The sequence below is a fragment of the Perognathus longimembris genome, chromosome 3 (genome assembly GCF_023159225.1).
Source record: "Perognathus longimembris pacificus isolate PPM17 chromosome 3, ASM2315922v1, whole genome shotgun sequence".
Lineage (NCBI taxonomy): Eukaryota > Metazoa > Chordata > Mammalia > Rodentia > Heteromyidae > Perognathus > Perognathus longimembris.
In genome coordinates, this window is record NC_063163.1 from 112,838,365 (window position 1) to 112,978,243 (window position 139,879).

At 45.8% G+C, this 139,879-nt stretch overlaps 7 protein-coding genes across 23 annotated transcripts in view; 4 read left to right on the forward strand and 3 right to left on the reverse strand.

Annotated features, from left to right (window-relative positions):
* Positions 1-803: 803 nt before the first annotated feature.
* Alg9 (ALG9 alpha-1,2-mannosyltransferase) lies at positions 804-55,920 on the reverse strand. 4 transcript variants are annotated; one of them, XM_048343823.1, is made up of 16 exons: positions 55,737-55,916; positions 55,036-55,174; positions 53,480-53,614; positions 51,669-51,739; positions 49,789-49,877; positions 48,450-48,585; positions 46,861-46,948; positions 46,587-46,692; positions 38,595-38,717; positions 34,232-34,386; positions 32,278-32,407; positions 31,638-31,785; positions 30,118-30,247; positions 13,115-13,245; positions 3,382-3,500; positions 804-3,093 (listed from the first exon to the last, which is right to left on the reverse strand). In XM_048343823.1, the coding sequence occupies exons 1-16, from the start codon at positions 55,868-55,870 to the stop codon at positions 3,056-3,058; spliced, it is 1,872 nt and encodes a 623-aa protein (XP_048199780.1). In that variant the 5' UTR covers positions 55,871-55,916; the 3' UTR covers positions 804-3,055. The 4 variants fall into 4 exon arrangements, with proteins under 4 accessions (XP_048199780.1, XP_048199781.1, XP_048199783.1 ...); XM_048343824.1 differs by having other exon boundaries at positions 32,278-32,383; positions 55,737-55,915; XM_048343826.1 differs by lacking the exons at positions 32,278-32,407; positions 34,232-34,386 and having other exon boundaries at positions 55,737-55,917.
* Positions 55,921-57,587: 1,667 nt separating this feature from the next.
* On the reverse strand, positions 57,588-61,280 carry Fdxacb1 (ferredoxin-fold anticodon binding domain containing 1). Of its 2 annotated transcripts, none has more exons than XM_048343828.1 (5): positions 60,887-61,199; positions 60,444-60,600; positions 59,581-59,784; positions 59,259-59,417; positions 57,588-58,823 (listed from the first exon to the last, which is right to left on the reverse strand). In XM_048343828.1, exons 1-5 carry the CDS (start codon positions 61,137-61,139, stop codon positions 57,659-57,661), a joined length of 1,938 nt encoding a protein of 645 aa, XP_048199785.1. In that variant the 5' UTR covers positions 61,140-61,199; the 3' UTR covers positions 57,588-57,658. The 2 variants fall into 2 exon arrangements, with proteins under 2 accessions (XP_048199785.1, XP_048199787.1); XM_048343830.1 differs by having other exon boundaries at positions 58,564-58,702; positions 60,887-61,280.
* C3H11orf1 (chromosome 3 C11orf1 homolog) lies at positions 61,219-67,767 on the forward strand. Of its 2 annotated transcripts, XM_048343831.1 has the most exons (5): positions 61,227-61,521; positions 65,211-65,441; positions 66,296-66,362; positions 67,095-67,454; positions 67,672-67,767. In XM_048343831.1, exons 1-4 carry the CDS (start codon positions 61,480-61,482, stop codon positions 67,268-67,270), a joined length of 516 nt encoding a protein of 171 aa, XP_048199788.1. In that variant the 5' UTR covers positions 61,227-61,479; the 3' UTR covers positions 67,271-67,454; positions 67,672-67,767. The 2 variants fall into 2 exon arrangements, with proteins under 2 accessions (XP_048199789.1, XP_048199788.1); XM_048343832.1 differs by lacking the exon at positions 66,296-66,362 and having other exon boundaries at positions 61,219-61,521.
* A 1,312-nt stretch (positions 67,768-69,079) lies between these two features.
* Cryab (crystallin alpha B) lies at positions 69,080-72,757 on the reverse strand. Its single transcript, XM_048343834.1, has 3 exons — positions 72,357-72,757; positions 71,267-71,389; positions 69,080-69,703 (listed from the first exon to the last, which is right to left on the reverse strand). Exons 1-3 carry the CDS (start codon positions 72,555-72,557, stop codon positions 69,500-69,502), a joined length of 528 nt encoding a protein of 175 aa, XP_048199791.1. The 5' UTR covers positions 72,558-72,757; the 3' UTR covers positions 69,080-69,499.
* Positions 72,758-73,571: 814 nt separating this feature from the next.
* Positions 73,572-74,908, forward strand: Hspb2 (heat shock protein family B (small) member 2). The gene is made up of 2 exons (XM_048343833.1): positions 73,572-73,765; positions 74,204-74,908. Exons 1-2 carry the CDS (start codon positions 73,672-73,674, stop codon positions 74,656-74,658), a joined length of 549 nt encoding a protein of 182 aa, XP_048199790.1. The 5' UTR covers positions 73,572-73,671; the 3' UTR covers positions 74,659-74,908.
* A 4,567-nt stretch (positions 74,909-79,475) lies between these two features.
* On the forward strand, positions 79,476-88,587 carry C3H11orf52 (chromosome 3 C11orf52 homolog). Of its 4 annotated transcripts, none has more exons than XM_048343852.1 (5): positions 79,476-79,765; positions 84,376-84,468; positions 85,268-85,305; positions 87,132-87,196; positions 87,696-88,587. In XM_048343852.1, the coding sequence occupies exons 1-5, from the start codon at positions 79,731-79,733 to the stop codon at positions 87,939-87,941; spliced, it is 477 nt and encodes a 158-aa protein (XP_048199809.1). In that variant the 5' UTR covers positions 79,476-79,730; the 3' UTR covers positions 87,942-88,587. The 4 variants fall into 4 exon arrangements, with proteins under 4 accessions (XP_048199809.1, XP_048199811.1, XP_048199812.1 ...); XM_048343855.1 differs by having other exon boundaries at positions 79,507-79,765; positions 84,321-84,468; XM_048343854.1 differs by lacking the exon at positions 84,376-84,468 and having other exon boundaries at positions 79,495-79,765.
* A 91-nt stretch (positions 88,588-88,678) lies between these two features.
* Positions 88,679-139,879, forward strand: part of Dixdc1 (DIX domain containing 1) — a 62,860-nt gene continuing 11,659 nt past the window's right edge. For 2 of the 9 annotated variants that reach the window (XM_048343835.1, XM_048343836.1), the window contains exons 1-17: positions 88,961-88,998; positions 90,457-90,539; positions 111,481-111,688; positions 114,530-114,652; positions 118,548-118,779; positions 119,344-119,451; positions 125,723-125,835; positions 128,019-128,167; positions 130,676-130,765; positions 131,136-131,189; positions 132,184-132,234; positions 134,759-134,863; positions 135,238-135,291; positions 136,020-136,112; positions 136,209-136,280; positions 136,933-137,022; positions 137,609-137,770. In XM_048343835.1, the coding sequence (XP_048199792.1) occupies positions 88,968-88,998; positions 90,457-90,539; positions 111,481-111,688; positions 114,530-114,652; positions 118,548-118,779; positions 119,344-119,451; positions 125,723-125,835; positions 128,019-128,167; positions 130,676-130,765; positions 131,136-131,189; positions 132,184-132,234; positions 134,759-134,863; positions 135,238-135,291; positions 136,020-136,112; positions 136,209-136,280; positions 136,933-137,022; positions 137,609-137,770 (1,818 nt within the window). In that variant the 5' untranslated portion in view covers positions 88,961-88,967. Of the gene's footprint in view, positions 88,812-88,945; positions 89,089-90,456; positions 90,540-98,005; positions 98,193-109,092; positions 109,508-111,480; positions 111,689-114,526; positions 114,653-118,547; positions 118,780-119,343; positions 119,452-122,536; positions 122,746-125,722; positions 125,836-128,018; positions 128,168-130,675; positions 130,766-131,135; positions 131,190-132,183; positions 132,235-134,758; positions 134,864-135,237; positions 135,292-136,019; positions 136,113-136,208; positions 136,281-136,932; positions 137,023-137,608; positions 137,771-139,879 lie in introns of those variants that run through there. The other 7 variants (XM_048343839.1, XM_048343840.1, XM_048343841.1 and 4 more) reach the window with 7 other exon arrangements.

A 139,879-nucleotide genomic window follows, 5' to 3' on the forward strand; every position in this document is an offset into this window, starting at 1 on the left:
ATGCCACAGAGGACTGCTTCTGGTATCTCACGCTGCAGAACCACACTGGTGTTCCACCGTTCTTTCCCAGAACTCCAGACAAGGAAAAACGACTTAAGTAAATGGCTGTAATCAAGAACCACCTTGACTCAAACCCAAGAGTCCGCCTCTCAATTTCAAATTCGGTAATAAGGAGTTTGGCCTGCAATTTCCCTTGATTATCCCGAGAGATTAACAGGACCTGTGTTTGATTTTTTTTTATCTGATGACACCGAGGAGGCGAGAGGACATTTTGAAAACAGGCGCCTACCAGAGTCTGGCTCAGTGGCGGTGTTCCACATCAGAAGGTTTCAGTTCCGATAAGGCCACTTCCGAGCTACAGATCAGAGAACCCGAGATTGACCAAGTGTACTCACTCCCTCAGCCCATCCTCAAAGGCTATTAGAATCATCCACAGTCCCTCCTCTGGTACTCAATAAGCAATGGAGGAATAGGTACCTTACATCCTTTCTCCTCACACTGAGCACAAGCAGGAGCCTTGTGGAACAGTTCTTCGGAGGAGACATGCTACTCTGACCAACTGTCTCAACAAATCTAGCCTCAAGCCAATCTAGCCTCCCTATCCTACTAAAAGGGGGAGATTTTAATGTTTATATCACTTGAAAATGATCTTTCTAACCTACAGCACAGTATTCTTCAACTCATTGTGCTCTAAGAGGATACATATGAGAAGGGGAAAATGAGGTGAAGTGATATTCTCAATGGAACCCTGCATTGATAATTTTCTTTTTTTGTGCTACGTTTAAGTTCTCTCTCAGGTCTTCTTTTTAATATACAAGATAAAATAGATCAGTGCTGTATCACTTGTTTTTATGTGTATATACACACACATACACACACAGGGCCTTAAACCTAGGGTCTCTCACACATGCTAGCACAGAGCTATACCTTTCCCTCCTGGAACTCTCTACCACTTTGATTAGGGCAAAAAGCTACTCTCCACTTACCCACATTACTGGACTTGTTTATCTTGGTGATTCTGGGGCTTGAACTCAGGGGCTTGTGCTTCCTAGGCAAGCTGCTCTACCACTTGAGCCATGCTCCCAATGTTCTCTGCCTTACTTTCCCAACAGGATCTCACAGTTATGTTCAGGCCGGCCTGGGCCACGACCATATTCAGCCTCTCTTGCAGCTGGAATGGCAGTCGCATGCCAGGCCAGTTTTGCTTTGTTTTTAACCAGGCGAGATGGGACTCTCAAACTTTTTTTTTGTCTAGAATGGCCTTCAAGTGTGGTGCTCTTAATCTCTACCTCCCAAGTAGCTAGTATTCCAGGTATATGAGCCACTGTGCCCAGCGTGGACTCTTATGCATCCCTGCAAAGAAGAAAGGACCTTGGCCACTGTGAAGGACAGCACTGTGACTGGAAATAAGGCAAGACGCTCCACTTACAGTACCATATCCTGTTGTGGAATCACACCCCTGTTATCTGCTCTGGAAGGCAGTAGCTGAGTATCGAGACTTGAACGTCACGGATCTTTCAAGCAAGCGGGACTCCAGTCTTCCTTCACTGTTCAGTTACACATTGCATGCTGCCTAAACCTATTATCTCTCCTTCTGCCTCGGCACCAACTCAGCTACTCCTTCACAAGGAATTCTCAACAAGAGACGTGGTGTATGCTATCCATTTCTTAGTTCCCATTGGGAAGTCCCTCTCTAAAAAATCAAAGATGGAAATTCCAAAAAGTAGCTCCATCCTATGTTCAGATTTTAGAATCAGTTACCCTTAGGGGAGTAAAGGCACCAGTGCTGTGACCCTCGATGGGCGATGGGAATGGTAGCTGTGGTCGCATGCCTTGACTCGGGCGTGGCCCCATCATCTGGGTTTTAAACACAGGCAGGCTGGAGGCGACAGAGAACTAAGAAATATAGGTACAATTCCTCCTTAAAATAGGAAGCTGCAATATCAACCAGGCTTTGGTCAGCCTCGTCCTCCTACCACGTCAGCACGTTTTCACAGATGACCGGCATGGAAGTCGGGCACACTGGCTTCCCTCAGGCCAGTCACTTCACCTCCACCTCCCTCCTCGTCTCTAGCAGGGGGACAACATCAGCTGCCAGGTCTCCCCCTCGTGGTGACCGTGAGGATGGAATGAGACGCCATGGAAACAAACGCCTTGGGACCCGGGAAGTACTGTGTGGTAAGGTAAGTTATACCTAATAGAATACGCTTACTGCATGTGAACTGGGTCTTTATCGTTGCCTACGTGACTAGAGTGCCCAGGAGGGCTGTGCCTTGTGCCCTGCAAGGGAGCTGAAAATGAGGCGCTATAAGCACACACCGGTCCTTTCCACTCGTTTCCTCAGAGATGGACTCACAATGCATCACCTAGAAAGGCGATGGCACCCACCTCTACCAATGGCCAGACTTCTTTCTTCTTTTGCCAGTCCTGGGGCTTGAACTCAGGAGGGCCTGAACACTGTCCCTGGCTTCTTTTTGCTCAAGGCTAGCACTCTGCCACTTAAGCCACAGCGCCACTTCTGGCTTTTTCTATATGTGTGGTGCTGGGGAATGAAACCCAGGGCTTCATGTACAGGAGACGAGCACTCTATCACTAGGCCACGTTCCCAGCCCCCAGAATTCATTCTTTCCAAGGTTGCCCTATACACACTCAGGCCGTCGATACCTTTGTACAGCAGGATCTGGAATTCAAGATATAGCATGCTCAAATGAAAATGAACAGGGTTCAACATGGTTGTAAAGGAAATAAAATGAAAGTCAGAGGCAGCATCTCTAACAAAATGAGGTCACAGTTCCTCAAGTGGTCGCCTTTTTCCTGAGATAGTCCTCCCTGCGAAGAGCTTCTCAGAAGTGAGTCTGGCTGAAGGTGGAAGGACATGTCAGTTGGCAACTGGGCTGAGCTCCCTTTCAGCACTAGGACTGCAGCATGAAGTCTCCTAGATGCAGCCAGACAGCTTTGGTGGAGAAGCCCCTTCAGCCTGAGAGGCTTGCTACTTCTCGGGTGTGAGGCCACAATGTGGAGAACAGCTTAAAATAGCCACCCAGCCCAGGGATCTTCAGTTCTTCCTGTGAGTTGGTTCTGCTCTTCTCCGGTCTAGTAAGCAATTGAACAGAAGAAAAACAATGAGTTGTGGAGCCATTTATCTACCCATGCTTTAGGGTCTTTCTCTGACTATCTACAAAAAGTTTACAGGCAGAACAGTGATACAGGCCAGAAGTGAATGTAACTTTAATTAGAATTTGAAATAGACTGACTAGCCAAGAGCACCCAGATTCCGGTGTTCCTGTCAGATGACTTTATTTAAAAAAAGTTACAGGTAATGATATAGAGGGAGTCAGGTAACAAGATGGCTGTCGACCGGGACCACGGTGTATTGCTAACCTCCACTCTTCTTCCTATTTTGCTTTGCTTTCCGAGGCTTAAGGATGGTGTAGTTTGCATACACTGTATACTGTTCTGACAGGAAGGGGATGTAGAAAGCCCGAAACAGCTTTGAAGACCTGAAAAATAGGGGGAAAGGGACAGAATTTCATTAATGAGGAAGGTATTTCCTAGAGAAGCAGCAACTGAAAAGCTTACATAGGAACCAGATCAGCATAAAAGACTTGAATCAAGACCAAGTAACCTGGTATAGCAACCAAACAACAATAAACAAATACCTCCCTCCCTACTAAGTCACAAAACATCCTTCAAAATAGCTCTAGGTCTTCATTTTACCTTAGAATGCACCAGAGGAAAGTTCCAGGTCAATGAGCCGCCACTACTGAAATGGATTTTTTGGGGGTGGGGGTTGATATAGCTATGTGGCCCAGGCTGGACTAGAACTCACTTTGTGATGCAGGTGGCCCTCAAACTTGAGCTCTTTCGTCTCTACCTTCTGAATGCTGTGGTTACAGGTGTGTCCATCACAGAAATGCATTCTTAACACCCAGGTTCCTACATCTAAAAAGCTGCAGAAATTCCAAATATGCAAATGAGCCTGACTTCAGCCCTAAATCTTCCTGGAAAGGAGGAGAAAATTACTTATGCCTTGGATGCCGTGCACAATGTTCCAGTCACGCCTGTCAGGGAGGGAATGCAGATAAACAAATTCATGTTGTGACAGCACAGCCCTGCAAAATTCTATCTACTTATTACTGAACACCCAGAACAAGGAAAACCTGAGTTTCTTATGTATGGCTTTCTGAAGAGTGTCACACATGCTTCTGTACTTTTAAAATACATTCTAAATATTTAAGTGCTGGTATGTTTAAAGTTCTTGTTTTTAAATGTATTTACTCCATTTGAAAAATCCTAGGAGGAAGGAGACATTACTCGCTCAGGTTTCCACAGCGAGCCTGTGATAGAGTCTCATTCAAATCCGTTCTAGCATAGGCAAACTCCACCAGCTTAGAGGATTTTATCATTTCCTAGAAAAAAAAAGTCGTGGTGGCAGCTACAAATTCTGTATGCAATATGACTTCCTGACTATGATTTCTGATTCTGGAAATGAGAATCTGGCGTAGTTCCTGCCACCTAGACGAGACAGCTGAGAGGTGTTCCACCACCAATCCTTTCCCAGATCCTAAACTTGTAAATGTCATGTCAACGTGGCATTTGGACTGGCAGCCTACCTCTGGGCTTGGCAGACTCCCACAATGCCTGCACACAATGATATCGTGCTTGGCAAACACACCTCCTGGAGACACTTCCCAACTGGGAAGCTGGCAGTGCCCTGTGCTCCCCAGAGAGTCTCTTCACTTCACCAGCTAACAGCTCCAGAGCTCTGACCGAGAAGAGGCTTAGGGACACGAGTGGGGCTCTTTGCAAACAGATGAACCTGCCTCGGACCATAAGAACTTCAGTCTTTTGTTCGGGCTGTGCAGATAAGGTACTGGGATAGAAAGATGGAAGCTAGAGCAAACTCCTGCAAGCACAAGTGCCATTTCCACTTCAAGTGACTCCCCAATAAAAGCTTCATTCGTAAGATCCTAGAACATTGCTCAGCCCAGCCTTTAGTCTAATACCAGAGCCCATGGACTCAACTGGAATTCTTCACTTTCCCTCTTTATTTAGGAGGACAAAAGAAAGTATTTGCAATATATGTAGTGGAGGATTCACATCAAGACAACAGAAACTTCCTATAACACAATGCAGTAGGAAAAAAAATTGACCAAGGATATGACCAGAGAAGAGAAACATAAGGGATAATACACATATGAAATGATGTTCAATCTTACCAGCAACCATAGAAATGCAAACCTAAGATACAACATTTTCAACTAGCAGTTGAAAGTTTTTAAAAAGAAAGTCTTTCCAGATGCAGGTGGATCACACTTAGAATCCTAGCTACTCAGGAGATGAGATCTGAGGGTCACAGTTCGAAGTTAGCCAGGGCAGGAAAGTCCATGAGACTCATCTCCAACTAGCCACCAGAAAACCACAAGTGGCACTCAAAGTGGCAGAGTATTAGCCTTGAGCAAAAGAGTTCAGGGACAGTGCCCAGGTCCTGAGTTCAAGCCCCGTGTCCACACACACAAAAAAAGTCTTGTATTTGTTAGATAACTAGTTTGTTTGTCCTTCTACCTTCTACATCTAGATTTCAAGGACTAAGACTGCTTTATTTACCGATATGTGACTGGCCCTAGTGAGTTGGAAAAAACAAGTTGGAAAGATAAGACAGGTAGATAAAGAGAAAGGACAGATATTACATAAATGAGAATGAGTTTAATTTGGTTCAATAAGTCACCAAGTGACCAGGCAACAGTAAGTAAACGCCAGGAACACAAGGATGAACACAATCAGCTCCTACTCAAAGTCCAAGACTTAGTGGTCTGGGATAACTGTCTTGCAGAGCACAAACCTGTGTCTGACTTCAAAAATTAGGCCAAAAAAAAAAAATACCCTGATCCTGCCATGCTCCCTCAGTGGAAAACCAGCCTGGAATTCTAAATAATGTGTTCCGGAAGCTAGGGGGCTTCTCTAGGTAAGGCTCAACACAAACCTGTATCAAAGATTGGGATTACATAAAAGCAGAAGCTAAGAAGACAGGCTCTCGTCCAAGCGCAGCCTGGAGAAGCCCTGACTCTTCAGGCGGCCTCCTGGGCTCCTGCAGGCCCGGTGTGGACCATCCACACCGCAGACCTCTGCTAAACGCAGAGTTGTCAAAAGCACACTGCACACGCTCTCTCCTCCCAGCCGAAGGGGGAAGAACAGGACAGCTTGAATGTCTAGCACTAGAGGTGCTGTTTTCCATTTCTTTTTCTTTGAAGTTGGAATACTGGACCTTTTATTTATTTATTTGCCACCAATAAGTTTGATGTAAAGCATGACTGGGCATTGTTAATTTGTTATATTGTATTGTTGCTCAAGGGAAAAAAATAGAGAAATCAAACTGGTTATTTGTCCTTATGAAGGAAAAAAAGCAGTTGAGTTTTAGAATACTATGAGTATGCACACATCACATTCGTAAACAAGGATGACAATGAATCATAGCAAGAACAAAACAAATGCCTATCAAAACTCATCCCGCAATGTCTGCAACAGAGCGGAACGCCAAAGAATGACCCAAGTGAGCTTAGGGGAATTCATGGAGACATAAACATGTGCCTCTCTCATAGAAAAAGACCTCCCCTCCCAGTGACAAGGCCGCTCAAGCGGTTCAAGGATGAAACAGACCTGGACAAAGCAACTGCCTGAGCAGCATAATTAGCTGGCAGCTCAGAAGGTTTTCTAATTCAATTACCAGTCCTATTTATCAGGGCTCGGGAGCATTCTGCTGCAGAGATTTAAATCTGCACTTGCTGACGTCAATGGAAGACTGGCTGCCAGTCCCTGATGCCACCAGTTCAACGGGCGTAAATAGAAACACTGGGTCGATCTGTTTAGTACTCCAGTGTCTCTTGTCCACACAGTCATCTATCCACCCAGCCACTCATCCACCCAGCCACTATTCCAAGCATCTACCCATTCACATATCGATACCCCTGTAAACCTACACTCGAAGCCTCCTGCCAGTTGTCTTTTGGCTGGGCGTTGGCCTGGCTTTTTCTCTCTTTCTCCTGCAGATTGGCCTTTCACAACCCCTGCAGTTCTGAAGAGACTTTGCTGCAGAAGTTCCTCAGAAGAGGAAGACTACAGGAGTGGCATGCTGTGTGTTCTGTTCCTTTAGAACACCAGCTCCCCAACAACAGAACTCCCCAAATACGTTAGTTCTTAAGCCACTAGGGGGGGAAGAGCCAAGGAAGCATCCTCTCTGTGTGTGTGGGGGGAAGGGGAGCCACAGGGGGGTCCACACAACATTAGGGTGCAAAAGGGAACAGAAAGACATCCACATCAGCCAAGATCTCATTGTACAAGGCCAGGTTTCTGTTTATCCAGACTTTGCTAAGTCATCGTTATGCAGCACTGTCCACTTGACCAGTATGATACTTTATTTTCAGTAGTCACATACAACAGAGCCTTGCCATTCAAGGAAGAGATCCACAACTTTGTTCAGAGTAACCTCAGCGATACATTATGGGTAACAATTGGAAGTTTACAGAGGCACAGACTGGGACTGTGGCACTGTAGTACTAGGATTCACAGTGAGTCATCTGATCTATGGTCCTAGCCAACATCTGGCATACCCGCATAACCCCTGACCAGCGCCCTTTAGCCAATATTCAGAATGAGGGAATTGAGGAAGAACCACTATTAGGCAACTGGCCGTTTTCTGACCTCCAGTCCCAGCACCTCACCAGTCCCTTCCCCATCTGACAGGCACAGGGAGGACGTGCTCCCTTTACCGCCCCCCCCGCCCCGGGGTGGACAAGAGGTCTCTGCCCTGCCCTTTGGACTCTCACTTAGGCTAGTTCTACCAGCAAACAGAAGCAGTATTGGAGGCCATGTCACGGTGACAGGCAAAGCTTCAGAAAGCGACAACATAATAATGAGCATACTTTAACTCAATGATCATTGTTATACCAAATAAAGACACTACAGACTAACGAGGAAATCCTTCTCACCATTTCTTTCTTTTTTTAATTTTTTACTGCAACATAAATCTGGGCTTAGGAATGTAAAATACACCAAATGGCTCTCTAGTGTGCTACGAGTTGTAAAGAACTACTATTAAATGTGGTTCCAACCCCCAAAGAACTGAGAACAAAGGCCTGCGATGACGCCAGCCACGCAGTCTACTAGCTGGAAGCAGGGAACGGTCCTAAAGCATGCACGCGCACGCATACGCACACATGCACGCGCGTGCACACACACACACACACTCACTCACATGTGAGCCTCTCAGGTAAGACTGCCATGGTCTCCTTCTACGCAATGCTTCACAACAATACAAAGCAGACTTGGAGCTCCAAAAATCAAAAGAGGTTTTGTGTATCCTTCAGTTATAAAGCAGCTGGAAAATACACTCGGAGAAACATCAATGCGTTTTAAAGCCAAAGTACCTCTACCAGGAAAAGGGTCTCAGGAAAATACCTCAAGAAAAAAAACAAAAAACCACTAAAAACTGACGGAGATGGAAACAAAAACGGTAAGAGATTAACAAGGTGATTAAAAAAAAATACAAAAATAGAGGCTGGATGTGGTGGTACATGCCTATAATCCCAACTACTTAGGAAGCAGAGGTAGGAGGAACTTGAGTTCACGGCTAGCCTAAGCTACACAGCAAAATTCTGTCTAAAAAAAGAGAGACAAACAAGAATACGTATACCTGGTGATAAACGCCTACAATCGCAGCTGCTCAGGAGGTGGAGACCAGGAAGATCACAATTCAAGGTCAGTCCAGGTAAAAACTTAGCAAGACACCATTTCAAAAAGTAACCTCGGTATGGTGGTGCATGCCCACGGTCTCCATTACGTGGGAGGCCCAGGCAGGACAACAGTCGGAGGCAAGCCCCACGCAAAAATGTAAGGCGCTATGCAAAAAGAAAGAAAAGGACTAGGGACTAGTAGACAGAGCACCTGCCTAGCAAGTTTGATAACCTAAGTTTAAACTCCATCACCACCCAAAGAAGCAGTACAAAAGTAAGGAAATTCTGATCGCCTCTTGGTGTTCTTTCTTGGCCCTGTTTGGGGCAGTAAGCAGATCGTCAGGATCGTTATGCTGGAAGACAAGAGCACGCCAATTACTGTTTGGGAGAGAGAACCAATTCCACAGAAAGCGCCGAGCATCATCTAAAGCATGTCACACCACCGGCCCGCAGCCGAGCCGTGCCACAGGTACAGCAACCCTCCCACCTGCGGACTAAGAAGCCGGGGGAAGCAGCCTGCTGGACCCTTTTAGGTACCATTTGTCTCTACTGTTAAAAAAACAAACAAAAAAGCTCCTTGAAAAGGAGAAATTACTTAACTTAGGAAACTAGCCTTAAGAGAGCCGAAGTGGTTTTAAAACATGTCCATAATTTCTTGGTTGTTTTTGTCATAAATAGGGAAACTAACTCTTCTCCCCTTTCACACGGGCTAGTCACAAGCTTGCTTCCGCCCAACAGGACATGAGACAGAAGTGATACTCTATCAATCCCAAGGCTCACTCATAAGAAGACTGAGTTGCTTTGGGGATGCTTCCATGGGACTCAGCTACCACGCTGGACAAAGGCCCAAGTCACATGGCTAAGGTCACAGGACACTTATTCTGGCCAACAGCCAGCCTCCATTGAACGAACATGAGCAAGTCTTTGAGATGTCTCCAGCCTTGGCCACCATTTCACAGCGGTGCATAAGCACGCAAGCCCGAGTCAGAAATGGCTAGTTGAGCCTCGTCAGCATCTAGAACCACAAGGGAAAACATAATACTGCATTATCTCTACATTTGAGTGACTGGTACACCACAAGAACTAAAATATAAAATTTCCAACTCTCTCATTCTTTACAGTTATTACTCGAAACAAACAGAAAGCAAACCAATAGACTGAGCTAGAGGCTGGGGGGAAACGACGGGTCTCCTCAACCAGCCCACCCTACCACACAGGACAAAGCTGGACACGGACAGATGGGGTGCCATGGGCTCTTTGGGCCTCATAGCTACTGGCTTCACTTCTCGGAGGCTGAAAGGAGAGGCGTGGGCTTAGTAAAAACATTCTCCAGAGCCGCCACGGTTCACTGGCCACTGTGAATCTTGTGCTGGATGCTGACAGAACAAGCAGCATAGGTCAGCAGGCCCCACGTGCCTGGGCTGCGAGACCCACCCCCCTAACTAGCTTTTCTTGCATCTGCTCTTCACCTATGATTATAGACACACAGGAGGGCTTTGGAATCATTCCCTGTCTAAGTTCTCAAACTTCTAATCAAACCAGCCTGAAATTCATTTGGAGGCTAATATGCTCTAAAACTTGGAAGAATAAAACCTCACAAACCAGGAGCTACAGATGAAAGCAAAGCACGTAAGCCGAAAGGAGCCTATGAGGAAGGAGGAAGCAGTGGGTGGGAAGTGGCTGCACCCACAGACGCCGTGGCCCCGGAGGACAAGTCTGGCATGGTGGAGAGGCGCTTCCCACCAGGCGCCCACCCGGCGCACGCCACATTCGGAAAGCAAGCTGCCACTGGGCTGGCAATCGACAGCCCCACGCTCCCCCAGTGCTTCACCCCAGCAATCTCCGAGGAGGCATCACATCCACCCACTTTGGGGGCTATTTTATACAAGTAGCAATTATGTCATGGTTCTAAAAAAAAAACCAAAAACATCCTCTCTCATTTTATGAAGTATGTGATACGAGATGGCCAGGGTGACGTGTCTAATTGGGTGACGCTGTCAACTAGTTTAGACCCCAGAACTGGGGAGCCCATAATCCTTTGTAAAGTTAACTGCCAGCGACAGGGATGGTAAACTCGAGGGGAGGAAGCTGGGGCTCTGGAACCCGTGCAAGTGCCCAGAGCCAGAAACTGGTTGAGAGCTTATTCTTGGATTCTCCCTCAGAGTTGGCTAAGCGTCTCTAAGCCTCTGATGAAGCAGAGAAGCAGTGGGTTCTAGATCCTGTTCTTCAATCACACCACATTCCTCTAGCTCTTTTTGACTTTTAGATCCTCAATTATTTCACACTTTCTCTCTCCTCAGATCTCCAACACCTCATCTGGTACACTTCCTCTTCAACCTATAACCCCGCATCCCACTTCACTGAGAAAACTGAAACCATCACATCACCTGTCATCAGAGAAATGAAAATTAAAACAAGACACCACTGGACACTGGTTTTTCATCGCTAACAAACATGCATACATAATAGGTACAAAAACCCAGAACTATGACAACCCCAAATGCTTGCAAGAATGTGAAACTACAGACTCTTAATTCACAGCTGGAAAGAATGAAAAACGGTGGTCATTTTGAGAGAGATAATGTGGTACCTTCTTATAAAATTAAACACTTGCCAGGTGCTGGTGGCTCTCACCTGTAATCCTAGTTATTCAGGAGGCTGAGACCTGAGGATCACAATTCGAAGCCAGCCCAGGTAGAAAAGTCCGTGAGACTCTTATCTCCAATAAACTACTCAAAAAAGCCAGAAATGGCCCTGTGGCCCAAGTGACAGAGCGCTAGCCTTGAGCAAAAGAAGTTCAGGGACAGTGCTCAAGCCCTGAGTTCAAGACCTAGGACTGGCAAAAACAAAACAAAACAAACTAACAAAAAACCCTAAATACTCATTCCATACAATCCACAATCATATGGCTTGGTATTTACTCAAAGGAGATGGAACCATATTCACACAGAAATTTGGACATTTATTTTTATACTGGTTGAGCATCCCTAACCTGAAAATATAAAATCCAAAAAGGTCCAAAACATCTTGAGTGTTATGGTATTATTTATTGGAAACTTACATGCTATAAAATTTTGTCTCATTATTCAAAATACCAACAAATAAAATTACCTTCAACTTTGTACAAGTACTCAAAAAATAAAAACATTTTAAAATTACCTTCAAGCTATATGCATTAGGAATATATGAGAAATAAATGAATTTTGTATTTAGTGCTCAAGCTCTCCTCATTATGTATATGGTAATATTCCAGAATCTAAAATCTGAAACACTTCTGGCCCAAAGTATTTTGGGTAAGAAATACTCAACCTGTAACACCTCTGCTCATAAAGTTCGGAGGCTGAAATCTATTCTCTGCTGGATGGCACTTTGAACTGGACCTCGGGAAGGTAAAAGGCATGAGGGGAGAGCCCTCAAGAAAGGGACAAGCGACCTTTCAGGAAGCCGGTGTGCCAATGCAAGAAGGACTTGCAAATGGAGGGACAGAGGGTGAACAGAGGCCGCAATGGCACTCACTGGACACTATCTGATAATGAACTTTACAACTTGTGGGTGGGGATGGGAGGGAAAAACTGGGAGGGAGCAAGGGCAGCAACAACAAAACCCAGGGCCTGCTGCCCGGAGGAGGAACCTCATCACAACCTGACTGTGCTGGCATCTGATCTCCGACTTCCGGCCTCCAGGACCGTGAGAAATAAACGCTGTTTATACTAACTACCCAGGCTACAGCCATTTGTTATAGTATGAACTAAGACAATTGACAAAACTTGGGAGCAACTAGATTCCTTTGATAGGTGAATGGATAAACAAACCGCGTTATATTTAAACTGCAACACATGTTAGTCAGACATGTACATCACTGCGATAGAAGAGCTAAGCAAAGTAACTCAAAGCAGGAAAGGTTTGCTTTGTGTCATGGATACAGAGTTTTAGTCCACCATGGTGGGGAGGCTGAGGCAGAACGTCCACATCGTGGCAAACAGGAAGGAGAGAGAGAATATGTCTGTGCTAGTGGGCTCTCTCCTCTTTTCCATTCTATTCCATCTGGGTATCTAGCCGATTGAATGGCATACTCCACGTTCAGATTAGGTCTTACCCCTGTCACTAATCCTCTGTAGAAACACTTTTACAAGACATATTCCAAAATGTCACTCACATATTTGGGTTCTCTACAGTAAACCTACCCGTACTACTTAGGAGGCTTTCACTTAGATGTCAACAGAATATACTCTTAGAATTCTCAGGGAACTGGACAAAAACGAACTATGCACTGGATCCAAATGAAAAAAAAAGGAAGTATACTGCCTGGGTCCTAAGTTACTCAATTCTAGAGTCCATGTTTAATGACTGGTCTTAAGACACCTCTTAGGAATAAAGCCAAATACCTGGAAGCATCAAGGAATGGTCTGTGGGCCAAGCTGATCCACTCTTCTTTATTGGATGAGTATTTTGGTTCCCGGGGTGCTTCTGTCACAGTATCCAAATCCACTAAATAATGACATTTACTGATGTCAATCTGAAACGAGAAAGACAAACTCTCCATCAGTAACTGGGAAGGTCCCTGCACAGCAGTAAACACGCACTGTGAGTCCATGAAGTCTACAAGGTTTTACAGGAACACACATACAAGTCCTCTGACAAGGATACCAGTGCTTTCTCCATTCTGGTAAGACCATCAAGATATAAGGCTCGTGGAGGGCAGGGCAAACACTTGCTCAAAGAGGTAGGCAAGCTCCAAGTGGTCTTGTTCTAGTTCGGGTTAAGTCCCTCTAGCCTCACACTCTCATGCAGCCAAAAGCTGTGTCCACAACCAACCTCTGGAAAATCTGTCTTCTGCTCATCATTTCCTGCTTCCAGTGTATCATCCTTTACTCCAGAGACTGAAAGGGCATGACTAAATACAACCTCACTGCACACACTAAAGTCTCTTTCAGTTGGACTACACACAAGTGCAAAAGAAAATGATAAGCCTCTTGGCAAATAACATATAGCATCTTCCAGAGCTTAGGATAGAAGGCATTTTAAACAAGACACAACATTAACTATAAAAAAGAAATGAGAGGGGCTGGGGATATAGCCTAGTGGCAAGAGTGCCTGCCTCGGATACACGAGGCCCTAGGTTCGATTCCCCAGCACCACATATACAGAAAACGGCCAGAAGCGGCACTGTGGCTCAAGTGGCAGAGTGCTAGCCTTGAGCGGGAAGAAGCCAGGGACAGTGCTCAGGCCCTGAGTCCAAGGCCCAGGACTGGCCAAAAAAAAGAAAAAAAAAAAAAAGAAATGAGAGCCAGGCACTGGTGGCTCACACCTGTAATCCTAGCTACTAGTGTAATCCTGGGAAGCTGAGATCTGAGGATCATGGCTCAAAGCCAGCCCAGGATGGAAACTCTGTGAGATCCTTATCTCTAATAAACTCCCTCAAAACTGAAAGTGGAGCTATGGCAAGTGCTAGAGCACTAGCTTTGAGCACAAGAAGCTCAGGGACAACTCCCACACTGTTTCTGAGTTCAAGCATCAGAACCGGAAAAAAAAAGATAAATTTGACTATATTAAAAATGAGAATATCTGATCTGGAAGCATGGCTGAAGTAGAAGAGTGCTTGTCTAGGCATTATATAGAGTCCAAATCCCAGTACCACCACACACACACACAAAAAGTATCTTCACCCAAAGATACCACTAGGGCATGAAAAGATGAGTACAGAAGAGGAGAGCAGACCTATGCCACACATTCAGCCACCAGGGATTAATGTCTAGAATACACAACGAACTCTTGCCAATCAATGAGATAAAGATAAACCACTCAATAAAAAAGGGCAGATTATTTAAGTACTTCACAAGACCTCTAAATGACCAAAACAAATTGTATTCAATCTCATTAGCAATTATGAAGTCACAGTGAAAAACTTACAATACCAAATATTGGCAGTAATGTGAAACAACAATTATACATGTATAGTAAGAGATTAAGTTGGTACAAAAATCTTTTCTTTTTTTTTTTTGGCCAGTCCTGGGCCTTGAACTCAGGGCCTGAGCACTGTCCCTGGCTTCCTTTTGCTCAAGGCTAGCACTCTGCCACTTGAGCCACAGTGCCACTTCTGGCCGTTTTCTGTATATGTGGTGCTGGGGAATCGAACCCAGGGCCTCATGTATACGAGGCAAGCTCTCTTGCCACTAGGCCATATCCCCAGCCTGGTACAAAAATCTTTAAAAAGCTATTTGGTAGAATCTACTAAAATTTAACATATATATTCCTATGATGCAATAATCATAGGAAGTGATTTAATATCTAAACCTACAGAGTAGGCCATTTCCTATGGTTCACCCTAAAGTATAACAGAAATGCCTGCAGCAAAATACAAGTTCAAGAACATCCTAAGTGATATTATTTATAGTTGTCCCAGATTGGAAAAAGCTGAACATTCATTAACAGTAAAATAATAAATAGTGACACAGCCATACAAAGAAAAACTACATACTTACGAGAGAACTATCGCTATAAATATGTAATTATCAAAATATTGAGTGAAAGATTAGGATTAAACACACAAAAAATAAATACAACATAATTCAAGCAAAACTAACCTTCATCACTTAGGGATGCATGTAAAAAATGGTATGTCAAAAGCCAAAATATGATTACCATTTAAGTCAGCAGAATGCCTCCGAAAGGGGGACATGAGCACGATCCAACACAATTCCTGGGAAAGTTTGGGTGCTGGGAATGTTCTATTATTTGACCCGGGGTGGTGGTTTACGCAGGCACTGTCTCTTATTATAATTGTTGTTGATTTATTTTATATTTACATTTTACAAATATTTAGGTTTATAGGTTGTGCATGACTGGAGAGCTTTTGCTTCAGTGCGGTGAGAGCAGCATGGTCATTGGCAGCTCAGAGTAAGCTCTGTTCTTTCCCAGCTCCCGCCGCTCAGCAGTGTTCCCAGTCTCTCTGCCAGCATCGTTTGTAAAAAAGACCTCAGTCTCACATCTGTCTCTACATATGGGCTATTCCTCCAGGGGGGAGAAAGCACACTGAGCATTGACGTCAGACCCAATTCCATTCCACAGAACTCTCTAAAAATGACGCTCTGCATAAACACTTCAGGAAGTAGCCTTTTTTGCCTAAACACCCACTGTGAAGCTCCCAAGCACTGGAAGAACATGAAGCAAGTTTTTAAAAGCTCTATTAAACAGAATGAGCAAAAAAGGAAATTCTTATAGTCTCAGGTGGGCCCTTGGTTTCAATTCCTGACCTCAGCCTGGCCTTTTCTAGACAGGAGCAATACCAGTCTCACAGTGAGATTAGGTATTGAGCACAGTCTTCCGCAGATGTGGGTGGTTAACGAGTTATACCTAATTCTACTGGTCATCTTAGGGTTTACTCATCACATTATCCCTAAGTTCCATTGAAAATTTCAATACAGGTCTTAGATACTAGAGCAAAATCATATTAATTGAGATACTAATTCATTAAAATGTAACTTCTATTTCATCCTTTGGGAAGCAACTGCTGAAAATTAAAGTGCATATGGACAAAGTCTTTCAGAAAACACTGGTATGGGATGACTTAGGACAAGTTCTTCTTTAGAGGAAAAATAAGGTGATTAGAAAAGGAGTTTTAAGTCAGCAGACCTTGACAAAGTCTGGATTCTGTCATAAACCAGCTCTTCTTATTTATCCCTTGGCTACTTACTTCTTCTGTAGCTTAAACACTTACTTCAAAAAGTTACAACAAGAATTAAATGAGATGAAATAGAACTGCCAAACAGTAAAGGATTATACAAATAGCTAAAAATCAGGAGGAATATTTGACCAGCTTTGTGAAATGTGAGAGTTTAATTGGTAGTAAAGAGCCCCGAGCTGCCGCCAGTGGCTCATGCCTGTAAATCCTAATTACTCAGGAGGCTGAGATATGAAAACTGCCATTCAAAGCCAGCCACATAAGTCAGTGACACTGTTATCTCCCAACAACAATCAAAAAGCCAGAAATAGAGAACTAAGCCAGACCCAAAAGACTCCACGGTTTCCCTCATTGGTAATAATTAGTATATGTCTAGGATAGTCCTAGAAGAGGATCATAATAGCTCAATAGCTATGTACATATGATCATGTAAGATGATGCTAAATAAGCGAAATGAAAAGACGGTAACTATCTTACAGACGGAGGCGAGAGGCAGCATGATGCATGTAACCAATTGAAAGAAGGTCAGTGTGGCCAGAACCAACACTGAGAGCAAGGAGTTAGCTTCTAGAACAGTCTGCGGCTACCACACAAACTGTTACTTATCCTTCAGATTTTACCTAAAAATGACTTCCTTAGCAAAGACTTCCCTGACTGCTTAAATTAGGACAGGTCCCCAGAAAACACATTCTCAGAGCAGCTAGGACTTCTCAAAACATTTAATAGTTACAATCTACAGTAACTGAGAAATTCATTTCAAACTTCATAGAAGGTATCCATTTTATATTCCAGAAGCCTACCAAAGTACAAAGCACACAGCAGGTGCTAAGTAAGTCTAACAAAGTGGACACAGAATGCATGAAAAACACTGTACAGAAATGAAGGAGGGAAGGCCAAGTGCGAGAGTATGAAAAGAGAGAGAAGGGAACAGAAAGTAACCAAAATACCACCGCCAAAGCTTTGGGAGGACCAGACATGGTGCCATGCCTGTAATCCTAGCTAGCACTCAGGAAACAGAGACAGAAAGATCCTGAATTTGGGTGCTATGCAGCAAGACACTACACAAAAATAAATGAATTAAAAATCTAGCTTCAAAAAGAGATAGAAGATGCAAGAACAGGAGGGATTGCTAGAGGAAAGGAGGTAGACACAGGGCAGTTCACCATACTGAAAAGCAGGGAGGAGAGCAGACTTTAAACAGAAGGGCTATGAGGAGGCTGAAGACTGAACAGGAATGGGCTCAACAATTGCATCAAGTTAGTTTATCATGACGAGAATGTTGTGTGAGGACAAGGAATGAATTAACAGTCCGCCCTCTCTTTCTTGGTGACATCCCCTGCTGTCTACCCAGCTGCCAGAGCCAAGCCCAGCAAGTCCCTAAACAGGAAGGATGTGCACTTGCATTCAGGTACCCATCAGCTGGAAATGACAGTGACGCACATAGCTGTAAAAATAGAGATCCCCGAGAGGGCCGACGTGAAGTTCAGGGAACATCAATCACAGAGAAACGATCTCCATGGAGAAGGCAGATCTGACTGCTCAGATGTCACTCAAGATTCTTGGGTAAACAACCATAGTAAAAAGAAACTCTCATGTGAGTTGAAGAGGAAAATGTGGAAGATCAGTCAAAGTTGTTTGTCCTGGCCTCTAAGGCCAGGCAAAGATTAAAGCGGAAAAAAACTCCTTGGACACTTTACCCATAGCTAAGGAAAACGTGACACTGAGGCTGGCCAAGAGCAATAATGGTTGACACATGCTCTCCTTTTCTTTTGGACATATGCTTTTATGGTTTCATGTTCAATTTTAGGAAGGCTATCTGTTTTCCAAGCACAAAATAAAATCTGATTGATCATATATTTTCTCCTTTTTTGAATAACTACCATGAGAAGGCCCAGGCTTTCTACCCCTAAGCACTTATAAACTTCATGAGAGCAGGGGTTAGGTCTCCCTGGTGCCTGACTCCGTACCTGGCATGCCTCTGACAATCGGAGCCTTTGGGAGAGCTTGCTTGGTGGCACTAACAGAGAAGCACAGCAGCTACTCACGTAACATTTTTCTATCAGGGAAGGTCATCCTCTTCCACCTGAGTATGCAGCTTCAGAAAGGAGCCCAAGAGGGGGAGGAGGAAAGAGGGGGAGAGAGAGGAAGGAAGGAGGGGGAGAGAGAGGAAGGAAGGGAGGGAGAGGACCGCCCCTGGCCCCCGGCCCTAGCTAGCCTGATGGCTACTTAGCCAAGATGAGTTTCTTTGGGGGGGGGGGGGGGGGATATATTCAAACCATATATTAATCCAAAGCCCCAATAGATATTTCTTGCTTTTCTCAGTTCACAGAGAAAATATCAGAGAGAATTAAATCCAGTTCTGCATCTTACAGAACCTCTTGCATATAAAGAATGCTTCTGAGATGGTACCTGTTGACTCTTTTAGCCATAATATGTTAATACAAAAATTCAGCTCAGTGGTACAGATAGCATTTGCTCTGTATGCTTACTGCTTCAATGCCCAGAACTAAAAAATTAAAATAAAATAAAGAAAAAATATTCTACTGCATATGGACTTACACGGTATGGCTGACACCTCTAATCCCAGGAAATCTAGATACAAAGATAGGAAAAGATCGAGTTCTTAGGAGGCCTTAGGTAAGAGGATTGTAGTCTGAGGCTGGCCCCAGGCAGAAAAAAATGAGGGCTTACATGAAACCCTACATTAAAACAAAATAAAAAAGGACCAGGGGCATGGTTCAAGTGGTAGAACACCCCTGAGTTCAAATTTCAGTACTGCTAAAAAAAAAATCCTGTCTTTTTTTTTTTAACATTGAACAAACCTGAAGATACATATTTGTCATAAATGACACTCATTCTAAATGACACTCATTCTATTCTCTTAATCTTTTCTTGTTTAGAAGCACAGACATGGAAATCCAGCACTTGGGAGGCTAGGGCAGGAGAAGCCTGGGATACACTTTGAGTTCCAGGCCAATGTGGGATACACAGCAAGACATTATCTCTAGAGAGACAGACAGACTACAACGACACTGGGCTGGGGATATAGCTTCAGCGGTAGAACATTTGCCTAGTTCAAGACTAACCTCACACATCTATCCTCCTGATCTCTACCTCCCTACTAGCAAGAATTACAGGCATGAACCATTAGTGCCTGGTGTTATCATATATGGGATAAGAGTAGAGAATTTTTGTAGGTCTGCATGCCTGAAAAATTCTCTAAGTTTTCAGAGCTTCAATGCTACAAGTTCTTAATTCATATAAAAGGTATGACTTAAGGGAGGAAAGATGGTAGAGGTATCCACACTTCTTGCATCTCTCTGAGGCGGAAATAGAAGGCGAACTGCATGACTGACTGCAGAGAGAGGTGGATGGTGTGGAAAGGCATAGGAGTGACACAGTAAACAGCAGACAGAATCAAATGAGTTCCAGCAATATTCCACTTCAGATCTGTAAAACAAAGCACCCTAACACCAGCACTTGCCAACATGGCACTACAGCAGGGGCTTTAAGCAAGGGAAAGAAGGAAAGCCTCTGTGAGCTCACAGCTGCAGCAGCTGGCCTCTATCAAATGAGTCTAAGATCCCAAATCTGCAGTTCGCGCAGCACGCAGGTGCTGGTCAGGGTGCTGCATCTCCTAGCTTGCTCTCTGGGGCTGTGATGGGGAATTAGCCTCCGAGGGATCTGAATATGGAAATGTAGGGCTGGTAGAAATTGGAGGCCCCTGAATACACTTTGTTTCCAAATCCCCAAAGCCTCCATACTTCAAAGCAACCATACCAAGAGGCTGTGTGGCCCAGGAAACTGGCGGTGACTCTGCACACAGATTCACAGACACAAGTCTGTACAACTGGAAGAAATGAAACCGGGGACACAGTCATCTGGGAACAGTGACCTGACGTCTGGAAAAGCAATCAGACCAGCCTGTAATCACAAGAGGGGACTGGGACAGAGGCTGGCATGGCCAGGGCAGGCAGGACCACTGCCAACAGCAGCCTGCTTTTGTCTGCTTGTCTTCTCCACCCGGAGTCCCAGAGACATTTGGCGGAAATAAAAGCTACTGCTCGGGCTTATCCCACACAACTGCATGCACTGACAAAGCAGTGGGGGCCATTAACAGACACCCATGTATGTACTCGACCTGCAGAAGCAGTGGGAGGCAGCTCCTGCACCCCGCAGTGCCAGGCCCATACAGGGGCATCGCTGGCACGTATGGACAGCAGCCCCGCTTCGCCCTGGGCAAGGCGGAACAGGGCTCAGCCTCCTCACACCTCTTTCAGGTTTGACTTGTTAGGACTCGAGACAGAAAATGAGTCACTGCTCCCCTCTCCCACACACAGTGAACTTCAAAACAAGACGTCTGGGGGAAAAAAGGCAGAGCACCTCTCTCCTCCATCTCTCAGCAGACAGGAACTACCCTACTGGCCTTTTCTTTTGTTGCTTTATATCTATTTTGTTTTCCCCTATTATTTCTCATAGACTTTCCCTCAAGTTCCTATCTTGCTGCTTCTCTCTCTCTCTCTCTCTTTTTTTCTGGCCTTACTTCTCTTATCACTTTATTATTAATATTCCTATCTTCATTACTTTATCATTTGCCTTCTTTCTTTTCAGTCCTTGTTATGGATGTAGGTGTTGTTTCCAAAGGTTTTTATGATATCTATAACTATCTGGTTTGCTTTTGTGTTCTTGTTACTGCAGTCTGCTTTCTTTTTCTCTCCCAGAGTGCTAATGAGGATTGAGACCTCAAGAAAACTGGTCAACTAACAAACAAAAGAACCCCCATAAAACTGGAAGGGATATCTACTCTAACATGCATAATCATAAAAAAGAACAAGAACTATGAAAAAGCAAGGTAACATGACTCCAAAAATTCACAACTCTTCAATAACCATATCAAAAGATAGTAAAATGATTAAAGAACTCAAATGTTTGATTCCAAAAGTAAACAACAGATCTCAGAAAGAATATAAAGAAACAGACGTACCAAGAAGTCAACTCACACCAGGTGCTGGTGGTTCACACCTGTCATCTAGCTACTGAGGAGGCTGAGATCTGAGGACCATTGTTTGAAGCCAGCCCGGGCAAGGAAGTCTGTGAGATTCATCTCCAAAAACTACTCAGAAAAAGCAGGAAGTGGCATTCTGGCTCAAGTGGTAGAGTGCTAGCCTTGAGCACAAAGAGGCTCAGAGATAGCACCTTAGCCCTGAGTTCAAGGCCCAGGACTGGCCAAAAAAAAAAAAAGTCAATTCAAAGGGCACTCATGGCTGGTCTAGCATGCATGAAGCCCTGGGTTTGATTCCTCAGCAACACAAACAGAAAATGCTGCAAGGGGCGCTGTGGCTCAAGTGGTAGAGTGCTAGCCTTGAGCAAAAGACACTCAGGGACAGTGCCCAGGCTGAGTTCAAGCCCCAGTATTAGCAAAAAACAAAAGCAAAGGAACAAACAAAAAACATCAAAGGGCACTAGGGCTGACATATGTAATGCTAGCTACTCAGGAGGCTGAGATTTGGGGATATCAGTTCAAAACCAGCTCAAACAAAAAAGTCCCTGAAACTCCTTTCAGAATTAACCAAAGAAGAAAAAGGTAGAGGCAGAGGTAGAGGAAGAGGAAAAGGAAGAGGAAGAGGAGGAAGTGGGAAAAGGGAGAGAAGGAGGAGTGGAAGGAGGGCGGGGGAAGGGGGCAAGAGGAAGGAAGAGAATAAGAAAGAGAAAGGAGAGGGAGGTTAACTTAAGATTTGAATAACAAATTCAGCAGAAATAGCGATCTTGAAAAAAATTAAAACTAAAAGGGAAATAAATCTTGGAATCGAAAAGCATGATAGGTAAGATCTTACTACTGAGCCATCTTCCCAGACTTTGGTTGCCATAAATGACACTCACTGGGGAATTTAGAAGCATCTGTGTGAAATAGACCTAACATAGCGGAGACGCTTTCCATCTTCATGCAATGTATCACACTGGATAGGGAGCCATCTAAGAGGCAAGTGTGCCAAACTCGACCCTCTGCCAATTCCCATCAGAAACAAATGATAGAAGAAAGCCAGGCATCAATGATCTCTGTTCTCCGGGAACTTGTAACCTCAAGTTTAATCAGAGCTTGAAAAATTACAGTAGTGTTTGGGTCCTAATTACCCTATTTCCATCATTAACAGGTTTCAGAGAGACCTTTCTGTAAGGAAAGCAAATGAAAGACCACTTGAATATTTTCATAAAACCTCTTTAAAAGTCATCTACTGGTCCAGGAGTGGTACAACCTGTAATCCCAACACCCAGGCAGCTGAAGCAGGAGGAATTCCGGTGAGAACATTTTAAAATGATGAAGAAGGAAAGGAAGCAGCCCAGTGACGCAGACTGCTGGACTGAGCTAGTATCCTCTAGCATGCTTACTGGACACATGGGGTTTTGTTCAAACTCCAACAACAGGCAAATGAATGCTATCTTATTTACTGTGGTTTGCTTCTTGCAGTACCATCTCCTGTGTAACTCACACTGGTCTCAAATTCACAACCCTTTTGCCTTGGCCTCCTAAGTGCTGGAATTACAGATGGGTGCCACACACCTGGCTTTACTTAAACTTTTAGGTAGTCCTTTAAATCCTCTCCTGCCTGGATGAGTTTAACATAGTCGACTTGCCTTTTCTACTGCTCAAGGCTAGAGCTCTACCACTTGAGCCACAGCGTCATTTCTGGCTTTTTCTGAGTAGTTTATTGGAGACGAGAGTCTCATGGACTTTCCTGCCTAGGTTGGCTTTGAACTGCAGTTCTCAGATCTCAGTCTCCTGAGTGGAAAGGACACAGGTGTAAACTTCCAGTGCCTGACAAAGAAGTACTTTTAAAAGAAAGAAATTGCCAGCAACCTGTCAGATCTTTTCCTCTGCAAATTGATCTTTCCTTACAAAATCTTGACATACTATATATACCGCTCTATTTGATATGTCGTATATATTGTATGTCACATAAACCATATGTGCCGTTCTACTGAATGTAACATGTGCATGTGTATATTATATATACTTTAGTTTGAAATTTCTCAGTTTAAAACCCCGGTGACACCAGTAATCTCCTAAAGGATAAAGGGATACTAGCTGAATGTGAAGCAGAAAAAAAAAAAAAGTTCCCTGTCTCAATTTTAAGAGAATTTCATGCTGCCAGAATTTGAGACACTCGCCATGTCCACATCATCTACAATTCAAAAATCAAGGCACTAGATTTAAATCTGCCTTAAGTATAACCAAAGAGCTAATTTTTTAAATTTTTTTTCAGATTTAAATCATTCTTACATCAAAAATGACAAAATTATAGTGCGACATTAACACATAAGCATGAAACAAAAATGTATTTCATGTCATTAGTCACAGGCTACATATCAGCCAGCTGTCGAAGTTAAAAATATGCCTCCGTTTGAAATTTTGTAAAACATAAGCATTCAAGACTCATTTGGAAAGAAATGTAATTTCCTTCAATTTCTCCTAGGCCACTAGAAGCTCTGTAGAAGCACACATAAGCACCTCTAACCCACAGAAAAAAATAGTGATTGGGAAATCCAAATGACTTTACTAACCAGTCAAGTCATTGCCAGTCCTAGGGCTTGAACTCAGGGCCTAATTAAGCACTGTCCCTGGCTTCTTTTTGCTCAAGGCTAGTGCTCTATCACTTGAGTCACTCCCAGACTTTTCTGTTTATGTGGTGCTGAGGAATCGAACCCAGGGCTTCATGCATGCTAGGCAAGCACTCTACCACTAAGCCACATTCCCAGCCCCCTAACCATCAGCCTTACCCAGCAATAAACGTATGCTAAGAATGACAATGACACCACAAGTGTAAACAAAACCACCAGTTCTCAATCCACAAAGAGCCTGGAACAGAGATCAAGTTACGAATAATAATATGTGTGCATTTTCTTGGGGGAGGAGGGAGCTAAGGAGAGCTGAATGTAATGAAACAAGTATTGTCATGGCTTTTTCTCTTCAGCGGGAACAGAAACTGTCAGAGTTGGAGTCTGCATTAAAAATTTCCCAACACTCAACACCAGCAGGGCAGACACTCCTCCTTTGGAAAGCGGCGGCAGGTAGAGCTTGTCTCCCGTCATGAGATCTCAGGGCCCAGGAATCATGTCTCAAGGTACACTCTGCCACCCTAAAATATTTATGAGCAGGAAAGTAATGGAATAATCTGCAACATAAATACTCCAACTGGATTTCAAATGTACTTACTACAAATGAGAAAAGGATGCAAAAAAAAAAAAAGTACAGTCTTTGGAATTCCCAGACATTTAAAACGAAAATACAAATTTCTCAACTCCAGACAAGAGTCACACTCTTCCTCCTAGTCAGTGCTCCTGGCATCGCACCACGCGCCAGACACCCATCAGTGCCTTCCTATGATGCAGTCCTTTACTGAAATCAGAACACGGGGCTGGGAGGGAGCTTTTATAAGAGAAAGGGCTCAAGTATTTCTCTGGCTTTTCATTTCTTCCTTTAGAGGGGCTCCATCCAACTAAATTCTAAAAAGTAGTTGTCACCAGGAGGCACAGACGGTCTTACAGTTTTTCTGTCCCACATACAGCCTTGCTAAATACATATTTGTTAAATGAATGTTTAAATCCAGACCAAAAAAAGATTATGGTACTGTTAAAATGTGAACTCACAAGTAACATTTTTTGGCTATTCAATCACTAGAGAGCATTTAAAAAAATCAATTGATTTCTAAATGCCAATATGATGATTTTAGGAAATTAATTTTGGGGGGGACAGTCATGGGGGCCTGAATCAGGGACTGTGCACTGTCCCAGAGGTTTTATGCTCAAGGCTAGTGGTCTCATCAACTGACATGTTGAATTGAAACCCTTTACAGCTACGTTAAGGATTTTGTATACATAATAAAAACTCAAAGCCCAAGGCTTTAATCCTAGCTACTCAGAAAGAAAGGCAGGAGGATTCCCAGTTTCAGACTAGCCCAGGCAAACAGAGCAGCCCATGTCTTCAAAAAGAAAACAAAAACAAAAGGGCTGGGAGCGTGGTTCCAGTGGGGGCACACCTGCCTAGCATGGCAAGACCTGGGGTTCAATCCCCAGCACTGCAAAATTAATGTTAAGTTACACATGTCTAGTCAGCCTTTTACATCAGAGAATGATTCACTATCACACCAAAACTTAGAGATGAGGTGGCATAGAAAGAATACTGGTAAGTCCTGAAATCAAGTTTCTGCTAGCGCTAACCTTTGTTAATCTACCATCACTCTGAGCCACTCTTCCCTGGCCTATAAAATGGAAACATCTTAGACTTGATACCTTAAATGCCCATCCTAATTTATAATTTGCTCTATTAAATGGGAAAAACTGGGCCAGTAAAGAACAAAAGCAAGCTAGGTGCAGGTGGCTCATGCCTGTAATCCTAGCTACTCAGGAGGCTGAGATCTGAAGATCACGGTTCGAAGCCAGCCAGGCAGGAAAGGCCGTGAGACTCTTATCTTCCATTAACCACAAGAAAACTGTACTGTAGCTGTGGCTCAAAGTGGTAGAGCCTTGTACAAAAGCTCAGAGACAGCGCTCTGGCCCTGAGATCAAGCCCCAGACAAAAAAGAGAGAGAACGCGCACAAAAGCAGGCTTTGATTTATTGAATAAACATTAAAAAGAATTTAGTATTCATTTTGGAACAGATTTGTTCCAATACAATAGTTACATTAGGGAATATTTTGAGACTAATTTAATTTCTGCATTTGTGTATGTGTCAGTGCAATTCACAAGAGATGCTGGGTGGGGTAAATGGCACCCAGTGCACCAATCAATGCAGGAATACACAAAATGCATAAAGCACCCACTGGTGAAGGCATGGCTTCTCCAGTTCACCGTGATATGAGTCACCCTCACTGACCCACTACACAGTGCTACAGTGCTGTGAGATTTCAGGTAGCCTTTTACTGCTCCACAGAGGCAACCCTTCTAAAACCAGATCACAAGCAAACTTCGGAACTTTTACAAGGGAAATTGACATGTATGTACATTTGACCATTAAACATACATAAAATTGCCCTGTTTGTATTTGATTCTAATGTCTTCTTTTTAAAATATGTCCACTAACAAAAACAGTATTATCTCTGCAATACACGTAATACAGAAACCAGAGGGCCTTCGCAAGCATTCCTATTGTTGGCAAATTCAGAGTAAAGGAGGTCATGCGTCTTTCCTGGTTCCCATGCAGGGCGCAAACAAGGAACAGACTGAACCACTTAGCTAGAAAAAGGATGGGCAAAAACCTGTCAGTGAGAGCCAAAGGGCAGATAAAAATAATCCTACCAGCTGGACATAGTGGTACACGTTGGCACTTGAGCAGTAGTAGGATCCCAATTCCTATGTAGGCTATGTAACAATTTTTAAAAAAAAAAACAAAAAAAAATAAATAATTAAAAAAACACACCTTTTTTTGTTGTTGTTGCTGCTAGTCAGGATGCTTTCAGAAAAGACAGAGAGCAGAATGATTTTGTCTTCTCAAACAAACCCGGACTTACAACCAGAGCTGACACCAAATTTACAAATGTAAGTATAGAAAATCACAACCATCTATGGGTCACTGTATCTGTCCACTGTAACCAGAGTTCTGGCGCCATTTCTTGAAGAACTAGCACATTACAACTCTTCAAATATCTGAGATTTTGGTGTTCATGTAAACGTACATGTATGTATGTATGTATGTATGTATGTGAGAAGACAAAAAGAGCTGGGTGAGCTCACACTACTTACTTAGGGGGTGGAGTTTGGGAGGCTCTCTCATCAGTGTCAGCTGGGATGTAAACAAACACTAGTCCCTACCTCCACACCAGCTGAACAAGGTAGCTCGTGCTTGTCATCCTAGCTGTTATGGCCCATGTAAATAGTCTGACAGAAGAAGTGCTAAGGAATGTGGTCAAGGGATTCAGGGACTGCCGCAGGCACAGGACCCTGAGTTTAAGCTGGCTGTGTTACAAAAAATAAAAGTAGGAAAAAAAACCCACTGAAGGCTGGGAATATGGCCTAGTGGCAAGAGTGCTTGCCTCGTATACATGAAGCCCTGGGTTCGACTCCTCAGCACCACATGTATAAAAAACAGCCAGAAGTGGCGCTGTAGCTCAAGTGGCAGAGTGCTAGCCTTGAGCAAAAAAGAAGCCAGGGACAGTGCTCAGGCCCTGAGTCCAAGGCCCAAGACTGGCCAAAAAAGAAAAAAAAAAAAAAACAACCTGAAATGAAAACAATGATGATGTTTGGGAAAAGAGACGATAGATTTTCTTTTCTAGCCTCTAGCTTTCATTATTTCAAACAATGAATGTATTTATTCTCAGAGTAAAACTGGTATCTTTTAAAAACAGCTACTGAAAGATGAATCCCTGATCTCAGTTCATGTAGAATTAACATAAAGCATCGGTGTCTACTCACCAGGCAACAAGAGTGAACTGGATTTGGTGGGCATTTTTCTCACCAAAGCACAGAGAGACCTCTGTAGGACAGCTCTCAATGCAGAAACATGCATGACCCCACATTGCAGATAAGGGGATGTGATCATGCCTGCTTGTATCAGCCAACATGTTGGTGACTCCTATGGGCATTATGAAGAAATCTCCCCTTTAACCAATGTTAGTGATGGCTGGTAGCCAAGAATATGGACATGTGAACCAGACAGAAGACCAGTGACCGAAGCTGAAGATGTGGAAAAGGCCAGCTTTCCACTAGCTTTCTTTCAACATTACTATCCCGATGATAAAGATCCATTGTTGACTGAGAAAGCGTGTACACTTATCCAACATTTCATTTCCCACAATTTCAATCACTCTTTTTTTTTTTTTTTTTTTTTTGGGCCAGTCCTGGGCCTTGGACTCAGGGCCTGAGCACTGTCCCTGGCTTCTTCCCGCTCAAGGCTAGCACTCTGCCACTTGAGCCACAGCGCCGCTTCTGGCTGTTTTCTGTATATGTGGTGCTGGGGAATCGAACCTAGGGCCTCGTGTATCCGAGGCAGGCACTCTTGCCACTAGGCTATATCCCCAGCCCTCAATCACTCTTAACTATGACTGAAAATGTTAAGTGGACAAAGCATAAGTAATTCAGAGGTTTTAAACTGCATGATAACATTTAGCATGACTGAACCTCAGGCTGTCTTGCTTAGGATTTGAATCATCTTTTTGCATAGCATATGATATCTGCCCCATTTGTCAATTATATTAAGGGAAAAGAAAACTCATGCTGAGGTTGCTAAAACCCATAGTACAATTTTTATTTTAATAGATTATTATAATTATTTTCTTATGGTTAATCTCTTACCATCCCTAATTTTATGTTTTGTCATACATAACAAAAAAGAGAAAGTATATGTGGGGTTTAGTACTATCCAGGATTTGAGGGATCCACTGGGGCCTTGCAGATGGAGGTGACAGGCTAACTAGGAGGTGTGTGGTACTATTCTAGATGTTATGCTAGTAGTCCATCGGACGGCTCCCCGAAAAAAACAAAACAAAACAAAAAAAAGATGTTATGCTAACTACAGAAGAAAGTGGGTACAGCCATTCCCCTCATACCCCTCACACAGCTGACAGGAAAAGAGATGACAGACATACTGAAATATTTGGAAATATCGACAACAAAATCAATAGCTAAGGGAACTGGGCAGAAAAATATTTCAGGCACTAAAAGGAAGGACTGCTAACTATGAGGTTAAAGACTTGAGCATTATCTTCATTACCCTCACTTGTTTTACCACCAAAGGTTTTGTAGGTATCAAATGTTGAAAGTATCATCTTTCAAAGGAGTCAAAATAGCATTGCCTGACCTCAGCACATGTAAAGACAAGTAGGTAGGAGATCGCGGCACCGCCAAAGATTGTTCTGTGGCACTCGCTGGGAATGGAAGTAGTATGTCTGACTATTTCATGTGCTAAAACCAGAACATAGTAAGAGCTAGGTCAAAGGTAACAACTAGAAAGTCCCCTAACAAGCATTTTAGTAGGCCAAGTAATATGTGTTTCAATATGTTTCAGAATAGTTCAGATTTTACCATAACGTTTTTTCCACCCCATCCAAAAGTTAAGAGGTTATACTGAAACTTTACATAGAAAACACAAAGAATTTGAAATTTTTTTTAATGATACTGTTCAGTCTATCACAACAAAAGTTGTTATATGCCTCACTCTGAAGAAATCATTTTATGCTTGGTACAGTGGCTCAACATTGGTAATCCTAGCTACTTGGGAGGCTGAGAACAGGAGGATCACTATTCAAGGACAGCCTAGGCAGAAAAGTCCACAAGACCTCTACTCAACCCATCGCTGGGTATGGTGGTACACACCTCTCATCCTAAGCTATGTGGCAGGCTAAGAATGGGAGGATCACAATTCTTGCCAACTCAGGCAGCCAAGCCCAAGGGACTCCATCTCAGTGGAAGGGGCAGGGTGTAGTCATGAGAGCCTGTCAACCCAACTATAATGGGAAGACTAATATTGGTAAGTCAAAGACCAGGCCTATGCCTGGGCGGAAAGTAAGACCCTCTCTCAATGCGAAACATGCTAGAAGCATGACACAGCAGCATAGTGCTTTCCAGCAAGTGAGTTCAAAGCCTGAGACTGCCAAAAAAAAAAAAAAAAAAGAAATCACTTTTCTGAGAAATTTTCATTTTCCTCTAATAATACACCAAAAGATTTTAGGAGCAGCATTCTTTTCAAAGAAGCAATAAAACAATGTACTCCTTACATATCTGGATGGCTCTTCTAGGTTCTGGTCATTCATGTCAGTAGGAATAATCTGTGTGGCCAGTGGTCCCTCTGCAAAAGGTTTTGGTAGTTGACCTCTGAACTCTGATGGAATGAACTGTAGCTGCCAGCTGTCAAAAACAAGGGAATAAGAAAAGCACAGGGGATTATGTTGCTAAATGTACTTGACACAAATTAAAAAAAATCATGTGAAAAACATTTTGCTTGTAAAAAAATAAATATATATTTCTGCTGGAACCTTAACCAGGGAGCAGAGGCTGAGCTCACAACTCAAGTCAAAGATCATCGAGAAATGGACAGCTAAGTCTCAATCTATTTCACCAAACTCTCAGAACCAAACTTTACAACCAGGTTTGGTCATTATACTGAAAGAAAAGTGCCAGCATTTAGTGACAATTAGCATACGCTCAAATAGAATTAGTGAAATTAAAGCAATTCATTAGGCATCTCGAAAGGATGAATGTAAGGTGAGCCGCTTAAAACACTGAGAAGCACTGAAGGAGAGGTTCCTGAGTAATCCCCAAAGCACTTTCACCTAGGAAACTATTTCGAGTGTAAAAGACAAAGGGCAAAGTCCTTAAAAAACAAGTTCTAATCATTAATGACCAATGCAGGATTTTTTCTTTTTTTCCTTCCTTTTTGCAGTGCTGGAAACCAAATGCAGGACCTTATACATCCTAGGCACTGAGCTACAACTCCAGCCTGATACAGGATCTTTATTAAGCACACGCTATCATCACCAGGTAAAGTTAAGCTGCTATAGCCAGTACTCAACTGGAGCAATGTAACTTCCCTTCACCGAAACAGAACCAAATTAAGGAGAGTATGAGAAACCTCAAGGCCTATGCTGTCACCTCTAATGAGATAGTATAAATGAAGCTGTTTCAGACACCCCAATCTTCCCAAGTGCCTTTTCATTTCATTATTGTACGAAAAAGAATTCTTTTCTGAAAACACTCTAAGAGAGCTTTTGATGATTAATGTATTAGTGGATTAATACCAAATAATTATAGAACTGCAAATATGAATCCTTAGAAGGGTTACTAGCAGAAGCCTAGGGCCCTGAGTATTTTCAGAAGTGCTCAGACACCTGAAGTTACAGGGCAGTGCAGTGTGCATATCCAGAAATGGCACCTGTCTAATGCAGGTCCCCAGCAATTAGAGGTGGAAGATGGCTCAGTGACTTTCTGCAACAACTCCTACACAAAACAAAAACTAAGACGACATGCCACAGAATTGATTTTTTTTTTTTTGGTCAGTCCTGGGGCTTGAACTCAGAGCCTGGGCACTGTCCCTGGCTTCCTTCTGCTCAAGGCCAGCACTCTACCTCTTGAGCCACAGCGCCACCTCTGGCTTTTTCTGTTCATGTGGTGCTGAGGAATCGAACCCAGGGCCTCATGCATGCTAGGCAAGCACTCTACCACTAAGTCACATTCCCAGCCCCAGAATCCCTACTTTTATTTCTTCATTTTAACTTCTGGGAATTAAAGGACAACGTACTTGTCAGGAAGAAGGAAGCTGCTGGGAAATCGATACCATTCTTTTCCCACACAAACATTCACAGGTCTGCCTTCCGGGACAGTGTGGATGGTTGGGTCTGTAGCAATTCGGTAAAATTCTGGATACAGATCAAGGGGCCCATGATAACCTGGAAGAACGAACGAACAGTGGGTGAAAGCCAAAGGTAAGGAAGATGAGGAGTGGACATTTAATCACCCTAATGTACCTTCACCTCCCACCATGGTCCTCTTGCTGGAAGGTGGGAAGATGGCTGCAGCAGTGACCCTACTTTGCCAAAGAGAACTTGCTTTCTGCCTGTCTGTGTACCCTTCCACCTTTCTATCTTTGTGTTTTACTGTGATCCAAATAATTATTATAAGAAAAAAATATAATCAGGAGACGTTAGCCCCAAAGCACAACCTGCGTTTAAGCTTCAGTAGCAGCCCTTAAAAGGAAAAGGGGAAAAACAATAGTGGAAAAAAGAACTGTCAATCTCCTTCTTAAGTCTGAGGTTCAGACGTCACACCCCAGCCGCTGTGAAGGCCACATCCTCTCCCTCTAGGAAAGGCCTCTTCCCAGCATGAAGTTAAAACAGCTTCTGCAACAAGCGAACCCTGAAGTGCCTGGTCAATGCATCTACCTCTGAACAGTGCCACGGAGCGAGAGAAAGACAGGAGACCGAACAGGAAGACAGTGCCTAGCGCCAACCAACTTGATGTCACGGTGTAGTGCTCCAGGCGGTATTGCTGAAACACAAAGTGGTAGCATTTCTAGAAGGAGAGGCAACTGTATTGATAAAAGAGAAGATACACTGTGCAGAACACATATAATCATGAGCCCTCACAGAAACCCCACAAACGCAGCAGAAAATGAAGTGGGGAAGAGTCGGAGCAGAGGCGGGCACCCGGCAGGGCAACTGCCCAAACCCTAAGGTCAAAGCAAAGTCCTTTGCACTATCTCGAGGGTCAGCCGGGCCCGCCAACTTGCCAAGACTCAATTTTGACTAGTTTCATAGGATTACTTTAAAGTCCTAGTAATGTATTCTTCTAATACTTCAAGAAAAATGCTTTTTAGTAGTGTTGTTTGATATATGAGGTATCTTGACTTTCTAGGATGGGTATTAACCTTTACTTTCCCTATTGACAAGTTTCAACAAAACTTTTAGTATCAACAAAATGGCTTATGGCTTATGACCAAACAGTAAGAAAAGAAAAAACAAATTTCTTTCACAGACCTCTAGAAAAATAGTGGTAATTATCAATAAACTACTTAACGAACTAGGTGATTATTATAAAATATATACATATGCATGAATTCCACTATTTTCCCTACCTCACCATCCCTTTTTTTTTTTTTTTTTTTTGCCAGTCCTGGGCCTTGGACTCAGGGCCTGAGCACTGTCCCTGGCTTCCTTTTGCTCAAGGCTAGCACTCTGCCACTTGAGCCACAGCACCACTTCTGGCCGTTTTCTATATATGTGGTGCTAGCGAATCGAACCCAGGGCTTCATGTATACGAGGCAAGCACTCTTGCCACTAGGCCGTATCCCCAGCCCCCTCACCATCACTTTTACAATAAATTTTTTTAAAAAAATAAATGAGTATAATTAGTCCCACTATAATAATTATTGAGAATTATTAACACATGGTACATAATAAATGTTACATCCTATTACTGTGTTCTATTTTTATATCTGAGTAAATAACTTTCAAAAAGTCAATGTCTTATATTTAATATTCAGTTAATACATGTCCTGCCTAAGATCTGTTATTATAATATGTGATACTATGAGAGGATTTTGTATAGGTGAAGTGATTTCTCTGCCTTGAGTTTAGATATCTGCTTGCTGGTCTTTCCTTGAGCTCCTTAGGAACAAAACTTTAGGTTTTGTTCATGTTTGTATTCCTCTTTCTTTAATGCCAGTCCTGGAACCTGAATTCAGAGCCTGAGGCCTGTTCCTGAGCTTCTTTTTCACTGAAAGCTGGCACTCTTATCACCTGAGGTATAGCTCCACTTCTAGCTTTTTTGATAGGTTAGTGGAGATAAGGGTCTCACAAACTTTCCTGGCCCAGGCTGGCTTTGAACTGTGATCCTCAGATCTCAGACTCTTGAGTAGGTACCATTACAGGAATGAGCCCCTGGTACCTGGCTGTATTGCTCTTGATACTTAGAAGAGCACTTCACTCTCATTAGATACTGAGTAAAACCTATAGAGCTAATAAATTAGTGAATTTTTAAAAATGCATCTTTTTTTTGGTCTTTTCTTTTTTGGTACTGGGGAATCGAACCCAGGACGTTGCACTTGCTAGGCAAGTGCTTTGCCACTGAGCTACATCCCAGTCCCAAAAATGCATCTTTACTAGCAATGAGATTACTATTGATAAGAGACAAATTACCACACCAAAAATCAGTAAATAAAGTATGATATGTGGCTTTGAAATACATAAAACTTTAACAATATGATCTGAATCAGGTATAATATAATGGGCAGAATATCAGGGGTGAACACACACTGTAATATGCCTTGAAGCTTTGTGAGCAAGTGATGCACTAAGTACAACAGAATGAACACAGATACGTTTCCCTGAAACTCACCTGAAGTGCAGAAAGAGCCACAGCACCACAGAGACATATAAGTGGATAGACAGGGAAAAGAAATCGCTCCTCTTTGTGAGGCTGGATGAAGAAAATTATAAACCAAATATACATTGGAGCCAAGGTAAGCCAATATGGATGGCCTAAATTCTGCACTGCAAGACACAGAAAAATAGCCGCCTTTCATCACATTAGAATAAAACAACACACCACACTTCATTTCAATGTTCTCTTGATCTTTTTTTTTTTTTTTTTTTTTTTTTTTTTTTTTTTTTTGCCAGTCCTGGGCCTGGGACTCAGGGCCTGAGCACTGTCCCTGGCTTCTCTTTGCTCAAAGATAGCACTCTGCCACTTGAGCCACAGTGCCACTTCTGGCCATTTTCTATATATGTGGTGCTGGGGAATCGAACCCAGGGCTACATGTATACGAGTCAAACACTCTTGCCACTAGGCTATATTCCCAACCCTGTTCTCTTGATCTTAAACTTGGGAGACCACTATAGGGTACCCCATAACATGTTTCAAGCTGTGTTCACACTTTCTCCAATATAACAGACTAGAAGTAGTGCACTCTCTACGTCATCCAAGAGATCCAAATTTAAAGGGAGGCACAGTACTGGATTTGCCCAGAACATAAATGAAAGCCAGATTTAATGGCAATAGAACTTAGTAAATACACATTTGGTGAAGAAAAGGAAAGGCTTTCCCTTCCTGCATTCCATGGAACTAATGATTCCTGAGGGTAACCAAAAGCATAACATAAACCCAGTCCTTGGGTCTTGATTCCAGTGTTCTGCTTAAGCAATAATCCTTTTATCTGTATAGCAATTAGACACAGGTCAAAAGGAGGGAAAGGTGGATTCTCAAACCCTTTTCATCAAGCTGAAAATCAGTCTGTTTTAGTCTAGGAATATTTTGGTTGGGATGGGTATTCTGAGATAGGGTTTCGTTATGTCACCAGGTCTAGCCTGAGGCCCGTGATGCTCCCATCTCACTCTCTCGAGTGCTGAGGTTGCAGGCATGGTTCCCTGCGCCTGGTAGCCATGTTTCAAGTTAAATATAAAAACGCTTAAAAAGAAGTTGGCTCATAAAGTTTCCTAATTAAGTTTTCTCTTCTTAATACCTGTCCATTCTGAATCGCAAAACAAAATGTGCTTAAAGCACAGAAAAGAATGAAAAGAATACAATAACAATGAAACCCAAACACTGTTGGAAAGTTCCTGTGGTTAGGTACAGGAGCACTGAGTGATAAAACTACAACCCACTGGGAAGGCATCTCCTACCGTGCTTACATTAGTGAAAACAAAAGTGCGAGCAAACGGTGGGCAAAGGGTGGGTGCACAGTGCCCCCTGGCGTCCTTCCTGTCTACTGGATGCCGGGTTAAACTGCAGCCCAGCACTATCAAGAGAAAGTAAGCATTGAGAAACACCAAGGAGGAGCGCCAGTCTCTCGGATTTGTGTCTTGCTTCAACGTTTGGACAAAACCGACCCAGGAACTCCTCTTTTCCATCACCAACTGCTTTCGAATCTCTTCTCTACTCACAACCTTTGGCCCTTATTCTTCTCACCAGTCTCTTGCTTCCAGAACCATCCAAGGTCGCCTTTTGTGGTTAGATCTGTATGGACAACCAGCCATGACCTGGCGGATTTGTCAGAATTATTCCACCGAGGTGGAGGCTGCCATCCACCGCCTGGTCAGTGTGTATTTTCCTCTCTCTGGGCTACTATTTCCATGGCGATGCTGTGGCTCTGGACAGCGTGGGCCTCTTCTTCCACAAGTTGGGGCCCACTGTCCCTCGAAGATGCAGAACCAACGTGGTGGTCCCGCGCTGTTCCAGGATGTACAGAGCTTTCTGGAGATGAGTGGGATAAAACCGAGGACACTATGGCAGCAGCCCTGGCCTTGGAGTTCTTGAGTTCACGCCTTGAGTTCTGCTGGCACAGACCCCCACCTCTGTGACTTCCTGGATGAAGGGGTGAAGCTCATCAAGTACATGGGCAACCACCTAACGAGAACCTCCACAGGCTGGCCGCCTCTCAGGCTGGGCTGGGTGAGTAGCTCTTTGAACATCTCACTTTCAAACACGACTAGAAGACTTCAGAGTCCAGCAGCCTTTGAGGGTCATCTCTGCATCTCCTGACATCAGAACTTCCTCTTGAGCCTCTCCCTCCAGCCACTGGGCAACTAACTTCTTAACTAACCACCCTGGAGCCCTTCCCAAGCCTTGCACCAAATGAAATAAAAGCTTTTTCCAGCAGGAAAAAAAAAAAAAAAGAAAGAAGGCAGGCAGGCGAAGGACAGTCAGGTACGGCTCACATTTGTAAGCTTAGCTAATCAAGAAGATGACATCAGAAGGATTGCAATTTGAGGCCAGCTTGGACAAAAGTTCCTAAGACCCCACCTGAACCAAATAAGAGCTGGATATGATGGCTCACACCTGTCATCCTAACTATATGCAAAGGAGGACGCCAGCCTAGTCATAAACATGAGACCCAATTTGTAAAATAAATAAAGCAAAAAGGGCCAGAGGTAGAGTAACTGCCTAGAAAGGGCAAGGCCCTCAGTTCAAACTCCAACAGCATTTTTTTTTTTTTTTTGCCAGTCCTGGGGTTTGGGACTTGGGCCTGAGCACTGTCCCTTGCTTCTTTTTGCTCAAGGTTAGCACTTTACACCTCTTGAGTCACAGCGCCACTTCTGACTTTTTCTATATATGTGGTGCTGAGGAATTGAACCCAGGGCTTCATGCATGCTAGGCAAGCACTTTACCACTAGGCCACATTCCCTCCAACAGCACACACACACACACACACACACACACACACACACACACACACACACACCCTCCCTCCCCCCCCCCACACACCCTCCCTCCCTCCCTCCCCCACACACACCCTCCCTCCCCCCCCCCCAGGAATGTGGCTTACTGGCAGAGGGCTGCCTAGCATGTATGAGGACCTGGGTTCAATTCCTCAGTACCACATAATTTAAAAAAAAAGAAAGAAAGAAAGAAAAGAAAAGGAAAAAAAAAAGGAAGAATGAGGGAAAGGAAAATACAGGAGATAGCAGAATGTTGCCTCAAGAGACAAAATAGCTGAATCTAAAATGAGGGGCACTAGGTTAAGATGAATATCTGGCTTAAAAATCTTTAGAAGAGGGGCTCAGTGCTCAGGCCCTGAGTCCAAGGCCCAGGACTGGCCAAAAATAAAAAATATTTTTAAAAAAATCTTTAGAAGGAAAGTAAGACAAGAGGAGGCATCATATAAAGCTTAAAAAAATGTAACATCAAATTCAGTATATGACCTGTAATTATATCCAGCTTTCCACACAACACAAAAAACCTGATTTTCAACTGGGTACTACATGATTTTAAAGAGTTAATTTTGTTAGCATGGCAATATGCTTATGTTAAAACAAGACTCCTAAGACAAAACAAAATGAACCTAATGTTTTAACACTGAACACAGAAAACCCCCTTATGAACCACCAACAGTAAAAGCAGAATTGGGGGTAGGCTAGAGAGGAATCAATCATATGGTATCCAAATCAGATTGACAAGTTTGAAGTTGAATCTTTCCAAAGCCCATATGAATTTCTGCTCAAATCTGTCTTCCACACAAGAAAACAGTAGGCACCAGAGCCACGACAACTTGAGAAAACACCAGCTGTGCCACACAGAACGAGAGCAAGTAAAACCACCAAGCCTCCTGCAGGAAACCAAACAAATGGCACCCAGAGAAGCCTTGTGTTTCCTAGGAAATTCGGAGTGTCTCCTGATTCCACTATCCATTTCAATGAATTCCTATGCGGCTGTTTTCAGATTCTTGGTTGGAATAATTTCTCAAAGCACGTTTGCCTCTAGTATGGCTTATCACACTTCTTTACAAGACTGGAGACATGTACAGGCTTGTCACCTTGAGATTTTATAAATGTGTTTATTTTCTTGGATGACTGCGTAAATTATGACTTCCTCTCTTAAAGAAATAGAAAACTGGGGCTGGGAATATGGCCTAGTGGCAAGAGTACTTGCCTCATATACATGAAGCCCTAGGTTCGATTCCCAAGTACCACGTATATAGCAAAAGGCCAGAAGTGGCGCTGTGGCTCAAGTGGCAGAGTGCTAGCCTTGAGCAAAAAGAAGCCAGGGACAGTGCTCAGGCCCTGAGTCCAAGGCCCAGGACTGGGAAAAAATAAATAAATAAATATATATAAATACACACACACACACACAAAGGTTCAAATAACCTACAAACACAGTCTGAAAAAGGCAGCAGAGCCAACCAGTTCCATAGAAAGACAGTGGAGAATAATTCTTGCTCATGTGCTGTCATAGCTTGCTAGTTGGCATCTTTTGAGTTACTTACCATTAAACCTCTGCAGTAGGTATTCCATAAGAGAAGTCAGTGGTAAGACCAAAAGAGCCAAAGCAAAGGCTACATTGAAATTCAGAAATCCATTAATTAAATAGAAGTACCAGGGTTCTGTACCTGAAGGAGAAAAAGAGGTAAGGAACCATTAGTGGATGTCTTCAGCACCTACAGTATTGACTCTTCATGATCAGTTTGGTTCACATGAAGGATCCAACACCCCAAGTGAAGGGTGAGAGCCTCAGGTCTTCTCCCTTCCCCTGCTCCACCACACACAGGGAGCACAAGAGCAGAAGGGGGTAAGAAGGAGGTACTGCTTAAGATGCTTTAGAGAGAAACCAAGTTTTAAATGTTTAGCTCTATTTCCTATCTGTAGAAAAGCTACTCTATCTTCTGCTCTGCCACACTCTGAAGACATAGAGCTCCTTTTCCCCAAAGGATAAAGCAACAGGGGACCATTTGGAGGCAGAGACGTAGCCCTAAATAGACATCAAATTAGCAGAACCATGAAAAACCCATTTGTTCTTTATAAATCACCTAGATGCAGGCATTTTGTTATGAGAGACAAATAGACTAATTCAGAAATTTTACCCTACCTAGCCTGAAGTACCATATCTAAACAGGAATAATGCTTCCTCAAAACCCACCAAATAATTTTAAAAGCTTAAGAACAAAGAACCATATATAACTAAAAAACAAAAACAAAAAAAACCAAGCACCAACCACTACAACCAATTGCCATTTGAATGTAACTCCTCTCAGCATTCTGTAGACCAAAAGAGACTAGCAAATGAAACTTGGTTGGAGCTACTCAGTCTCTCCCACTTTGTTCTCATCTGCTTGTAGGGATTACTTATTTTCTAGCATCACAAAAGGCAACACGTCAAGGGTTTTTTTTGTTGTTGTTGTACATGTTCAGAGACCCAGACTCTGATCAGAGGCCTGAAAGATTGAGAATGAAGCAGACAGAGAAAACACAGGCTTCACACACAGTCATTTTTACCCTTTAATTCACCATCCTTAAATCTGAATACTGAGCCAGCCCTCTGGGTACTGGTAGGTTCCTCCATCAGGTGGTGAGTGACATGTGAGGGTTTAGTCACTGTGTGACACCCTCACACCACAGCAGTTTCCTGCAAACCACATTGCTTCAAGGGCAAACAGGAGGCAGAAGAAGAGTCAGAAACAACAACAAACTGGTATTTTTGCAGTTTGCACAGCAAAAGAAGATTAGGAACCAAAGTCCTAATTCTAGAAATACTCAAGGGAGGAGTAAAAGGGAAGGGAGTACCTTAAGTAGGAAGGGCACACGGATCAATTGTGTGCCACCTTAGGAAAAGTTCACTGCTTCCTGTTTAAATACAATGACTGAGGTTGTTAGGAGCAGAGGCGCTATCCAAGGATATGTTATTAGAGATGTTTTTAATCTTTCTTTCTATTTCACTGTTTAGTCTACATAACAACAGAAGGTTTTAGTTACAAAACAGAAGTATATGTCTGCTGTGGATATTAATATTAACAATATATTGCCTCAACTGAGTCTTTTAGTTAGAACCAAGCTTTCAGAAAGGCAAGCAAACCCCAACTGTCTCAGATGTAATGCTATCAACCCCTGACAGGCCTTTTTTGCTTAACAGAACACTGGAAATCTGAGCCTGTGAAGAAAAAGCAAGAATGAGCAGAGAGAAAGGGATCATCCTCTGTATTGTGCAACACAGATACACAGCCTTCACAGAAAAGTCTTTTTCTTTGATACTTGCAAATAGATTGCTTTCTCAGAGAAGCTCTTCAGTTCCTAGCAAGTACCTGTTGCCACCACAACTTGCTGTTTGATGGATGTTTTTACCTAGACATGTTGTACTCTGAGATACAACACCAAAAGTATTAAGTTGGTAAACACGATCATTTTTATGTATGGAGGGGGGTCTGAAACCAAGTTGCCAACAAGGCTGTAACCATTTCATAACAGACTACTCTTTCCCTGGGGAATGGAGCAAAAACCCGAGAATAAGCCAAGAGTGAAGAAAGTTCAAGTGGCCACAGAGAGGACGCCAAGAGTGGATTCTGTTGACTAACGTTCTTCCCTACTTGGTAAGACACCGCCTTGGGGGAAGGGAGGGAGGGACATAAACTTTTATCTCTGTCCAGGGAGTTACTCAATGCTGATGCTCACAAAGCATCAAAGCTGAACACTGCAGAAAAAGCACATCTGAATGACAAGCTAAGTCCTGAAGTGGAGCAAGGCAAGGAGAAAGGTGAGAGCAAGCAGCAAGCTGGCAGCCAAACCTACAGGGCAGTGACTCACCCATCTCCCTCTTTATGGAAAGCACCTCAGCTGGGGGGTGGAGGGAGCTTCTAAAATAAGCTAAAAAGAGAAGGAATAATGTTGATTGTCCCACAGATTGAACGAAGGGGAACCTTTTCACAGACCTGTAATTTTATAAAGCTGCAGGAACTAAATTATAATAAGTCATCCTTATAAATGTCAAATTTGAACCACCAAGAGGGAAAAGCCAGCAAGGTTCCACAGAAATGATTAACAAAAGAGAAAAGGCTCTAGAACAGTTCTGCCTCACATTGAGTCAACTCTAAGCAAGCCTCAGGACACCTCCTGGGCCTTCCCCCTCGCTCTACTGGGGCAAGGGGAAACAGCAAGCCTTCTAACAAAGGCCCTTCACGGCCACCTTCTGAAGCTTCCGGCCCTGTGATCTGAAAGACGCTGATAAAACACAGGCACAAACTAAGCCGCAGAGTGGTAACCCTGAGTAGACCCCTTTTCCTATCTAAGGTGTTTGCCTTTAAAGGATTCTACAAAACCTCAGAGAGGACCACCAGACAAAAATACTCAAGCACATCAACATCTGAGTCCTTGAAATGTTACCAGGGGCAAAGTCAATCACTTCCTTCTCTGCAGTGCTAACTTTCACCTGGAAATCTTTGGCCTTAAAAAGATATTTGTCCATGACTTGGCAATTTTAGTCTAGGCTACTCTCACTCTCTAAATATCCTAAATGCCAAGTATTAATTTACTTTGTCCACTCTTGCTTTCCACACTCCCAGGAAAAGTAACCTGCCAGTATACACATTCACTGGGCTATTCCAGCCCTCTGCCAGCTCCCTCCTACCCCATCACCCTCCTCCTGATCACTCTAAGTCAATGCACAGAACTGTGGAGGTTAACTTCACATATTCCTTGGGTCAGATCTTACCCTCGGCTACTCTCAACGCATGCTCCCTGTTTTTGCAGGCTTATTTTCCTGTCCTGTCACAATGGTCAAATTCTAGGGCGTTGGTTTACTAAGGATGCTTTCAGTAAAAATGATGCAGGCTTGGGAGTCAGATATATCTGGGCTTTCTTCCTGTCCCTGTTATTATTTTTTATTTTTTTTTACTTTGGGTGGTAGGCTCCTCACCAGCAGCTCAGCTTCCTCACAGGGCAAGAAGGCTAAATAATACCTATCTCACGGAACTTCAGAGAGGGAAAGAAGAAGACAGTATGTAAAATTTCTAGCACATGAAATACATTTAAACAGAAAGCGTTGTGATTAATATCTATGAAGAGGCACTCCTTTTCCTTCACTTCAAAAGAAGTCAGCTCAGGTGGGAAATATCACTAAGATATGCTATCTATAAGTGAAGTACCAGTGGCTCAAACCTTAGGTTCAAAGTTTGAAGCCTGCCAGTCAAGGAGGTCTGTGAGACTTTTATCTCCAATTGCCTATCAAAAAAGCCTAAAGTGGGGCTGGGGATATGGCCTAGTGGCAAGAGTGCCTGCCTTGGATACACGAGGCCCTGGGTTCGATTCCCCAGCACCACATATACAGAAAACGGCCAGAAGGGGCGCTGTGGCTCAAGTGGCAGAGTGCTAGCCTTGAGCGGGAAGAAGCCAGGGACAGTGCTCAGGCCCTGAGTCCAAGGCCCAGGACTGGCCAAAAAAAAAAAAGCCTAAAGTGATGAAGCCCTGGGTTCGATTCCTCAGCACCACATAAACAGAAAAAAAAAAAAAAAAAAAAAAAGCCTAACGTGAAACTGTGGCTCAACCGGTAGAGTGCTAGCCTTGACCAGAAGCAGCTCAGGGATGGTACCCAGACCCTGAGTTCAGCCCCAGGATTGGCCCACACACATAAAATAGTATGTTATGTAGCCCAAAAAAACGTAGACAAATACCTTTGATTCAACCAGGAATAATGGAGAGAATATTTATATGATTACAATCATAATGTAGAGACTGAAGTAATCTTCATCATGTCAGAATAGTTTCTACCAAAAATTCAAAGCTGTAAAAGTACTGTTTCAAAGAATAATCCATTATTTGATCTTTTTTCTTCAGCAGTCATTACACTGGACCCCACCCCAGCAATTACTAGGCAATACCTAGTCTTTCTCCTGGACACAGACCGCACACTCTTCCTGATTCCAGCAGAAGGATTTGTTCTTGAGATTCCCTACCTTCCTGCTGAAGCACCTAACATACTGTGCCATCATTCTGTTTCTGTAATCTTCTGAGGGCCTGAAGAAGGGCTCAAAGGCAATTTATTCAATGATTCTTTAACTGAAGTCTATCCACATATGCAGGAAGAATATATAGGCTTGTATTCATACATGAGAAGTGGCACCAAAAGAGGTATATAAAAACTGTCAGCACAAGGCATTTCTAATGTTCAGATAAAGTGTGTATCTAACATATTTAATGGGGCATCTAGATCAGGAAACTCATAAAATAGCCAATATACTGCAAGTTAGTGTCAAACATCTAAGTAACAGGAAAGAGCTGGAGATTCTAAGACAGAAGACACACTGTCTCATTGTCTGACAACTCTATAGGAAAAAAATCTGTGACATTTACCAAATGGAATAATGATCACAAATATTTACATCTGTTAATCTTATTTGGTATCAAGAAATTCCCAACCCAGTACCACAACATGTCTAACCAAGGTAGTTCTGAGACACAAGTGAAATTAAGGCACTCAAGAAATCATTCATTTATTCATTTATTGTCAACAATTTTTTTTACTATAAACCTAGAATATACAAGGGATTCCTACTTCTAAGATGAAAACAATATTCTCCCTCTAGGAAAGCTACAACAGAAAGTTTAATTACCAGCCAGGCACCGGTGGCTCATGCCTGTAACCCTAGCTACTCAGGAGGCTGAGATCTAAGACTAATGTTTCAAAGCCAGCTTGGGCAGGAAAGTCCTGAGACTCTGATCTGTAATTAACCACCAGAAAACTGAAGTGGTGCTGTGGCTCAAGTGGTAGAGCATTAACCTTGCGCTGAGGAGCTCAGGGACACTGTCCAGGTCCAAGAGTTCAAGCCCCACAACCAACAAAAAGAAAATAAAAAGTTCCCTACTCTTTAAACAAATGAAAATCAGAAGAAAAATGAAACTGTCAAATTCAAAGATGAGATGATAGCACAAAATGTCTACTACTAAGGAACAGATCTCTAAAGGCAGCTGACTACAGTATTCCAGCAGTCCTGATCATGGTCCATGTAACAATCCTTATTGCCCCAACAATTAAAAAAAAAAAAAAAGTCCAAAATAGCAGGTCAAACTTGGCAGGAAAAAGTCCCAAAGACTTTTTCTCAGTAAATAATGGCTAGAAGGAATTCAAATGTCACTGTCTATGGAAAAGCCAGAGACTGACTTTGCTAAAGCCTAACCAATCACCATTACACTAAAAACATACACTTACACCAATACTTATTTTCCTCCCCTACTTCCTACATCAGTCTGATCAGTAGATTAAAAAGCCTCACCAATCTAGAGAGGCCAGAGAAAATAAAGCTCTGTTATAAACTCTCACAAAAGGTTTTATAAACAAGCAATCAAAATATTAACATCAGCTGGGCTCATGTAACCTGTTACTCAGGAGGCTGAGATCTGAGGATCATGGTTCAAAGCCAGCCTAGGCAGGAAAAGTCTGTGAGTCTCTTATCTCGTTAACCAACAAAAATCTAGAAGTGGCACTGTGGCTCAAGGTGGAAGAGTGCTAGCCTTTAGGGAAAAAGCTAAGGGACAGCACCCAGGCTCTGAGTTCAAGCCCTACAACTGACCAAAAAAAAAAAAAAAATCAACATCTAATAAATCATTTATGAAAATGGAGAAGCCAATATTTCAGAATTAACACAAATTCAATCTATCCTGTATACAGAATGGGATACATGTAAATCAGTATTTACCACACAATCCACATTTTATTTGTTTTATTGTCTCCAGAAGTCAAATAAAATTTTACAAGTAAACCAAAAACAATGGGCAATTTAAAATGTGCCAACTTTTCCTGGCTGAAGAGAGACATCTAGAGGCAAAAACTTAGAACTGGAGGCTTTTCACATATCCTTGGGAATCTAGGAAATATAAAGGAGCCTTTCCAAGTTCTTTCACTTAGCAACTGTTCTTCAACCATGTGGTTTGTGAATTCAGTTCACTGAATAAAACACTGCTTATTTTAGCATGTTACTTTCTACCTAAGATGACAATACTCTCTAAATCCCAGAAGACTCCAGTATCTCATTCACATTCTCGCTTCCAAGCTCCCGAGGCAATCTATTGGATCTACTGGCAATGCAGCCTAGGCACATAATGGAGAGGGCTACCAACATCACAAATTTATAGGAAGACAAAGAGAGGATATTGACTGCTTTGTATCAGAGTCAGGACGTTCATATATACAAAAAAAGTTTAAGGAACCCCAAAATATTAAAGCAAAAGCTACATTTAATCAATTATTGTTGTTATTATTATTATTATTGCAGATCTTGGGGCTTGAACTCAGGGCTTGGGTGCTGTCCTGAGCTTTTTTGTGCTCAAGGCTAGCACTCTACCACTTTGAGCCACAGCACTTCTTCTGGTTTTCTGGTGGTTAACTGGAGATAAAACTCTCACAGACCTTCCTGCCTGGGCTGGCTCTGAACTGTGACCCTCAGATCTCAGCCTCCTCAGTTGCTAGGATTCTAGGTGTGAACCACTTGTGTAGGCTCTATATTTATTTATTTTTAAATGTCTTTCTTGCAAAATGTTTACTGACTTGTCTAATTTAAGGGAAGATATCTAGTTCATCCACCTATAACTGTTAATCCTAAGGTCATCAGAAATAAAACAGGCAGAGTAAATGGGAAGCAGGAAAAAGGTGGAGATGGGGTACAGTAGAGAATACAACACAAACTAAAGGCACTGTTTTCCTCTTAATCCTAAACTGACCAAGCCACCAACCCTCACTGACCCCATCCTCATTTGCTATACCTTGCAGAGTTTCCAAACTCTCTCCCCTAATCCGATACTAAAGTATGCATGTTTAAAAAAGAAAAAGTGACATCAAATGTATGTATATATGCATAGACATGATATGAAGGAATATTCTCCCAAATATTAATAATAACTAAATAAATACAGTAGGGTTGGGTTATTTTCTTTTTGTTATCTGGATTTGTTACAAGAGAAAAAAGTAGCTTTTAGGAGGGAGGGGAGTAGCATCAAAAGCTGTGGTACACCCAATGTCCTCAAAATTCTAACCCTAGGGGCTGGGGATATGGCCTAGTGGCAAGAGTGCTTGTCTCGTATACATGAGGCCCTGGGTTCGATTCCCCAGCACCACATATACAGAAAATGGCCGGAAGGGGCGCTGTGGCTCAAGTGGCAGAGTGCTAGCCTTGAGCAAGAAGAAGCCAGGGATAGTGCTCAGGCCCTGAGTCCAAGCCCCAGGACTGGCAAAAAAAAAAAAAAAAAAAAAAATTCTAACCCTAAAACTAGATATAATCAATAGAACAGAGAGCCAGAATCTGATTATCACATTAATCGACGGAAGTAGTAGCTACCTGTCACGTGCTCCATTCAAATGTCACTCTGTTTTTAAGTAAGAAAAGAAAGCTTCCAGCAAAGACAAACTATATTTGATGAAATAAGATAACTGAATTAAAGTGTTGAAGCCCTGGTACATTAAGCTGCTTTCTAACCCTTCCCCAGGTTTTGTAAAAACTTACCATACAGGTCAGGTCCATGAGAAGTGAAGACATTATACAAAACAATGTTGAGAGGTGCAATCACCAGCTTCCCATAGTAGTAGCTGTCGATGGCCACCACGGGCACCTGAAACAGAACACACACAGCAACTGTAGCTTTGTGCTGGGAATATTCTCAAAGTGTTAATAGATAAACCTGTGAATGCAAAACAAACTGAATTCACAGTGTTTCCTTTTCCCACATGAGAACTTGCTTTCATCAGAAGACGAGAACAAAACAAAAAAGAAAACTTACCAGGAAGAGAATTAGGGCCACTAGTGACCAGTAAAGGAAACTCCTCCACCTGTGTTTCATGACCAGCAAATCAAAGGCAATGGGCAAACTGTTTAACAGAGAAAACGAAAGTGGGGGTAAGTAAAATACCTTAGATCTCATGCACACACACCTATGCTAAAGTGAGAATAAAATGTCTCTAGCAGTGACAGAGATGGAAGAAAGCTGGAATGTGAAAGTACATCTTCTCTTCATCAGACCCATCAGAGCTAAGCATGCCTCAGAGGCTAGGAAACAAGCACTGAGCTGCTGGCACTGCATTTCACACATATTTGTGTGTAATGGACATTTCAAAGATATCAATTATAAGAAACTGGAGGGGCTGGGAATATGACCTAGTGGTAGAGTGCTTCCCTCGCATACATGAAGCCCTGAGTTCAATTCTTCAGCACCACAAACATTAAAAAAAGCCAGAAGTGGGGCTGGGAATATGGCCTAGTGGCAAGAGTGCTTGCCTTGTATACATGAAACCCTCCCTGGGTTCGAGTCCTCAGCACCACATATATAGAAAAGTCCAGAAGTGGCGCTGTGGCTCAAGTGGCAGAGTGCTAGCCTTGAGCAAAAAGAAGCCAAAAACAGTGCTCAAGCCTGGAGTTCAAGCTCCGACTGACTGGCAAAACAAAAAGCCAGAAGTGGTGCAGTGGCTTAAGGGTAGATTGCTGGGACAGTGCTCAGGCCCTGAGTCCAAGGCCCCAGGAGTGGAGAAAGAAAGAAAGAAAGGAAGAAAGAAAGGGAGAAAGAAAGAAAGAAAGAAAGAAAGGGAGAAAGGAAGGAAGGAGAAAGAGAGAGAGAAAGAGAGAGAAAGAAAGAAAGAAGGAAAGAAAGAAAGAAATTGGAGATTCCCTTGAAGGTTGTGTACAAGATGCAAGAAAGAAGGAAACAGATCTTGAGCCGGAGTAGCAGAAAAATGCACAACACAAAGCAGACAAGAGTGGGAAAATCAGCTGTCATGTCAAAAAGGCCTGTATACAAAAGAAGCATAATTTTTTTTTTGGCCAGTCCTGGGGCTTAGACTCAGGGCCTGAGTACTGTCCCTGGCTTCTTTTTGCTCAAGGCTAGCACTCTAAAAGAAGCAGAATCTTAACAGCAAATTACTCAAACCCATGGGATCTTCTTAAAGCACTAATGATTGTAATTCTCAAAGTTTTGTAAGATTAAGCAATATGTATAAGATGTTTAACAGTACCTAATAAATATTTAGCAGTTACCACATACATTAGGATTAATCATAACAAGCACTTTAAGAAATATGCTTTAGCCAGGCACCAATGGCTCATGCCTATATTCCTAGAGGATTGAGGTTTGAAGCTAGCCAAGCAGGAAACTTCATGAGACTCTTATCTTCAATTAATGACCAAAAAAACATCAGAAGTGGGGCTGTGGCTCAAGTGGTAGAGTGCTAGCTGAAGGACAATGTCCAGGCCCTTAGTTCAAGCCCCAGAACTAGCACAAAAAGAAAGACAGTGGGGGAAGGATAGGGAAGGAAGGAAGGAAGGAGGGAGGGGAGGGGGGAGGAAGGGGACATATAGAAGACTATGTTAGGTTCTTACCCAAGTGCAGCACTGAACGGCCAGCCTACAATAGCCCCAGCTGCTACTCCCAGCACAGCAATGGGCGTCTTGTCCATGTACCATCCAGTCATGGCTATCAGTGTAGTGTACATACAGAAGCTACTGGGAAGGAATGCTGCAAGAGGAAAGAAAAGAAAGAAGAAAGGGATAAGAGTCTAAGATTCAGTATTACTCATTACCAACCTACCTGTATTTTGAAATGCCAATAACCCAGAATTATACTCTGAACAATGCTACACTAGAAATAGGCAGCAAAGGGGTAATCCTTAAAAAAAAAAAAAAAAATTGAACCATGCCTGTAATCCTACTCAGGAGGCTGAGATCTGAAAATTGCTGTTTGCAGCCAACCCCTCAGGAAAGTCCGTGAGATTCCTATTTCCAATTAGTTACCAGAAAACCAGAAGTGGAACTGTAGCTCAAAATGGTAGCGTGCTAGCCTTGAACAAAAAAGCTCAGGGACAGTGCCCAGGCCTTGAGTTCAAGTCCCATAACCAACAGGAAAAAAAAAAGTAAAAGTTCAACAATTTTACTTTCTCACTTCTATACTTTAGGTACCAACACATGGTTCACAGTTATACAGTATTATCCACACTTTTCCTCTCCTGACTGTATCTCAAATCCAAAACTACAAAAGTCCAGTTTCTCCAGGGTGATGAGTTATATTTCTAAGCAGGGACTATGCTTCTAAAGATTTAAGAGTCATTGCTGACAATTTATTTCTGAAGCGTTATCTTGTGGCATTCTCAAAGTGTTCGGGTCCTATCGTGTACCCTACAGCCATCAGGTCTTCAGCGTTACTTCTGATGCAGGCACATTTTCTTCTTCTTTGATTTGAAATGTCTGTGTAGCAAGGATTACACTGGTGCCTGGCTCTTAACCTCTTTATACTATATTCTTAGTAATTTCTTCAAATCAGTCTTCCATTTTACTACTGTACTTGTTAGTGGTATCTAATGTTTCAATTATCTGGCTGACAAATTTAAAGTGTCACTATTAAGTGCATATCACATATAAAAGTCTCACAGCCCTTTCTGCCTGGGCTGGCTTTGAACCTCAATCCTCAGATCTCAGCCTCCTGAGTAGTCAGGATTACTGGTGTGAACCACCGGCGCCTGGCTAGCCTTCTTAACATATTGTGTTCTCTGTGACTCTCTATACTCTCTATTCTCTATAATTATTGCAGATTGGCTTACACTACCTTTTTAAGCTCTAGGAATCACTGTCATTTTAATTATAACCTATATTTGGACAAGTCCTTTCTTTGATGCAATGGTGAGCCACGGTGGACCTGCTGTCCCCTTGCCTCCTTTTTACCTACCGGAGGATGAACAAAACATGCCAGTGCTGAGCACCAAGAAGGCCAGCATCATGCGACTCACGTGCAGCCCAAACTTCTTGCACACAGCCCTGGAAGAAAGGCAAAGGCTAATTTGATAGCAGATTTTGGAGACAGACATTTCAAATTAAACTAGTTTTCACCACATTGACTGTAGACATTAAGTATACGTTTCCTCCTCGTAGGTCAGGAGCTTCTTTCCTATGGCTCAGGTTTTTTTATACACATGAAATCGCTGACAAACCTGTCAAAATAGTTCTGTATTTGACTTTCAGGTCTTCAGTGTTACTTCTGATGCAGACACATTTTTCTGTTTTGTTTTTGCCAGTCCTGGGCCTTGGACTCAGGGCCCGAGCACTGTCCTTGGCTTCTTTTTGCTGCAGGCTAGCACTCTGCCACTTGAGCCACAGTGCCATTTCTGGCCATTTTCTATATATGTGGTACTGGGGAATTGAACCCAGGGCCTCATGTATACAAGGCAAGCACTTTTGCCACTAGGCCATATCCCCAGCCCCTCAGACACATTTTTCTTTTATTTGAAATGTGTGTAGCAGGGGGAGGGGGAGGCGGGGGAAAAATGAGGGAGGAGGTAACAAGCTGAACAAGAAATGTACTCACTGCCTTACATATTTTCGAAACTGTAACCCCTCTGTACTTCACTTTGACAATAAGTAAGTAAACCTTTTTTTTTTTAGAAAGGAAAGAAATGTGTGTAGCAAGGATTACACTGGTGCCTGGCTCTTAACCTCTTTATACTATAATCTTAGTAATTTCTTCAAATCAATCTTCCATTTTACTATTGCACTTGTTAGTGGTATCTAGTCTGCTGTTTCAATTATCTGGCTGACAAATTTAAAATGTCAATATTAAGTGCATATCACATATTTTGTAGCCAATAATACATTTTCATTTCTAGAAGTTCTGATTCTTTTTTGAATTTGCATAGCTTTGTAGTCTGTTTCTTATCCACATTTTCAGTTCCCTCTTTCTCTTCTTTAAAAACATTAAATGAACTTATTGTATATTAGACCAACGTCTAATAAATGATTAACTTCCTATTGATTTTTATTTCTAGCTTTCCTGATCCCGTCCTGTGACTTTCCTGTTTTATGATTTATACCTTTTATCGTTTCTTCTTAGAACTCTATTTCTGGCAGCTTTTTGACTTCTTGGGATAAGTTTAGTTTGTTAATGTAATTTTCACAAGATGTCCACAGAGACACTACTACAGAGACAGTGATACTAAATCCTCACCTTTGGGCAGAATGGAAAAGGTGGGTGGTTTGAATTCAAGCACAAATCCCCAAAAAGACCAACTCATCATTGTAATCCTCAAAGGCAGCAGTGGCTTTGTTTTTCCTGTTTCACTCAGACACATGCTAAAAGTGTTTGTTTTTTTTAATCTGACACAATCCGTTTTGACCATTAAGCCCAAGTACTTTTTAATGACTTGAGGCACAATTAAAATAGTGTCAAAAAGAGTGGCTATTTTTACTACCTGTGTAAGAATGTACTGGGTGCAATGTGAGAGCCTGCTCTTTCACAGTGGGAATAGTTCTCCATCAGCCAGGCTTGAGGAGAAAGGTAAATCATTACCCTGCATTTTAGGACCCAAAACAATCCTACTAAATCCCAATAAGATCAGCTACATACGTATTCACAGAACTAAAATTAATGACATATTTAGTGGTATGGTATTAATGATAATATCAGAAGTATTTTTCCTTGATTGTTTCTTCAACAAGGCATCACATTTCAGGAGCAAGAAGTGCTTTCTGTTTCATATCACTGCTTAGACTATGTGAGGGCTGATATATTGGGCTTTCTCCTAGTACTTTTAGAAGCAAAGCTTTTATACTCACTTGTAAAAGTAAAGCTCACAAATACAGCTCACAAAAGCCAGAAGACATCGCAAAAAGTAAAAGACAAGAATCTGAAAGAAACCCATAACAAGAGAACAGAAGTCACAGATAGGAACCAAGACACTTGTAAAGATGAAATGATTCCCATTTGTCACCAATGAAAGGTGCTATAAATCGGTACAATCATTTTGAAAGGCAGTGTGTATCAAAACCAAACACATTTTTCACGTCCCTAGACACCAAACACCCACCTGCATCACTACAGGAGCAGTAAGGAACTTCATTCCCTATGTTGAAAATGTCAATCACAGCACTGGTATTTTAGTTCAAACTACAAAATATCCAGTTACAGGGGTAGGATTAAGTAAATTATACTACATTTCACAGACTATTACACTGACTTTAAAATTTATTGTTACGAATACAGTAGGAAACTTCTTTCAATATCATGCTTATTCATTCACCAAGCACTTAAGAATACGTAGTCGCGGGGCTGGGGATATAGCCTAGTGGCAAGAGTGCCTGCCTCGGATACACGAGGCCCTAGGTTCGATTCCCCAGCACCACATATACAGAAAACGGCCAGAAGCAGCGCTGTGGCTCAAGTGGCGGAGTGCTAGCCTTGAGCTGGAAGAAGCCAGGGACAGTGCTCAGGCCCGGAGTCCAAGGCCCAGGACTGGCCAAAAAAAAAAAAAGAATACGTAGTCGCAATGTTTCAAGTACTGATTATTGACAGAACACTAAGTGAAATGCATCATACACTGAGGTCCTCATGAGAACTCCGAATGCATTACAAAACTGGAAAGAACAAAGTAGAATGATAAGAGTAGCTATGGCAGCCTATTTGAAATTTATGTATTTTTCCTCCAATCTTCTGTGACTTTTATTAATTTTATAACTAAGGGTATCAATTAAAAAATTAAACAATATGGGTATATCAAATTATTTTCACTACAAAATGTTTATTAGCACTGAGGGCTGAGTGGTAGAGCACTCTTCTAGCCTGCACTAGGCCAAATGTTCAGCCCCAACAATGTCCCCGTCCCACAAAAAAGGGTACTGAGTTCCTCAGAAAATATGCCCTATACAAGCCTATGAAACGTGTGTCCATCACTATAACCAACAAAATTCCAAGAGTGAGTTCAGTGAAGTGGTCCAGACCATTACTAGCTTCGTCCATTCATTCAATCCTTCCCTCTGCATTTAGAACTACTTTTTCAGTATGTACCTGGTTCCCTAAACCATATGTTCTCAGAAAGCAGGGACTTCATCTTTTTTTTGGCCAGTCCTGGGCCTTGGACTCAGGGCCTGAGCACTGTTCCTGGCTTCTTTTTTTGTTCAAGGCTAGCACTCTGCCACTTGAGCCACAGTGCCACTTCTGGCCATTTTCTGTATATGTGGTGCTGGGGAATTGAACCCAGGGCTTCATGTATAAGAGGCAAGCACTCTTGCCACTAGGCCATATCCCCAGCCCCAGGGACTTCATCTTTGTTATAGTCACAGCATTTTGTTAAATAATGAATACTGATTTTTCTTTAAAAAAAAAATTCTCTTAGCTGAGCATGGTAGTTCAGGCCTATAATCCCAACCACTCAGGAGGATGAAGCAGGAGGATCAATTACTACTTGAGCCCCAGGAGTTCAAGACAAGCCTGGGTAACATAGCAAGGTTCACCTAAAGAGAGAAAAAGGAAAGCAGCACCTTCTTCATAACTTTTTTTTTTTTGGGGGGGGGGGCGTTGTTCTTATTCTCCTTTGTTCCAGAGTGCACCTCCTGATGAGCTGTGACTGCTTTCAGGTCCCCACCCTCACCTTATTAGTCTGTAGAATTCTTGCATGAAATGCGGCTGGCCAGGCGTGGAGCAACAGGTAGGCATAGGAGCGGATGGCATACACTGGGGAATACTCCCAAGTCTGAAACCCCTTCCCATAGATGAGGTAGTGTGTCTAAAAGAAAAAACAAGAGCAATCAGCCTTACATTGGTCCAAGTCTAATTAAGAGGAAAGAGGATGGGCTGGGATGTAGCTCAGTGGCAAAGCGCTTGCCTAGCAAGTGCAACGTCCTGGGTTCAACCCCCAGTACCAAAAAAGAAAAGAGGAAAAAGGCAATGTTTTGGGGTAAAGACATAAGTGCATAAAAATGTTAAGTTCTCAACATCTAAAAGTAATGGGTAAGAAAACAAAGTGACCCAATATTAACAATTTTAAGATATAACTTCTAGTTGTTTTTTTTTTTTGGTTTTCTTTCCCCCGTCCTGGGCCTTGGACTCAGGGCCTGAGCACTGTCCTGGCTTCTTTTTGCTCAGGGCTAGCACTCTTTCACTTGAGCCATAGTGCCACCTCTAGCCGTTTTCTATATATGTGGTATGGGGAATTGAACCCAGGGCTTCATGTATACGAGGCAAGCACTCTTGCCACTAGGCCATATTCCCAGACCAAGATATTACTTCTATAAGGCTGTTCTTTGGTATACATGGAAAGCTCAAGTTTTAGTCTGTTAATTATTTATTTACTTATTGGATGGGTTGTGGGCCTTGAACTGAGCCTGGGTGCTGCCCCTTAGCTCTTCAGCTCAAGGCTAGCGCTCTACCACTTGAGCCACAGGCACCACTTCCAGTTTTCTGGTGGTTAATTGGAGGTAAGAGTCTCACGGACCTTCCTGCCCAGGCTGGCTTTGAACCACAATCCTCAGATCTCAACATCCTGAGTAGCTAGGATTACAAGCATGAGCCACTGGTGCCCAGCTGTCTCTTAATGTTTTAAATAGCCAAAACAGAAAAACTCAAAATCTTTTATCTTCCTTAAACTACCCATGCCAAGTAACTGTTCTTCACTTTTTGATATGAATAAACTGTACATCTGAATTTTTTAACAGAAAGTCAACATAACTCAAACATATAAATTAAGAAATGGAATTATTATTAGCATTCTATTGAGTGCTACTATTGTGATAAACACTAGAAGGAATAAACTTTAAAAAGATAGAAGAAAGTAGTTTCCTATAGGGAATGGGGTTTGAACCTGAGACGTAGAACCCAGAACTAGTTTTCCTCCGGGTTTTGTGGTAACTGTTAACTTTCAGAACTATCTCCAAAAAATTATCCCGTTTAGGAAAAATTTAAATTTACAGATCACACCTTTGATCTGTAACAACTTTCAATTTCATACAGCCTTCCCCCAGTAGGTAACCGACAGCTTTTATGACACCAAGTGAAGCTCTGGTTTCCTACTGGTCACACGTGTGTGGCACTTTGTGTCTTAGACGGTAATGAATGATTTCCAAGCAGGAAAGTCAAAAAAACCAGAACCCAAAGTGGGTCTCGTTCCGCAGGGGCAGGCCCCGAGTTCGAGTCCCCGCCTTCACCCACCGGTTCCCAGTAGTTGAAGGCTTCATCACAGTCGGAGATGTTGCTCAGGAGAGCCGCGCACAGCCGGGCCGAGAGGAGACACTTGAAGGCCGTGGACCCGTCGGGCGCCCAGACTTGGCCGGCCTTGTTCCCGGACGACCTGCCCGGAGAGAAACACAGGGCGCCACCCCGCGTCACGCGCGCGCGCGGGCCCCTCGCCGCGCGCTGAGCCTCGCGTCGTCCCCGCCCTCCCCCCCGTTACTCAGGGGCGTCTGGGCGCTGGCAGAAAACGCGTTCCCCGCTGGGACGAGTGATCCCGACCAGTTACTGTGGCCCGCGGGCTCCCCCGGCCCGCTGTCACCGCCTCCCCCGGGCCTTTCCGGGGCTTCACCCGCATCCCCTCGCTCGTGCGCGGTGCAGGCCCGCTCCATCCGCACGCGGACCCAGCCTGCAGGCTCCGGGCCTTGGGTGCGGTGCGGGGCTGCGGGGAGAGCGTAGGGGGTCGGGACTGGCGGCAGCCGAGGGGGGCGGCCCGCACCGGAGCTTCCCCAACGACGGTGCGGAGCGAACGCGGGACCGAACGCCGCCCGCCCAGGCCGGGCAAGGGGTAGGGCTGGGCCCGGTGCAGCCCCGCACCAGCCCCGCACCAGCCCGCCCCGCGCGGCCCGGAGCCCCCGCCGCCCGACGGCCACGCCCCCGCCGCGCCCGCCCCGCACACGTACTCCGGCCGGGGCTCCGCGCCGCCCGCCTCCCGGCTGCCCGGCTGCTCCCGCGGCTTCTTGGTGGCGGGAGCCGGGTCCCCGCCGCCGCCGCCGCCGCCGCCTTTCAAGCGCTGCCGAGCCCCTCGGCTCGCCATGGCGAGCGTGACGGGGGAGAAGGCGGAGTCCGGCGCCTAGGAAGCCCGCGGAGGCGCCTACATCGCCAGTCCGGGAAACGGTGCCCGCCGAGGGACAAAATCCTCGACATGCGCAGAACCGACGCGCGGCGTTCCCGAGTCACGCGCTCCGCCCCGCGCTCCTCCCGCCCGGCCGCTCGCCAGCTCCCCACGCTCCGCCCCGCCACGCCCCGCCCCGCGCTCCCCCTGACCCCGCCCCACACCCCGCCCCGCGCTCCTCCCGGCCCCACCCCGCCCCACACTCCGCCCCGCGCTCCTCCCGGTCCCGCCCCACCCCACGCTCCGCCCCGCGCTCCCCCTGACCCCGCCCCGCGCTCCGCCCCGTGTTCCTCCGGGCCCAGCCGCTCGCCGGTTCCCCACGCTCCGCCCCTGACCCCGCCCCGCGCTCCCCTGACCCCGCCCCACACTCCGCCCCGCGCTCCTCTCGGTCCCGCCCCACCCCACGCTCCGCCCCGCGCTCCTCTCGGTCCCGCCCCACCCCACGCTCCGCCCCGCGCTCCTCCCGGTCCCGCCCCACCCCACACTCCGCCCCGGGCTCCTCCCGGCCCCGCCCCACCCCGCGCTCCCCCTGACCCCGCCCCGCGCTCCGCCCCGAGTTCCTCCGGGCCTGGCCGCTCGCTGGTTCCCCACGCTCCGCCCCGCACCCTGCACCTCTCCAGGCCCAGCTGCGCGCTCCGGGGCGGAGCGGGGCGCTCCTCTCCGCGCCCGGCCCCGCGCCCCGTCCCCCTCCCGGCCCAGCCCCGCGTCCCGCGCCCCAACGGGCATCCTTCAGGAGCCCGGCCCCCCACTTGAATGGAGGCATGCATGAGAGAGTGACTGAGTGAACAGAAAATGCTCGCTCCTCTCACCTTGACCCTGTCCTTCCTAGTGGAGCTGGGTACCGTAACGGAACCAAGTCTATGGAGGGAGTACTGAACTCCACAGAACGGAATAAACCTTCCAAAATTTTAAAATGGAGAGTAATCATACTGCACAATTCCCACTTGCAGCCATTAGTCACCCAGTTCAAGCATCCAGCTTGTATATAGCTCATTTATCCAGTTCCTGCTCAAGACTGGAAGCAGAAATACCCCTAAATCAGGTATGAATCGTTGCCTGACTTTACTAAAGATCAATCACAGAGAACGTGTGCCAGAATAAAAACCAACCATGGAGAACTTGCAACTTACCAAGGCAATAGATGCTCTAATTCCAAAAAAGTCATAAGTTGATTTTGAGATGACAAATAGAGTGAAGGGTTAAGGTGAAGAAAGAAGTTGACAATATGGAAAACTAATGTATTTAACAAGTTATCCTGGGTATCTAAAATACAAGACACTTGTTTTGGCCATTACTCAGGATCAAAATTCTGTACAAGCCCAAGGGTTAATTGTTCAAAATCACCTTAGTTTATAAGTCATGGGTATACTGAGAGTCAATCAAGAATGCTATCTATAGTCACAAAGAAAAAGGTTTTATAACAAATAATAATGATTACCAGGGCTGGGAATGTGGCTTAGCAGTAGACTGCTTGCCTGGCATGCACGAAGCCCTGGGTTCGATTCCTCAGCACCACATACACAGAAAAAGCCGGAAGTGGCGCTGTGGCTCAAGAGGTAGAGCCACTAGCCTTGAGAAAAAAGAAGCCAGGGACAGTGGTCAGGCCCTGAGTCGAAACCCCAGGAATGGCCAAAAAAAAAAAAAAAAAAGGAAGGACTACCAGTTGCAAGTTGTTCTTTTTCATCTATACCCAATGAGGGACTGACAAACCTATCGAAGTGTAACATGTAACTGTTGAATCTCTTTTCTAAATTGGAGTTGCATTGATGCTACCTGTTGCTTGGTGAGGGCCTTATCACAGGCCTGGTAGGTCAATCTATAGCAGAGACTAACCTGCTGAGTCTCTGGATGCTGAAAACGACCAAGGAATTGTACAGATATAATAGTGTCCTGGGACACTGCTCGGGCCACAGTGTGAAACTCCAGTTCATCAAATCCTTGATTTTCATCTAACCAAAAACTAATATCATGCACATAGCATGGAGGATATAAGGAATAACTTTTAAAGGGTTCTATTTTCCCTGGAACAAATTTTTTCAGGAAACGGTTATCAAAGGTCCACAATATTCTCCAATCAGAGATACTCCAAACAAGCATAGTTACTAAGTCCAAGTTTATAGACACAAACACAAAGCAGTGGTCTTCATGTGTAATGCTCATTGCAGATGTGGTGACAGACCCAATAATCAGATCCTTGTCATAGTCTGGGCCAAAATTATAAGACTTTACATGAATCATAAAATCCTTTCCATTTGGTTGAAGGACAAATTCCACTGATCTGCTCAGCTCAGAGCCCTCCAGCAATGTCTGGGTCAGAAGTCCATCTAAAATGTTCTTCAGGAGATCCAGCAGTGACAAAAGACAGCTGTCCTTCAGATTTTTATTAAACCCAAGGATAAATAGAGTCTCATGAAATGCTGGCATTGTAAAAGGCAAAATGTGGCATTTCCGAAAGACAGGTCCACTGAGGATGTACAGAGAACCTGGGAGGAAACCTGGTGCTTGGATGACAGCTCGAGCATAAACCAGAAGAGAAGATCTAAGGCAGTGCTTGGCTCGTCTATAGATTCCTCCATGAGCTTCTTCCTTATCATCTCTTCGAGGACTCCTAGGAAAGCTAAGTTCTGAAAATGTCACAAGAAGGTCCTCCATTCCTTGTATTGTTTCACCAGTCAGGGACTCGTCATTTGACTTATCTTCACAGAGATGAACCCAAAAGACAGATTGAAGGTCACAGATCCCACTGGTGTCTCTCTGCGGCAATAAAGGGGAGGAACACTTCAACCTTCTTAGAGAGAAGGCTCTGCCCAATTTAGCAATGATTTTCTCATTTATGGTTCTAATAGGATGACATGAAGATGCTTCCAGGAAATTCCTGTTCAAAGACACAGAAAATAACTTTTCACACTTAAAATAACAAATATAATGTAGTTAGCATTAAAAACAAATGGTTATGTAGAGAGCAATTACCCTTAAATTGGTCCTAAAAAGAAACAAGTCACTTACCATAAGAAGAGATATCATAACCCTTCTCCCCCTACCCCACCAACAAAAGACAGTGATGGTGGAGGTCAAGACCAGGACATAGTAGATAAGAGCTCTACTACTCAGCTATACCCAGTAGCCCAGGAGAAATAACGTATTCATATACTCTGGTAGCCACAACCCTAACAATAAGCCAGACTGACAAGTATTCATAGCACCAACATCACTGATGAGTTATATACTATGCATTCAAATTATGATTTTCATAAAGACAGTCACAATTCAAGTAGAGATAGAAGTGATTTTCAGCAAAATAGTAGATTACCTGTTCAGCTTTCCTGCAAGTGCTTCTGGTTCTAGAAAGGAAAACCACTGGTCTCCCAGTTTGACTCTGAAGATTCTGGGTTGAGAAACTTTAAAGGGTAAGCTCCTGGTGAAGATATGATTCAAAGCACCTTCTACATGGAAGGACTTATCTTGACTCCTGGCCAAAAAAAAAAAAAAATGCAGTGGGGAGGAAGCCTGCCATTACTAAAGAAAGCAAGAAAATCATTGAATCAGAAAATCATTAGGAGAAAAATCTGTATTTTTTACCATTAGTGAGAGAGATGAAAAAAGAAAAGGCTTAGCCCCATTCTATTACCTACCTGTATCCAGTGCACCTGTACCCTGACACAGCCTCACAGCGGAAGGGATGCACGTCACTTAAGAGGAGCTGCCCCAGAGCTGCCATGGCAACCACTTGCCAACTATTGTGCCATTCTCTCTGGGGCTTATCAGCAGGGGTTCCACCTTGCCCTTTACACAATGCCACGTGTACTTCTCCTTCCTCTGCAAGAACATCTGCACAGCTAATAGAAGGGAAAACCCCAGGGACTCATCAGAAACAAGCTGAAATTACCATATGAAGTAGCATTACACAGTTTAGTTGAGAAATAAATAAGACCCAATCACACTTGCAAAAGTCTATGAAACCTCAAACATACAAAGAAGGTATGGTTATGTACCCAATAATATTCATCATTGCCTTGCTTCTTCAGTCCCTCTTCTTTATGTCACTAAAAGGTCAATGTTTGCAAAGTTCCTCTTCATAATTATCTGCAGTGAGTTATTTAAGAAAGCAAGTATTGGAATGGGAATATGGCCTAGTGGCAAGATTGCTTGCCTCGTATACATGAAGCCCTGGGTTTGATTCCTCAGAACCACATATATAGAAAAGGCCAGAAGTGGCGCTGTGGCTCAAGTTGGCAGAGTGCTAGCCTTGAGCAAAAAGAAGCCAGGGACAGTGCTCAGGCCCTGAGTCCAAGCCCCAGAACTGGCAAAAAAACAGAAACAACAACAAAAACAACCCTTTATATTCCCAAGAAAACTGTTAGTTCCATTGGGGCTTTACAGTCTCTCCAACTATACTAATTTACACTGTGTCTGCTTTATGACAGACATGTTTGCTCACGGTAACTACTTTGTGTCCATCTTAAACTTGTATTGGTGAAGGCTCCCCTTTCCTCACCTCTGGAAAAACTTGGCAAGCAGCTGCCTGTTCTTAGCTACTCCAGCTTTGCGTCCACAGTGCGGAAAGTTAAAATAAATTCGGTCAAACGCCCTGTCGTGCGGTTCAAAGGTCTCTGCCAGCTGGGTGCAGTCCACGCCGAACCGCACCTCGGCACCTGTCAACGATGGTTTGGGGGTGAGAAGAACACACACACAAGAGGATGTCTGGAGGTCGGGACTCAGAGTCGGGCGGGGGAAACAGCTTCCAAGCAGAACCTTGCACGCCAGCCCGGGACCAGGCACACAGAATTCATAGAAATTTACGACTTTTTCTGTGAATTTCCTATTACGATCGAGAGCAACCCGCACCCTTCCTCCCAACCCCGGGTCCCAACAGCTTTCCACGTAGTGGGACGCTTGCCAGAGACTGGGCGGAGCTTGGGGGAGGAGCCAGCCACTCACCTCGCTCGCGCAGGCGCAGTAGGTTCTTCCGGGCTTCCGGATCCTGGGCTAAGTCCGCCGGCTGCTGGAGGCAGGTGGCTATAAGTCTAGAGTTCGGATCCAGAGTCTCGCTCAGAGCAGCCGCGAAGGAGAAATTTCCTTCTCCGACCAACAGGAGGCGCCGAGGAGCCATAGCTCCTCTCTGAGGCGCCTCGTTCCGGATTCCTGGCTCCTCTCCGCGGCGCTCTTTTCTGACGTCACTTCCGCCTCGCATGTAGCCCGCCCCTTTCTCCCCGCCCGCCCCGCCCCAGTCACTGGTTGGTGACGCGCGGGCGCGGCGTCTCTCCTTGCCTTGACAAAGCTGTGGGCCCACCTGCCCAGAGGGAACCCCCGTGAGTGCTAAGTCGTGGCGTCCGCCCCACTGTCCTCTCCCCTTCCCAGCCCGCGGAAAGGTCAAAATGTCCTTGAAGTCCGAAGATGACCCGGAACGGACCCGTCGCACCTGCATGATGTCACAGAGTGAAAAGCGGAGCGGGGGCTGAAGCCCGGGAGAAGTTGGACTGTTGTTGGTCCTCAGGCCGAGGAGTTTTGTAACTGCCCTTATCTCGTCCGAGATGGCGGTCTCGCACTGTCCCTGCTGTTCACAATTTCTCAAGGTGCCTCCACTACCTTCTGCGCATTCAGGAAATAACTCGTGCTCCTCAGGAGCCAAGCCTGCGTGAAGGCGGTTACACCGGTGGAAGGACGGGATGTGGCCTTCTGACAAATGGGGCGGGGGATGCATGCGGCAGTAGAGGCGATTCTGACATCGCGGGGCGTGTGCTGGGAGCGGAATAACTCAGCACAGCCTTGCTGGGCACCTGGTGGCTTCCGCCTGTAATCCTAGCTACTCAGGAGGCTGAGATCTGAGGATCGTGGTTTGAAGCCAACCCTGGCAGGAAAGTCCCTGAGACCCTTAATCTCCAACAAACTATTCGAAAAAAAAAAAAAAAAGCCGGGGGTGGTGCCGTGGCTTAAGTGGTAGAACGTCGGCCTTGAGCATAAAAGCTCAGGGACAGCGCTCAGGTCCTAAGTTCAAGCCCTAGGTCTGGTACGAAGAATAAAAGGAGGAAACCTTCTCAGGTTTGGGGACACAGATTTTGTGCACCTGAGTTGAAAGCTAAAGAGGAAGGAAGGGAAGTACAACTGAGGGCAGAAGGAAAAGTGTTGTGCGAAGTGTGATGAACTCACAGTAATTGAGTTTGCCTGAAACTCAGAAAAAGTGGGTAACCAAAAGTCTGAAGAATACTGTGGTTTGAATTTAGAGTCTCAAGGTTGCTAGGCAGGTGCTTTACCTTGAGCCAGTCCTCCAGCTTTTTTCTTTAGTTGTTTTTTTTATGGGATTTTGAGTTTTGTTTGCCCAGGCTAGCTTTAAGCCATGGTCCTTCCAATATCTACCTACTGGTAGCTGAGCCCACCTATGGGTGAATCCATAGGTGATTCCAGCTATAAAACATTTTAGCAGACTATATTTTACCCCAAAATAGTAGAAAGCCACTAAATGATGTTAAATAAGATAACACGATTACTTCAATTTTCAAAAAATTTTGGAGAGGAGCAAAGTTGATAGCAAGACTGCTGACAGCGACCTGAATTGTATGAAATTTGGCACTAAAACCAGAAATTGACTGATTTTTTTTAATTAAAATTTCAGGGCATATTGGTTCACGCCTCCCCATTCAAAGCCAGCTGAGTCAGGAAAGGCTATTAGATTCTCCAATTAACCACCAAAAAAGTGGGGCTGTGGCTCAAGTGGTAGAGCGCTAGACATGTGCAGAAAACCTCAGGACCAACATAAGATGTAGACTTACTGGAAAAAAATTTTAATAACTTTAAAAATATGTAGTAAATGATTGAATGCTAAAAGAGAAGTCAAAGATCAAAGTTAAGCCCCAAGCTTCTGGCTTACACAACTGAGTGGATGGTGATATCTGTCCTTCTAACCCTAGGGACAGACAGCATCACCTCAGTCTCCAGTCTGAGCACTAGGCCTTATGGGACTTGAGTCATTGTTCTGTCTGGTGACATCAGTGCTTTATCCTCACAAAGGCACAGGGTGTGAAGGCAGTTAACTGTGATGCCATCCTTCACTAGTTTTGTCTCTGCCTGTGAAAAGGCCAGTGGGTTTTTACTCCCTGATCATGACCATCTGATCATAGTAACATCAACATTCTTTGCTGGGAGAACTGTGAATACTAGATTTAGTGACATCTTTAATGGACATGGAACAGTCACAGTCATTAACGGATTTCTATAACTGTTTTCTGAGATCTTCAGACAACTCCATCTACACATTGGAAACTTGTACTTCTTCAGACAAGGTATCACCTTGCTCCAAAGGGGACCAGAAATATTTGGGGGACAAGAAGAATGCTGAGCTTTTGATTCCTTATCAGAAACAAAGAAGTTCAGATACTGATAATCTGTAAAGCACTATTGTCTTGGTTGGAACTAAAGGGAAGGGTGCCATAATGGTCTGTTTTCAAGGGACATAAAGTTCAATACGACATGTACTTGAAGATTTTTTTTTTTTTTTGGATAAGACTGAGGTTCCAATTCAGGGCCTTGTTCTTGCTAGACAGGTACTGTACCACTTGAGCTAGAACCTCCAGCCCGAGAGCTCATTTGCATGGTATAAATGTATAAATACAGTGTAAGATGTAAAGTCCTGGAGGTAAAAGGAAAGAGAAGATAACTGCTTATGAGCTGAGCCTAGAGGAAGGAAATGATAATTTATTGTGTTGCCTAGGTACTTGACTGTCACTGTTACTCTTTTTATAGCAATACCCTTAGTCCCTCAACTCTTTTTTTTTTTTTTGCCAGTCCTGGGCCTTGGACTCAGGGCCTGAATACTGTCCTTGACTTCCTTTTGCTTAAGGCTAGCACTCTACCACTTGAGCCACAGCACCACTTCTGGCCATTTTCTATATATGTGGTGCTGGGGAATTGAACCCAGGGCTTCATGTATACAAGGCAAGCATTTTTGCCACTAGGCCATACTCCCAGCCCAGTCCCTCAACTCTTATATCACAAAATTATCTAATCACTTAGCTAGTTCTTCATATATTACTGAAGACACTGATTTTTTTTTCCCCCATCCTGGGGCTGAGTTCAGTGCCTACGTGCTGTCCCTGAACCGCTTTCTAGAAGCTCAAGGATGGTGCTCTATCACTTGAGCCACAGTGCCACGTCCAGCTTTTTCTGGGTAGTTTATTAGAGATAAGAATCTCACTGACTTTTCTACCTGAGCTGGCTTCAAACCCTGATCTCATCTCAGCCTCCTGAGTATCTAGGGTTAAAGGTGTTTGCCACTGGCCTCTGGGTGACATTGATTTTTTCATTTTGGGGGGGTTGGAGATGGAGCCATCTAATACTGCTTATTGACAGTGTAGGTCAGTGGATGTATGAACCTGGAAAGGAAGAGACCCACATACAATAGACCCTCTGTATCCATGAGTAGCTATATGATTCACCCTTGAGGAAAAACTCAATACTCAAGATGCATACAGTTCAGTACTGTGCTGTAGATGTTTGGCTTATTTTTGCCATAACACCACCTAACTTCTGCTAAAGACATGCTGCCTTCCAACTAATTTAATTTTTTTCACTTAATCACTTCAATAAACACATTCATTTTTGCCTTGCTTTTGCAGCACCATTTCCTTTGGGGGAGGCATTTAAGGAAATGGCAGCTTGCACAATGGTTCAAACACAACCAATGATCATGTAAGACTAGATGCATAATATACATGGGAGAACTTAAATTTTTATTTTTGAAATGTAGGGTTTCAATTTAAAAAATTGATTGCACCGAATGGTATGCAGTAGGTCCACAAATAAAGACAGTTTACTGTTAATTAAATTTGGACTCGGACTCCGGTACACACCTGTAATCCCAGCTACTCGGGAAGCAGAGATTGACAGGATTGTGCTTCAGAACCAGCTGGAAAGTCAAAAAAAGTTAGCAAGACATCCCCAACATCTTAATCAATGAGCCATGCTTGGTGGGAGTTGCCTGTAATCCAAAGTACTTAGAATACACAGGTAGGAGGATCACTTGTGAGTCTGAGGTGGTCTCAAGGTAAAAACATGAGACCATATCTGAAAAATAATTGAGGTGATTCAAATGATAGACTACAAGTTCAGGGCCTTAGGTTCAAATCCCAGAACTACAAACTAATATATTTGGAGAAAATCCTAGAGAGATGGTAAGGTGTGCTGGTGTTATATCTTCCATGATAAGGAAAGGGTAGGAAGCGATGTCTTTTCTGTTCTTTATGCAGTAAGAATGCATGTCTTTTCTCAGAGACAGGACCTTGTGTGTTTCCTCAGAAACCCACACTATGGGAGCCTCATTTATGCAGATGGTCATGGTGAAATATGGACAGATTGGAATAATATGTCTAAGTTTTCCCAGTATGGATGGAGATGCACCACTAATGAGGATTCATACTCGAACCGTACCCTTATTGGCAACTGGAACCAGGAAAGATACGACCTAAAGAATATCGTACAGCCCAAACCTTTGCCTTCCCAGGTAATCTAAACTTCGTCTTGTTTCTTCCTGTCAACAGATGAAAAAGCCAGTGGCCATTTGAAAGGCTGGAATTGACTTTTTTAGGCTGTTTTTCAGTCAAGGGTTAAGGGGTGCAGTCTTCAGCTGGCCCAGCCATCCTACTTCATTGTCTAGTTGTAATCTATGGAAAGAATGAATAGTTTCCTTCTCTTCTTGCTTCTCTTTCTACTTCACCTCTGGACTTAGAGAAAGCTGTAATGTCTTCTGTCTCAGGCTGTCCTCCCTTACCTAGACTAGTCATGTTATCTTGTTCTTAAATCTCTCCTAAACAGAAAAGGGACATGAACAAAGTGGGGCACGGGTGGCTCACACCTGTAATCCTAGCTACTGGGTAGGCTGAGACCTGAGGATCAAGGCTGTTGAAGCTAGCCTAGTCAGGAAAGTAGGAAAGTCCATGAGACTATCATCTCCAGTAAACTACTGGAAAAAGCTGGGAGTGGCACAGTAGTTCAGGATAGAGTGTTGGCCTTGAGCAAAAGAAGATCAGGAACAGCACTGAGGCCTAGAGTTCAATCTCCAGGACTGGCAGAAGAAAAAAAACAAAACAAGGGGGGGGGGAATGAGGGAGGAGGTAACAAGTTGGATAAGAAATGTTCTCACTGCCTTACGTATAAAACTGTAACCCCCCTGTACTTCACTTTGACAGAAAAGAAGAAAAAAAACATGAAGGTAAGATACAGACCAACGACATATAGACCTTTAGTCTATCTCAAATATGACAGAGCTCATTAGAATTCCTGTTATTCTTTTGTCCTTCATTTCCTGATATTAGCTGAAAATGTCTAGATTCTTAATCCATTAATTTTTCTTTCCAGTTTGGACACTACTTTGAAACAACGTATGGTGCAAGCTACAACAGCAAAACGCCAGTTTCAACCCAGAGTAGGTGGACCAGTCCAACTATTACATTCTAAGCACTGAATTTAATGCTTGGCACCTAGAGAGGGAAATTACGTAGAAATAAACTAAATAGGTGGTGAATAAGTGAACCATTTTCCCCTTTTTGGGGGGGAACTTGCTGTTTCATCTCTTAAGAAATAAGAATGAAAGCGAGGCACTGGTGGCTCATGTCTATAATCCTAGCTACTCAGGAGGCTGAGATCTGGGGATCACAGTTCAAAGCCAGCCCAGGCAGGAAAGTTTGTGAGGCTCTTACCTCCAATGAACAATCTATAAAGCCAAAAGTAGAGCTGTGTCTTTTTTTTGGGGGGGGGGGAGGGTGGTCATGGAACTTGAACTCTGGGCCTGAGCACTGTCCCTGGGTTCTTCATCTCTAAGCTAGCACTCTACCACTTAAGCCACAGCACGACTTCCAGCTTTCTGGTGGTTAATTGGAGATAAGAGTCTCACAGACTTTGCTGCCCAGGCTGGCTTTGAACCTTGATTCTCCAATCTCAGCCTCCTGAGTAGCTAGGATTACAGGCATGAACTATCTGCGCCTGGCTGGAGCTGTGTCTTAAAAAAATAGAACACTAGCCTTGAGCACAGCTTGCTCAGGGACCGCACCCAGGCCCCAGGTTCATGCCCCACAACCCACAAAAAAGAAAAAAGAATGAGATCAATTACTAAAACTTCTTATTGTTTACTGTTTCCATCTGCCTTTCCTTCCCTCAGGGTTTAAACGACAGCCTCGCTGGTTTCCAGGACATCAACCTGAACTGGATCCTCCCCGATACAAATGCACAGAAAAATCAGCTTGTATGACCAGCTATACAAGGCCCCAAATGGAAAATCCCCCTCAGTGCATATGTGATCCGCAGTTTGTCCAATTTCCGGGTCCAGCATCCTGAGAAAGAATAAGTTTCATTTCTGTGGAGTAGGATGTAAAAGAGAGTACACATGTAAACACAAGTGAAAACGTAGCTCACTGTAACCCAGTATCGTTAGGAATAAATAAAGCACAAGACAGAGAGAATATTTTCTATTGTCTGTTTGTTTTAACCAAGACTTAAATGTCAGATTTAAGAAATTTAAGTTAGGGGCCTGGGGATATGGCAAGAGTGCTTGCCTTGTATACATGAAGCCCTGGGTTTGATTCCTCTGCACCACATATATAGAAAAGGCCAGAAGTGGCGCTGTGGCTCAAGTGGCAGAGTGCTAGCTTTGAGCAAAAAGAAGCCAGGGACAGTGCTCAGGCCCTGAGTTCAAGCCCCAGGACTGGCAAAAAAAAAAAAAAAAAAAGAAATTTAAGTTAGTAATACCTATTCTTAGTTCTACATTAGAGGTACTGTAGAAAGCATGGAGAACATACCGTTTCTCTCAGACATGACATTCTGGAGGTACAAACGTACTCATCAAGCTAAAGGTGATGAAGCAGGAGAATCTCAAGTTCAAGGCCAGCGTGGTCTACAAACAATTCCTTTGTTGTTTCTGTTTTTTTGTTTGTTTTTGCGAACTCAGCCTGGGCTATATCCCTGAGCTGCTTTTTTTTTCTTTTTTGTGGGTTTGTTGGGGTTTTTTTTTGTCAGTTGTGGGGCTTGAGCTCTGGGCCTGGGTGCTCTTCAGCTCAAGGCTAGCACTCCACCACTTTGAGCCACAGTGCCACTTCCGGTTTTCTGGTGGTTAATTGAAGAGTCTGGGTGCTCTTCAGCTCAAGGCTAGCACTCCACCACTTTGAGCCACAGTGCCACTTCCGGTTTTCTGGTGGTTAATTGAAGAGTCTCACTGGGCTGCAAATATGGTCTAGTGGTAGAGTGCTTGCTTGCCTCGTACACATGAAGCCCTGGGTTCAATTTCTCAGTGCAACATATATAGAAAAAGCTGGAAGTGGGTGGCACCGTGGCTCAAGTGGCAGAGTGCTAGCCTTGAGCCAAAAGAAGCCAGGGACAGTGCTCAGGCCCTGAGTCCCAGCCCCAGGACTGGCAAAAAAAAAAAAAAAAAAAAGCTCATAGATTTTCCTGCCTGGCCTGGCTTTGAACTGCCATCCTCAGATCTCAGCCTCCTGAGTAGCTAGAATTAGAGGCATGAACCACTGGTGCCTGGCTCCATAAGCTGCTTTTTCACTCAAGGTTAGCACACTCCCACTTGAGCCTCAGTGCCACTTCTGGCTTTTTCTGTTTATGTGTACTGAGGAACCAACTCAGGGCTTCATGCATGCTAGGCAAGCACTCTACCACTAAGCCACACTTCCAGCCTCCCATTTTATTTCTTGTGTTTCTTTTTCTTTTTGTCAGTCATGGGGCTTGAACTTGGGGCCTGGGTGGCTGTCCCTGAGCTCTTGCTCAGGGATAACATTCTACCACTTTGAGCCATGGTGCCACTTATGGTTTTCTGGTGATTAATTGGAGAGAAGAGTTTCACGGGCTTTTCTGCTCAGGCTAGCTTTGAACCATGATTTTCAGATCTCAGCCTCAGCTCTGAGTAGCTAGGATGACAGGTATGAGCCACCAGCACTCAGCTTGCCATTTTATTTCAATCATCAATGAATGGGATATTTCTCAGGCTTAGTCCAATAGGTGTTTGCTGGATGATGTGGACTATACTTGAAGTGCTTTTTTGTGTGTGATAATCTAGTTATAGTCCTGTGACTCAGCTGAAGGTAGTTCTTATCTGGGAAAAGTCAATAATGCTGGTGATGCAATTAATTTCAGAGATGTATGAAGGCCTTTTATGCAGTGTTTATTTAGAGTTTATTCAGATTTGCTCCAAATTTTGAAATATCTACAGGCAAAGAAAGAAGAAATACTTTCCCAGGGACCAACTACTTTTGTTCCTTAGTCTACACATCACAACTCTGTATAAATACAGAGTTATAAATGGATGACCCAAAGACTAGAAAGACTGAGTTGTTTGAATTTATAGCATTAGGAAGTGGTGGAAACACTTTCTGGCTCCAAAAAATCCCTGGAGTGAATATTCAAACACAAAAATAAGCTTTCTGTTGCTGAATGATATTTTATTAGCTTCATCATTTGGGCCTGCCCTTAGCATTAATAAGCTTCAGCACTAGTCATGAGATTTTTCATTCACAAGTGGGGAAACTTTCTTCTTTTTAAAAAATGCATTTGGAGAAAGGGCATCTACTTCTTGGGGGCCGCAGTGACAGCAGGCTTCTCTTCGCGAGTGATGGGAATGGTACGTTCAGGGCCAGAGGCCTGTTTCCTTGGTCCGTTCACAGTGAGGACTCCATCAGAAGACAGGGATGAAGTGATGGTGAGAGGGTCCACGTCAGCTGGGATCCGGTATTTCCTGTGGAACTCCCTGGAGATAAAGCCATGTTCATCCTAAAACCAAGAGAAAAGGGCAAGAAGCAAAGAAATAAGAACAACAGATAATAACACTTGTCCAGAACTCAGCTCTCTTTAGGTGAGACCAAAGGTCAGGACATCATGAGAAAAATCAACAAGCTGAGCTTAGTGATAGAATGCTTTGTCTTGCATGTGCAGAGCCCTGGATTCAGACCCAGTAGTGCCGCAAATAAATCATTTCCTGAATGAATACTGTTCATTTCAGATTAGAGACTCGGACCTAGCTGGCCATTTCCATCAGTAAAAGCAATCAGAAACAGCCCCAAATTTCATAGCTCCTCAAATCCTGAGACACAGTTACATCCAAGGCATTTTCCTAAAGATTTAGACCAACACTGGCTGAACCTATAGGATTTGGGAATCTCATCCTAGCATTGGAAGCCCACACACATTATCCAGACTCTTCAGAAACGTCTCAGAATGTTCCAGACTAATAGGACTGCTGCTTAAATAAATAAATACAAAAAAACAAGAAGCTCAGACTCCATACAGAGAAACTGTGGCTCAATGGTAAGTTATATGAGCAAAGCTAAAACAGCCCAAAGATGTTAACTATGTACAGGTTCTGGCTGCTCATTAGTTCCTGTGGAGGGATGGGGATGTGTGTATGAGTGCACAGATGTTTGAACTCAGGGCTTCACGCTTCTGCTTGGCTTTTTCCACTGTGGCTAAAGCTCTATTACCAGTTTCTGCTTTTGGCTGGTTAATTAGAAATAAGAGGTTCACATATTTATCTGCCTGGGCTGACTTTTAACTGTTATCATCAGATCTCAGCCTCTTGAGTAGCTAGGATTTTAGGTGTGAGCTATCAGGGCCTGATTCTTCTCAGTAATTTTTGGGAGATGAGTTAGAAATCAGTTCATCATTCCCCTGAGTTGTGGACCCTAGTCTTTAACCTGCTGAGTCCCAAGCATCTATCCAAACAAATCTCAGTTAACTGACTTTCTCATGGCTCTAGGAGATTAGAAGTGAAGTGCAGTTAGGGAAATGTAAGCAAACAAAATAGGTTAGCATGAAGATGCACTGAAAGACAAAAGGTTTCCAGAACAGCTCTAATAAGTAAGGTCACAAACTCATGTACCTTCAGGGTACAAATAGTTAATATCATTATGCAAAACATCCAAGTGTCTTACTACCCTGGGGTCTACCCCAAGAAATGGTTCTGAGCCTTGATTATAGATCTCAATGTGCTAGGGAGGTGTTTTTTTTTTTTTTTTTAAAATACTGATGCATGAGTTATACCCCTAATCATTCTGATATAATTAGCCCAGGATATTGGACATGCCCATAATTCCAATGTAGCTAAGGTTCAAAAACATTGGCTTAAAATAAAATCCCATCCCCGTCCAAGGCTATCAAAACAAATGTTTCAAAGATCACTTTTCTCCCAAATTTAGTTTTGTAGCTACTGATGGGTCATTCCCCATCCAGACCTTGTGTCTTTGGGTGGGAATGTTAGCAGCCTTGGAGGATGATGACAGTCACCTCTGACATAGGATACAGTGGACGAATGAGCAAAACATAAAGCAAGCGACATACCTGGCGCTCTTCGTGCTTGCCATGCACCTCAATCACATCTCCCAGCACCTTGACCTTGAGTTCCTCTGGAGAAAAGTGCTTCACATCCAGGTTGACAGAGAACCTGTCCTTTTCCATACGCATCTAGAAATTGCAAAGGGAGAACAAGAGATGTTGATCACACTGATAACACCCTCATCATTCTGCACACTTGCTTTCTGTCCAGGTAATAGATCTTGAATAACCTGTGTCTCTCTCAGACGAACCACCAGAACAGCACCCATGGCACACCTCTTGGTTATCAGGTCTGACCTTTATTTGGAGGCACAGGGGAGAAGACTGCCCAGGGGACCCATCACAGGGATGGGTCTTGGCATGGCTTCTGTTGCCTCTCTGAGCCCAATGCCTGGCTTTGTCATTTGTCTGTGAGACAAAAGTCCATTTTTCTTGCTCAGGTCTCTGCCAAGTTTCCTACCCACTCAATCTGGAATGTTCTGCTGCTTCTGTTTGTCCTTCCAAAGCCCTTGCTTTCTCAGCTCCTGTTTACTCACACTTAAATATTTTTAAACCAGTGTGTTATCTGGGACAGTTTCTGTCCATCTTATCTCTTCACCTCTTCTCCCACCCTCTTAGGACAAGTGGGGGAATCCCAAGAACGAACTACATTCTTTCCTCATGGGTTGGGATAGCTCACGCTACTATCTTGCACAGCCCTGATGACCCCCAAAAAATAATAGAAAAGGAAACAGAAAGGAAGAAAGGAGTGGTAGTTTTCTCTAGCTCTACCCAGCTCAGAATGAGATAGGTCACCCTCTGAGCTCTAAAATTGAGATGATCAATACTCAAGTTTAGGAAGTATTACAAGTAAACAAAGGAGCGAAGGCAGCCATTCTCCCTGAAGATCAGAAGTTCAGGGAGCGGCTGATCATCCCTTCACCTGCAAAACTAGAATAGGCTATGGAGGAGCATTCGGCAGGTACCTGGGGAGTCCACCTCAGTATGTTGTATGTCTCTAAAGGCCTCAGGCAGGGAAGAAAAGGAAAAGAGATGGGAATGTCCAGGTAGTTCCAGAAAGGATGCTCCTGCCCTGCCCAGGAGCACACAGACTTACCTCTGAGAGTCCAGTGTCAATCCAGCTTGGGGTCCGCAGGAAGGAGGGTGGGCGAAGGTAGAAGGGGCTCAGGGAAGTAGAAGTTGGGAAGAGGTCCGATTCCAACAGGTGCTCTCCGAAGAACTGATCGAAGAGACGGCTGGGAGAGTGGAAAGGGAAGAAGGGGCGTCGGATCCAGGGGTGGTGGATGGCGATGTCCATGATGGTTTAGATGAAAGTAGGGGTTCAGCTGGCTGGTCAGCTCCTTCAGTTGCAGCTACAGCCCGCCTCTTATATATACAGTCTTGTGAAGCTTCTGGAATGGTGATGTCAGGGGTTTTATTATCCCAGCTCACCGCCAGTTCATGGAGACTTGTGATTGGGGATTTGGCAGTGTGACACATACCCAGTACTCACTGAGCTAAGAAAAGAGAAACACAAACCCGTCTGAGCTGGCCAGTGACTTGTCCTGGTCTTGATTCACTAACTTTTCTGTCCACACCTAATGCCCCTCCCCCTCTTCCCCCCATCCCCTGTTTGCCAGAGCTGGGACAGAGTCAAGAATCCCAAACAGCTGGTCTTGCCCCCCTCCTTCTTCTCCCCGGTCTGCATGCCAGGGGAATTGAGCCAGCAACTATCTTGGGCCTGGGCGGGTACTGGAATCTTCCTAGGCTGGGCCCTGGGGACATTAACTCTTTGTTCCTCCCTGAAGAATGGCAGTCAGTGACCCTCCATCTATATGTTGAGTGACACTCGGGCTTGATCTGGGTTCAGAGAAATCTGGGCAGAGAATCTTCACCTTTGTCTCCCTCCCCTCCAAACATATGAAGTGGAGGGGGGTGGGGGTTACGCAGAAAAGTTGCTTGCCTATTTCATCATGTGGCTCTCAGGATCTTACACACGCAGGGCACTTTGTGAAAGAGGGTGCAGGGTGCCTAAGATGGAAGAAAGTGGAAATACACAAAGGATGGGGGGGGGGGGTGTGTGAGGGAGTCTATCAGCTAGGCTTCTGGCTCTCTTGTGGGGCACCATTTTCCCTCCCCACCCCTGTGACAGCTGAGGGGAGTGGGGGGGGTGGGGGGGGTCCGGACGGTGTGTGCAGCCGGTCACATCCTCGTCCCTGCGGCTCTGCTCCTCGGGGCCTGGACTCCCCGCCCTCCCCCCACAGCACCCCCACCCCCACCCCCACCCCCAGGCGCCCAGCACTATTTTGGGTGGTGTCGACCCCGCCCCCAGCTCCCCGCCCGCCCGGCTGTCGTCGGGGCGGCCCGCCGGAGGGGTCGTGCCGCGCGCGCGCGCGCCCGTCCGGGGGACACATCTGGGTCCACGTGCAGCCATGTCGGGCCGCTCGGTGCCGCACGCCCACCCGGCCACGGCCGAGTACGAGTTTGCCAACCCCAGCCGCCTGGGCGAGCAGCGCTTCGGAGAAGGTAAGGCCCGCGCGCCGCCCGCCCGCCCCGCCGGGCCCGGCCTCCCCCCCACCCCACCCCGCTCCCGGGGTTCTGGGCCGGGCGCCCGGGGTTATTGGCTTCGGCCCCACGCGGGGCTTAACTGAACTCCTGGGGCGAGCCGTCTCCCACCCCGGTCTCCCCCTCACCCCCTCAGGCCGGCCTCCTGCCAGCCCCCCACCCCGGGGGGGGGGAGAGAGGGAGGGCGCCCTTTCCTCTTCCTCCCCCCCCCTTCCCCTCCTCCAAGCCCACCGGCCTTCCTGCCTCAGCCTCCTCTTCCCAGCGGCCTCCCTCCCCCCCTCGCCCCTCTCCCCTCTGCTTCCCCCTGGTCCCCACCCCACCCTCCCTCATGCTGCTGCCTCTGGCCTCCCCCCCCTCCTCTCTCTCTCTCTCTCTCTCTCTCTCTCTGCCCCTCCTCAGGCCTTCTGCCCGAAGACATCCTGACCCCCACTCTCTACCATGGCTACTATGTCCGGCCTCGAGCCACCCGAGCCCCAGAGGGAAGCAGGGCGGGGGCTTCCGAGCTTAGACTCAGCGAAGGCAAATTCCAGGCCTTCCTGGACGTGAGCCACTTCACCCCGGATGAGGTGACCGTGAGGACCGTGGACAACCTCCTGGAGGTGTCTGCCCGCCACCCCCAGCGCCTGGACCGCCACGGCTTCGTGTCCCGCGAGTTCTGCCGCACCTATGTCCTGCCTGCCGACGTGGACCCCTGGCGGGTCCGGGCCGCCCTCTCCCACGATGGCATCCTCAACCTGGAGGCCCCTCGGGGAGGCCGGCATTTGGACACCGAGGTGAACGAGGTCTACATCTCCCTGCTGCCCGCGCCTCCCGACCCCGAGGAAGAAGAGGAGGTCGCCACAGCCCAGCCCTGACTGCCACAGGCCCAGCCCCCCCCCCCCCCCCCGAAATCAATCCCTTTCCACCTCGGGCTGGGATTTCCAGCACCTGCCCACCCCCCAGAGGTAGCTGGTATCCTTGGAGGAGGGCGGGGGGTGGGGGCGGTGTGGAAGGGAAAGGCCCCTGGTCCATAAAGTCTGGTTTTGGTTTTTGTCTCTTGAGACACAGGTCCTAAAGCCCTTTGCTTTGCTTCCGGGTGGAGCCCAATAAACCCAGCTCTCAGGGCTTCGGTTGTGCTGCTCCCTATTCTGTGTTCTGGAAGGTCGGGGTGGGTGGGAAGGAAGAGGTAGACAAGCTGGGCAAGCCAGCTAGATGCCCGCCCTCCCCCCCCCAAAAAAAAAAATCCTCCTCAGTTAAATATGGCCAACACCACTGTACCCTGAGCCTCACACTCGGATGCTGAGATCACACGCGGAAGCAGAGACTGGCTCCAGATCAAATTCCTAGCTATAATTTTCTCACAATGAAACAAAAGAGAGAGTGATCCTGGGAGGGAAAAGGGATATGCCATCCAAACAGCCCAGAGGGCACTGTCTGAGCTGGTGATTAGAGACACAAAAAGTAGGGTCTCCAGACTGTCTGCCCCTTTTTGGGTAGGGGTTGGGGAAAATCGTTTTTGGCTAGAGAGAGTTGCCTAAAGCCCTGGAGTGAATGCTTTGTTTTCCCACACTAAGGTCTAGCCCCTGAAATGGTCTCTGATTCTGAGGGACTGAGTTTGCATGCAGAGAGGGCACAGACAGAGAGAAGCCGCCACCATTCTCTCTCAGCCTCCCTTCCGCTGCACAGGGGAGGTTCATGGGAGAAAGTATTTGGCCCTGGCTTTGTAGCATCTCAAAGACAGGCATAGCTGCAACTCTATAACTCACCCAAGATGAAATACAAAGATCTTAGGCTCCTGTAGCACTGAATATTCCTTTGCAAGGAGAATCTTAGTACCCACAGGTACAGTGTGTTCAAACAAGCCCAGGATAGGGGTATCTTTCTCCACATGTATGCTTTGCAATCAGGGCAGCATGCATGTGTGTGATTTGCAAAATTAAAAAAAAAAAAGACTTTCTTTGCCCTCCCCCCAATACATTTTTTTCAGGCCTTTCATTAACCTAATTGTTCCATAACTGTGAGAATACAGCACCATTTGAAAACCTAACAAAAGCTATCCATCAATCTTCTGTTCAGAAAAATACGCATACTCCTACGTTTGTCAAGATAATCTGAATGGTTTCACCCAGTATCTGACAATCATTCATATTCTTCCTTTGGGATTTGTGGGATGAGAACCTTCCCTGAAGGAATTCAATTACTGGTTAATAAGAAATAAGAGCAGGACTGTGGTTGTGGCTCAGTGGAAGAATACTTGCTTAACATGCAAAGCCCTCGGTTTGTTAATCCCTAGTACACTAAATAAGTAGTATAAGAATACATCAGAGGCCGGGCACCATTGGCTCCTACCTGTAATTCTAGCTACTCAGGAGGCTGAGATCTGAGGATTGCAGTTTGAAGCCAGACTGGGAAAAAAATGTCCATGAGATTCCTATCACCAGTGAACCACCAGAAAACCTGAGGGGGCACTGTGGCTTAAAGTGGTAAAGCGCTAGCCTTGAGCAAAAGAGCTCAGAGATAGCACCTAGGCCCTGAGTTCAAGCCCCATGACTGACCAAAAAAGAAAAAAAAAAAAGATACATCAGAGAAATAAGATTGACATATCACTCACTCATTTAACAAATGTTTATTAAATCCAAAAATAGTACACTATGGAGAATATATTTATATGTAAGCATAAATTATAAAGATGATAGTGTCATTATCTATGCCCAAGAATCTAGTTGAGAAAAAAATGATTTCTATACAGACTTCAATCAGTACAGCTTCATATTGATCTCTTTTGCAATTAAGCTTTATTTATTTACTCGGAGGCTAGGGATTGAACCCAGGGCTTCACACACACACACAAAGCATACATTGTGAGCTATACCCCCATGTCCCCAAGCTTTGTTTTATTTAAAAGAATTCCAAAGAATCTGTTGTTGGGTTTTTTTCTTTTAATGAAGTACTGGAGGTTTGAACTCAGGGCCTTTATACTTGCTAGATTGGCAAGATACCACTAAGCCATGCCTCCAATCCTGCTTTTTGCTGCTTATTTTTAGGAGAAGGTCTTGTATCCTGCATGGTTGCACATCTGAGTCACCATCACCCACTTCTTTTTGGCTGCACAGATATGAGCCCCTGTATCTAGCTTCCCTTCTATGGAGATGAAGTCTTGGGGATTTTCCTGTCCAGGTTGACCTTGCACCATGATCCTCTCAATTTCAGTCTCTCATGTGGCTAGGATTATAAGCATGACCCATTGGTGCCAGGACTTGCTGGTGTAATGCTCGAGTTCGGATCCCCCGAAAGACCACCAGAGACCAAGACCAATGCAAGCAGCAAAAAGGGCATTTATTTCGAGCTAGCTCGGTCCTCCGCACACTCAGCACGCTGGTGACGCAAGAGGCCCTGAGCCTCGGGCTCCCAGCTGTTTTATACCTTCTCTGGGGAAGGCAGGGACTTAGCATACATCATAGGATCTTCCAACAAATCAACACACACCGCGGGAAAATTTAAAAAATAATTCTTAAGCATGTTTGGCGCATTTGGTGGCAGGAAGGAATCTGGAAAGGGTCATTGGTCAGTTTAAGGGACTGATGCGTTTAAAATTGATTGGTTAAGCCATAGGGGTGTAGCAAGGGGGATATGTGCACAACTGCAGGGTTTTAATTAGGCATTGGACATTGTACTCACAGTTGGATACTGGAAATCCCTCTCACAAATACTGGAAATCACATTCACGATTAGATACTGAAAATTCCACTTACAACTCACAGTTGGATATGGTCTTTACCAGGAAGCGAGAGGTGGGGGGAGTAGGACTTACGGTAAGGTCAGTGAGATACAGAATGGGGTCTTAGTACAATATGGAGTTATTCTGATCCTTCTGGCTTTACACTGGTTTTTGTAAAACTAGGATCTTGTTCTTGCTTAGGCATTTATCTGGACAGTGATTCACCTATATCATTCTTCCTGTAATAGCGGGGATGACAGCTGGACATCATTTCATCTAGTTTCCTTCCATTGACATGGAGTCTTGAAAGTTTTTCTGCCTGGGCTAGCCTTGAACTTCCGATTCCTCCGTTCTTATCCTCCCAGGTAACTAGGATACAAGTGTAGCCAATGGCACCTAAGTTACTGGGTTTTGAACTTGGTGAAGAAGGGCAGGAAAGAAGATGGAAAGGAACAGTTAATAGTAGAGTGTTACATAGAGAAGAAGCTTGTGTAATGATTGAGGTACAAGATAATAAAATACGATGCTTTATCATCTGATAATCAACTGTGACTTGTAGTAACAATCGTCTATTCCAATTTTTCATAAGCGGATGGAAAGAGGTTCAGAATCCAGTCCTGTGAAGAACAGAGCTGAAGACACTAAAGGCATATGTCATGTTGTACAGGTTTTCCTAGAAACTCTTATTCTTGGGGGTGGGGATGATAGGATGGAGATGGAGGGCAGCAGATTCTGGGGCTTGAACTCTGGGCCTGGACACTGTCCCTGAGCGTTTCTTCCTCAAGGCTAGTGCTCTGCTTCTTGAGCCATACCTCTACTTCTGGATTTGGGGGTGTTACTTGTAGGTAGGAGTCTCATGGGCGGGCTTTGAATCCTGATCCTCAGACCGCAGCCTCCTTAGCATCTAGGATTACAGGCATGAGCCTGTTTGCTCTGGCAAACTCATATTTTCTACAGGGAAGTTTGCTTGGCTGCATCTTAGCTGTTGGTTCTGCGAAGCAGAAGGTGAGGGATAAGTAGAGATTTTTGCAGTTCTCATCTGAGGAGGAGGAAACTGAGTAAGCAGGAAATACGGAGGCCATTTCAATCACAGGGTTTTAATATTATTTTTTCTTGAACTAAGGGCCTTGCACTTTTCGCTCAAGACTGGTGCCCTATCACTTGAGCCACACAGCCATTTCTGGCTTTTTTCCTGGTTAACTGGAGATAAGCATCTCATAGACTTTTCTGCTTGGGCTTGCTTCAAACCAAAATCATCAGATCTCAGCCTCCTGAGTACTTAGGATTATAGCAGGAGCTATATGTGCCTGGCTTCATGAGAATCATTGATTATTATTTTTTATACCAGGAAGAGGATTGGATGATATATTCAGTTCTTAAACTGAGCACCAGTGGATTATGCCTGTAATCCTAGCTACTCAGGAGGCTGAGATTTAAGCATGACAGTTTGAAGCCAGCCCAGGCAGTAAAGTCTCTGAGACAATCTCCGATTAACCATCAGAAGACCAGAAGTGGTGGTGTGGCTCAAAGTGGTAGAGCACCAGCCTTGAGGGAAAGAGCTCAGGGATAGAGCCCCATGACCGACAATAAAATGAAATAAATTCAGCTCTACCACGTTACCATCCTAGAAACCTAGGACCTAAATGATAAAGCAATTTTCCCAGTTAATTCCACTATCAAGAAATGAAAAAAAATTTTTTTAAAGGATTCCGTTTCCTTGAATTTTAGATTTCAAGAGATTCTAGTATTCAAACCCAGGTTCTGGACAGAAATCATAAGAAACTCCTTACCAATTCCTTTGATAGTGCAACTCCATCTTGAGTGTTGCGGGAGAAACCTAAGGCAAACTCCTTTGTTCATAATGCAGGGTATATTTCAAAGGTAAGTGTGAGAGCACCTAGAAACAGATCCTGAGAAAACCCAGAGACGTTTTTCTGTCTCAGGTTTCTGAGGCTCAAAGTTCATGGCTCTCCCGGAGAAGCTTGGAATCTCCCAGGTGAGCGCATGCTCACCTGCGAGCCTAGGTGTAGAAATACTCAGCTTGGGCCGCCTGGGATTCGTTCCAGCAGGTGGCCTTCAAAGTCCAACCTGCTAGATTGAAATCTGACACGGACAGAGAGACTCCCTCCCCGGGAGCTTGGCCACTGAAAACTGAACCGGGAACCAGGAAATGAACAAACCTCTTCATCTTGAAAACTAACCGGGCTCCCTGGGAACCGAGCAAGCGCCATGGGAAACCGGCTGTGCTGCTTCAGGGGAAGCTGGTGAGTGAGCAGTAGGGCGGCCAGGGTTGAGGGGACCCATCTGTTGACCCAGGTGGTGGCCTGAGAATCAGAGAGCCCCAAGACAGTACCTCCCACTACCTTCCTCTTCCTCCTGGCCTTCCACATCGGAGCAGTGCCTCCTAATTATAAGCTTCCTCCTTCCGGGAAGTCTTTAAAATACATAACCAAGTCAGTTGTCTGTCCAGTGGCCCTGAGCAGGGCTGGGCAGACAGACTGACATTGTTCTCTTCTTTCCCAGGGGAGAATGATTGTCACGTCTGACTGAGAGCTTAGTACCAGGCACTGTACAGTATAATCTGGGTTGATTTTTTTTCTCCAGTGCTCCTAGGAGCAAGTGGTCTTTTTTTCCCCCTATTTATCATCATATAGCCACAGTCATAGCTGGAACTCAGAGATGTTCATTAACTTGCTCTGTGTCACATGGCTGGGAAAACAGCTAAAGCAAGATTCCAACCCAGGCCTGATGTCAGACTCCATACTTTCACCCCTAGGTCATCACAGAAGGAATCACAGGTTGAGCAGACTTGGGGCAAATGCTTGTTTAAAAAGGCCTAAGGGTCCGGCAGAATATCCATGGAATGTGTGAATAGAACTTTCACACTTGCTGGTGAGGTGACCTTAGGCACTCTTTTGATGTTCCCACCCAGGAGAAAAATGTAGACTAACAAAACTACCTATTGTTTAGAGCATAGGTTTGTTTTGAAGAGCAAAAGGTAGACTGGAAAAACCCCGTAAGAAGTTATTTGCGGTGTTGTAACTGTTCCATCCAAGAGATTTCATACTACCATAAACTCCCAGGACTGGTTTTATCCTATCCGCTGCCTCCTAGCTAGATCATAACAAGGATGTCTTGTTTCTAATTAAGCATCATTATATGCAGAGAAACTTGGAATTGAAAAGCCCAAAGCATTTGGAATCAGTATTTTGGGTTCAAGTTCTGTTGTTACCACACAATCATGTATGTAGTCATTTAGTAAGCAAATATTTTATTTTGAAATGTAGCAGTTTATGTGAACATAGAATAACTCATAAATCAAACATGATACATACCAAAGTGTTACTGAGAAGTCAGTGAAGAGGATCAACTTCGGTCCTTGAGTCTGGCACAAGTCAGATAAGACACAAAAGTAGCCAGTGATAGGAGACTATGTTAGTTATTAAGGAAGGAAATATACTTTCAAAAGACTGAAAGTGGATTATCTTTAAGGTGAGAATGACCAGGAAATACTTATTGAACATACACTATGTACCAAGCTGGGTACCCATGGCTCACGCCTGTAATCCTAGCTATTTAGGAAGCTGAGATCTGAGGATTGCGGTTCAAAGCCAACTTGGGCAGGAAAGTCCATGAGAACTCTTATCTCCAATTAACCACCAAAAAACCTAGAAGTGGCGTTGTGGCTCAAAGTGGTAGAGCGCTAGCCTTGAACTGCAGAGTTCAGGGACAGCGCCCAGGTCCAACAAAACAAAACAAAACAAAAAACCATATACTATGTACCAAGTACAGTGACAAATGCAGACTTTAAAAAAGGAAATGTGCGGGGCTGGGGATATGGCCTAGTGGCAAGAGCGCTTGCCTTGTATACGTGAAGCCCTGGGTTTGATTCCCCAGAACCACATATACGGAAAATGGCCAGAAGTGGCGCTGTGACTCAAGTGGCAGAGTGCTAGCCTTGAGCAAAAAGAAGCCAGGGACAGTGCTCAGGCCCTGAGTCCAAGGCCCAGGACTGGCAAAAAAAAAAAGGAAATGTGCTCCCTGCCTTCTTGAATATATGTGACTCAGGAGGCTGAAATCTGAAGATGGAGGTTTGAAGCCAGTCAGAGCAGAGAATTTCATGAAACCCCTATCTCCAGTTAATTAGAAAAAAACAACCCCAAAACCAGGAAATGGAGGTGTTGCTTAAGTGGTAGAGCATCAGCCTTGAGCAGAAAAAGCCAAGTGAGAAGCCTTGTGTTCACATACTCAGACACACACACACACACACACATACACACACGGGGGGAGAGATAGAGAGAAAGAGAGAGAGAGAGAGAGAGAGAGAGAGAGAGAGAGAGAGAGAGAGAGAGAGAGAGAAATGGAACACAAAAACCAAATAAACAAAGCACCCTTTAAAGTTTGAGTTGGGACATCTAGAAACAGAAAGCTAGGAGGGAAGGACTGTAACAGCTTCTCTCGCTCCGCCTTCTCTTGTGTTTATATCCTTCATTATTGGATAGTTTTCCGTAGGGATAGTTATTGATAGTCTTACTATATTCCTGGAATCGTGCTAAGTATTTTACACTTACTATTGAATTTAGTCCTTACAATAATCCCCAGAATGTAGATTTTATGATCATCCTTATTTTATTAACAAGGCCATGGAAACCCAGAGAGGTTAAGGACTTACCAAAAGCTGCACCGTTAATTGGGAATGATGAGTCTGACTTTCGAGTCCATTCTGAAGACACCAGTTCAAATATCCTGACCCAGATCGATTTTTCTTACAAAAATATGAGTATAACTACTCAGGAGGCTGAGATCTGAGGATTACAGTTTGAAGCCAGCCCTGGCAGCAATGTTGTCGAGATTCTTGTTTCCAATAAACTAGTTAGAAAGGCTGGGAACATGGCCTAGTGGTAGAATGCTTGCCTCCCATACATGAAGCCCTGGGTTTGATTCCACAGCACCACATATATAGAAAAAAGCCAGAAGTGGCGCTGTGGCTCAAGTGGTAGAGTGCTAGCCTTGAGCAAAAAGAAGCCAGGGACAGTGCTCAGGCCCTGAGTTCAAGCCCAGGACTGGCAAAAAACAAACAAACAAACCAACCAATAAACTAGTTAGAAGAAGCCAGAAGTGGTGCTGTGGCACAAGTGGTAGCATACTAGCTTTGAGCACCAAGAGGCTCAGGGACAGCACCTAGACCCTGTGTTCAAGGCCCAGCACTGGCCAAAAAAAAGTAGAATTAGATAAAAATTATTATCCACTGTTTCTTGTTATCTCTGCAAAACTCCAAAGATTAAATATACTATAGCAATTGAAGATTCTTGTAAAATATTGTTTTTTGTTTGTTGTCTAGTATGAAAATAATGACTTGTGAAAATTTGGAAAATTCCCCAAAGCAGTGAACTAAAAGCAATTATTAATCTATGCACACAGAGATGATGGGAACATTTTTGTGTATTTCCATTTTGTTTTTAAGTATGCACAGTGTGTGTATGTGTGTGTGTGTACGTGTGTGTGTGTGTGTGTGTGTGTTGGGGCTTGAACTCTGGGTCCCATGCTTTCACTTGGCTTTTGCTGATCAAGGCTGGCCCTCTACCACATCTCCACTGGAGCCGTACTTCCACTTCCAGAAATAAGTACATCTTAAAATTCTAAAATGTATTAAATGTGTGTATAAACACATCATATCAAATATATATATAATTTTTAAATTTTGAGATAGAGTTTTACTGTGTTGCTCATGCTGGTCTCATACTTGTAACACTCCTGTCTCAGTCTCTCAAGTACTAGATTATTGGCATCTATCACCATGCCCTACATTTATCTTTATATTAACTTATTAAAGAGTAAAATTTTCCAGCCCATTAGGTATTTTTCCAACATCCTTTTCTTAAGTGACAACATAGTTTTCATTGACTGGATATGCCATTTACTTTGCCAGTTACCAAATGTCCAATTGGACATTTAAGGTGTTCCCTATTTTTCTGAAATTATAAGTAATACTACAGTGAGTATCTAAGTTGACATACATATGTATATAAAATTATTCATCAACATATGAGATTGCTCCATTACAGAGCATATATATTTATGTTTAATTTTTATCTATTTATAGTTTATACATATTTATGTTTTATACTGATTGGCAATGGCAGTCTAGAAGGACTGTACTAATTTTTCTTCCTATTCCCACTTTGGGAGAGTGTCCACTTAGTTTCCTTAATACTGTTCTAAAAATATACCTGTCACCTAGGAATATTCTGAGGTTTGTCCAGGCTCTGCACAATATCTAACTTGGGACAGGCTCTGTTCACTAAAATCAGATAGCCCCAGTCATGTGGTTGAGAATTACTATTTTCTTTATCCATTTAAACAGAAATAAGTATCAGCGGCCAAGGCATTAGAACATTCGGCAGTTATAACACCCACCATGAGCTGAAGGGGAAAGAAGAAGGTGGTATTATTCATTTCTTGTGCTGATCCTGGGACTTGAACTCAGGGCTGAGTACTGTACCTTAACTTTTACACTCAAGGCTGGCACTGTACTACTTAAGCCAAGGCTCCACTTCTGGCTTTTTGGTGGTTAATTCGAGCTAAGAGGCTCAAGAACTTTCCTGTATGGGCTGGTTTCAAACTGCTCAGTAGGTAGGATTGCAGTAATGAGCTACTAGAGCCCAGCTGTGTTTCCTCCCCTCCCCCCTCTGAAGCGCCTGTAGTGTTGGGCTACAGACTAACTGATCTCAACTCAGCAATCAGCCCCCAAATTGACACCCAAACACAGATATCTAGCAAATGTGTATGGAAAAATTCAGATTCTTTTTCTTGTCGTAGTACAGACAGCATGCTTTAGAAGCCTGTCTGTCTCTTTCTCTCTAATCGACAAAAGTGGAAAATGTTCCACGAAGAGGAGAAATCAGACAAAGTTGGTTCTGGGGAGATTTGGAAATGTACTAACAAGAAAAAAAAAAAAGCATCCGGAGTAAGTCCCAAACTATTCAGCCTATTTCCTCCGACAAATGTTACTTCTTTGGGCTTCAAATTGTTGACAATTCTGTAGACACACAGGCTCCATCGGGGGACCCTAGGGTATTTGAAATTAATAGGAGGACAAGGTAGCTGAGTCACCCACCATACAAATCCAGTGCTCCCTGTTCTGTGGACAGAACACCTCAAAGGACAGCGAAGGTTAAGCCTCTCTCACTTTCTCTTAATTAAAAACAATGACAGGGAAGCAGAGAGTGAGGTCACTCTTCAGAAAAGATCCTGTGAAGGTTGGTGTGTGTGTGTGTGTCCCCTGTGAATGAATCCTCACAGTGGCAGTTTCTGGGACGTTCAGAATGAAAGTCCTGGGTTGGTAAACACTGCCCCAGTCCTCTCAGAGCACCAAAGAAATCCCAATGAGGGTCTCTGGATCTAGAGTAACCAACCCATTATTTGGCAGGTCTTCCTCCCCCTCTGCTGGGAATAACTTGTTAGACAATCCCAGAATAGCCCTCAGCCAGCAACACCCCTGGCGTGTAGTGTGCCTGATTGCTTAAAGCTGTATTTTGGATTTGATTATGTCAGTTGTACCATTCCACCTTCCAGAACCATCCATGTGGGAGAGGTATGATTCCCTTGGCAAATGCTTTTGGGGTGATCCTGACTCGGAATGAGTCTTTAGGGAGATGGGAGGTCATCCTAGAAAATTAAGGAGACCACAGAGTAAATGAAGCGGGGGGGGGGGGGTGTCGGCGCTAGAAGACTTGCATGTGCATAATCTGTTTTTCCTACCACAGGAGCTGCATGTCCATTTTCCAGAAGAAAAACAAAGCAGGTAAGTTTGGGATGGTGCATAAGGAGAGAAAATTAGAGAAGATAATAGATGTGGTACTTTTGGAAAGGACGTAAGAGTAGAAAAGATGAGAGCTCTTGGAAGCATAAAGGGGAACATTATATCAAAGAGAGTCTTTTTGGTTGGGAATGTGGCTTAGTGGTAGAGTGCTGGCCTAGCATGCATGAAGCCCTGGGTTCCATCCCTCAGTTCCACATAAACAGAAAAAGACGGAAGTGGTGCTGTGGCTCAAATGGTAGAGCACTAGCCTTGAGCAAAAGAAGTTCAGGGACAGTGCCCAGGCCCTGAGTTCAAATCCCAGGAATGGCAAAAACAAAACACCACCTTTTTTATTTTAAAAAAGATCTTATCCTTTCATCTTTTAAAACAATTTTTATTGTTATTGTAAAGGTGATGTACAGAAAGGTTACAGTTATATAGATTAGGTAAAGAGTTCCTTGCTTTTTGGACAACGTCATCCCTTACCTCACTCTCTCCCCTTTTTGCCTGCTGTCCCCACTCACAAATCAAAGAGAATCTTTAGTTTACTAATGTGCAGTCCCAAACTAGAAGATCTCTTCCTTATTTTTTTTTATCATCTCAGAGTAGTTGGTTGCCTCTTTCACTCATCTAGCAAATACTACAGAGCAAATCTAGCAAATATTACTATATTGTAGGATCCCCAAAGAGGAAGAGAGGTACAAGGAACTCAGAGTAGTAGCACAGACTTGTAATCCCAGCTACTCATGAGGAGGAGACAGGAAGATTGTGAATTGTGACTTGGAGACTAGCCAGGGAAAACATAGCAAATTCCCCCACGTGATGGTGGCTCACGCCTATAATCCTACCTACTCAGGAAGCTGAAATCTGGGGGATGCCGTTCAAAGCCAGCCTGGGAAGAAAAGTCTGTGAGATTCTTCCTATGTCCAATTAACCAACAAAAAGACAAAAAAGTGGAAGTGTGACTAAAGTGGTAGAGCACCAGCCTTGAGTTTGGGAAAAAACAAGCAAGAATGAGAGGCCCTGATTTCAAGCACAGAGGGGAAAAAGGAAAAAAAAAAAAAAAAGACAGCAAATTATCAAGCCCCTGGGAGAATGGGGAGGGTTTTAGGTTGGGGCTGTGGCCGTGGCTCAAGTGCCCTTGGGTTCAATACCTGAGAAACGAGGTGTGTGTGTATGGGGGGGGGGGAAGAAAATGGTGGAGGAGAGAGGGTTCAATACTCAGAAGAGAAGACAAGAGGAGAGGGCTGGGAATGTGGCTTAGCGGTAGAGTGCTTGTCTAGCATGCATGAAGCCCTGGGTTTGATTCTTTGGCACCACATACACAGAAAAGGCCAGGAGTGGCGCTGTGGCTCAAGTGGTAGAGTGCTAGCCTTGAGCAAAAGAAGCCAGGGACAGTGTGCTCAGGCCCTGAGTTCAAGCCCCAGGACTGGTGAACAAATAAACAATAGAGAAGGGAACTTATACCCATTGGTGTACTTAACCCTTTCTGCATATTTATCTAGTAGACAGTAAGCTCCTTGAGACAGAGGAAACAGCCAGTTTATCCTTCGGTCCCAGGACCTGTTATAGAGCCTGGAACGTCTTCTCATCATGTATTTGTGGAACTAAGGGCTGGTGGATGATGAGGACAGAAGTCAGTACCGCCAGACAGTGAAAGGTCAGGGCCTCCACCCTGTGGAAGGGTCTGGATATAGGATCAGTAGAGGCAAGAGAAGTGGGAATGAAGGTAGTGAGGTTCATTCCAAGCTCACCACAATAGTTTAACAGCGACTGAAAAGGGCGGTCTCAATAGACACAGGGATTTAAGTTGGGTTTCTTCTCCACAGAGAACCAAGTAAGACGCACATCGAAGCATCAGCAGCAAGAAGAGCTGCAGAAGAATGGCAGCAAGGTAATTTCAGGCCATTCCCCCACCCCCTCCCAGCTCTCTCTCTTCCTCTTTTCCTTTCTTTTGTCAATCCTGGGGTTGGAACTCAGAGATCAGACACTGTCTCTGAGCTGTTTTTTGTTCAAGGCTAGAGCTCTACCACTTGAGCCACAGCTCCACTTCCAGTTTTTTGGTAGTTACTTGGAGATTCCACTCTCATGCACTTTCTTGCCCAGGCTGGCTTTGAATCGTAATCCTCAGACCTCAGGCTCCTGAGTAGCTAGGATTACAGGTGCCACCAGTGCCCCCTGCTTTTTGAACTACTCAAAGACAGGATTCTAGTACTCAGCCTTTTTACCCGGGGACACACATCTCAGTCATCTGTGCAATTTGTTAGTGCTTCTGAGTTTCCTCTGTCTCTCAGAGGTGCAAAGCAAAAGGACATCAATTCAACTTGCCCTCCAATTACAGATAAGGCGGAAATATAGGATCTCCTTTAATTCTGTCCATTTCTCCCCCACAGGGCCATGAAACCACAGGACACACCTATGAGCGAGTGTTACAACAGTCTGTATCTCAAAGGAGAAGTCAAGACCTCACATCAGACAGCAATTTACATTATGCAGACATTCAAGTGTGCACCCGTACCCAGCCCCGCTCAGCCAGTGAGGTCAAACACAAGCATTTAGAAACTGCGACAGAGTATGCCACCCTTCACTTCCCCCAGGCCTCGCCTCGCTATGACAGCAAGAATGGGACCTTGGTGTGAACCTTGGGGAAGATGGACTAGTCTCCATCATGTTACCACCACTCCGATGAGGAGAAATCTACTGATTTGAGGAATTGGGTGACAGCCCAGGGATGTTGCTTACTTGATTTTTTTTTAAAGTCCTTGAAATTGTGTGTGTCCCTTGTCTCTCCCCAGAACTTTTGTCACTGTTAGCTTGCAAGTTGTGGTTACATTAGCGATGGATGGATGGATGGAGTGAGTGAGTTCCATAAAGACAAGTAAGAGTGTGTAGGAAAATGGGTCTTTGACCCTCTAACATTGCTTGGACTCCGAAGTGCCGAAGGAAAAGGGTCCTATCTATGCATGTGGACTTCATTTAATGACTTCTTTTATACACAGTGAACTCCAGAGTTGAAGAGTGGCTCTGGAAAAGCATCCTGAGCTTTTTGCACACAGCCCAAGGCCTGGCTTGGGCAATTTCCTTAGTAGCTGGTTCCAGGGTTCCAGGCTTAGCAAACTTCAGGGGTCAAGGGTGAGGCATAAAGCCTTTCCAACCACCGGTCCCAAGGACTTCAAGTCATTGATGCTAACAGCCCGGAGATGCCTGGAAACTCCTTGGGATGAACTGATGTAAGTTCTTGCTCGTGCAAAGCCACTAGAATCAATAAAGGAGCGTAAAGAACAAGCCTGGTTCATTTTCTGGGGCGGGGTTTTGCATCGGTCGCAGTTCAATGTGAAGGCCCTCAGTCACTAGAGAGATCCAACCAGCAGAGGGCCCTGTGCGTCCCTCTCTCTAGGAGGCAGAAGGCCGAGGGGCTGGGCGTGGTTTAGACAACAGGACGCGGATCCCCATTGGTTGAAATTGGACCCCAAAGGCGGGTCTGACCCGGCAGGGGCGTGTCCGTGAAGGTAGGGGCGGGGTCAGAGCCGACTAGGATTGTGGACTGGACAGTTAGAAAGGGAATCTAGCCCAATGGGAGCAGGGCACGGGTTTGGAGAGAGGCGGGACGTGGGAAGCTGGGGGCGTGGTCAAGGCCTGCACCTGCGGGTGGCGAGGCTGTCACCATGGTAGCAGGAACACAGCAGCAAATTCTTGGTAAGTGCTAGGCTGGACCTAGCAGAGAGGCTGGTGGGACAGAAATGCTGGCCCAAACCGGTGGCTAATTAAAGAGGTGGGTCCTAAAAGGTAGGTAACTGGAAATATTCTTACTAATGGTTAAATACACGAGAACTGGGACATACAGACAGAATGAGGGTGAGGTGAGAAGGAGGAGGAACTTTCAATGTCTGGGCCTTGTAGATTCTTAGGGTGCGTTTCCTGTCGCAGACTTTCAGGGTGTGGAGAACCGTGGAAATGCATTTTTCTTTCCGCATGCCTCAACCCTGATGGTTGAACCCCAAGAGGGGTGATTCTCGGCGGATGGGTAGAGTACTAAAACTGGAATTGCAGTGCATGCGCACACGCGCACGTACACACACACACACACACAGAGTTGGTAATAATAACACCAACCTTTATAGGCTGTTGGTAAGAATTTAAAGCACTTCCAACATTGCATAGTAAGTATGTAGTCGAGGTTGGCTGCCATCATCATCATAGTCCTTGTTAGCATTTTTTTCCAGCATGTTCTGCAAGAGAACTAGGAAGAAGTGGGCCAGAGGACTGCCTCCATCAACAACCAGCAGAATAGAGTTAAGTCCCTAGCCTCTTTCCTCTATGTTAACTGAGGGTGAAAGAAAAAAATCAACTCTCAGTATCAAATAAGATGCTGTAGAAAACTTTTAAAGTACTGTGTTCAAATTCTGCCTGGGAATGTTCAGTGCTTTCTTTTGGGGTTACAACTGAATTCCTCAGAATGAAAGGAGTTAAGTAAATTTAGAGTCAGAGCTGGCGGTGCTGTCTACTGATTATCATCAGAATATAGCTTGTGGTCCTTGGCATATAAATGGAGGAAGACGGGAAAAAAATAAGGAAACATTGCTCTTTATTCCCATGAAAACCTAATAAGCCTTTTTTGGTAATTTTTATTGTTATTATAATGGTTATGTACAGAAGGGTTACAGTTACTAACGTCAGGTAAAGAGTACATTTCTTTTCAGACATCACCCCTTTCCTCACTCTCTCCCAAATTTTCCCTCCTGCCCTTACCCACAAATTGTATAGCTCATTTTCCACATAGCGCTTAGTGAACACCACTGCTGCATTTGTTCACCCTTTGTCCCTCTGTTTCTGTGCCCCCCATACTCCCAAAGACAAATACTGAATGAACAAGACAAAAAGAAAAGGAAACAAAAACAGCAACAGAGAAAAAGAAACCCTCTTGTTTCCATTTTAAATAAGCTTTTAAGTGGTGGGGCAATATAGCCCTGTTATGATGTCAACACTATCTTAGGGTACATTTCCTGCTAACCAGAATGCTAATGCTGACACTTCAAGATGATGGCAATTGGTGGATTTAAGGGGAAGGACCTGATCCCTACTAGGTTGGTTTACATTTTTTGGAGTTTCCTCTCTTCCTGTACAGTTGCACATGTCTTCCTTTTTCTATTTGAGGTGGTGGCCCTGATTTGGCTCTGATGACGGGGACCCAAGGGATCACGAGAGTCTGTGACTCCTTGCGCCCAGCAGAACCCTCCGTAAGTTTTTGGTATTTTGTTGGGAGGATATTTCTGGACTTTCAGTTCTACATTAGGCAATTTCTCTATCAGAACTGGAAGCAAAGAATATTTGCTTTCTTTTACTTGCTTCTCCTCCTTTTAGTGCACTTGAGTCTAGATTAATCATTTTTGTTTTTCTTGAACTAACAAAATGTGTGAGAGCTTGAAGAACTCTTGCAATTGATTAGAATGTCTGTAGTATTTAAAACACTTAAAGTTTACTGCAGAGATAACAGGCTAGTTACAGAGCATTTGACAAATATGGCAAAATAGGATTAAAAATAAACAATAATCCAAAAGTCTCCTGCATGTAAGCAAACCTATTTTAGAATGTATTTGTCTTGTCTTTTTTTCCTATATAAATGTTGTACAGGAGACCATATTATATAAAAACTTTTGACTTGTTTTTCTTTTGGGGGGCAAGGAACTGGGGGGGGGGGGCTTGAATTCAGGGCCTTGGGCACTGTCCCTGACCTTTTTGTTCAAGGCTAGCCCTCCAACACTTCAGCCACAAACCCATTTCTAGCTTTTTGGTGATTAATTGGAGAGAAAAGTCTTATGGACTTCCCTGACCAGATTGGTTGTTGGCAATACCGGAGCAAGGCAGCCCCCTTACAGTTTACCTAATAAGAGAAAACTTAGGGATTACTTTACTCCCAAAACAGCCACCAGATGGCGCTATCAAAATCTAATTTTCACCATTAGGAAAACAGGCAAACAACTTGAAATGTGAATTAAAAAAAAAGAAAGTAGAATATATTTGCATATCTGCTTTGGCACAGTTTATATTAAGCAATACCATCTGGTGATTACTTTGGCACCAGCCTAACCTAGTCTCTCACTACTCTGTCTCAGTTTTTTTCTCTTCTACCCATTTGTCTGTCACATTCATCCTGTGTATTTTCCCCTATCCTAACTCTGAGTTCTCAGTTTGACAAGTCTTCCTTCACTATTTTTTCCTCCAGTCTTGATTCTTGTCTCTGCGTGTTGTGTGAGTGTTTAAATGTAAATTTAGTTCCTCAAGTTTTTGCTTAAAGAATAGGGCCTGGCATGTAATTGTTTCTAATAAATCTCCAACATCCATGTAACAACTGTTTTTTTTTTTTTTTTTTTTTGGCCAGTCCTGGGCCTTGGACTCAGGGCCTGAGCACTGTCCCTGGCTTCTTCCCGCTCAAGGCTAGCACTCTGCCACTTGAGCCACAGCGCCGCTTCTGGCCGTTTTCTGTATATGTGGTGCTGGGGAATCGAACCTAGGGCCTCGTGTATATGAGGCAGGCACTCTTGCCACTAGGCCATATCCCCAGCCCCCATGTAACAACTGTTGAAGGAAAGAATGTATGCAGGTAAAATGCCAACAGTTTTCACTGCACTTCAGAATGTAGTAATCGAGACAAAGATCCCTAGTCCTAAATAAACCATAACTGTTAAATGGCACAATATTAAACATGCTAGATCTTTGCATTTTAAAAAGAGAAAAATGTATTCAGTCAGTATTTTATTAAACATCTACTGTGTGCCAGACAGTTTTCTTGGCACAGAAGATTGTAAAAATAAATATTAAAAAATAGTAACAAAAATACCAAATTTATTGACTTCATGAGCTACCTCATGGTAAGCTCTCTCAGGGGAAAGCTGCTAATAAATGAACAAGTAAGCAGAGTGTGATGATACTCTCCTTTAATCCTGGCATTCAGGACACGGCTGCAGGAGAATTGTAAATTTGAGGTTAGGCTGGGCTACACAGCAAGACCCTGTCTCAGAAACAAAGGCCCAAGTTGCTGGGTACCAGTGGCTCACACCTATAATCCTAGCTTCTCAGAAGGCTGAAATTTGGAGCTCGATGTAAAGCCCCAGGGTGAAAAATTTGAGACTTCACCTCCAAGTTAACCAGCTGGAAGCATGGCTCAGGGGGTAGTGGGCCAGCAGAGTAAGCAAATCAAGCCAGAGCATAGGGCTCTGAGTTCAAGCTCTGGCACCAGAAAAAACAAACAAGGAAGTATAAAATAGGCATGGAAATGATGAATGTCATAGAGAAAATAAAAACAAATCAGGCAAAGAGGCCTGAGAATTCTGATTTGAAGGAATGTTGAAGCATGTCAGAGGAGGCAGACAGCTCAGCAGTAGAGAGCTTGCTTAGGCCCCGGGTTGATCCCCAGCGCTTCATTAAAAAGCAAGCAAGCAAGCAAGCAAGAAAAAGTGGTCAGAGTTGTTCCCAAGGAAGTGGGGCCTGAAGGGAGGAAGTAGGAGCTAGGTGTAGTGTTGGAGTGGCAGCAAGTAGAATATGGGGTAATCTAAGTTGTGAAAGCTTGGAAATGAACATGAGCCAGCTAAATGACTACTCTAACCTGCACAGAGATTGGTTTGGGAGCCAACCCCCAAAGCTGAACACAAAGACCTTCCATACTTCCATCTAAGACACTACACAAACAGAGTGTTGCAAGCCATTGAACAGTAAAGCAACAAACCAAATGGACTATCCAAGAAAGATTAAGATGGATGTAGAGGGGCATGGAGAGGAAAGGTCAGTTTAGGGCTGGGGATAGAGCACTTGCCTAGCATACATCAGGCCCTGGGTTCAAATCCCTGTGCAACAAAAATAAAGCACAGTTGTGGAGCCAGGATATGTTTGTACACTTTGCTGGTTGTTATAAGCCTCTTTTGCATATATCTATACAGATATCTCCGAAATGTAAATGTAATAGAAATTGTAAACATGTTACCCTTAAGGAACTCAGCTCATGTGAGAAGAGAGAAAGGAAAATTAAGGAGCTATTTTGAGGGTCATTTATAACATTTTCATTGATAATTTAAAGTATTTGTTTATTAAAATTGCCTTTCTGCTTCTTTAGTCATGAATGATTGCCCATAATAGAAGTGTTAAGTTTTTCCTAGGTGTGAATTTCACACATCTGAGTTTTACATGAGAGAGAAGTCACAGGCAATGTTTTCATCAAATGACAGTTTTGTTTAAGGCTCTAAGTCTTAATTAGGAAACATGTTTTATTTATTAATAGAAAAGACATGCATTTGGGAATGTTTCCTCCGTTGGTTCCTTCATTCATCTAAAATCACTTTCTGAGTAACTTCTATGTTGCCAGAATCATATAAAAGTATTGCAGAATGATTAAGAGCCCAGACGTAGGCTTTACCCCTTGGTAGCTACTGTGGCTAGGGAAAATTAAATGGTTTATGGTAACTGTGACCATCAAATGTATGTATATTAACACTTAATACAGGACTTGACAGTAAAAAAACACAGTTTTGATATTATTGTAAGCATATTAATAATTGAATGGGGTTTAGTCTCTCTCTCTCTCTCTTTTCTGTGTGTCTATTTTTCCTTCCCAAGCCCTATCTCCAGTTCAGCTTTTGTCTGAATCGTAAAGACTTCTCTGCCTCAGCTAGTTTTGAACCAAACCTTGCCAGATCTCAGTCTCCTGAGTAGCTAAGATTACAAGTGTGAGCCACTGCATGCCCCGTATCTGTCTCTCTGTCTCTGCTTCAGTCACGCTGTGTCTCTCGTCTCTGTCTCTCTTTTGCCAGTCCTGGTGCTTGAACTCAGGACTTGGACCCTGTACCTGAGCTCCTTTTGCTCATGTCTAGTGCTCTATCACTTGAGCCGCTATGCCACTTCCAGCTTTTTCTGCAATTCATTGGAGGTAAGAGTCTCATGGCCTTTCCTGCTCAGACAGGCTTTGAACTGTGATCCTCGTATCTCAGTCTCCTAAGTCACTAGGATTACAGGTGTGAGTCACCAGCGTCTGGCCCTCTCTCTTTCTGTACCAGCAATTGGACCCAGGGCCTAGACAAATGCTCTACAACTCATAAATGACTTTGATAGAGTCGTTCTAATTGCCCGGTTCTCTCATAATTTCTCAGCATGGTGTGAGCGGCTGTGTACTGGGCACACAGCCAGGCCGCAGAGACCTTTGGTTCAGATCTTAGCTCCCATGTAAGTTAATTTTCTGAATAACTGTGAGCACTCCCCCTGGCCTTGAATAATTCTTCTTTTTATTGGCTTATTTATACCGGGATGGGGGTGGGATTTCACTGTTATGTCTTCATATTCTTTTTTTTTTTTTTTTTTTTTTGCCAGTCCTGGGCCTTGGACTCAGGGCCTGAGCACTGTCCCTGGCTTCTTTTTGCTCAAGGCTAGCACTCTGCCACTTGAACCACAGCGCCCCTTCTGGCTGTTTTCTATATATGTGGTGCTGAGGAATCGAACCCAGGGCTTCATGTATACGAGGCAAGCACTCTTGCCACTAGGCCATATTCCCAGCCCCATATTCTTGTATTATATTTATTCTTTACTCCCTCTGTCTCACTCCCTGCATCCTTCCCTCTATTGATTCCTGATATGAAGTAAAGGAGCTGGGCAAAATGAACAAATTCTCTATTTGGGAGTTTTGTTTTTTGTTTTTTTTTTTGCCAGTCCTGGGCCTTGGACTCAGGGCCTGAGCACTGTCCCTGGCTTCTTCTTGCTCAAGGCTAGCACTCTATATATGTGGTGCTGGGGAATCAAACCCAGAGCCTCATGTATACGAGGCAAGCACTCTTGCCACTAGGCCATATCCCCAGCCCTCTATTTGGGAGCTTTAACATTCAGTTACTTAATAAGCCTTTTTTTTTTTTCAGAAGGGTTGAGTTTACAGGTCCTACTTTGATCAAAAAGTTTAAGTTTGCTGGGAGCTGGTTGCTCATGCCTGTAATCCTAGCTACCCAGGAAGCTGAGATCTGAGAATTGCAGTTCAAAACCAGCTTGGGCAGGAAAGGCCATGAGACTCTTATCTCCAATTAACCACCAGAGAACCGGAAGTGCCCCTGTGGCTCAAAGTGGTAGAGCACTAGCCTTGAACTGAAGAGCTCAGGGACAGTGCCCAGACCTAGAGTTCAAGCCCCATGACTGACAAGAAATTTTAAAGAAATGTCCTTTCTTTATAAAGGGCGTCATTGCATTCACATGGGTTACATCTTTCCTGACAGTGTTGCAGCATGAACTGAGGTAACGCATGTTGAAGGGAGTCCTGGGCAATTAGACTCCCCAGTTAGATTATGAAGGCCAGTGGTCTGATTTATGGGCTGCTCAGGTTCGAGCTTAATTAGATGTCATAGCTTCTTCCTAGCTTTAGCCAGAGTTGAACTCAGAACACTTAGCCAGCAGCAGCTGTTCAATACTCATGTTAACGCCTTTGCTGCCTGCCTGCGGTATTCAGAGGCAAGTCTGTTTTTGCTGAGGAATTTTGTGTGTAGCAGCTTTAGACACCAGACAAGCTATTACTGGTCTAGCTTCTTCTGGTAAGGATTTTCTTTCTCTAGTGATCTAAGGAAGGTGTTCATTAGGTTCAGTAAGATTCATTAAGACTCTTTACTGACTTTACTTGCTAAGGTGCTAAGGGAGGTTTGAGCATACATAGTGTCCTGGCTTCTTAAACTGTCTGTCACTGTCCTTGGGCTAGACTCTGACCTTCTCTGAGCCTTAACTATCTGTAAATTCTTCCCCTCCATCTGGCCTCACAAGGCACAATATAACATGGATGTTCTTTCAGCTTCCAGTTTTTCTAGCACTGGACATGACACATCAGACTAGTATTCATAACAGAAATTAGTCAAAACTGTGATTTCAAACATGGTCACAAAGAAAAATAACGCTGCTTCATTTGAAGCAGCGTTTACCTAGCTCTATCAAATGTATCAGGCCTTTTTTTTCTGTAAAAACAGCAACAAACAGGGGCTGGGAGTGTGGCCTAGTGGTAGAGTGCCTACCTAGTGTGCATGAAGTCCTGGGTTCGATTCCTCAGCACCAAATATGTATAGAAAAAGCCAGAAGTGGTGCTGTGGCCCAAGTGGAAGTGTGCTAGCCTTGAGCAAAAAGAAGCAAGGGACAGTGCTCAGGCCCTGAGTCCCAAGCGCCAGGACTGGCAAAAACAAAACAAAACAAAACAAAAACCACAGCAAAATAAAAATTCTAATTAAAATCCACTTGGGTATGGAGCTGTGGTTCAAATGGGAGAGTGCCTGCCTAGGAAGCACAAAGCACAGTGGCTCAAGCCTAGCTACTTGGACAGCAGAGATCTGAAGGGTTTCTTGAGGGCAGAGTGCCCCCAAAAGGACAGTAGACCACAAGTCTACTGAGAATGGTGGTGTGCCTTTCATCTCAGCTACATAGGGAGGCATAAACAGGAGGATCACAGTCTAGGCTTTCCAGGGCAGAGAGTGAGATCCCAGCTGCAAAATAACAACACACAAAGAGATACAGGCATGGCTCAGATGGTAGAGCAAGTGCCAGCCTAGCAGGTTCAAGGCCCTGCATTACAAGCCTTGTTATAGCTCAGAACAAACTCTACTTAAAATAACAACAAAACCTCACAGAAATCTAAGTTTTACTTTTTTGGGGAGGGGGAGGGGACACAAGGCCTAGCTCTGGAGCCCAGGCTGGCCTCAAACTGTCAACCCGAAATGTTTTTCAGCCTCCCCTGAATAGGAATTACAGGTGTAGGCTACCATGTCAGGTGAGGACTTAAGCTTTATGCAGCGATTTAAAAAAAGGGGAGGGGGGGAACTGGGAATATGGCCTAGTGGTAAAGTGCTCGCCTCCTATACATGAAGCCCTGGGTTCGATTCCTCAGCACCACATATATAGCAAAAGCCAGAAGTGGTGCTGTGGCTCAAGTGGCAGAATGCTAGCCTTGAGCAAAAAGAAGCCAGGGACAGTGCTCAGGCCCTGAGTTCAAGCCCCAGGACTGGCAAAAAAAAAAAAAATAAAAGGGGGAAAAACACATTTCAGTAAAGCTTTGGTAGTGCTCAGTTTATCTTTGATGTTTTTGTTGCCATTGTGGTCCTGTGTGCACTGATACCACACCATTGTATTAATTGTATTCCACTGTAGCTAGAAACTATCCCTCTACCCTCCCAGCCTCCCGCCTCTTCTTTTCTGTTGGTCTCCCGTTCTGTGTCTTCCTGTTTAGCCTGGCATCACTCTCGGCCCCTTGTGCAAAAGGGCTGCTGTTTTTCCCGTAGTCTGGAAGGAAGGAAAAAGAAAATCCTATGATCTACTTGTTTTCTCACCCACCTGGTGGTGGAGTGCAGCGTGTGTGTGTGTGTGTGTGTGTGTGTGTGTGTGCGCGCGCGACTGCAAGCCCATACCACACGCACATGCTTGCATGGCCTCTTGTGTCAGTGTGTGTGCATGCATGCTGCGCGTACTGCAAGCCTGGTGCGTGTGTGATTGCAAACACATGCACACGCTGGCACCACGCCTTGTGTGTCAAGTGTGTGCGTGTGCGCGCGCGCGCGTGCGCTTGCTGGCCCGCCGAGCCCGCCCGCGCCCCGCGCCCCGCGCCCCGCGCGCGCCCCGCTGTTTCCATGGGAACCAGGACAGCGCCGGGTCCCGCCACCAGAGGCCCCGCGCGAGCATGCCCAGTGCAAGCCGCGGCCCCGGCTCGGGTCCAGCTTCCCAGTAAGTGGCGTGCGGGACTCCGCCGAGCCTCCCCCGTGCGCGGGGCCCCGAGCCTTTGTGCGCCGAGGGGCGGGGGCGCCCGGCGGACACCCGGCCCGGGGACCCCGGCGGACACGATGCTCGCCTGCCTGGCCCGCGGGAGCCTCCTGGACGTCCTGCAGGAGGGCTTCACCGAGGTAACCGTCCCGCCCGCCCCTCCCCGCGCCCCCCCCACCCCGCCCGGCATCCGGGCTGGGTCTCCCCATCCACAGCCCGCATCCTCCCGGGGACCCCCGGGGCGAGCCGTCTGCGGAGCCCACGGTGTGTGTGTGGGGGGGGGGAGGGCCCAGGCGGTGGGCGTGGTGCGGGCTGCGGGAGCGCGGGGATCTCCGCGGGCTGCCGGCCTCCCGCAGAGCGGGCGGGGGGGGGGGCCACCCCGGGGACCCCACCCCCCGCGCCCGGGGCCGGGGCGCCCGGCTTCCCAGCTCCACCTCCTTCCACGCGCCCCGAGGTTCTTCCCCCCCCCCCCCCACCCGCCCCGGGAAACCCTCGGGGAGGCCCTGGAGACAAGGCGGGAGTAAGGGCTCCCTCTATTTCGGGGCGCTTAACCAGCTGAGCCAGGGAGGGTGGGGTGTCCTGGTTTGGGCGGAAAGTTTGGGGAGGGGAGCGCCGACCGCGATGGGCCCCAGGAAGGCCCCCCCCCCCCACGCGCCTGGCTCAACCCCGGGCGTAGATGCCTTCCAACCGGGGACATGGCGGGCTCAGAGCTTGCTGGAAAGAGGGGCCGTGGCATCTGGGCCCTGTTCAGGAAGCCAGCATTTTGACCCCCCACAAGCCAGCCTCAGATCTGCCAGGTAGGATGGGCCAGGGCCGCATCCTCTCCTGCTATTTTCTCCTCTTCTATCTGGCTGGAGACCCTTCCCCCCCTTGCCGTTTGCTCTCTCTGTTTCCTCCTGCTTCTGGGTCTCACCCGAACATCCAGGGAGACCTACGCCGTACCTTGTGCCCTCTTTCCCCTCTCCTGTTCTTTCCACCCATCTTAAATTCAAGTTTTTCTTTTTGTTTTGTTTCTGGGCTCAATATTGAACCACGGGCCTTGGGGGGTGCTAGGCAAGTTTCTACCACTGAGCTAGCAACACCCCTCAGCCCTTCCGATTCTTTAAGTTTAAAAACAAGAGCAAAACAGTTGTTTGGGTGGTGGGGTTTAAACCTAGCACCTGATACACGCCTAGCACATGTTGCATCCCTGAGCAACACCCCACCTGAATTCTCTTCCGCAATGTGAACATGTCAGGCAAGATGGAAGCACCTTTGTCCTCCCACTCCTCTCTCCCCTTTTCTCCAGAGGAAATCAGTCTTGTGAATTAGTGCATGCGATTTTTCTACAGCTGCAGGACAGACTGTTTCCTGGATTTCTGTTTCTCATTAGGAAGTCTTGCAGTTCTGACCTGCCTTCGAGCCTTCCCCATCCCTGGCCCCTGTTCCCCAGCCTTGTTCCTGACCCAGAGAGGAAAAACTGCAGAAATGCTGTCCCAGCCTAGCCAACTATGTTGGAATTTTCCTTTGGCTGAGGGGTGTCACAACCTTCATTGAAGGGCAGAGCTTGCATCCTGCCTGCACTGCAGGGCTCCTCAGCTTTGCACTGTTCCTGTCTGAACACATTTAAAGGATTGCTAACAAAGAGAGTTACCGGCTGAGAGTTGAGATATAGAAAAGCCAGGAGGGCTTCCCATGTTCCTGGTTCCTCTATTCTCCCTCTCTGCCTTTACGTCGCCCCCCTGTCCTTAGCTGCCTTAGTCTGATGTGTCCACTGTCGGTGGCAGGGGCTTATCTGGTCTTCTTGTGGCTTCCTCCCTTTTAATGATTCTCCTAGGCATCAGGACTCAGTGTCTGATGAGGAGGAGAAAACCAGCACAGTGCTAGCCCTGGTCCATGTTTTCTGCTCATTTTCACCTCTTCTCTATCTTTCAGTAGAAGGGCCACATGAACAAGGAGGCGTAGCTATGTTTTCCATGGCCGATCTGTAAATACCCACTCACCTCCAGTTCTTCCAGAACAAGGGAGATGGGGAGAGTGGGAGAGTTTTCCTGAAAACAAACGTACAACTTTACCATGAATTCCATCCCAGAATTAGGCAGTAGCGCCTTTTTTCCCTGCTGATGACTTGATTTTCCTACCCATCCCATAAACTTTCCTCTACCCTTTCTGCAGACCAGTGTATATCTGTTCCCCCTCTGTTACTAGATTTGGGAAAGCCAGTAAGCACTTCTGATGTTTCTGAAAAATTAACATCATCTACCTAATAAAACACGGATATGTTCAACTTGAGTGGTCCTTTACAGTTTCAAATAATTCTTTCCCATAGATAATCCATTTCATTAAAGAGTTCTTTTTGCAGACAGAATCTTCTTTTGTGTCACTGAATAGTGGTGTGACCGGTTACTTCAGAGTTAGTGGGGCTCTGGTTGACCTAGTTCAGGCTCCGAGGTTCCTTAATAGATCTAGTCATACTCAGTCCCTTTGGTTTGAGTCATGAGATATGATGTAAATAGGGCTTAAAAGCCAGCATCAGAATACACTTTTAATTCCTCTGGGACACTTTTTACTGAGGCTATGAATACTACACATGTATTCAGTCCCCTCCTGGGAATGATCCATATCTGAAGCTTCCTTCATCACCTCGATGCTTTAGAGGTCTGTGTGGTGAGGGGCTGTGACCTCATTCTCTGTGGCAGAAAAAAAACTGCCCTAAGAGCTACAGCCCTAATTGGTTAATTATAAGAGAACCCTGCAGCAGAGAGAATCCCGGCCCTCTGAATCAAAGCTTCTCTCCCCTACCCACTCTTGGCCTCTGTTCTCAATTCATATGATACTGTGTACAATTATACACACAGAATTTTCTTCTGTATCTTCCACTCATTGAACCTGTCTGCCTGGCAACTAATTCACAGAATCCATCCTCATCAGTGATGTTAACATAACCTCCTTATATCTACATAGTTGGTTTTGTTGGGAATTATCCTTAAGACTGGGAAACTTGCATCCTCGTTCTCTTCTGTGATGGGTTTTCTGTAGTTCACCATTTCCCCATTCTGCATCTGCCTCAAAGCTATTTGTTTTCTTTGCCAGTTGATTATTGGTGTTATATGAACATGGTCCTTCGTTAATGTGCCAAGATGAATTTCTGCCAGTGTTGTTGTTTTTTTCTGATGACTGAACTTTCTTTAAAAGACTTTAATGTTTGCATTGGAAGGTTTTGATAGTGCTCAGATTGTAATAGGATTTGGCCAGTAGCATTCATTCATTTAGGAATCAGCCCTTTATTGCGTGGGTGTTGAAAAACACTCAATTCAGTTCCTGCTTCCAAGGGATTAACATAGAAAGCCAGAACATAATAGGATGCTTAATATCATAAAGAAATAATGTTTGTGGGCGGTTGTAGAATAACTTCTAGTTAATGATATAATGAAAATCACTAAATATTTACCAACCTTCTTGCTCATTAAAGCTAGGATTTTCTCCCCTATTCTGGTATATGCGTGCAAGCACTCACTAGACATTTGCTGAATTACTGTGTTTACCAGGCCTCATGCCAGCCTCTGAAAATAGAAGTCAAATGACAGAGTCTGTGCCCTAATAGAACTCACAGGCCACCAAAGACAAAGAAAGCAAATGTAAAAGCAAAGGAAGGGGTAACATTGTCCACAAAAGAAATGTACTCATTACCTGACTTATTAAATGGTAACCCCTCTGTAAAACACCTTAATAGCAACAATAAAATTATGCTGAAAAAATAAGTAAATGCTCAGAGTATCATACTTGTGGTAATACAGAAATCTCGCCTGTGGAGAAGAGTGAACTTTGAAGTGAACACCTAAGAGGGTAGACATGGTGGAAAGGTTTATGAAAAGGTTGCCTGACAGGAAATCAGTTTGTCTGAGTCTTCACCTTTTGGGATATATGACATGGCAAGTTTTCTCTACTGGGTTTCCTCTTGGTAGAAAAATACAAATGGAAACTCCACACGAAGATGCGTCTCTTTGGCTGCATGCAGTGGCATATGCCTGTGGTCGCAGCTTCTCAGGAGGTCACAGCAGTAAGATCATTTGGGCCCGTGAATTGGAGAGTGCCTTCGGCAACATAGCAAGACCGTGCCTGGAAAAAAAAAAATAATGCTTGGCAGCCCTTGAGAAATGGCGCTTGAGCCTTCGTCAGGCCTCATCCCACTAAGGGGAGCGTGGAGTACCGGCCACTGGAGCGGCGGGGCTGAGCATAGCTCCTGAGGGCGGCGTGCTTCTCGGTGGAGTACCGTCCCATCTCGGGATCCACAGGAGGCTTCCAGACACTTCCACAGCAAATCCCTTGTGCTTTTCTACAGAATCAAAGGCCTGCTAAGTCTTTTATTTTATTTTTTTGGTCAGGCTTGAACTCCTGTAGGGCCTGGGCTCTGTCCCTGAGCTCTTTTGTTCAAGGTGCCCTCCAAAGTGCAGCTTCCAGCCTTTGAGTGGTTCATTGGACATAAGTCTCACAGGGACTTTTCTGCCCAGGCTGGCTTCGAACCACAATCCTTAGATTACAGCCTTCTGTGTAGTTAGGATTACAGGCCACTGGCACCTGGCCCTGCTGCTGCTGCTGCTCCTGTTTCTTCTATGCAAACTGATTTCTATCCTGCTCCTTAGGTTCCTGGCTTTGTTCCCACGGGAGCCAATGCCAGCTCAACAGATGCTCCCTGGCCCAGCGCTGTGGGGAAGCCTTGTGGTCCTCCTGCTGTGTGAGGTGCTGGCTGGGTGTGTGGCATAGTGGCAGGGTACTGCTTGCCAGGTGCCACGGCCCTGGGCTGCTTCAAGGGTCTGGGAAGCACTAGCAATGCTTCAGTTGCCATGACTGGCCTTATTGTCCGGGTTCCTCAGACCAAAGACTGAAAACTGACCTTTTTCTGAATGCGCTGCTGTTTGTGAGCCAGTGCTCACGCAAGTGCTCACCGAGGTAGCGTCAAGTGGCCAGGCTTGGGTAGGGGCTGGGGTTAGAAGTGTGCTCCGTGTCTAGGACAAGGGATACCCTGGACTAAGAGTGGTCATCTGTCCATGCATTTCTATGCATTTATCGAATGTCTAATGTAGCATGGATTCATGGACCGTCAAAGATACTTTGGGAAACTTACAACTAATAAAAAAAAAAGAAACCCTTAAAATTAAGGATAGGAAGTGATATTTTTCAGAACATTTTAGCTCTTCATTTTCTGACACATTATCCTTAGACCGGAAGCCCTGTTCATGGGAAGAAGAAAGTTAATGATATTGTTTTCTTATGCACTTAATTTTTTTTTAACCTAACTAACCACCAGCTACAATGAAGAAAGAACTTTACCTGGTTCAGTAAAGGCCTGAAAGGGTTAATGGGGCGTGGGGAGCATGTAGGCCAGTCATAACAAGACTTCCACACTTCCAGCCCTGTTTCTCGGGCAACTGAGGAGCTCTGACCCCCATGTGGTCTCCTGCTGCTGCAGGAGGGCCTGTGAGTTCTAAACAGGTATCTGATTTCATTGTGAAGCCAACTGCCTTCCTGCTCAACGCCCCCCCCCCCCCCCACAATTCCTGTCTCATTTATCTCCAGTGCTACACAAAAGCCAAGAGCGGAGCCGCTCATTCCTGTCTCAACTATCTCCAGCGCTACACAAAAGCGGAGCCGCTCCGGTTTCCCAGAAAGGAGCAGCCTGCTGGGGCCAAGAGGTCCCAGGGCTTCCCTGGTGAAACCCACCCAGGACTCGTGCAACTCTAACCAAGCAGGTCCCTCGAAGGAATTCCCCCTGACCTCGAGTCTTAGAGGCAGTTCAAAGCCTAGGCTGGTTTTACAAAGTTGTGTTTGGAGTGAAGAACAGATCTTGTAAAAAAATAAAATAAAATAAATAAATAAAAGAAGAAGGAAAGTTACATTTGGCGGCAAGAAAGCTTTCAAGGTCAACATTCCTGCCCACATGAAGAACATGAAGAACTGTCTGTACTAGAAGAGTTGTGACCCCCAATTGTAGGATAACATGCGGTGTCTGTGAAGGTGTCTGTGAGGAGGGATCCAGTCTCATCCAGCCAGAACCCTGCCCAGCCAGCTCACATCCATTCCTCACACTGGACCAGAGCATTAGTAAAAATCCTCAGTTATTGTAGAAGCATCTCTCATGGTTGACATTAGTTCTATACTTTTACCAACGTAGTATGTATCATCTTGCCTTAAGAAGAAAAAAAAAATGATTGTAAGTTGCCAGAACCAAACTTGAACTAGAAGAGGTAGGAAATGGAACTTACTGACTCATGGAATCCAAGGAAAATCTGAAAAAAAGAAACCACAGAAAGGGCAGGGCACTGCAGAATGTGAGGCATAGAGAACATTGAGAACTCAAACACGGGCAGGGTTGGCTCCCCCTGTTCTCTGTCCCTGTTCGCCACGTCTTTCTGTGTCTGTCTGTCTCCGTCTCCAGGAGCTTCTCGTTCTTGCCTTGGCAGCCTGGCTCACGGCGGCATCTAGGTTTTGATTCTCACAGCTTGGTTTGGGAGAGAGGGAGCTGGAGGTGGGAGGTGGAGGAGAGACTGATTCAAGTCCAGAATGTCAGCAAAACATTCCAGGGATTTGTTGACTAATCAATTTAGGTAGAACAATCAACTATGGCTGTGGAGCAAGTGATAGCAGCCCAGTCCCCTGCCCACCACTGGTTACAGAGGGATATGTCCTCTGAGACAGGAAGTCAGTCAGCCAGCCAGCTACCCCAGAGAGAGTTAGCTACGCCCACCCAGGCCCAGCTGGAATCCGTCATGGTCTTCCCCCCTGCCCCCCCCCCACTCCTCTCCAGCAGTTCTTGGAAACAGACCAATGGCAGGCATGTTCAAGATACTCTTCATGTTCTAGATATCTCTGTTGTACTGAACCTGTTGTATCTTGTCTACTCTTAATATTGGACTCATAAAATGATAGTACTAGAAGGAAACAAAATACAATTGTTTCTTGGTGCGTACTTCTTTTTTTTTATTCTTTTTCTTTTGGTTTGTTTTGAACTGCTACCAGAAAACTCGCAAAAATTTGCTTTAGCTGCCAGAATACAGGGAGGAGGTTGGGGAGTTGGAGAGGGGGGAGGATTCAAGATGGAGGAGAATGAAGCTAAGTCAGCTGAGCTCTGAACCCCAACTCTGGCTGGAGAAGAATGCTTTTCCCTATTTAGAACAGTTGGTTTTGCTGGGTACCAGTGGCTCAGCTACTCAGGATCTGAGGGTCCCCGTTTGAAGCCAGTCTGGGCAGTAAATCTACAAGACTCATATTTCTAATTAAAAAGCCCAAAGTAGAGCTGTGGCTCAAGTGGTAGAGTACTAGCCTTGAGCAAAAGGAAGGAAGGGAGGGAGGGAAGGAGGGAGGGAGGGAGGGAGGGAGGGAGGAAGGAAGGAAGGAAGGAAGGAAGGAAGGAAGGAAGGAAGGAGAAAGAGCTCAGAAAGTCCCAGTGTCTGGGTGGTGCACTCGCTCTCTCTCTCTCTCTCTCTCTCTCTCTCTCTCTCTGAGTTTTACATAGTTATAATTTAAAAAATAAGACCAAGAGAAGGAAACTAAACAAAAACCTACTAGTTTAACTCCCAAAAAGTAACAGTACAGGGCTGGGAATATGGCCTGGTGGCAAAAGTGCTTGCCTCCTACACACGAAGCTCTTGGTTCGATTCCCCAGCACCACATATATGGAAAACGTCCAGAAGGGGCGCTGTGGCTCAAGTGGCAGAGTGCTAGCCTTGAGCGGGAAGAAGCCAGGGACAGTGCTCAGGCCCTGAGTCCAAGGCCCAGGACTGGCAAAAAAAAAAAAAAGTAACAGTACAAGTGACCATATAAGAACTAGAATAAAATGGGTAAATTTTTCTTTTATCTCATAGGCTTTAAAATATCAATTCACTTCGTTTTAATAAAAATAAAATCCTTTTCAAGGCCCAAACCCACCGTAAACAAAATGCCTACTCATGAACTGCAACATATATTAAAAACAAAAGGCTGACATTTGTAACAAAACTAGATATGGAGGCAGTAAGGGGCAGAGGGCTGAACACTTTGATAGAAAAATGTGGAAAAAAACAGGAACAAACAATTCATATGGATGTAAAAAAAAGATAAAAGGCAAAGATATATTATGGATTTCCAGCCCTACTAAAAAGCAATTTGGGCTAAGCAACACTAAGGCATAATTTCCTTTCTATCACATTGGCAAAAATTAGCATAAAGCATGTTCAGTGGATAAGACTATGGGAAAATAGGCACTCCATTGTGGTGGCAAGTTTGGCAGCATCTGACAATTGACCCAGTAATCTCATCTTGGAATCTACCCTGAAGCTGAACATCACTCAACACGGAGACACCTGTGTGCAAAGTTACTGATTGCAGCAGTGTTTGTCAATACAACCCCACCCCTCAAAAGTCCCCCAAATACCATATATAAGAGTGTGGTTGAATCCCCATAATCAAGTACTCTGTGCTGGAAGAATAAATGAGGAAGAGCTCTGTTAACCAGTGCAGAGTGGGCAGGCAACAGGAGATCCATGAGTTGGTTTATTTGTAGGATATAGATGGAAATAGGGTACAAAGAATGCAGCAAAGGGAAGGAGGTAGGGAGAGTAATGGAAAGATACCTCTTTTAAAAATTTTTATTTATAGCTTTTCCTTCCTTCCTCCCTCCCTTCCTTCCTTCCTTCCTTCCTTCCTTCCTTCCTTCCTTCCTTCCTTCCTTCCTTCCTTCCTTCCTATCTTCTTTCTTTCCTTTTGCCAATCCTGAGGCTTGAACTCATAGCCTGGCCGCTGTCTCTGAGGTTTTTTTTTTTTTGCTCAAAGTTAGTGCTCTATCACTTGAGCCGCACCTCCACTTCTGGCTTTCTTTGGTGGTTAATTGGAGATAATAGTCTCATGGACTTCACTGTCCTGGCTGGTTTTGAACTGTGATCCTCATGCCTCAGCTTCCTGAGTAGCTAGGATTACAGGTGAACTGCCAGCGCCTAGCTTTAGCTTTAACTTTTAGAGCTATGATAGTGTCCTAGAATGTGATAGTGTTCTAGAATGTGGTGGAGAACTCTAAACAGTAGCAAACAAGACTAACTATATTGTCAATGAGTAGTGTAGTCACAACAGAAAGGAGTGGAAAAGAAAGGGACGAACCTAAGGAGAATTGAGTCAGAAGAACAATATATAGATATTAGAGTTATTTTTTTTACAATGTACAGGGATGAGGTGTGCTTCTGAAAAGTTTCCTTCGAGGTGTGTGTGTGTGTGTGTGTGTGTGTGTGTGTGTGTGTGTGTGTTGGGGAAGCTGGGGATGGACTCCCAGAGCCTCGTGCATGCTAGACAAGTGCTCTAACCCAGAGCTATATCCTCAGCTCCTCCTTTGTTCTCAGTGGACAGCCAGATGTGGAAACAGTGGGTGAGTTGTGTTTTCACACTTACATGTGCTTATAAATCCCTAGGAGATGGTGTTAAAATAGAAGTTCTGACTTGGTAGGGATGGGAAGGAGCTGGGCATCTGCTTTTCCAAGCTGGTTTCCAAGCTGCTGAGGCTGCTTTAGTCTTCCACAACCACGTAGGGTAGATCTCTACATGAGTCCTTGTTTCCACGTTGTGTAGACTACTAATGAGGGACTCAAGCACTAAGTGTAGTGGAAGGGTGGCTTCGATTCAGGTGCATCCTGAAGGCTTCAGTGACATCATCTAAATCTCAGAGATGCTTTCGTGTAGGTGTGGAAAGAACTTGAGCATGAGAAGGAAATCGGAACCCCTTATTCTGGCTCGCTATCTGGGTGACCTTACTTTGAGTCTCAGTTTCCAGTCCACACAGCAGATGACAATAACATCTCCCTGGAAAATTAACATTAAAGGAAAATGTTTAAAGGACCTAGCATAGTTGTTGATTGATTTTTTTTTTTTGCCAGTCCTGGGGCTTGAACTCAGGGCCTGAGCACTGTCCCTGGCTTCTTTTTGCTCAAGGCTAGCACTCTGCCACTTGAGCCACAGCGCCACTTCTGGCCATTTTCTGTATATGTGGTGCTGGGGAATCGAACCCAGGGCCTCATGTATATGAGGCAGGCACTCTTTCCACTAGGCCATATCCCCAGCCCTGTTGATTGATTTTTGGTAGTTGTGGTGCAGAAGATGGAGCCAAGAGCCTCAAGTATGCTAGACAAGGCTCCACCAGTCACTAACTAGAGCCCCGTACATCGTGAACAGAATAGGTGTTTAGTAAGGTGATATTATTGTTTGTGCTGAGGAAAGGACCAGAGCTGTGGCGAATGTGCATGAAAACTGTGGCAAGGAACTTTTTTTTTTTGGCCAGTCCTAGGCCGTGAACTCAGGGCCTGAGCACTGTCCCTGGCTTCTTTTTTGCTCAAGGCTAGCACTCTGCCACTTGAGCCACAGCGCCACTTCTGGCCATTTTCTGTATATGTGGTGCTGCGGAATCAAACCCAGGGCCTCATTATAGGAGGCAAGCACTCTTGCCACTAGGCCATATTCCCAGCCCTGTGGCAAGGAACTTCTAATCATAGACAGTTTTGCATCACAGACAATGAACCTTTATAGCCACAGGAAGGCTATGGTTCCTTAAGTAGAAATTGTCATGACCTAATGAAAAGTACTTCTTCTAGACTATCCTTGCACAATTAACTTTTGCAATCATCTGATGAAACAATTCAATCAAATACACGTTGAACACCTGTTACTGTGTCAAACAATGCTGAACTGATGTAACTTTGCAGGGATTTCAGATCTTAACTCCTTTGGGGGTCACCCTTTAGCTTCCTTTTCTCCTTCAAGACCTCTCCTTCCCTTAAGCTTGGGCTTCAGACTCTCAGCCTCCAAGCAGCCCACTGTAGCTTTTACATTTTTTTTTTTCTTTGCCAGTCCTGGAGCTTGAACTCAGGGCCTGGATGCTATCCCTAAGATTCCTTTGCTTAAGGCTAGCTAGCACTCTACCACTCGAGCCACAGCGCCACTTCCGGCTTTCCTGTTGATGTGGTACTGAGGAATCAAACCCAGGGCTTCATGCGTGCTAGGCAAGCACTCTACCACTAAGCCACATTACCAGCTCCTAGCATTTTCTTTTATCAGCCTGCAAGTTTCTCCTTTTTCTTCCATTCCTTTCCTGCTTCTTGAGGGCATGGGGCTCTTCCTAGCCCTGTGACATAGTGTAGGTAGTGCTTGTGCTCAACGTACTGTTGGACTGATTTTATGTCACGCGATAAACCCTCCAGGAGTCAGGTTTGTAAGAGGACTAGGAAAAGCCTTCTGGGAAAGGTAATGCTTGAGTTAGGACTTAAGAAGGGATATCAGATAGAAAGAGGTACAGTATCAGAAAAGTACGGTGCCTTTGGAGAATGCGCATAGCTTTGGACAGCGCACAGAGGGTTAGAGGTGAAGCTGGAGAACAGGCAAAGGCCCGCCCATGGCTGACCTGAATGACAGCTGGGGAGACTGGATTTTATCTTGAGGATAATGGAAGAGCCATGTATGGAGGGTGAGCTGATGGTGATATTACTACTATTGTAGGGAAATTGGTTAGGACTTTTACAATAAGCCAAGTACTCATATTTCTGCTGTTACTCTCGACGCCTTTTCTAGTCTCAACCTCTTTTTCTCAGACCAGATTGGTTCACTCTTGAGGTTCCCTGTGCCTGGTTTGCTTTAGATGGTCCTACCTTGCCCGAGGATGGTGTCCAGCCCATGTTAGGCAGAAGATGCAGCCTTGTGTGTTCTGTAGGGTGAGCTGGGTAGCAAGAGGCCCCTGATAATTGCATAGATTCCCACTTACTGGGTTGTAAAACCAGATCTGCTATGTCCCAGCTATGAGGACAATGGACAAATTACATACCTTCTCAAAACTTACTGTAAAATGAACATAATGTTGATTCTGTAGTGTATTTGTGCGTGCGCGCAGGTGCACACTCTGTAGTGCTTTTTTTTGAGGATCATATTGAATGCTGATGTCAACAATAACGACCATTTAGTAAGCCTCAGTTGTATGTCAGGCTCTGTGCCAGGCATTCGTGAACTACTTAAAACATGTGTAAAACACCACAAATAGTGCCTAGTTTTGTGCAGTACATATTAACTGCTTCCCTCGTCTCCTCCTGATCATTCACTGCCTGCAGTTTGTTAGTGGCTGATGCATTATTGCCTTAGCACACTCTCTCGATGACTTTATTTATTCCCACAAATCAACAGAGAGCAAAACTAATGTCGCCTTAATTTAAGATCAGGAAGCAGTGAAGGAGTAATTTCCAACTTCATTTCATTAAGGAAGTACTTGGGACTTGGAGACCAGCTGTACTTTAAGTAAATTAGAATTTAATACAATTAGCCCTGGAACTTAATTTTTAGGTTCAGGGTCTTGGACTGCTGAACAGAGCTGCTGCCTGAATTATGACATTGTTCATGTGCTAATTAGATACAAGTGCCCATCTCCTGACCAGATAATTAGAACAAACATCTGAATACATGTTCTGTTCAAGGTATAAAATGGATTATGTCAGGTTGTCCAAAGGTTGGGGTGCTTTAGTCACATGTCTCTACCTGCTTGTCTTAAGTAAATAGTAGTGATAATGTTCAGCATACTCTTTCCTTTGTGTCAGTTTAATGCAACCAGATCCTCTTTGGCAAAATAAAAAACACGGATTAAAACTAACTGGGCGGCAATCCTAGGATTAAGGGCTCAGGAGAGTAAATCTTGCATTGGCCGTGAGATGATTTCACATAAGTCTCCGAAGCGAGCAGCAATGGAAGAGGCAGCTCTGAGCTGGGGTTGCTGTTAACCTCTGATTCTGCATGATCCATTTGTATGAGTGCCACAGCCCGCCCTGCCTATGTGCGTGAGGGATTGTTCGCGGGGAGTGTGGTGGGTTTCACTGGCAGCAGTGAAAACTCAGCTGAAAACTGGCTGAGGTCCCAGGTCCAGCCCTCCTCACTGTCAGCAGAGCAAACCTCAAGGAAAGCAGGATCATTGTCCTTGAGACACTTAGCCGCTGACTTATGTCTGCAGAGCCATCCAGGTCAATCTTTAGCTCTGAAGATTGCCATTGAACTGAGAATTTTAGCGCACGTGTTCCAAACCTGACCCTGATCGATGACCATCTTTTTTGGGCGTGCGGTCTGGGGCTTGAACTCAGGCCTGGCTGCCGTCCCTGATCTTGTTTTGCTCAAGGCTGATGCTCTACCACTTGAACCATGGCTCCGCCTCCACCTGTTTTGTTGCTTAATTGGAAATAAGAATCACACAGACTTACCTGCCCAGGCTGGCTTTGAACCATGATCCTCAGATCTCAGCCTCTTGAGTAGCTAGGATTACTGCTGTGAGCTACTGGTGCCCGGCCATGACACAGTCTTTATTCTTTCTTTCCCACCGTGTCCTGCCTCTCAGGTGGCCTTCGAGGATGCATGGTAAGAGATAGACCACGTGTCATTGTCCCCTTGTTTCCACTTTCTGTTTTCCAGCAACAGCTCCAGGCCTACGTGGCCTGGGTGAACGCACAGCTGAAGAAGAGGCCCGCGGTGCAGCCTGTGCAGGATCTGCGGCAGGATCTCCGGGATGGGGTGATCCTGGCATATCTCATCGAGATTGTTGGTCAGTTGGCCCTGGACTCTGACGCTAGCATAGACCAGAACATGACCTTCTCTATCCTCCATATGCCCTTCAAAGCAGGTTGTTTCTTCTTTAGAATATATGGCAATGAAAGTAGGGAAGATGTAACATATTCCATCAGCTCACTTACTCAGTGGTCTGTGTGCATGGCCCTGTGTATGTTTGGGTGTATGCTGAGCCTGTTCTTTCAGGATTCTTCCAGCCTAAAGTCAATACCATTCATGTACTTAGTACTCTGGTAGGATAATCAGACTAGGCAGAAAGAACAACCTCTGCCTAATCTTTGGGGTGCAGGGATGTCTGATTATATGGAATGGTGCCTAAACTAAGGCCTGCCAGAAGAATTGAAGCCTAAATGAGGGCCTGCCAGAAGAACCTATGTCTAAACTGAGACTATACGAGGAAGCAGTATCCAGGCAAACAGAATTTGTTACCTTTCTGAATTACGCTACCTTTCTGTAAGAGATGTTTCATAAAAGAATTGTTCCTCCTGGAGCCTGGGCACCATTCTTACTACATGGTACTATCAAGCCTTATCTTCTTGGCATGTACCCAGAACTTTGTTAGTATTTCTCTCACTTAATAGTAATTACTTGAAATCCATGTGTTTACCTACTTTTTCCTTTTGTATAGATTGGACTGTGTAACAATACACACACACACACACACACACACACACACACACGTTTTCTCTCCATGACCCCTAACTAAGGACACATACTAGGTACTCAAACATTTATTGTTCTGTTAGCTTACTGGCCGTGCAAGTGTGTGGAGTAGCAAGGTCTGTAACGGTGCCCCCGCCTCTGTGCATACCTTGTTGGACAGCTCATGAATTCTTCAGTGCAATAATAACATGGCAGTAGTAATCAAAGCTGCCAGGATTAAGTACTTTCTACCTTGTTCATTTCACTTAATCATCACACCCTTGGGAAACCGATGCTGTTAGTCCTACATTCAGGAAACAAGCTGAAAGAGAGGCTTCATTTATTTATTTTAGATTTTCTCTTTGTCAATTGTGGGGCTTGAATTCAAGGCCTAGGTGCTGTCCCTGAGCTCTTTTGCTCAAGGCTCTTGTGCTACCCCCTTTGAACCATAGTGCCACTTCCGATTTTCTGGTGGTTAACTGGAAATAAACATCTCACAGATGGACTTTCCTGCCTGGGCTGGCTTTGAACCACGATCCTCAGATCTCAGCCTCTGGAGCAACTAGGATTACAGGTGTGAGCTACCAGTGCCCGGCTAGGATTTGTATTTTTTTTTCTTTTTAGTCTTATTGAGTATTTAGTTGGTGTCAGAGTAGCTGAGCTTCTTGCTGCTTTGAGTATTTATGATATGGGAATAAAGACAGGTTGAGTGTATCTCATCCAACATGCTTGGGATCAAAAATATTTCACATTTCATAGTGTTTTAAAAATGTTTTTGAAATATTTGGCTATAACCATTTACCATTTAAATATTATGAATCCCCAAATAAATCTAAAATGCTCCAAAGTTGGAAACTTTGAGCACCACATCAGTTAGGCATATTCAACCCATACTAATGTTTTACTCCATTTGTGACGTTTATAGAAGCTAAGCAACTTCATGGCTCACATAACTAAGTACCAAAATGTACAACTTCTTTCATCCCATTCCAAAGCCCATTTGATACCTTTAATGTTGCATTTACATGGCTGGTAGGAAATCCAGATGCTACAAAAGGATATGAAGCCCAAAGCCTTTTTCTCTACCTCTGTTTGTCCACCACCTCCTCATTCTCCATTCTAGAAACAGCCAGTGTTAACATTCCTTACATTTCTTTCCAGAGGTATTCAGTACATCTAGAAACAGTAAGAAAATGTATTCTTATTTTTCCCAACCCCCAGATCTTTAAACTCTCTCTCTCTCTCTGTGTGTGTGTGTGTGTGTGTGTGTGTGTGTGTGTGTGTGTGTGTTGCTAGGAATGAATCCAGGGCCTGTGTATGCTAAGCAGATCTACCACTCAGATACATGCTCCGCTCTAAACACTGCTTTTTGTTGAGATTTTGCTATATCGAAATAACCTCAGTATGGTACCAATGGCTCAGACCTATAATCTTAGCTACTCAGGAGGCTGAGATCTGAGGATCAAGGCTAGAAGCCAGCCTGGGCAGGAAAGTCTATGAAACTCTCATCACCACCAATTAAACACTCAAAATAAAAAAGCTGGACGTGGAGTTGTGGCTCAAGTGATAGAGCACTAACCTTGAACAAAAAAAGCTCAGGGACAGTGCCCAGGCTGTGAGTTTAAGCCCCAGGACTGGCATATGCACACAAAACCTCAAGGTGTCTTCTCTAATTTGTTTGTTTAGCCATTAACTTTTCCTTGAGTCTTAGACATGAGTATCCAACATGAATATTCAGTATCCCCATGTGGAGGTCTCATTTGTAGCCCTTAACTTTCTATGTCCCAATCAGCATTTTTTATTTTCTTTTACTTACCAGTCTCTTTATCCTGCAAGCATGAGCCACCAGTGCCCAGCCAGCTACATTTCTTGAAATGATATGAACATTGACCAAACTTGGTTGTAATCTCCATCTCTATGGATATAAACTTGGAGAGAGAAGGAATTTACTTGTTCATTTCTCTCTGTCATGCCCAGAGCAGTGCCCGGCACCCAGTGGGTGTTCAGTGAGTAATCATTGAATGAATAAATGCACACACAGTAACGTCACAGGCACACAGGTAGATATCAACATTTGAAGGTCCTCTAAAAGTCTTTCATTCTTCTCTTCCCCATCCAAAGTACAACCGCCAAGATTTAATTTGCCTGGATACCTATGAATAATTTAGTAACCATGTCAAATATCCCCCCCCCCCCTTGCACCTGGCTGTTAAATTACCTATGACACCCTATCTTTTCTCTCTCCTCACAGCAGGAGAGAAGCTGAGTGGGGTACAGTTGAGCCCCAGTAACCAGCAGGAGATGAAGAGTAATGTGGAGAAGGTACTACAGTTTGTGGCCTCCAAAAAGATCCGTATGCACCAGACTTCGGCTAAAGGTCAGTGTTCTTCATGTCCTTGGTGGACAAATCGCACTCCGCTTCAGTGGTGCTTGCAGCCTCCGCACCTTGGTCCTGGGTCAAGGGCTCTGAGTGGCTTGGAATAGAATCAGATCCATGAATTCATTTTTTTTTCCTATAAAGATAGGTATCTTCTTTTTGTTCTTTTTGGCCAGTCCTGGGGGCTTGAACTCAGGGCCTGGGCACTGCCCCTGAGCTTCCTTTGCTCAAGGCCAGCACTCTACCATTTGAGCCACCATGCCACTTCCATCTTTTACTGTTTGTATGGCACTGAGGAATCAAACCCAGGGCTTCATGCATGCTAGCACCCTACCACTAAGCCACATTCCCAGCCTGATTAAATATATTCTTGAGATGGATTAGATTGGAGCATTGAGTGGAGATAGAAATTCTCTGTTCATTTATCTAAATACAATTTGTTTAAATATGAATACAAAAATTAACTCAGAATTCTCATTTATCAGCAGTGAAGATAAATAGCATTTTCAAGTTCTGTTGGTTTCAAATTATTTCAAATTATTATAACCTATGCTGATTATTTTGGGTTTTTTATTGTTGTTGTTGTTGTTGTTGGTCATGGGGCTTGAACTCAGAGCCTGGGTGCTGTTGCAGAGCTATTTTTTTTCCCCCTCAAGGATAGTGCTCTACCACTTTAAGCCACCTCTCCACTTCCAGTTCTCTGGTGTATAATCAAAGATAAGAGCCTCAAGGACTTTCCTGCTCCCGCTGGCTTCGAACCATGATCCTCATGTCTCAGTCTCATTAGTAGCTGGGATTACAGGCGTGAGCTACCAGCGCCCTGTACTGTCAGTTGAACTCAGGGCCTTGTGCTTGCTATTCAGGTGTTCTTCCACTTGAGCCTCTGGCTCCTTTTTATGTTGGTTGTTTTTCAGGTGGGATCTCACTTGTCCCTGCTGGGCTGTGATCCTCCCACTGGTGATTTCCAGTATCTCTGGAGATGATAGGCAGGTGTAAGCATGCCCAATCACTGAGTGAGATGGGATCTCATAAACTTTTATGCCTAGGCTGGCCTTGAACCCTGAGTCAAGTAGTTAGGATTACAGGCTTGAGCTACCATATTTGGCATAATCTATGCCTTTGCCATAGTTTTCTTTTTCCTTCCTTCCTTCCTTCCTTCCTTCCTTCCTTCCTTCCTTCCTTCCTTCCTCCCTCCCTCCCTCCCTCCCTCCCTCCCTCCCTTCCTTCTCTCCTCTCTCTCTCTCTTTCTCTCTCTCTCTCTCTCTCTGTCCCTCTCTCCCTCCCTCCCTCCCTGCTCCCTGTCTCCCTGTCTCCCCGCCTCCCTCCTTCTTTTTTGTATGGTACTAGGTTTTGAATTCAAAGCACACATTTTGCTTTAGCTATCTTCTGGTATGATCTGGCAGTATTCACCTGGGCGGGCCAGACTGGACTTTGTTTTTTGCCAACACTGGGGCTTGAACTCAGGGCCTGAGCACCGTCCCTGGCTTCTTTTTGCTCAAGGCTAGCACTCTACCACTTGAGCCACAGCGCCACTTCTGGCTTTTTCTATATATGTGGTGCTGAGGAATCAAACCCAGGGCTTCATGTATACAAGGTGAGCACTTTACCACTAGGCCATATTCCCAGCCCCCAGACTGGACTTTGATTCCCCTATGTAAGCTTCTTGGATAGATAGCTGAGCTGACAAGTTTGAACCACGCCCTCCCCCCTCCCCCTTTGTCCATTGAGATGTGGGGCCGCGGGTGTTTGGAGAACTTTTTGTCTAGGCTGGCCTTAAGCCACAATCCTCCTGATCTCCATTACCTAAATAGTCCATCCATTTTCTAGAAGAAAAATATTTTATAGTGTTTTATTTCTGTCAGAACATCCTAGGCAGGACAGAAGGGTCTTGGTGGCCACTGCATCTGCGTTCTTGCCCAGTGGATCGATCCAGGTGAGTTTTCCCACACTGTGAGGAAGGAGCAATGTAGGTGTCCTTAGAAAGCAAAGGCTGCCCGGTCCTCTTGCTGATTCTCCAGAACTGACTGTAGCTGGTTCTGTTTCAGCGTCAGAAGCCGGGGACTGACTTCCTGTGGGTCAGATGAGAAAGAGGGCTCAGGGGGACCCTTCTTTCATGTTGAATTGTGGGTGTCCTCTGTGATGGGGTCATACAGATACTGAGAGCATGTGGTAAATGGTATCAAATAAGCTTTTTCAATCTCTGCCCCATTCGAAGGGCTATGAAGTCAAATAAATAGAATGTTACTCATTTCCTTGCATTAGCTTTTATCCTATCTATTACCCCCCCCCCCTTTTCTTTGTGCCTGCTTTCCTCTTTCCTTTCTTTTTTTCTAGGGCAGAATGCAGAGTGGAGTGGTATGCTTGATCTGGTCCCCATGTGGAGAGGGCTTGGGGATCTGGCCCAGTAAAGTGGGCTATTTTGAGGGAAACTGCCACTCAGGGCATCATTGTCTTTTACCAGGAGAAGCACATACGCTTCCTAATTAGCCCCCTCCCTCAGCTTTCCACACTGCAGGCAGAAATGATCTAAGAGCACATTGGCTGTGCTACAAGTCTGCGTCTGAGGGACCTTCAGATGAAATCCAGAACATTCCCTGTGGCTCAGCCTGCCCCATATGACCATTGCAACCCCTGATTCCTCCCGTTTTGCTTTTCTTCTCTCTTCTCGATCTTGGTGCACCGGCGTTTTGAACTAAGGGCCTCATAGCTGCCAGACAGCGTGTCCCACTTGAGCCATGCCCTCCAGCTAGGTCTCATGCTTTTGCCTGAGCTGGCCTCAGAAAACAATCCTCCTACTTCTGCCTCCTTAGTAGCTGGGATTACAGATGTACATCCCCATGCCTGGCTTTTATCCTTCCTTCCTTCCTTCCTTCCTTCCTTCCTTCCTTCCTTCCTTCCTTCCTTCCTTCCTTCCTTCCTAACTTCCCTCCCTCCCTCCCTCCCTCCCTCCCTCCCTTCCTTTCTTCCTTTCCAGTTCTGGGGCTTGAACTCAGAGCCTGGGCACTGTCCCTGAGCTTCTTTTGCTCAAGGCTAGCACTCTACCACTTGATCCACAGCGCCACTTCTGGCCTTTTCTGTTTATGCGGTACTGAGGAATTGAACCCAGGGTTTCTTGCATGCTAGGCAGGCACTCACCACTAAGCCACATTAGCCCATATTATTTCTTTTTAATGCTGAATTTCTTTCACTTCTTCCTCCATAGTGCAGAATTCCAGACATACAACGTGAGTCACTAGACAACGTAAGCCACATCGTAAAACACAAACAACTAAAATTAATTTTATTAAAATACTTTGTCTAGCCCAGTACATCCAGAATATTGTCATTCACCATGAGATCAATATAAAAGTTATTGAGCTATTTGACTTATTACTATTTTATAGTCTTGTGGGTGCACTCATGCACGCACACACACACACACGTGTGTGTTAAGCACTTAATGCAGCGCAAGTCCTATTACACAATTTCATTTCAGAGAAGTGACATTGAAAACGCTCAGCAGCCCCCTATGGCTGGAGGCTCCGTGTTGGATATAGACAGCACAGCTCTCGGATGTTGCTCTCTGTCCTGCACAGTTTCTCACCTATGCTTCCTTCTCCTGGATTACTCTTTTCCCCCCTCTCTCCTATCTGTTGAAGCACTCTGTCCATCAATCAGGTCTCGGCTCCCTTTAGGAATCCATCCTTGAGCCTTCTAGGATGCCTGCATTCCTGTACTGTTCTGACGATAACCTCATTATAATCTTTTTAACCTTCCTCTCCCATGGAACCTGGCTTTGTGAAGACAGACCTTTGACTGCTTTGCTCGCCTGTTACCTTCTTGTAATGTGCTAGACACAGAAGCTGGCGGCCCCTGCTCCCTGCTGAGGGCCCTCTTGGTCTGTTGTTTCCTTCAGATATTGTGGAAGGAAACCTGAAGTCCATCATGAGGCTGGTTCTTGCCTTGGCAGCTCATTTCAAACCTGGCTCCAACAGGACGGTGAGCCATGGACGAGATTCCAGAACCCCACTGCAAAGTCACCAACCACACTGCGCCACGGCTGTGGCCCAGGGAGCCGCTGCTGCTCTGGCCGACGTGTGCCATGACATGTCTCGGTCCGGACGGGACGTCTTTCGATACAGACAGAGGTGAGGGTGGAAAGGTGGGGATGAGAACTGGAATTTGACTTCTCGCTGACGACTCCTTCTCGTAGGTAACACAGGGGAGTAGAGGAAAAATATCTCCTCCCCAGCCCCACACTGCTGAAAAGAACACAGAATGGGGGCTGGGGAGGACACGCCCAAAGAGAAAAGTTCTTTCGAGATGTTTATGTTGCCGTTGTTAGCAGAAAATAAAGGAGCCACGGAGCCATGTGGGTACCTTCTTTGGCTCTGGTGCCTGCGTTTTCAACGTGTGCCTTGGCTCGGTCTGTGTCTGTGTCCTGGGAGAGAGGCTGTGGTCCAAGTGTGGGAGGCCTGCCCTGGATCGTGTCCAGAAGGCCCGGCTGTCCTGGAGAGTAGGGTCAGGATGAAGGTCAGAGATTGTCTACCTGTGCGGGGAGAGCGCAGCCCCCAGCACTGCAGGGGTTGTGCTCATGTCGTCCTCGGTGTCAAGTGCTTTTGAGTGAGGGTTTTGTCTCCTATGTTTATAGAGTGGCCAGGTGTTGGTACTTGAGATTGACCCTCCCCTCTGCTGGCGTTCCCTGGCTCTAGGAACAGCAGCCTGGACGAGGAGATCGAGAATCCATACTGGAGCGTGCGGGCGCTGGTGCAGCAGTATGAAGGACAGCAGAGGTCCCCATCCGAGTCCAGCTGCTCCAGGTGAGTGTGGCCCTTGGCTCTTCACTACCAACGTCTGGTCTGAAAGCCGAATTCTTAGGGGTTTGTCGAGTTCTCGACTTCAAAGAGCAACACGACACCAGTAAGGCAGGGGTGTCACTGGCGTGTAGCTTAATGGTAGAGCTCTGGCCAAATGTGTACCTGCACTGGATTCAATCCCCAGCAACACACACACACACACACACACACACACACAAAACTGCATTTCCTTCCCTTCATATGTGTTTGGCATTAAGGGAACAGACCTCAGCACCCCCTGTGTAGGGTGCTGGTGAGCTGTCCCAGGCCCCAGCGCCAATGCTTACCTGCCACCACATGGGGGCCCAGTGGGTTGGCATCTGTAGCTCATCAGCTGCCTGTATTTAAGACAGCCAGTTCCATTGCACTGTCCTGAAGCCAGCGTGCGTGTATGTAACTAGGGGTCTGAGACGGCGGTGTAACGTTCATAACAAGAGAGATTGTGCAGTGTCGTCTCAGCATGCGCGTTTCCATGTTCATGTACAGGTCTGGGAATTGTGGCGGATTAGGATGCATGTGAGTGTGCTAATGACGCTGTGCTTCCAGCCGAGAGGCAGTCTCCCTTAGAGCCAAGTGCACAGACCAGAACAGGGCACTCTGCCTGGTCAGTGCCAAGTGTGGCGGCAGAAAAGGATTACTCTCGTATGAACACATCCTTTTGGTTCCCCCCCCCCAACTTAATTTTGGTGCTGAATCATAAGTAACTCATGCTATGATGACCTTGACGTTTTCTGTCCTACCCCACCCCAGCATAGCCTGTTCAGTCTAGTCATTTTGTACATGTATTTTTAGGTGTCTGTCTTATTCTTCCTGTTCCCCTCCCCTCCCAAATTGCCTATTGGTCTACTGTGATTTTTTTGAATAATTATTTATTGTCAGAGTGATGTACAGAGGGGTTACAGTTTCATACATAAGGCAGTGGGTACATTTCTTGTACAATTTGTTACCCCCTCCCTCATTTCCCCCCTCCCCCCTCCCCTTTGGTCTACTGTGATTAGAAAAAAACAAAAAACAACTGCCTACTTTATTGAGGTCCCATGAAACTTACCAGCATTTTAATATACTGGTAACTTGGTTCAATTTTTTTTTATTTATAAAATGCACGAACGTTTTGAAATGTTCAGTCGAGTGCCATTTAGTACCTTCCATTAGGAAGCTTGTGTACCCATCCAGTTTAATGAATCTCCACTTCAACCGGCGCGGAAAACCTGTATCCATGAAGCAATGGCGTGTTGCCAATGGGGTTCTAAACCACTGCTTCCACTTGGTGCGGGATCCGGAGGCATTTCCGTCTGTAGGGAAGTCCATTGCCTCCAGCCTGTCTGCAGGCCCCACGGGTCCGGTCCTTCACCCAGCTCTCTAGGATGCTCAGTCCACTGGATCTAGGAGAGAGGAGGGCTTGTCACAGCTACCGGAGACCCAGCACCCTTTCCCTGTCCTGGGACTCCGTGACCACCATCCCCCCCCCCCGGGAGGCTGGGGAGGTGCTAGGGCCCCAGCCCCGGGGTGCAGCCCCCTCCTCCGCGCCTGCGGCCGGGCCCCGCACCGCTCCGCCCGCCTGTTGCTCCGTGAGCCCCCGGGTCAGCCTCTCCACCGCCTCCGAGCCGAAGGGGGCCGGGACTCGCCCGAGGAGCGGCGGGCAGGCCGGGCGGCGGGGGTGTGAGCTTCTCCCGGGGCGAGCCCCCGTCCCGGTCCTGCCGTCCTCCCCTCCCCGGGGGTCCCACCGGCTCCGAACCCGCGCTCGTCCCCGAGAAGGGACGGGGGCAGCCACGGTTCCCTGCCGCGCGGATGGCACCGGGACCGCCGGCGGGGGCTCCCGGCGCTCCCCCCCCCGTCCCCCTCCACCCCGGGCCTCCGGACCCCCACCCCCCGTCCCTCCCGGCGCTCCCCCCCCCCGTCCCCCTCCACCCCGGGCCTCCGGACCCCCACCCCCCGTCCCTCCCGGCGCTCCCCCCCCCGTCCCCCTCCACCCCGGGCCTCCGGACCCCCACCCCCCGTCCCTCCCGGCGCTCCCCCCCCCCGTCCCCCTCCACCCCGGGTCTCCGGACCCCCTCCTGCCGTCCCTCCCCGCCCCTCCCGGCGCTCCCCCCCGCGTCCCCCTCCACCCCGGGCCTCCGGACCCCCCCCCGTCCCTCCCGGCGCTCCCCCCTTCCCCCTCCCTCCCGGGCCTCCGGACCCCCCCCCCCGTCCCTCCCCGCCCCTCCCGGCGCTCCCACCCCCGTCCCCCTCCATCCCGGGCCTCCGGACCCACCCCCGTCCCTCCCCGCCCCTCCCACCCCCGTCTCCCTCCACCCAGGGCCTCAACTCCCCCCCCCCCCGCGTCAACCCCCCTCGTCCTCCTGTCCCTTCGCCCCGGGGCTCACCTCTCCCCGTCCTACCCCCCCCACCCCGCGTCCTCCTGACCCCCTCCACTCCGGGCCTCAACTCCCCCCCCATCACCCCCGCCCCATCCTCCTGTACCCCCACTCCGGGGCTCACCTCTCCCCGTCACCCCCCCCACCCCGTCCTCCTGTCCCCCTCCACTCCGTCCTCCTGTCCCCCCACCCCGGGGCTCACCTCTCCCCGTCACCCCATCCCCGTCCTCCTGTCCCCCTCCACCCTGGGGTTCAGCCTCCCCCCCCGTCTTCCTGTCCCCCCACCCCGGGGCTCACCTCTCCCCGTCCCCCCCACCCCGTCCCACCCGCGCTTTTCCCCGGGCTCCCTCCCCGTTGCTCCCACCCGGGTCCCCGCGCCCCCGCCCGCCGGCGCTACCTCTGCCCGGCGCCGCTGCGGGCGGTGACAGCCCGGGGGGGGGCGCGGAGGCGGGGGCGCGGAGGGCGGGATTGGGGGGCGGTGCGGGGCGGCGCGGAGCGGGGTCGGCGCGCAGCCCGAGCCGTCCGCCGGAGCCTCTGGGCCGGGCATGGGCTGAGACGCCGCCGCCCGCGGGGTGGTGTGGTGGGGGATGCCCGGCGCCGCGCGGCCGAGCCCGGGATGCGGCTGCTGGGGACCCGGCGCACGCGAGGGGAGGCCCGGCCGCGGCGGGGTGTGAGCCGCGGGGCAGCGCGCCCCGCACCCCGGGGCGTCCGGCTCCCCGGGGCCGGACGCCAGGCCCCGCCGTTCCCACTTTCTCCGGGGACCCCGGCGGGCCCCAAGTCCTCGCTCGCGCCCCTCGGGGGGCTATGCCCGAGGCTGGGGGCGCGCTGACGCCCGGCCTCCCACCCACCCCAGCCCGGGCGGCGCGCTCGCGGAAGCGGCCATGGGCGGGACGCAGGTCAAATGGTGAGCTCCGGGGCGCGGGGGGCGCGGGGGCGGCGGAGGGGACGCGGAGGGGGGGCGGGGAAGGACCGGGGCGGCGGGCCAACGCGGGGCTCCGGAGCGGCCCTGCGCCCCCGCCCTTGCGCCGGGCTCCCCCCCCCCCCCCGGTTTTTCCCTGTGTTTCAGGACTGGGTGTGATGTGCGGGGCGGGAGGGAGGAGGGGGTGCTGCGGGCTGGATGCACCGAGGCCGGGGAGACACCACATCCGTGGGAATTAAGAAATTCCGGGCCTGACTGGCAACCCCCCCCCCCCCCCGCCGCCTCCACCCGCACACACCCCACCCCACCCCGGACTTCCCACCGGAGCCGGGTGTCCAAGCAGGCGACTCTCCACGTAGGAAAGAGGACTTTGAGGCTCACCGGGGCGGAGCCCGCATCTCCACGTGAATCAGGACGGAGACACCTTTTGCCCGGCCGCGGGCCCCGCCCCGCAGGTGCCCCGGGAAGGCGTGCGGGACGCTCCCGCCGGGGTGCTCCTCCCGGGGTGAGCGGGGTGGGGGGTGGGGTGGGGAGGGAGGTCCGCGGCCTCACCTCTCCCCAGGGCCTCACCCCGGCCAGCCTCCATTCAAGAAAGGAAAAGGTTGTTTTCCTTTGGCGGCTCAGCCACTCCCCCGCCCCGTCGGGGCTGGGTACCCGGACTCCCGCCTCCTTCTGCCCTTATATGGGAGGCGAGTCTCCTCCGGAGGGAAGAGGTGGAGCCGAGCATGCGTCGGTGCTGGTTGCTTTTAAGGAAAGCCGTTTTTTGTTTTTTTTCCCCAGCACCCTAGATTGTCACATTCTCCCCCCCCCCTTCTTTGTCTAGCACCCACCTCCCGCGGTCCGGGCAGGTGCGGGCTGTGGGACCTGTCGCCCTCGGGCACCTTGTCAGCCCAGAGGGCTGCGCCCTGGGCGAAGGCAAGCCGCTTTCTCCAGGAAGTCCATGCTGAGGCCCGGACAGCCACACATCCATTCTCTTTAAAATGACCTAGGACCTTCAGCCCAGAGCCCTTCCGGCAGGGGGTTCACGTCGGCTTGCCAATCACATCCTACCGAAGCAGGGAACGGTGGGTGAAGAGGGGTCTCACTTCCTCGCGCCCCAAGCCCCTTTGCCTACTTGCCTTGTAGATCGATAGAGACCCGATAAAGCAGCTTTCATTCAAAATAGCCCAAACTTGAGTCCCCCCTCCACCCCCACCACCCACCCCCACCTAGTTCTAAGAGGGAAGAGAATGCATGAATGCATTTGAGGTCTTTCTCCACAGAGCTCCTCCACTCAGGACATGGAGAGAGGAGGCGCTGCTCCTCAGGCCCGATCACACAGGGTTTTGAAATCTCTGGCTTCTTCTCCAGTCAGTGTTTGGCTCTTGTTTTTCACTTGTGTCCAGAAGATGAAACTTTCCTGCTCCATGGTATAGAGGACTAGCCTGGGGGACTTGAGCGGGACATTAAGTGGGTCAGTGATTCCTAGACACTTTGACTGTTGTCTGGGTGATGGATTTGGAAAGAATTCCTAAGAAGGGGCTGCGCCCCTGCAGCCCCTGAGATTGTTTGAGTGCTGATGTTCTCAAGGTGCAGCGCAAAGAGAAATAAATGGCTCTTCAGATTCCGTTTCCCCCCACAGCTGAAGAAGCATCAGCCCCAAGTTCCCATCTTGTCCTGTCCGTTTGCTGCTGTTCTGAGGATGTAAACCTGCTCGGGGAAGAGCTGGACAGTTCCTCCTAAGGCTGGTAGTTACCGCAGAGCTTAAGACCTTTTCAGGGCTTTCTGATGAAAATTTGAAACCACTTTGTCAGAAATATAAGTAATTCTTTGGTGAGAGTAAATCAAGAACACTTTTTGTTTTTATCACTGCAACAGGTCTTTCTCCTTTTACCCTACTACCTTTCTTAGCATGGTCCAACTTAATTGTGGGGAAGTCACTCCATTCTTGCAGTGTATACCCTCCCGCAGTTACCGCCCTCAAGTCCCCTCTACCCAGCCCACTCCTGTGGGATCAGTCTACATCCCATCTCTGCTTGCTCTACTGGTGTTGTCTGCAAGATCAGCATATTGGAAATACCATTTTCTTCCAGCTACTAAGATACATACTGCATGGTGGTGGTGGAGGTAAAAAAAAAAACCCAAAAACAATAGCCAGCTTTGGTGGCTCATACCTTGTAATCCTAGCTACTCAGGAGGCTGAAGTTTGAGGATAATGGTTGGAAACCAGCCTGGGCAGGAAAGCCCTTGTGACTTACCTCCATAAATCACTAAAAAGCCAGACGTGGACCTGTGGCTCAGCCAGCAGAGCACTAACCTTGAGCAAAAAAGGTCAGGGACATTGCACAGGAAGTCACTGAGGTCAAGCTCCGGGACCAGCACCAATCCAAACAAAACAACAGCAGCAACAAAACCCCAAACAAACAAAAACACCACGAACAACAACCAAAGTTCAAAGCTGAAGAGTTTTTTTTTTTTTTTTTTGGCCAGTCCTGGGGCTTGGACTCAGGGCCTGAGCACTGTCCCTGGCTTCTTCCCGCTCAAGGCTAGCACTCTGCCACTTGAGCCACAGCACCACTTCTGGCCATTTTCTGTATATGTGGTGCTGGGGAATTGAACCCAGGGCCTCATGTATACGAGGCAAGCGCTCTTGCCACTAGGCCATATCCCCAGCCCGAGTTTTTTTTTTTTGTTTTGTTTTTAAGTTTGATTGCCTATCCTGATAATTTGCCAGTCAATTATGCCGAAAAGCAGCCTCACTGTAGAACAGACCATGTAGGACTGGGTTGTTCATTCAATCCATGTACATTTTGTTCAGTCAACAACTTTGTCTTCATCGAATATTTATTTTTACTGTGGGCTAGGTACTGTTGGGTACTCAGACTGAGACAAATAAGAGCAGATCTCTTGGATAAAATTTTGGAACTTGGCTTTGAAAAAACTGTCTAGTAATTGTTTTTCTTCCTTTTTTCTTTGGCCACAGCCTGACTTCACCCAGCCCCATCCACAGTGCAAAGAGTGAATCCATTATAACCCAGTCGGAGGAGAGGGCCGAGCTTGCGATCATTCCCTCCGAAGGAATAGAGAACAGAACAGGTACTGTCTGTCTGTCTGTCTCTCTGCTGCCTGGGTTGGCTCAAGGAAAGACCTCAGGCCTTTGGGATGCTTGGAGGTCCTGACAACCTACCTGCCTGTCCAGGCTCCTCGTCTTGCGCATCAAGCCCGACGCTGGTGGCTCACGCCTATAATCCCAGTTACCCAGAAGGCTGAGCTTGGAGAAGCTCAGGCTGACAAATCAGTGAAACCCTTATTTACAATTAACTAGTAGGGAGCCCAAACTAAAGACCTGGGTCAAGTGATAGAGTGCCAGCTATAAACAAACAAACAAAAAAAGCTGAGCAAGAGTGTGAGGCCCTGGCCAGGCGCCAGTGGCTCACGCCTATAATCCTAGCTACTCAGGAGGCTGGGATCTGAGGATCATGGTTCAAAGCCAGCCTGGGCAGGAAAATCTGTGAGACTCCTATCTCCAATAAATACTCGGAAAAAGCCAGAAGTGGTGCTGTGGCTCAACTGGTAGAGCGATAGCCTTGCATGAAAAAGCTTAGGGACAGCACCCACGCTGAGTTCAAACCCCAGAACCAGAAAACAACAACAACAACAAAGACCCTGAGGTCCTGAGTTGGAGCTCCATCCAGTACTAGCACAGACAAACACAAGAAAAGACTATTGGGGGCTGGGAATATGGCCTAGTGGCAAGAGTGCTTGCTTCGTATACATGAAGCCCTGGGTTCGATTCCCCAGCACCACATATGTAGAAAACGGCCAGAGGTGGTGCTGTGGCTCAAGTGGCAGAGTGCTAGCCTTGAGCAAAGAGAAGCCAGGGACAGTGCTCAGGCCCTGAGTCCAAGGCCCAGGACTGGCAAAAAAAAAAAAGAAAGAAAGAAAGAAAAGAAAAGACTATTGGATCTGTATAAACAAGGACCTTGTCTAGTTTGCTCCCTATGAATTAGGAAATGATATTAGGACAGTCAGAGCCTTACTTGAGAAAATAATTTGTATTATTCTGATCTTACAATATAATAATTTGTGTATTTTTCTCACTTAAATTGGAGCTGGGAATATATAGTGTGAATGAGGTGCTGTGAGAATGTTCAGCAGAACACGCCTACACCAGGCTAGGGGTAAAGGCTACCGAAAGGACCACAAAGAGGTTCTTTTGTTTAGACATTTTGGTCTCTCTCACTTGTTTTCATTTTTTTCTTCTTTAAACATAAAGAGAAATATGAAAGAAGCAAAACGCAAGAGTTAGACTGGATTTCATTCACCCATAAGGGTTGTCACGAAACCAAAGCCCTCAGAAGAAAAACTGGAATTCAGTTCTGCCAAACTCTGCTTCCCCTCAGCCCTGGGATTGGTACCAAAGAAACACCTAGGGCCTTGGGGAGGGGTGGAGGGAGGGAAAGTATTTATTGAGTACTTGCTGTGGGCTAGGTACCACCAAACCCAGCACGTAAGTTACCTTTTTGAATCTTAACTACAACCCAGAGGAATTACATTCCTCTTACGAATAAAGCCACCTTCTGTATTCCATAATGAGTTTTAAATGACTATGCATATGATTTGGATAAAATGGATGAGGCTACGAGAACGAGCCAAGAGGTCTTAAAAGTAGGGAAATAAGGCTGGGCATCAGTGGCTCATACCTCTAGTCCTAGCTACTCAGGATGCTGAGGTCTGAGAATCATGGTTTGAAGCCAGCCTGGGCAGGAAAGTCTATGAGACTCTTACCTCCAATTAGCCACACATAAAAAAAAGTTGGAAGTGGGGCTGTGGCTCAAGTGGTCAAGCACTAGCTTTGAGCACAAAAGCTCAAGAACAGTTCCCAGGCTCAGAGTTCAAACTCCAAAATGGGGGTGGAGGGGGGGAGAAGTGGTGAAATAAAATGAAGGAACCAGTACTAAACAGTTTACTCTTAATAGTACAGTGGTTTAGTATTAATAGTACGAAATAGCTTTACTAGTTTGGTTCCGGTTTGGCTCACAGTTACATGGAAGAAGGGCTCCCTCCTGTTAAGCCTGAACGATGCCTCCCTGAGACGGGACCGGGAGTTAACAGTCAGTTCTTCATGCTTCGCAACCCCACCTGGTGGCGAGTCCGGTCTGTCTGTGCGGACAGGTTCAGAAGGCAGGTGACCTGAACCTGTGCAGGACTCTGAATGCTTTGGGTCGGCAAAAACCTTTTCTCCGATATGGACTACCCTCCCTCCTTTCATTTTGTAGAGGAGCCAGGCTCGCCCTTATGCCGAGACTGGCGGCCAGGGAGCCCTGCTGCCTATCTGGAAACCTCATGGGAAGAACAGCTGTTGGAACAACAAGAGCATTTGGAGAAAGAAATGGAGGAAGCAAAGAAAATGATATCAGGACTACAGGTAGCTCTTTCTCTTGTCGTTTGTCCTGGGTGCACCAACTGATCATTGTTTTTGTCACTCGGGTCAACTGGAAAGACCTGATTTTAGTTGTTTATGAAGTCAGAGTTGAGGGAGGGGGTGGTGTTTCTATCAGTAGAAGGAAAAACCCTTCTGTGTGAGGGCTTTAAATGGACGTGTGGACCTTTTGCCGTAGTACAGCTGTTAGGATTTCTGCAAGCCAAGGAGCCATTATGCTGACCGTGCCGCACAGGTGGGTTTCTCTTTTATGCGGCTGCAGACCAGCAATTGCAGCTTTCAGTGAAGAATGGCACCATGAATGGTCAGGAATTTTCTCCCGGGCGTTCTGCAGTAGGAAAGGTGGAGGAGCCAGCCATGCTGCCAGGCTTCCACCAGAGTCTAGCCCTGGGATTTGGCTCACTCCTGGGGGCCTGGGTAAGTGGACGCCAGGGCCCGAGGACCAGATAGACGAGGCTTTCCCGGAGCCACAAAGCCCTTCCGTGTTTCCTCTACCTGCACTGTCAGCTCGGCAAATTGTCCCCCAGAGACTGGCTGACCCACTTGACACACTGTCCACCCCTCCTGACCCCTGCAGTCCTGTGCCTTTGTGCCACCGTCTGCGTTGGGTGGGTGGGGGGCAGTCCTTGTAGTGTGCTGATGACCCTGGAGTTGCCCAGGACTATTCCTTTCTGTTTGTGCTGGGAACTGCACTGCTTCTGAATTGTGAAATATTTATGGACACGTAAACAAAGCCCACATTATGTGTGTGGCTCTGGCAGCCGGCAGGCGATGGAGGGCGTGCTCCCAGCCAGCTAGCCACAGGGTGGGGACACAAAGGGTTTCCAAAGGAAAAGGGAGGGGGGGACTGGTAGTAAAGCAATTTGCATAATGTATGCCCAGGAACCAAGAGAGGTTAGAGGAATGTTTGCTGCCTAAACATTCCCAAGGAAAGTTGTTGGTTTCTGCAACATTTGCATTGTGTTTTTAAGGTTTCTAGCTTGAGAGGCCTTGTGGGTCATTTAAAAGCCCTTCCCACCACTCTTAAGGAATACCTTAACGGATTTTTGTTGTTGTTCTCCTGTGCTTTATTGAGATGTGTTCCGGTGGGGAACATCTGGATCATATCCAAGTTTTCCTTAGGATAATTTGCATGATATAAACATGGATATGAGTCTGGCTTTGAGTTTGGTTTGAATTTCTTAGTCTGGGAGAAATTCCATGGCAAATCACTTCTTGGCCTTTTAGCTGAGACCAAGTGCAGAAGTTCCATTGGCGATGAAAAAGATAAAGAAGAAAATTGACTGGGACGAAGTCAGCATCTCAATATTCCCTGCAAACAGGCATTTTAATTCACAGCCACGTGATCACAGAGGATTCAGTTCCACTGTAGAAAACAAAAGGACTCTAGTGTCCCTGGGCTTGTTAACTCTTTGGGTGATGAACAAGTTGTATGCGAAGCCGCATCCAGGCTTTCTGACTTATTAGTATGCCTCAGAGCCTAACAATGCACTGTTAGAGTCTGTTGTAGTAATGGTGCTCTCTCCCTTAGCTCCCTGGAGGCTGGTAGCTTCTTATACACAATCTATACCTCTTGCCTGGACTCCTAGGATAACTAAATTTATTTGACTTATGAAAATTTTCTTACTAGTGTTTAGCACATCAACCACTGTCAGGATTTGAAAACATTATCAACAGTGATGAATTTGTTTCACCTCTGGTGATATCCTGTTTATATTTCAATTGAGACAGAAATGTGGTGTGAAATAGGCACACATTTTCAGTCCTTCACAGAGCGGATTTGTCTCATAATACTTATCTCTAGGGGTGGCACAAACCCTCAAAAGTTGATAATGGGCATGGTTGTCTTTAGGAACAGTATAGTGGGTGTGTGGTGTTTGAAGAGGCAGTGTACACAGGTGCGTAAAGCTGAACTTCCTTAGCTTTGGGGCAAATCTCCCTGGTAGTATTGCTGGTGTTCTTGCTAGTATTCTAATGAAAACAGCCTGGCTTTGGGATGAATGACATCCCCCAACTGGTGTTTCCTCTTCCTTCCATCCAGATTGTCTTAAAGAATAAAAGCACGTAATTTCTCAAACGAGCAAATAAAAAGCAAGCACTCCTGAGGCAATGCTTTCAAAGCATTTTAGGCAATGTAATACCTTTTTAAAGCCAAGTTATTTCTCAGCTGCTTTTAGATCCCTTCCCAGATGGTAAAATGGAGTTTGAGCAGCTCCAGTTTGAAATGGGTTCTATCACATTTCTGAAGGGAACGTCTGTTTTTTGTGTCTTCTCTGGTGCCAAGGAGCTTAGAGCAGAGGGATTATGTTTGTGTAGGGAGAGGAAAAAGGCCTAGAGCATCGGCCTGACCTCAAAAGTGCCATTGGAAATAGCCAGAGTGAAAAATTACCAAGGCTTCTAGAAAGCTCTGTTTGGGGCGAATTTGCCAAGCCCAGCTCTGGACTGAGTCATCTCTGGGGAGTTCAGTTTCTTCCTGTCTTTGTGGTTATTCAGGCCTTACTGCTCAATGGATCCTTACCTGAAGATGAACAGGAGAGGCCCTTGGCCCTCTGTGAGCCAGGCGTCAATCCGGAGGAACAGCTGGTGAGCTCTTGTCTTTCATGGCTGGACACTGAATCTGGCTTCTGCATGTGAACTTTCCATCCGTTCCCCCTGTGTTCTCACTGGCCCTTCATGATCTGGCCCTTCGTTCCCTTTCCACCCTCATCTCTTGCTATTTCTTCTTCACCTAATCTCTGCTCCTAGCACATGTCCTTGTTCTGGCTCTGTCTGTGCTGCTTTACTTGCTTCACCTTGGGCAGATGCTTTCTCCGGAGGGCAGGAACCTCTTTCCTGTTTTTTGTATCACCAGAACACAGCCAGAATCTAGTAGGTGCACAGTAAATACTTGAGTGAATGGCTTATGCTCTTTGTCGTATTGGTGCATAACCATCTCTTTCTGTGTTGTGCTTAGGTTATAATCCAGAGCCGTTTGGATCAGAGTATGGAGGAGAATCAGGACCTAAAGGTATGTCAAGACATATACATTTTACCCTTTGGGGAAAAAAAAGCTATGGGATTATTACACATCAAGTTCAGGATATTGTCTGTATCTGTCTCTATCATATCTTTCTTTGAGAGAGAGAGTGAGAGAGAGAGAGCGCCCAAATATGTCATGAAGTTAAACCTTTTCATTCTTAAAAACCTCAGGGTAATAGGTACCTATGCCATTATTGGTTGTGCTGGTATATATGTTTGAAGTTTTTCTAGGTTTTCTTTTTTAATTAAAATAAAAAGAATGGATCAGGTATTGCTAAAGTGTTTTTATGAGTACTTCCCAGAATTCTTCTGGGTCCATGTTTTTGGGTTTGAACTCAGAGTCTTGAACTTGACTAAGTTGACACTCTACTATTTGAGCCATACTTCACCTCCAGCTCTGTTTTGCTGGTTATTTTTGGAAGTGGAATCCAGCCAACTTTTCTGCCACAGCTGATCTCAAACTGTGATCCTCTGGTACTCAGCCTCTTGAATAGCAGCTAGGATTAAAGTCACAAGCCACTAGTGCCTGGCTGAATAAATGTGTTTTGATTTGGTCCACAATGAGCAATATTGTCCTGGAGAATCACTCCAACCCTTTGCTGAACATTAAAACTAATATAATTGCTTAGTGACATTGGGGATAGGCATATTTTGGTATGATCATGTATTTTAGTGGGAGAGATTTAGATGGTTATAATTAGGTTTTTCCTTGGGGATGTCTGGGCTGTCTTCTTTCTCCATGAGACTCTTCTTGACCTGAGAAGTTCAGTGGTGATACTGGAGAGAAGACTGGAATGGGTCTTGTTCTTGTTTCTGCGGGTCGGCCTCTGCTGCTGACCAGCTCACATCTGCGTTCTGCCACAATAGAGGGTTCATCTGTGATGGAATGATAACTGGGTTTTGTGTTCTCGCCGGCGGGATGAGGTAATGCCTGTGAAGCAATCCAGATGCCACCCTCTGATCTAGCTATATTTGGTTTGCAGAAAGAGCTGCTGAAATGTAAACAAGAAGCCAGAAATTTACAGGGGATAAAGGTAACAAAGGAAGCCATTTCATTTTATAAATAAAGTGTCTGTAAGGTACAGTAGTCTGTTGGTGGGTGGTTAACATCTGGGTGTGAGGAGGGTAGTTGGGATTTGCTGGGGTTGCTGAACAGGCTGGCTACTTTGGGGAAAAGAAATGGCTTTGTGGTGGGAAGTGAGACGCATGGAAGAACTGTCTTTGTTTTGCTGAGGCGCGTGTCGCGTGTCTGGTAGTTGTGACTCATGGTACTGCCACTTCTCTCTGGTCCCCTCAACTATCTTCCTGTATAAAGTACTCCTCCAGGGTCCCTCAGGGCGAAAAGAAAATGTCTTTATAAAAAGAGAAGACAACCCAGGTTACTTAGTCTTGGGAGAGTTAATAGCATGCAAAAGGTTTTAAAGGCACCACAAGGCTAGATGTAAAAGTTGGCCTGCCACTCTGCCCCCCAGGTATCTAGTTCTTCTTCCTAGAGGCAACTTCAGTAAAAGAGATGTGTGTCATTTCCTCCAACATTTTTACCCAGACAGTAGTATTCATTCACTTAGCAATGTGTTCAGAGATCAGCCTATTTTGGTAAACACTTCTTTAGTTCTTCTTTAGAACTGTAGAATATTGTAGTATGCGTATATATTATATTTAATGTCTCCTATTGGTGGATTTTTTAGATTACTTCCTTTTTTCTGCTAATAGGAGCAGTGATTTAGGTATATATTCAGTGCCGAATATATGTTAATGTCACCCAAGCATGATTATATTGGCTAAATAGATTCTTCTTAGGCTCCTGCTAGTTCTGTTTTCCCTGTACACCCGGTCATGGCTAGCTTAGAATATAACTCAGCAGCATCTGCCAACATGTATTCGGTAGTCTTAGCATTATATGAAGCAATTCAAACAGCAAATGTGCTCCATGGTCAGATAAGTTTGAGAAAGGTCCTATGGGCTTGAAGATTTACAGAGAATAATAGCATACTAAAGGATATAAGAAGGTCTGTCATAAAGAGGTTTTGCCTGAAAGAATGTGCAATTATTAACCACAGAATCATCTTTTCTCCTATGTAAATCATTAACATCCCACGGAGGGTACCTTGGAAATGTTCCTCTCAACTAGTGACACCAGGGACCTCACAGACTGCCTTTGCCATGTATCATGCTGGCAGACAAACACAATTAAAAATGGGCTTCTTCCTGGGTTTGGTGGTGGTATGCTTTTTGAATCCCTGTACTTGGGGGATAGGAGAATCAGCCAGTTTGAAACCAGTTTGGGTTATCTAGAGAGACCTTGTCCAGAAAGAAAAAAAGGAAGAGAAAAAGAAAGGAAGAAAGAGAAAAAGATATCTATCTATCTACATCTATATCTATATTATCTATACCTATCCTCTCTGGAGTCTGCTCTGTTTCTTTGTGACCCACGAAGACAGAAAAGTCATAGTCAGGATAAATATATGGGACTAGAGCGCCAGTCCATTAGTTCTATTGGAAGTCACCATGGTGAAGGAGTGTGTTAGAGCTGACTCTTACAAGTGAGTATATCCAGACACTTGTCTTAAGCATGGTGTGAGTCACAAGGCTCTGAGTGGAGGGAAAGATAGTCTAAAGGATCTAACCAATAGGATCTAGCCATAGATCCTATACAATTGAGAAGAGACCATCAGTGCAAGAGCAGGTGTGAACAGCGGAGGCACACTCCCCCTCCTGAGCACACTAAGCCTTGGACGCCAGCGGCAGCAGGATGGCAGCAAGGCTCTGGGAGCCAGAGGGGGAGCGACTCCGGGCATTCTTTATGAACAGGGTGGTGAGCGGGGACAGGATAGGCTGACCGTGTAGGAAATGGGATGGGGAAGATAGATAGGAGGAAAGGCAGATAAAGCCAGATGGAGGTTTTGTTGTTGTTGGTGGTGGTGGTCATGGGGCTTCAACTTGGGCCTGGGCACTGCACCTGAGCTCTTTTGCTCAAGGCTAGTGCTTTACCATTTTGAGCCACAGCACCTCTTCCGGTTTCCGGGTGGTTAACTGGAGATAAGAGTCTCATGGACTTTCCTGCCCAGACTGGCTTTGAACTGTGATTCTCAGATGTCAGCCTCCTGCGTAGCTAGGATTACATGTGTGAGCCACCAGCGCCTGCGGCCTGATGGAGTATGTATCCACCCACCATATGGATAAGAAAACCAGGGTGGGATGAGGGGCGCATACTGCCCACAGTTAGTGTCAGGAAAGTATACCTTGAATCTGTGTGTGGTTTCACAAGCCACTCATCCTCTGGTCTGGGACCCCCTGCTGTCAGGAGTGTGCAGTGGAGGGATGAGGAGCAGCTGGAGGACAAATCCGATTCTACCCTGCTTGGAATTTGCCCGTAGATGCTAGTGTCCTGGAAGAGAAAAACCCTGGCTCAACAGTCTGTGGCAAGATCCTCAGAAACCTTTTGTCTCCCAGTTTAGCAGAATTAATGCTGCACACACAGTAATGGGTTCATGGAGTGTTAGTAATAACTGAGCGAGTGATGGAGACAACAACCGCTACTGTGCTTTTCTCCCCCAGGATGCCTTGCAGCAGAGACTGGCTCAGCAGGACACATCTGTTCTTCAGCTCAAACAAGAACTCCTGAGGGCAAATATGGACAGAGATGAGCTGCAGAACCAGAATGTGAGTTCAATGTGGAGACCCTAATGCCAGTGAGCCCCATGAGCTAGGAGGACATGAAGGAAGAAGTGCTCTCAGATTGGCCATCTCTCTCTCTCTCACCTTGCTCATGGCATGTCTCTCTTGAGTGCCTGTAGTTTTTATTTCCCATCAGACTAACCTCTGTTTCTATGTGAGAGCCACACCTTCTGCAGGTGTGCTTTGAGGACTGAAGAAGGGAGAGCAGCCATACTTTTTTAAAATTTTAATCATGACCATGTCCCCTGTATGCTATATGCTGTAATTTCCAACATTCACTCTGGTTAGCAGGTGTCTGGTTTCCACAGGTGTTAGTATTTAATCCTTTCATACCACTGAGTTCTTCCTGATCCTTGCAGGTGGACCTCCAGAGGAAGCTAGACGAGAGGAACCGACTCTTAGGAGAGTACAAAGTAAGAATGAATATTGGCTTAGAAATGGCTTCTAGCTGACCTTTTATGAACAGCCCCATTTTGCTCTTGCTCACAAATTACTTACATATTCTTCTCTGAGCCCTGCTTTCTGGAAGGAAGTCTTCTATGTCCCCAGATTCATGAGAACTGAAGAATAGATAGCATTTAGGAAAAGGGACACAGAAGTAAGGATCTAGGAACCTCAATGAGACCTCAATGTCCAACTAGTATGGATGGCTCCTAGTAGCCCTCTTACAAATGGTAGTTCCCTCTTTCCCTCCCTCCCTCCCCCTCACTCTGTCCCTTCCTTTCCTTCTTTCTTCTTTTCTTTCTGTCTGTCTTGAGGCTTGAGCCCTGTCTTGAGGCCCTGAGCACTGTCCCTGAGTTTCTCTGTTTAAGGCTAGTGCTCTGTCACTTTGAGCCACAGCTCCGCTTCTGGTGTTGTGGTGTTCTGGTGTTGTGGTTTGAACCGAGGCTGGCTTTGAACCGAGATCTTCAGATCTCAGCCTTCTGAGTAGCTAGGATTACAGGTGTAAGCCACCAGTGTCCTGCCCTTCTTACCCTTTCAAGAATCTTTGCATTGTAATGACTGTGGAGTATGCGAAGTCTTCCTGGTATACTGCCAGGAAAGGCCTGTCCCCCTAAGGCTCTGCTTTCTATGGGCGGAACGTGCACAACAGAGGATGAACTGTTCTGTGCCTCCATTTTGCCACGTCTGTCTGTCACAGAAAGAGCTAGGGCAGAAGGATCGCCTCCTTCAGCAGCACCAGGCCAAGTTGGAAGAAGCACTCCGGAAACTCTCGGATGCCAGTTACCAGCAGGTCAGAACACAGTCAGCCACTGACTTTCCTGCTCCTTTGACTTAAAAAACAAAAACAAAGAAAACCTTTTCTGATTTCATCTCTGTTTTGTTGCAGGTGGATCTAGAACGGGAGCTAGAACACAAAGATGTCCTTCTGGCTCACTGTATGAAAAGAGAGCCAGATGAGGTAACTAGAGCTTGGGTTCTCCTCCTTCTCCTCACAGAGCCGAGAGAGAGATTCTGTCTCTTACCCAGAGCTGACGTAAGGCCAAAGGCTAGTTTAGTAGGAGAGGGTCAAGAGTACAGGTTCCTAGATAAGAAAATCTGATTTCAAACTCCACCCTAGCATGTCTACATTGTGTTATCTTAAGTCGCTTAACTTCTGAACCTTAGTATTGAGGCCCAGCTGGAAAATGGAAGAATATGTCAGGTATTCCCCATGAATAGCTAAGCGGCATAAATAACAGCATTCCACAGAGTCAGGCTTGTGATGCCTAAGTTGTTCTTACTCTTTGGAATGACTAAGCCAAAGGAAGGAAGTGCTGGGACCTGAAGCGGCTGTGGGAGAGGCGACGCTGGCGGCCGCAGGTCAGGGTTTCCATTCCATCCATTCCGCATGCACAGTGCCTAAGTCAGGTGCAGCACTGATGGCAGGACAACGCATATTTTCAATCCAGAAGGAGCCTCTTCACTCAAGCTTTCAATGGAGGCATTCCATAAGCAAATAGTTATATAGTATGTCATGAAGCGTTGAATGTGAAGAAGAAAAACAAGAGAGGGAGGATGTCTTGGTCCAGGATTCTCCTTTTCACAAGCACCATTTCCACTTGCTGCCCTAGGTGACCAGCTACAACAGCCATAACACTCAGAGCAATGGTTTTCTCCTTCCAGTGGCCGGGAAAGGAGCCGCCTCCATCGCCCACAGAGGGGTAGGTTCCTGGCAGTTGGGCGCAAGCCTGCTACTTCTAGCTGAAGCCAGAATAGAATAGTAACTAGAACAGCACTGCAGCCATCCCCAGTGGTCCAGACTCTTCCATATCCTGACTCCTTGCAAGCGATGGGTGTGTAAAGAGCCCAGGCATTTCTATCCAAAATTAAGTATTTGTGGGCAAACGGTGGACCCGTTTCTAAGGAGGAAAGTTGCCCTCCTTTATAAAAGTAAAGAGGATCTTAGCCAGGCACTGGTGGCTCACACCTATAATCCTAGCTACTCTGGAGGCTCATATCTGAGGCTAGTGGTTCAATGCCAGCCTGGGCAGAAAATCCATGAGACTCTTATGTCCAGTTAATCACCAGGAAACCGGAAGTGATGCTGTGGCTCAAGTGGTCCAGAATTCACCTTGAGCTGAAAGACTCAGGGACAGTGCCCAGGCCCAGAGTTCAAGCCTGAGGACCAACCAAAAAGAAAAAAAAAAGAGGCTCTTTCCTGGGACCCCTTCCCCTTTAGCTCAGTGGTTGGGACATGGCTTAGTACAGCACAGCTCCATGCCACCAGCCCCGCACTCTTGCCCACAGACCAGCGACCTGCAGCTCGTCCGAGATGCTCTCCGCAGCCTGCGCAACAGCTTCAGTGGCCATGACCCTCAGCACCATACAATCGACAGCCTGGAGCAGGGCATCTCCAGCCTCATGGAGCGCCTGCATGTCATGGAGACGCAGAAGAAACAAGAAAGAAAGGTAATGTCCTTGCTGGGTGATACCTTACTTACCTAAGGAAGCTTGGTTTTAGGAGTTTTAGTTTAGATGAAGGAAACGCTGAAAGATGTAAGACCCAGCTGAAGGTTACCATTAGCTTTCCTCTTGGTGGAACTACTGTTCTTCACAGTCTGACACTCCAGGGGAGGAATTCCTGGGAACTCTTGCTCTCAGCAGCTGTGTGGCTAAGTGAGCACACTAAGTGAGCTGTGTGGTTCTTGACACCGCTGCGTCTGTCTTTACTGTATATTCCTCCTTCCTTGTCCCTGAATGAACTTGGCCTTGGATGAGAAACTACATGGAAAATTCTCTGGAAATGAAAAAGGCTTTCATCAACGTGCAGAACTACTTAGTAAGATAAATACAATTTGTCTTAGTATGTTCTGTAAAAAGAGGTGATAGAAATGTTTGTATCAGTGGAGAAAGATGGCGCCGAGACAATAGGGAGGCACCCCGACTCGCACCAACTGAATAGCGAGCTGGGAACTCCAACACCCAACACTCCACCAAGAACCCAGCAAAACCAGCATCCAGAAGCAGTGGAGAAACGCAGGAAAACAAAAAGGAGCAAAAAAGAAGAACCGAAAACCTACACGGAGCCGGAGATTAATCGGGGCACCCTCCCCCCACCAGCCGGCCCTGGCCCAAACAGGGTCAGGCTGGGAAAGGGAAACCCGGCGATCGGCAGACAGGTTGCCAGGAGCGCAGAATCCATATAGCGGGAGACCCCACGGACACAAAACAGGGTGCGGACCAAGACACACCCAGCAGCGACGAGAAGTTCGGGTCCACACCGGATTCGGACAAGGGAACCCAGCGCGGCAGAAAGAGGGAACGGGGGAGCCACCACGACACTTCGCCAACCCCTGAAGGGCCAACGGCGGTGCGGGACACACACACAAAGCAGCAAAAGTGAGTCCCCCATAATCCCTTCCCCCAACGGGAGACCCAAGCCCGACAAAGACGATATATCTCCCTCCCTCCCCCTCCCCACTCCCGTGGGAACAAAGATTCCCCAAATCAGGCGGGAAGCTCCCAGCAGGCACTGGGAAGCCAGTCTAGCAGGGGAAGGGCGGAACAGCCCCAAGCCCCCAAAGGTTCCTGAACTGGCAGAACCGGCCCCGTCCCCTTCCCAACAGGGGCCAGGGACGGCCGGCAGGGCAAGCCCCACCCGAGGCGCCTAGACCTTGCGGACTCTTACAACTAAAATCACAGGCGCTGGTGGGCAATACCAGCCCAGCAGGGTCACCTGAGCCTGATCTCGTTCCCCCTCCTCGAAGCGGAGGCGAGGTCTGAGGGTGCCAAGCCACACCCGGACAGTCGATCCCACTGGGCCCCACACATACTGCTTCCCCCACCCAACGGACTCGCGGGAGGGCGCAAGCACAACCCAACAACCCAGGGCTCGCTCTGGGAGGCAGACCCCACTTAAGTGCCTGTTGTAGGGGACTCACAGTGCACAGGAGGGCGGGGCCCCGGCGAAAGGGCCCGCTCTGATAGGCGTGCCCTGCACTGGTGGGCGGGGCCACAGCGACAGCACCTGCTGACGCAGACACGCCTACACAGAAGGGAGGGAAGATCTACACAGACTTCCAGATGCGCAAATCACAAAGAAACATAACTCAGTTCATCAAAGGACAAGCCAACTCGCCAGCTCCAAAAAGCAGCACGACTGGAGAGGAGATGGAGAATAAAAAAGCAAATGAGGACATGTTAACAGGAATGATCGAAACCGTCAGAAATGAAATCAGAAAACAATTCCAGGAGTTTAGAGCGGAAATCTGGAAGGACACCCAGGAAGCCAAGAAAGAAATGGAAGCAAAACTGGATACAATGCAAGCCTCGTTTAAAGAAATGGAAGCAAAAATGGATACAATGCAAGCCGCCTTTAAAGAAAATCTCCACACCCTGAGAATTGAAATGCATGAAAAAATAGATTTAAAATACAACTCTTTAAAGGAAGAAATTTCCACGATCAGAGCTGATATGACAACCATGAATAGCTCTCTGACATCCATAAACTCCGCAATTGAAACCATAACACAAAGAGTGGACCATATGGAATCCAGAATCTCTCGCCTGGACGATGAA

Coding starts and splice junctions, on each gene's coding strand:
- Cryab (XM_048343834.1), bottom strand. CDS start 72,557: ATGGACATCGCCATCCACCACCCCTGGATCCGACGCCCCTTCTTCCCT. Junction 71,390..72,356: donor TTGACACTGGACTCTCAGAG/GTAAGTCTGTGT, acceptor TGCAATTTCTAG/ATGCGTATGGAAAAGGACAG. Junction 69,704..71,266: donor GCAAGCACGAAGAGCGCCAG/GTATGTCGCTTG, acceptor TCTTGGTTTTAG/GATGAACATGGCTTTATCTC.
- Alg9 (XM_048343823.1), bottom strand. CDS start 55,870: ATGGCGAGCCGAGGGGCTCGGCAGCGCTTGAAAGGCGGCGGCGGCGGC. Junction 46,693..46,860: donor TGGCCCTAATTCTCTTCCTG/GTAAGTTTTCTT, acceptor GTTCTGTTTCAG/GTGCCCGTGGTGGCCATCGA. Junction 30,248..31,637: donor AGCTTCCTTCTTCCTGACAA/GTACGTTGTCCT, acceptor TGTTTTTGACAG/CTGGCAGCTACAGTTCATTC.
- Fdxacb1 (XM_048343828.1), bottom strand. CDS start 61,139: ATGCGAGGCGGAAGTGACGTCAGAAAAGAGCGCCGCGGAGAGGAGCCA. Junction 60,601..60,886: donor ACTGCGCCTGCGCGAGCGAG/GTGAGTGGCTGG, acceptor CATCGTTGACAG/GTGCCGAGGTGCGGTTCGGC. Junction 59,418..59,580: donor TACAGGTGCACTGGATACAG/GTAGGTAATAGA, acceptor TTTTTTGGCCAG/GAGTCAAGATAAGTCCTTCC.
- Hspb2 (XM_048343833.1), top strand. CDS start 73,672: ATGTCGGGCCGCTCGGTGCCGCACGCCCACCCGGCCACGGCCGAGTAC. Junction 73,766..74,203: donor CGAGCAGCGCTTCGGAGAAG/GTAAGGCCCGCG, acceptor GCCCCTCCTCAG/GCCTTCTGCCCGAAGACATC.
- C3H11orf52 (XM_048343852.1), top strand. CDS start 79,731: ATGGGAAACCGGCTGTGCTGCTTCAGGGGAAGCTG. Junction 85,306..87,131: donor CCAGAAGAAAAACAAAGCAG/GTAAGTTTGGGA, acceptor TCTTCTCCACAG/AGAACCAAGTAAGACGCACA. Junction 87,197..87,695: donor TGCAGAAGAATGGCAGCAAG/GTAATTTCAGGC, acceptor TCTCCCCCACAG/GGCCATGAAACCACAGGACA.
- C3H11orf1 (XM_048343831.1), top strand. CDS start 61,480: ATGGCGGTCTCGCACTGTCCCTGCTGTTCACAATTTCTCAAG. Junction 61,522..65,210: donor GCTGTTCACAATTTCTCAAG/GTGCCTCCACTA, acceptor GTCTTTTCTCAG/AGACAGGACCTTGTGTGTTT. Junction 65,442..66,295: donor CCAAACCTTTGCCTTCCCAG/GTAATCTAAACT, acceptor TTTTCTTTCCAG/TTTGGACACTACTTTGAAAC.